This window comes from Petromyzon marinus, unplaced genomic scaffold (assembly GCF_048934315.1).
Source record: "Petromyzon marinus isolate PM22_M1 ecotype Great Lakes invasive population unplaced genomic scaffold, UKy_Petmar_22M1.pri1.0 PM_G_Scaffold_176, whole genome shotgun sequence".
NCBI classification, from domain to species: domain Eukaryota; kingdom Metazoa; phylum Chordata; class Hyperoartia; order Petromyzontiformes; family Petromyzontidae; genus Petromyzon; species Petromyzon marinus.
The window spans coordinates 55627-199805 of record NW_027422735.1 but is presented as its reverse complement, the minus strand read 5'-3'; the positions used below and the strand labels follow the sequence as shown (position 1 = coordinate 199805).

Here is a 144179-nt window from a genome sequence, read left to right as displayed (position 1 = left end):
CTTATTTCAGCAACTTATGCTTATTAAATAGCCTTATAAAACAGGTTTATTTCAGCAACTTAGGCTTATTAAATAACATTTTTAAATAGTTTTATTTCAGCAACTTAGACTTATTAAATATACCTTTTTAAATAGGCTTAGTTCAGAAACTTAGGCTTATTAAATAGGCTTATTTCAGCAACTTAGGCTCATTAAATAGCCTTATTAAATAGGCTTATTTCAGCAACTTAGGCTTATTAAATAGCCTTATTAAATAGGCTTATTTCAGCAACTTGGGCTAATTAAATAGGCTTATTTCAGCAACTTACGCTGATTAAATAGGATTATTTCAGCAACTTCAACTTATTAAATAGCCTTATTTCAGCAACTTAGACTTATTAAATAGGCTTATTTCAGCAACTTAGGCTTATTAAATAGGCTTATTTCAGCAACTTAGGCTTATTAAATAGGCTTATTTCAGCAACTTAGGCTTATTAAATAGCCTTATTTCAGCAACTTAGGCTTATTAAATAGCCTTATTTCAGCAACTTAGACTTATTAAATAGGCTTATTTCAGCAACTTAGGCTTATTAAATAGGCTTATTTCAGCAACTTAGGCTTATTAAATAGCCTTATTTCAGCAACTTAGACTTATTAAATAGGCTTATTTCAGTAACTTAGGCTTATTAAATAGGCTTATTAAATAGACTTATTAAATAGGCTCAATAAATAGGCTTATTAAATAGGCTTATTAAATAGGCTCATTAAATAGGCTTCATAAATAGGCTTATTAAATAGGCTTATTAAATAGGCTTATTAAATAGGCTTATTAAATAGACTTATTAAATAGGCTTATTAAATAGGCTTATTAAATAGGCTTATTAAATAGACTTATTAAATAGGCGTATTAAATAGGCTTATTAAATAGACTTATTAAATAGCCACATTAAATAGGCTTATTTTAGCAACTTAGGCTTATTAAATTGCCTTATTAAATAGGCTTATTTCAGCAACTTAGGCTTATTAAATAGGCTTATTCAGCAACTTAGGCTTATTAAATAGCCTTATTAAATAGGCTTATTTCAGCAACTTAGACTTATTAAATAGCCTTATTACAGCAACTTAAGGTTATTAAATAGGTTTATTTCAGCAACTTAGGCTTATTAAATAGGCTTATTTTAGCAACTTAGGCTTATTAAATAGGTTTATTTCAGCAACTTATGCTTATTAAATAGCCTTATTAAATAGGCTTATTTCAGCAACTTAGGATTATTAAATAGGCTTATTTCAGCAACTTAGACTTATTAAATAGGCCTATTAAATAGGCTTATTAAATAGACTTATTAAATAGGCTCATTAAATACTTATTAAATATGCTTATTAAATAGGCTTATTAAATAGACTTATTAAATAGGCTCAATAAATAGGCTTATTAAATAGGCCTATAAAATAGGCTTATTAAATAGACTTATTAAATAGACGTATTCAATATGCTTATTAAATAGGCTTATTAAATAGGCTTATTAAATAGGCTTATTAAATAGACTTATTAAATAGAGTTATTGAATAGGCTTATTAAATAGGCTTATTAATTAGGCTTATTAAATAGACATATTAAATAGGCTTATGAAATAGGCTTATTAAATAGACTTATTAAATAGCCTCATTAAATAGGCTTATTTTAGCAACTTAGGCTTATTAATTCGGCTTTTTTCAGCAACTTAGACTTATTAAATAGCCTTATTACAGCAACTTAGGCTTATTAAATAGGCTTATTTCAGCAACTTAGGCTTATTAAATAGGCTTATTTCAGCAACTTAGGCTTATTAAATAGGCTTATTCAGCAACTTAGGCTTATTAAATAGCCTTATTAAATAGGCTTATTTCAGCAACTTAGACTTATTAAATAGCCTTATTACAGCAACTTAAGGTTATTAAATAGGTTTATTTCAGCAACTTAGGCTTATTAAATAGGCTTATTTTAGCAACTTAGGCTTATTAAATAGGTTTATTTCAGCAACTTATGCTTATTAAATAGCCTTATTAAATAGGCTTATTTCAGCAACTTAGGATTATTAAATAGGCTTATTTCAGCAACTTAGACTTATTAAATAGGCCTATTAAATAGGCTTATTAAATAGACTTATTAAATAGGCTCATTAAATAGGCTCAATAAATAGGCTTATTAAATAGGCCTATAAAATAGGCTTATTAAATAGACTTATTAAATAGACATATTCAATATGCTTATTAAATAGGCTTATTAAATAGGCGTATTAAATAGGCTTATTAAATAGACTTATTAAATAGGCTTATTAAATTGGCTTATTAAATAGGCTCAATAAATAGGCTTATTAAATAGGCTTATTAAATAGGCATATTAAATAGGCGTATTAAATAGGCTTATTAATAGGCTTATTAAATAGGCTTATTAAATAGGCTTATTAAATAGACTTATTAAATAGTCTTATTAAATAGGCTTATTTCAGCAACTTAGGCTTATTAAATAGGCTTATTTCAGCAACTTATGATTATTAAATAGCCTTATTAAACAGGTTTATTTCAGCAACTTAAGCTTATTAAATAGCATTTTTAAATAGGCTTAGTTCAGAAACTTAGGCTTATTAAATAGGCTTATTTCAGCAACTTAGGCTCATTAAATAGCCTTATTAAATAGGCTTTTTTCAGGAACTTAGGCTCATTAAATAGCCTTATTAAATAGGCTTGTTTCAGCAACTTAGGCTTATTAAATAGCCTTATTAAATAGGCTTATTTTAGCAACTTAGACTTATTAAATCGACTTATTAAATAGACATTTCAGCAACTTAGGCTCATTAAATATGCTTATGAAATATGCTTATTTGTGCAACTTAGACTTATTAGATAGGCCTATTAAATAGGCTTATTTTAGCAACTTAGGCTTATTAAATATGCTTATTTAAGCAAATTAGGCGTATTAAATAGCATTATTAAATAGGTTTATTTCTGCAACTTAGACTTTTTAAATAGCCTTATTAAATAGGCTTATTTCAGCAACTTAGGCTTATTAAATAGGCTTATTTCAGCAACTTATGCTTATTAAATAGCCGTATTAAACAGGTTTATTTCTAGCAATTTAGGCTTATTAAATAGCATTTTTAAATAGGTTTTTTTCAGCAACTTAGACTTATTAAATATACCTTTTTATATAGGTTTAGTTCACCAACGTAGGCTTATTAAATAGGCTTATTCAGCAACTTAGGCATATTAAATAGCCTTATTAAATAGGCTTATTTCAGCAACTTAGGCTTATTAAATAGGCTTATTTCAGCAACTTAGACATATTAAAAAGGCTTATTTCAGCAACTTAGGCTTATGAAATAGGCTTATTCAGCAACTTAGGCTTATTAAATAGGCTTATTTCAGCAACTTATGCTTATTAAATAGCCTTATAAAACAGGTTTATTTCAGCAACTTAGGCTTATTAAATAACATTTTTAAATAGTTTTATTTCAGCAACTTAGACTTATTAAATATACCTTTTTAAATAGGCTTAGTTCAGAAACTTAGGCTTATTAAATAGGCTTATTTCAGCAACTTAGGCTCATTAAATAGCCTTATTAAATAGGCTTATTTCAGCAACTTAGGCTTATTAAATAGCCTTATTAAATAGGCTTATTTCAGCAACTTGGGCTAATTAAATAGGCTTATTTCAGCAACTTACGCTGATTAAATAGGATTATTTCAGCAACTTCAACTTATTAAATAGCCTTATTTCAGCAACTTAGACTTATTAAATAGGCTTATTTCAGCAACTTAGGCTTATTAAATAGGCTTATTTCAGCAACTTAGGCTTATTAAATAGGCTTATTTCAGCAACTTAGGCTTATTAAATAGCCTTATTTCAGCAACTTAGGCTTATTAAATAGCCTTATTTCAGCAACTTAGACTTATTAAATAGGCTTATTTCAGCAACTTAGGCTTATTAAATAGGCTTATTTCAGCAACTTAGGCTTATTAAATAGCCTTATTTCAGCAACTTAGACTTATTAAATAGGCTTATTTCAGTAACTTAGGCTTATTAAATAGGCTTATTAAATAGACTTATTAAATAGGCTCAATAAATAGGCTTATTAAATAGGCTTATTAAATAGGCTCATTAAATAGGCTTCATAAATAGGCTTATTAAATAGGCTTATTAAATAGGCTTATTAAATAGGCTTATTAAATAGACTTATTAAATAGGCTTATTAAATAGGCTTATTAAATAGGCTTATTAAATAGACTTATTAAATAGGCGTATTAAATAGGCTTATTAAATAGACTTATTAAATAGCCACATTAAATAGGCTTATTTTAGCAACTTAGGCTTATTAAATTGCCTTATTAAATAGGCTTATTTCAGCAACTTAGGCTTATTAAATAGGCTTATTTCAGCAACTTAGACTTATTAAAAAGGCTTATTTCAGCAACTTAGGCTTATGAAATAGGCTTATTCAGCAACTTAGGCTTATTAAATAGGCTTATTTCAGCAACTTAGACTTATTAAATAGGCCTATTAAATAGGCTTATTAAATAGACTTATTAAATAGTCTCATTAAATACTTATTAAATAGGCTTATTAAATAGGCTTATTAAATAGACTTATTAAATAGGCTCAATAAATAAGCTTATTAAATAGGCTTATTAAATAGGCTTATTAAATAGACTTATTAAATAGGCTCATTAAATAGGCTCAATAAATAGGTTTATTAAATAGGCTTATTAAATAGACTTATTAAATAGGCTCAATAAATAGGCTTATTAAATAGGCTCATTAAATAGGCGTATTAAATAGGCTTATTAAATTGGCTTATTAAATAGACTAATTAAATAGGCGTATGAAATAGGCTCAATAAATAGGCTTATTAAATAGGCTCAATAAATAGGCTTATTAAATAGGCTCAATAAATAGGCTTATTAAATAGGCTCAATAAATAGGCTTATTAAATAGACTTATTAAATAGGCTTATTAAATAGGCTCAATAAATAGGCTTATTAAATAGGCTTATTAAATAGACATTAAATAGGCTCAATAAATAGGCTTATTAAATAGGCTTATTAAATAGGCTCAATAAATAGGCTTATTAAATAGGCTCAATAAATAGGATTTTTAAATAGGCTCATTAAATACTTATTAAATAGGCTTATTAAATAGACTTATTAAATAGAGTTATTGAATAGGCTTATTAAATAGGCTTATTAATTAGGCTTATTAAATAGACTTATTAAATAGGCTCATGAAATAGGCTCAATAATTAGGCTTATTAAATAGGCTCAATAAATAGGCTTATTAAATAGGCTCAAAAAATAGGCTTATTAAATAGACTTATTAAATAGACATTAAATAGGCTCATTAAATAGACTTATTAAATAGGCTTATTAAAAAGGCTTATTAAATAGACTTATTAAATAGGCTCATTATATGCTTATTAAATAGGCGTATTAAATAGGCTTATTAAATAGGCTTATTAAATAGGCTTATTAAATAGACTTATTAAATAGCCTCATTAAATAGGCTTATTTTAGCAACTTAGGCTTATTAATTAGGCTTTTTTCAGCAACTTAGACCTATTAAATAGCCTTATTACAGCAACTTAGGCTTATTAAATAGGCTTATTTCAGCAACTTAGGCTTATTAAATAGGCTTATTTCAGCAACTTAGGCTTATTAAATAGGCTTATTCAGCAACTTAGGCTTATTAAATAGCCTTATTAAATAGGCTTATTTCAGCAACTTAGACTTATTAAATAGCCTTATTACAGCAACTTAAGGTTATTAAATAGGTTTATTTCAGCAACTTAGGCTTATTAAATAGGCTTATTTTAGCAACTTAGGCTTATTAAATAGGTTTATTTCAGCAACTTATGCTTATTAAATAGCCTTATTAAATAGGCTTATTTCAGCAACTTAGGATTATTAAATAGGCTTATTTCAGCAACTTAGACTTATTAAATAGGCCTATTAAATAGGCTTATTAAATAGACGTATTAAATAGGCTCATTAAATACTTATTAAATATGCTTATTAAATAGGCTTATTAAATAGACTTATTAAATAGGCTCAATAAATAGGCTTATTAAATAGGCCTATAAAATAGGCTTATTAAATAGACTTATTAAATAGACGTATTCAATATGCTTAATAAATAGGCTTATTAAATAGGCTTATTAAATAGGCTTATTAAATAGACTTATTAAATAGAGTTATTGAATAGGCTTATTAAATAGGCTTATTAATTAGGCTTATTAAATAGACTTATTAAATAGGCTTATGAAATAGGCTCAATAATTAGGCTCATTAAATAGGCTCAATAAATAGGCTTATTAAATAGGCTCAAAAAATAGGCTTATTAAATAGACTTATTAAATAGACTTATTAAATAGGCTCATTAAATAGACTTATTAAATAGGCTTATTAAAAAGGCTTATTAAATAGACTTATTAAATAGGCTCATTATATACTTATTAAATAGGTTTATTAAATAGGCGTATTAAACAGGCTTATTAAATAGGCTTATTAAATAGGCTTATTAAATAGACTTATTAAATAGCCTCATTAAATAGGCTTATTTTAGCAACTTAGGCTTATTAATTAGGCTTTTTTCAGCAACTTAGACTTATTAAATAGCCTTATTACAGCAACTTAGGCTTATTAAATAGGCTTATTTCAGCAACTTAGGCTTATTAAATAGGCTTATTTCAGCAACTTAGGCTTATTAAATAGGCTTATTCAGCAACTTAGGCTTATTAAATAGCCTTATTAAATAGGCTTATTTCAGCAACTTAGACTTATTAAATAGCCTTATTACAGCAACTTAAGGTTATTAAATAGGTTTATTTCAGCAACTTAGGCTTATTAAATAGGCTTATTTTAGCAACTTAGGCTTATTAAATAGGTTTATTTCCGCAACTTATGCTTATTAAATAGCCTTATTAAATAGGCTTATTTCAGCAACTTAGGATTATTAAATAGGCTTATTTCAGCAACTTAGACTTATTAAATAGGCCTATTAAATATGCTTATCAAATAGGCTTATTAAATAGACTCATTAAATAGGCTCAATAAATAGGCTTATTAAATAGGCCTATAAAATAGGCTTATTAAATAGACTTATTAAATAGACGTATTCAATATGCTTATTAAATAGGCTTATTAAATAGGCTTATTAAATAGGCTTATTAAATAGACTTATTCAATAGCCTGATTAAATAGGCTTATTTTAGCAACTTAGGCTTATTAATTAGGCTTTTTTCAGCAACTTAGACTTATTAAATAGCCTTACTACAGCAACTTAAGCTTATTAAATAGGCTTATTTCAGCAACTTAGGCTTATTAAATAGGCTTATTTCAGCAACTTAGGCTTATTAAATAGGCTTATTCAGCAACTTAGGCTTATTAAATAGCCTTATTAAATAGCCTTATTTCAGCAACTTAGGCTTATTAAATAGCCTTATTTCAGCAACTTAGACTTATTAAATAGGCTTATTTCAGTAACTTAGGCTTATTAAATAGGCTTATTAAATAGGCTTATTAAATAGACTTATTAAATAGGCTTATTAAATAGGCTTATTAAATAGGCTTATTAAATAGACTTATTAAATAGGCGTATTAAATAGGCTTATTAAATAGACTTATTAAATAGCCACATTAAATAGGCTTATTTTAGCAACTTAGGCTTATTAAATTGCCTTATTAAATAGGCTTATTTCAGCAACTTAGGCTTATTAAATAGGCTTATTTCAGCAACTTAGACTTATTAAAAAGGCTTATTTCAGCAACTTAGGCTTATGAAATAGGCTTATTCAGCAACTTAGGCTTATTAAATAGGCTTATTTCAGCAACTTAGACTTATTAAATAGGCCTATTAAATAGGCTTATTAAATAGACTTATTAAATAGTCTCATTAAATACTTATTAAATAGGCTTATTAAATAGGCTTATTAAATAGACTTATTAAATAGGCTCAATAAATAAGCTTATTAAATAGGCTTATTAAATAGGCTTATTAAATAGACTTATTAAATAGGCTCATTAAATAGGCTCAATAAATAGGTTTATTAAATAGGCTTATTAAATAGACTTATTAAATAGGCTCAATAAATAGGCTTATTAAATAGGCTCATTAAATAGGCGTATTAAATAGGCTTATTAAATAGGCTTATTAAATAGACAAATTAAATAGGCGTATGAAATAGGCTCAATAAATAGGCTTATTAAATAGGCTCAATAAATAGGCTTATTAAATAGGCTCAATAAATAGGCTTATTAAATAGGCTCAATAAATAGGCTTATTAAATAGACTTATTAAATAGGCTTATTAAATAGGCTCAATAAATAGGCTTATTAAATAGGCTTATTAAATAGACATTAAATAGGCTCAATAAATAGTCTTATTAAATAGGCTTATTAAATAGGCTCAATAAATAGGCTTATTAAATAGGCTCAATAAATAGGATTTTTAAATAGGCTCATTAAATACTTATTAAATAGGCTTATTAAATAGACTTATTAAATAGAGTTATTGAATAGGCTTATTAAATAGGCTTATTAATTAGGCTTATTAAATAGACTTATTAAATAGGCTCATGAAATAGGCTCAATAATTAGGCTTATTAAATAGGCTCAATAAATAGGCTTATTAAATAGGCTCAAAAAATAGGCTTATTAAATAGACTTATTAAATAGACATTAAATAGGCTCATTAAATAGACTTATTAAATAGGCTTATTAAAAAGGCTTATTAAATAGACTTATTAAATAGGCTCATTATATGCTTATTAAATAGGCATATTAAATAGGCTTATTAAATAGGCTTATTAAATAGGCTTATTAAATAGACTTATTAAATAGCCTCATTAAATAGGCTTATTTTAGCAACTTAGGCTTATTAATTAGGCTTTTTTCAGCAACTTAGACTTATTAAATAGCCTTATTACAGCAACTTAGGCTTATTAAATAGGCTTATTTCAGCAACTTAGGCTTATTAAATAGGCTTATTTCAGCAACTTAGGCTTATTAAATAGGCTTATTCAGCAACTTAGGCTTATTAAATAGCCTTATTAAATAGGCTTATTTCAGCAACTTAGACTTATTAAATAGCCTTATTACAGCAACTTAAGGTTATTAAATAGGTTTATTTCAGCAACTTAGGCTTATTAAATAGGCTTATTTTAGCAACTTAGGCTTATTAAATAGGTTTATTTCAGCAACTTATGCTTATTAAATAGCCTTATTAAATAGGCTTATTTCAGCAACTTAGGATTATTAAATAGGCTTATTTCAGCAACTTAGACTTATTAAATAGGCCTATTAAATAGGCTTATTAAATAGACTTATTAAATAGGCTCATTAAATACTTATTAAATATGCTTATTAAATAGGCTTATTAAATAGACTTATTAAATAGGCTCAATAAATAGGCTTATTAAATAGGCCTATAAAATAGGCTTATTAAATAGACTTATTAAATAGACGTATTCAATATGCTTAATAAATAGGCTTATTAAATAGGCTTATTAAATAGGCTTATTAAATAGACTTATTAAATAGAGTTATTGAATAGGCTTATTAAATAGGCTTATTAATTAGGCTTATTAAATAGACTTATTAAATAGGCTTATGAAATAGGCTCAATAATTAGGCTCATTAAATAGGCTCAATAAATAGGCTTATTAAATAGGCTCAAAAAATAGGCTTATTAAATAGACTTATTAAATAGACTTATTAAATAGGCTCATTAAATAGACTTATTAAATAGGCTTATTAAAAAGGCTTATTAAATAGACTTATTAAATAGGCTCATTATATACTTATTAAATAGGTTTATTAAATAGGCGTATTAAACAGGCTTATTAAATAGGCTTATTAAATAGGCTTATTAAATAGACTTATTAAATAGCCTCATTAAATAGGCTTATTTTAGCAACTTAGGCTTATTAATTAGGCTTTTTTCAGCAACTTAGACTTATTAAATAGCCTTATTACAGCAACTTAGGCTTATTAAATAGGCTTATTTCAGCAACTTAGGCTTATTAAATAGGCTTATTTCAGCAACTTAGGCTTATTAAATAGGCTTATTCAGCAACTTAGGCTTATTAAATAGCCTTATTAAATAGGCTTATTTCAGCAACTTAGACTTATTAAATAGCCTTATTACAGCAACTTAAGGTTATTAAATAGGTTTATTTCAGCAACTTAGGCTTATTAAATAGGCTTATTTTAGCAACTTAGGCTTATTAAATAGGTTTATTTCAGCAACTTATGCTTATTAAATAGCCTTATTAAATAGGCTTATTTCAGCAACTTAGGATTATTAAATAGGCTTATTTCAGCAACTTAGACTTATTAAATAGGCCTATTAAATATGCTTATCAAATAGGCTTATTAAATAGACTCATTAAATAGGCTCAATAAATAGGCTTATTAAATAGGCCTATAAAATAGGCTTATTAAATAGACTTATTAAATAGACGTATTCAATATGCTTATTAAATAGGCTTATTAAATAGGCTTATTAAATAGGCTTATTAAATAGACTTATTCAATAGCCTGATTAAATAGGCTTATTTTAGCAACTTAGGCTTATTAATTAGGCTTTTTTCAGCAACTTAGACTTATTAAATAGCCTTACTACAGCAACTTAAGCTTATTAAATAGGCTTATTTCAGCAACTTAGGCTTATTAAATAGGCTTATTTCAGCAACTTAGGCTTATTAAATAGGCTTATTCAGCAACTTAGGCTTATTAAATAGCCTTATTAAATAGGCTTATTTCAGCAACCAATGCTTATTAAATAGGCTTATTTCAGCAACTTAGACTTATTAAAAATACTTATTTCTGCAACTTAGGCTTATGAAATAGGCTTATTCAGCAATTTAGTCTTATTAAATAGGCTTATTTCAGCAACTTAGACTTATTAAATAGGCCTATTAAATAGGCTTATTAAATAGACTGATTAAATATGCTCATTAAATACTTATTAAATAGGTTTATTAAATAGGCTTATTAAATAGACTTATTAAATAGGCTCAATAAAGAGGCTTATTAAATAGGCTTATTAAATAGGCTTATTAAATAGGCTCAATAAATAGGCTTATTAAATAGGCTTATTAAATAGGCTCATTAAATAGGCTTATTACATCGACTTATTAAATAGGCTCAATAAATAGGCTTATTAAATAGGCTTATTAAATAGGCTTATTAAATAGGCTCAATAAATAGGCTTATTAAATAGGCTCAATAAATAGGCTTATTAAATAGGCTCATTAAATACTTATTAACTAGGCTTATTAAATAGACTTATTAAATAGACTTATTAAATAGGCTTATTAAATAGGCTTATTAAATAGGCTCAATAAATAGGCTTATTAAATAGGCCTATAAAATAGGCTTATTAAATAGACTTATTAAATAGACATATTCAATATGCTTATTAAATAGGCTTATTAAATAGGCGTATTAAATAGGCTTATTAAATAGACTTATTAAATAGGCTTATTAAATTGGCTTATTAAATAGGCTCAATAAATAGGCTTATTAAATAGGCTTATTAAATAGGCATATTAAATAGGCGTATTAAATAGGCTTATTAATAGGCTTATTAAATAGGCTTATTAAATAGGCTTATTAAATAGACTTATTAAATAGTCTTATTAAATAGGCTTATTTCAGCAACTTAGGCTTATTAAATAGGCTTATTTCAGCAACTTATGATTATTAAATAGCCTTATTAAACAGGTTTATTTCAGCAACTTAAGCTTATTAAATAGCATTTTTAAATAGGCTTAGTTCAGAAACTTAGGCTTATTAAATAGGCTTATTTCAGCAACTTAGGCTCATTAAATAGCCTTATTAAATAGGCTTTTTTCAGGAACTTAGGCTCATTAAATAGCCTTATTAAATAGGCTTGTTTCAGCAACTTAGGCTTATTAAATAGCCTTATTAAATAGGCTTATTTTAGCAACTTAGACTTATTAAATCGACTTATTAAATAGACATTTCAGCAACTTAGGCTCATTAAATATGCTTATGAAATATGCTTATTTGTGCAACTTAGACTTATTAGATAGGCCTATTAAATAGGCTTATTTTAGCAACTTAGGCTTATTAAATATGCTTATTTAAGCAAATTAGGCGTATTAAATAGCATTATTAAATAGGTTTATTTCTGCAACTTAGACTTTTTAAATAGCCTTATTAAATAGGCTTATTTCAGCAACTTAGGCTTATTAAATAGGCTTATTTCAGCAACTTATGCTTATTAAATAGCCGTATTAAACAGGTTTATTTCTAGCAATTTAGGCTTATTAAATAGCATTTTTAAATAGGTTTTTTTCAGCAACTTAGACTTATTAAATATACCTTTTTATATAGGTTTAGTTCACCAACGTAGGCTTATTAAATAGGCTTATTCAGCAACTTAGGCATATTAAATAGCCTTATTAAATAGGCTTATTTCAGCAACTTAGGCTTATTAAATAGGCTTATTTCAGCAACTTAGACATATTAAAAAGGCTTATTTCAGCAACTTAGGCTTATGAAATAGGCTTATTCAGCAACTTAGGCTTATTAAATAGGCTTATTTCAGCAACTTATGCTTATTAAATAGCCTTATAAAACAGGTTTATTTCAGCAACTTAGGCTTATTAAATAACATTTTTAAATAGTTTTATTTCAGCAACTTAGACTTATTAAATATACCTTTTTAAATAGGCTTAGTTCAGAAACTTAGGCTTATTAAATAGGCTTATTTCAGCAACTTAGGCTCATTAAATAGCCTTATTAAATAGGCTTATTTCAGCAACTTAGGCTTATTAAATAGCCTTATTAAATAGGCTTATTTCAGCAACTTGGGCTAATTAAATAGGCTTATTTCAGCAACTTACGCTGATTAAATAGGATTATTTCAGCAACTTCAACTTATTAAATAGCCTTATTTCAGCAACTTAGACTTATTAAATAGGCTTATTTCAGCAACTTAGGCTTATTAAATAGGCTTATTTCAGCAACTTAGGCTTATTAAATAGGCTTATTTCAGCAACTTAGGCTTATTAAATAGCCTTATTTCAGCAACTTAGGCTTATTAAATAGCCTTATTTCAGCAACTTAGACTTATTAAATAGGCTTATTTCAGCAACTTAGGCTTATTAAATAGGCTTATTTCAGCAACTTAGGCTTATTAAATAGCCTTATTTCAGCAACTTAGACTTATTAAATAGGCTTATTTCAGTAACTTAGGCTTATTAAATAGGCTTATTAAATAGACTTATTAAATAGGCTCAATAAATAGGCTTATTAAATAGGCTTATTAAATAGGCTCATTAAATAGGCTTCATAAATAGGCTTATTAAATAGGCTTATTAAATAGGCTTATTAAATAGGCTTATTAAATAGACTTATTAAATAGGCTTATTAAATAGGCTTATTAAATAGGCTTATTAAATAGACTTATTAAATAGGCGTATTAAATAGGCTTATTAAATAGACTTATTAAATAGCCACATTAAATAGGCTTATTTTAGCAACTTAGGCTTATTAAATTGCCTTATTAAATAGGCTTATTTCAGCAACTTAGGCTTATTAAATAGGCTTATTTCAGCAACTTAGACTTATTAAAAAGGCTTATTTCAGCAACTTAGGCTTATGAAATAGGCTTATTCAGCAACTTAGGCTTATTAAATAGGCTTATTTCAGCAACTTAGACTTATTAAATAGGCCTATTAAATAGGCTTATTAAATAGACTTATTAAATAGTCTCATTAAATACTTATTAAATAGGCTTATTAAATAGGCTTATTAAATAGACTTATTAAATAGGCTCAATAAATAAGCTTATTAAATAGGCTTATTAAATAGGCTTATTAAATAGACTTATTAAATAGGCTCATTAAATAGGCTCAATAAATAGGTTTATTAAATAGGCTTATTAAATAGACTTATTAAATAGGCTCAATAAATAGGCTTATTAAATAGGCTCATTAAATAGGCGTATTAAATAGGCTTATTAAATTGGCTTATTAAATAGACTAATTAAATAGGCGTATGAAATAGGCTCAATAAATAGGCTTATTAAATAGGCTCAATAAATAGGCTTATTAAATAGGCTCAATAAATAGGCTTATTAAATAGGCTCAATAAATAGGCTTATTAAATAGACTTATTAAATAGGCTTATTAAATAGGCTCAATAAATAGGCTTATTAAATAGGCTTATTAAATAGACATTAAATAGGCTCAATAAATAGGCTTATTAAATAGGCTTATTAAATAGGCTCAATAAATAGGCTTATTAAATAGGCTCAATAAATAGGATTTTTAAATAGGCTCATTAAATACTTATTAAATAGGCTTATTAAATAGACTTATTAAATAGAGTTATTGAATAGGCTTATTAAATAGGCTTATTAATTAGGCTTATTAAATAGACTTATTAAATAGGCTCATGAAATAGGCTCAATAATTAGGCTTATTAAATAGGCTCAATAAATAGGCTTATTAAATAGGCTCAAAAAATAGGCTTATTAAATAGACTTATTAAATAGACATTAAATAGGCTCATTAAATAGACTTATTAAATAGGCTTATTAAAAAGGCTTATTAAATAGACTTATTAAATAGGCTCATTATATGCTTATTAAATAGGCGTATTAAATAGGCTTATTAAATAGGCTTATTAAATAGGCTTATTAAATAGACTTATTAAATAGCCTCATTAAATAGGCTTATTTTAGCAACTTAGGCTTATTAATTAGGCTTTTTTCAGCAACTTAGACCTATTAAATAGCCTTATTACAGCAACTTAGGCTTATTAAATAGGCTTATTTCAGCAACTTAGGCTTATTAAATAGGCTTATTTCAGCAACTTAGGCTTATTAAATAGGCTTATTCAGCAACTTAGGCTTATTAAATAGCCTTATTAAATAGGCTTATTTCAGCAACTTAGACTTATTAAATAGCCTTATTACAGCAACTTAAGGTTATTAAATAGGTTTATTTCAGCAACTTAGGCTTATTAAATAGGCTTATTTTAGCAACTTAGGCTTATTAAATAGGTTTATTTCAGCAACTTATGCTTATTAAATAGCCTTATTAAATAGGCTTATTTCAGCAACTTAGGATTATTAAATAGGCTTATTTCAGCAACTTAGACTTATTAAATAGGCCTATTAAATAGGCTTATTAAATAGACTTATTAAATAGGCTCATTAAATACTTATTAAATATGCTTATTAAATAGGCTTATTAAATAGACTTATTAAATAGGCTCAATAAATAGGCTTATTAAATAGGCCTATAAAATAGGCTTATTAAATAGACTTATTAAATAGACGTATTCAATATGCTTAATAAATAGGCTTATTAAATAGGCTTATTAAATAGGCTTATTAAATAGACTTATTAAATAGAGTTATTGAATAGGCTTATTAAATAGGCTTATTAATTAGGCTTATTAAATAGACTTATTAAATAGGCTTATGAAATAGGCTCAATAATTAGGCTCATTAAATAGGCTCAATAAATAGGCTTATTAAATAGGCTCAAAAAATAGGCTTATTAAATAGACTTATTAAATAGACTTATTAAATAGGCTCATTAAATAGACTTATTAAATAGGCTTATTAAAAAGGCTTATTAAATAGACTTATTAAATAGGCTCATTATATACTTATTAAATAGGTTTATTAAATAGGCGTATTAAACAGGCTTATTAAATAGGCTTATTAAATAGGCTTATTAAATAGACTTATTAAATAGCCTCATTAAATAGGCTTATTTTAGCAACTTAGGCTTATTAATTAGGCTTTTTTCAGCAACTTAGACTTATTAAATAGCCTTATTACAGCAACTTAGGCTTATTAAATAGGCTTATTTCAGCAACTTAGGCTTATTAAATAGGCTTATTTCAGCAACTTAGGCTTATTAAATAGGCTTATTCAGCAACTTAGGCTTATTAAATAGCCTTATTAAATAGGCTTATTTCAGCAACTTAGACTTATTAAATAGCCTTATTACAGCAACTTAAGGTTATTAAATAGGTTTATTTCAGCAACTTAGGCTTATTAAATAGGCTTATTTTAGCAACTTAGGCTTATTAAATAGGTTTATTTCCGCAACTTATGCTTATTAAATAGCCTTATTAAATAGGCTTATTTCAGCAACTTAGGATTATTAAATAGGCTTATTTCAGCAACTTAGACTTATTAAATAGGCCTATTAAATATGCTTATCAAATAGGCTTATTAAATAGACTCATTAAATAGGCTCAATAAATAGGCTTATTAAATAGGCCTATAAAATAGGCTTATTAAATAGACTTATTAAATAGACGTATTCAATATGCTTATTAAATAGGCTTATTAAATAGGCTTATTAAATAGGCTTATTAAATAGACTTATTCAATAGCCTGATTAAATAGGCTTATTTTAGCAACTTAGGCTTATTAATTAGGCTTTTTTCAGCAACTTAGACTTATTAAATAGCCTTACTACAGCAACTTAAGCTTATTAAATAGGCTTATTTCAGCAACTTAGGCTTATTAAATAGGCTTATTTCAGCAACTTAGGCTTATTAAATAGGCTTATTCAGCAACTTAGGCTTATTAAATAGCCTTATTAAATAGCCTTATTTCAGCAACTTAGGCTTATTAAATAGCCTTATTTCAGCAACTTAGACTTATTAAATAGGCTTATTTCAGTAACTTAGGCTTATTAAATAGGCTTATTAAATAGACTTATTAAATAGGCTCAATAAATAGGCTTATTAAATAGGCTTATTAAATAGGCTCATTAAATAGGCTTCATAAATAGGCTTATTAAATAGGCTTATTAAATAGGCTTATTAAATAGGCTTATTAAATAGACTTATTAAATAGGCTTATTAAATAGGCTTATTAAATAGGCTTATTAAATAGACTTATTAAATAGGCGTATTAAATAGGCTTATTAAATAGACTTATTAAATAGCCACATTAAATAGGCTTATTTTAGCAACTTAGGCTTATTAAATTGCCTTATTAAATAGGCTTATTTCAGCAACTTAGGCTTATTAAATAGGCTTATTTCAGCAACTTAGACTTATTAAAAAGGCTTATTTCAGCAACTTAGGCTTATGAAATAGGCTTATTCAGCAACTTAGGCTTATTAAATAGGCTTATTTCAGCAACTTAGACTTATTAAATAGGCCTATTAAATAGGCTTATTAAATAGACTTATTAAATAGTCTCATTAAATACTTATTAAATAGGCTTATTAAATAGGCTTATTAAATAGACTTATTAAATAGGCTCAATAAATAAGCTTATTAAATAGGCTTATTAAATAGGCTTATTAAATAGACTTATTAAATAGGCTCATTAAATAGGCTCAATAAATAGGTTTATTAAATAGGCTTATTAAATAGACTTATTAAATAGGCTCAATAAATAGGCTTATTAAATAGGCTCATTAAATAGGCGTATTAAATAGGCTTATTAAATAGGCTTATTAAATAGACAAATTAAATAGGCGTATGAAATAGGCTCAATAAATAGGCTTATTAAATAGGCTCAATAAATAGGCTTATTAAATAGGCTCAATAAATAGGCTTATTAAATAGGCTCAATAAATAGGCTTATTAAATAGACTTATTAAATAGGCTTATTAAATAGGCTCAATAAATAGGCTTATTAAATAGGCTTATTAAATAGACATTAAATAGGCTCAATAAATAGTCTTATTAAATAGGCTTATTAAATAGGCTCAATAAATAGGCTTATTAAATAGGCTCAATAAATAGGATTTTTAAATAGGCTCATTAAATACTTATTAAATAGGCTTATTAAATAGACTTATTAAATAGAGTTATTGAATAGGCTTATTAAATAGGCTTATTAATTAGGCTTATTAAATAGACTTATTAAATAGGCTCATGAAATAGGCTCAATAATTAGGCTTATTAAATAGGCTCAATAAATAGGCTTATTAAATAGGCTCAAAAAATAGGCTTATTAAATAGACTTATTAAATAGACATTAAATAGGCTCATTAAATAGACTTATTAAATAGGCTTATTAAAAAGGCTTATTAAATAGACTTATTAAATAGGCTCATTATATGCTTATTAAATAGGCATATTAAATAGGCTTATTAAATAGGCTTATTAAATAGGCTTATTAAATAGACTTATTAAATAGCCTCATTAAATAGGCTTATTTTAGCAACTTAGGCTTATTAATTAGGCTTTTTTCAGCAACTTAGACTTATTAAATAGCCTTATTACAGCAACTTAGGCTTATTAAATAGGCTTATTTCAGCAACTTAGGCTTATTAAATAGGCTTATTTCAGCAACTTAGGCTTATTAAATAGGCTTATTCAGCAACTTAGGCTTATTAAATAGCCTTATTAAATAGGCTTATTTCAGCAACTTAGACTTATTAAATAGCCTTATTACAGCAACTTAAGGTTATTAAATAGGTTTATTTCAGCAACTTAGGCTTATTAAATAGGCTTATTTTAGCAACTTAGGCTTATTAAATAGGTTTATTTCAGCAACTTATGCTTATTAAATAGCCTTATTAAATAGGCTTATTTCAGCAACTTAGGATTATTAAATAGGCTTATTTCAGCAACTTAGACTTATTAAATAGGCCTATTAAATAGGCTTATTAAATAGACTTATTAAATAGGCTCATTAAATACTTATTAAATATGCTTATTAAATAGGCTTATTAAATAGACTTATTAAATAGGCTCAATAAATAGGCTTATTAAATAGGCCTATAAAATAGGCTTATTAAATAGACTTATTAAATAGACGTATTCAATATGCTTAATAAATAGGCTTATTAAATAGGCTTATTAAATAGGCTTATTAAATAGACTTATTAAATAGAGTTATTGAATAGGCTTATTAAATAGGCTTATTAATTAGGCTTATTAAATAGACTTATTAAATAGGCTTATGAAATAGGCTCAATAATTAGGCTCATTAAATAGGCTCAATAAATAGGCTTATTAAATAGGCTCAAAAAATAGGCTTATTAAATAGACTTATTAAATAGACTTATTAAATAGGCTCATTAAATAGACTTATTAAATAGGCTTATTAAAAAGGCTTATTAAATAGACTTATTAAATAGGCTCATTATATACTTATTAAATAGGTTTATTAAATAGGCGTATTAAACAGGCTTATTAAATAGGCTTATTAAATAGGCTTATTAAATAGACTTATTAAATAGCCTCATTAAATAGGCTTATTTTAGCAACTTAGGCTTATTAATTAGGCTTTTTTCAGCAACTTAGACTTATTAAATAGCCTTATTACAGCAACTTAGGCTTATTAAATAGGCTTATTTCAGCAACTTAGGCTTATTAAATAGGCTTATTTCAGCAACTTAGGCTTATTAAATAGGCTTATTCAGCAACTTAGGCTTATTAAATAGCCTTATTAAATAGGCTTATTTCAGCAACTTAGACTTATTAAATAGCCTTATTACAGCAACTTAAGGTTATTAAATAGGTTTATTTCAGCAACTTAGGCTTATTAAATAGGCTTATTTTAGCAACTTAGGCTTATTAAATAGGTTTATTTCAGCAACTTATGCTTATTAAATAGCCTTATTAAATAGGCTTATTTCAGCAACTTAGGATTATTAAATAGGCTTATTTCAGCAACTTAGACTTATTAAATAGGCCTATTAAATATGCTTATCAAATAGGCTTATTAAATAGACTCATTAAATAGGCTCAATAAATAGGCTTATTAAATAGGCCTATAAAATAGGCTTATTAAATAGACTTATTAAATAGACGTATTCAATATGCTTATTAAATAGGCTTATTAAATAGGCTTATTAAATAGGCTTATTAAATAGACTTATTCAATAGCCTGATTAAATAGGCTTATTTTAGCAACTTAGGCTTATTAATTAGGCTTTTTTCAGCAACTTAGACTTATTAAATAGCCTTACTACAGCAACTTAAGCTTATTAAATAGGCTTATTTCAGCAACTTAGGCTTATTAAATAGGCTTATTTCAGCAACTTAGGCTTATTAAATAGGCTTATTCAGCAACTTAGGCTTATTAAATAGCCTTATTAAATAGGCTTATTTCAGCAACCAATGCTTATTAAATAGGCTTATTTCAGCAACTTAGACTTATTAAAAATACTTATTTCTGCAACTTAGGCTTATGAAATAGGCTTATTCAGCAATTTAGTCTTATTAAATAGGCTTATTTCAGCAACTTAGACTTATTAAATAGGCCTATTAAATAGGCTTATTAAATAGACTGATTAAATATGCTCATTAAATACTTATTAAATAGGTTTATTAAATAGGCTTATTAAATAGACTTATTAAATAGGCTCAATAAAGAGGCTTATTAAATAGGCTTATTAAATAGGCTTATTAAATAGGCTCAATAAATAGGCTTATTAAATAGGCTTATTAAATAGGCTCATTAAATAGGCTTATTACATCGACTTATTAAATAGGCTCAATAAATAGGCTTATTAAATAGGCTTATTAAATAGGCTTATTAAATAGGCTCAATAAATAGGCTTATTAAATAGGCTCAATAAATAGGCTTATTAAATAGGCTCATTAAATACTTATTAACTAGGCTTATTAAATAGACTTATTAAATAGACTTATTAAATAGGCTTATTAAATAGGCTCAATAAATAGGCTTATTAAATAGGCTTATTAAATAGGCGTATTAAATAGGCTTATTAATAGGCTTATTAAATAGGCTTATTAAATAGGTTTATTAAATAGACTTATTAAATAGCCTTATTAAATAGGCTTATTTCAGCAACTTATACTTATTAAATAGGCTTATTTCAGCAACTTATGATTATTAAATAGCCTTATTAAACAGGTTTATTTCAGCAACTTAGGCTTATTAAATAGCATTTTTAAATAGGCTTAGTTCAGAAACTTAGGCTTATTAAATAGGCTTATTTCAGCAACTTAGGCTCATTAAATAGCCTTATTAAATAGGCTTTTTTCAGGAACTTAGGCTCATTAAATAGCCTTATTAAATAGGCTTATTTCAGCAACTTAGGCTTATTAAATAGCCTTATTAAATAGGCTTATTTTAGCAACTTAGACTTATTAAATCACTTATTAAATAGACATTTCAGCAACTTAGGCTCATTAAATATGCTTTTGAAATATGCTTATTTGTGCAACTTAGACTTATTAGATAGGCCTATTAAATAGGCTTATTTTAGCAACTTAGGCTTATTAAATATGCTTATTTAAGCAAATTAGGCGTATTAAATAGCATTATTAAATAGGTTTATTTCTGCAACTTAGACTTATTAAATAACCTTATTAAATAGGCTTATTTCAGCAACTTAGGCTTATTAAATAGGCTTATTTCAGCAACTTATGCTTATTAAATAGCCTTATTGAACAGGTTTATTTCTAGCAATTTAGGCTTATTAAATAGCATTTGTAAATAGGTTTTTTTCAGCAACTTAGACTTATTAAATAGACCTTTTTATATAGTTTTAGTTCACCAACGTAGGCTTATTAAATAGGCTTATTTCAGCAACTTAGGCTTATTAAATAGCCTTATTTCAGCAACTTAGACTTATTAAATAGGCTTATTCAGCAACTTAGGCTTATTAAATAGCCTTATTAAATAGGCTTATTTCAGCAACTTAGGCTTATTAAATAGCATTTTTAAATAGGTTTATTTCAGCAACTTAGTCTTATTAAATATATCTTTTTAAATAGGCTTAGTTCAGACACTTAGGCTTATTAAATAGGCTTATTTCAGCAACTTAGGCTCATTAAATAGCCTTATTAAATAGGCTTATTTCAGCAACTTAGGCTTATTAAATAGCCTTATTAAATAGGCTTATTTCAGCAACTTGGGCTAATTAAATAGGCTTATTTCAGCAACTTACGCTGATTAAATAGGATTATTTCAGCAACTTAGGCTTATTAAATAGGCTTATTTCAGCAACTTAGGCTTATTAAATAGCCTTATTTCAGCAACTTAGACTTATTAAATAGGCTTATTTCAGCAACTTAGGCTTATTAAATAGGCTTATTTCAGCAACTTAGGCTTATTAAATAGCCTTATTTCAGCAACTTAGACTTATTAAATAGGCTTATTTCTGTAACTTAGGCTTATTAAATAGGCTTATTAAATAGACTTATTAAATAGGCTCAATAAATAGGCTTATTAAATAGGCTTATTAAATAGGCTCATTAAATAGGCTTAATAAATAGGCTTATTAAATAGGCTTATTAAATAGGCTTATTAAATAGGCTTATTAAATAGACTTATTAAATAGACTTATTAAATAGGCGTATTAAATAGGCTTATTAAATAGACTTATTAAATAGCCTCATTAAATAGGCTTATTTTAGCAACTTAGGCTTATTAAATTGCCTTATTAAATAGGCTTATTTCAGCAACTTAGGCTTATTAAATAGGCTTATTTCAGCAACTTAGACTTATTAAAAAGGCTTATTTCAGCAACTTAGGCTTATGAAATAGGCTTATTCAGCAACTTAGGCTTATTAAATAGGCTTATTTCAGCAACTTAGACTTATTAAATAGGCCTATTAAATAGGCTTATTAAATAGACTTATTAAATAGGCTCATTAAATACTTATTAAATAGGCTTATTAAATAGGCTTATTAAATATACTTATTAAATAGGCTCAATAAATAAGCTTATTAAATAGGCTTATTAAATAAGCTTATTAAATAGACTTATTAAATAGGCTCATTAAATAGGCTCAATAAATAGGCTTATTAAATAGGCTTATTAAATAGACTTATTAAATAGGCTCAATAAATATGCTTATTAAATAGGCTTATTAAATAGGCGTATTAAATATGCTTATTAAATAGGCTTATTAAATAGACTAATTAAATAGGCATATGAAATAGGCTCAATACATAGGCTTATTAAATAGGCTCAATAAATAGGCTTATTAAATAGGCTCAATAAATAGGCTTATTAAATAGGCTCAATAAATAGGCTTATTAAATAGGCTCATTAAATACTTCTTAAATAGGTTTATTAAATAGGCGTATTAAATAGGCTTATTAAATAGGCTTATTAAATAGGTTTATTAAATAGACTTATTAAATAGACTAATTAAATAGCCTCATTAAATAGGCTTATTTTAGCAACTTAGGCTTATTAAATAGGTTTATTTCAGCAACTTAGACTTATTAAATAGCCTTACTAAATAGGCTTATTTCAACAACTTAGGCTTATTAAATAGGCTTATTTCAGCAACTTATGCTTATTAAATAGCCTTATTAAATAGGCTTATTTCAGCAACTTACGCTTTTTAAATAGGCTTATTTCAGCAACTTAGACTTATTAAATAGGCCTATTAAATAGGCTTATTTAATAGACTTATTAAATAGGCTCATTAAATACTTATTAAATAGGCTTATTAAATAGGCTTATTAAATAGACTTATTAAATAGGCTCATTAAATAGGCTTATTAAATTGGCTTATTAAATAGGCTTATTAAATAGGCTTATTAAATAGGTGTATTAAATAGACTTATTAAATAGGCTCAAGAAATAGGCGTATTAAATAGGCTCAATAAATAGGCTTATTAAATAGGCTCAATAAATAGGCTTATTAAATAGGCTCAATAAATAGGCTTATTAAATAGGCTCATTAAATACTTATTAAGTAGGCTTATTAAATAGACTTATTAAATAGGCTTATTAAATAGACTTATTAAATAGGCTTATTAAAAAGGCTTATTAAATAGACTTAATACATGGGCTCATTAAATACTTATTAAATAGGTTTATTAAATAGGCGTATTAAATAGGCTTATTAAATAGGCTTATTAAATAGGCTTATTAAATAGGCTAATGAAATAGGCTTATTAAATAGGCTTATTAAATAGGCTTATTAAATAGGATCAATAAATAGGCTTATTAAATAGGCTTATTAAATAGACTTATTAAATAGGCTCATTAAATAGGCTCAATAAATAGGCGTATTAAATAGGCGTATTAAATTGGCTTATTAAATAGGCTTATTAAATAGACTAATTAAATAGGCGTATGAAATAGGCTCAATACATAGGCTTATTAAATAGGGCAGGAGGCAAGGCCCCGCGTGGCTAGGCCCCGCGTTGTAAAGTTCCAACCTGGACATCAATTCCCATGCTCGCTGCTACTCAACTGACATCCCTACGAGAGAGAGGCTCTACCTTGGTAAACAACAACCACCACAACCACCACCACAACAACCACAATTGCGATGAGAATTTCTCACCTCGGATTTCAGTGCAGGAAGCGATAGCTTCGTTACCTCGTGACGTCACGCGGTAGCAGGTGGCGTGACGTCACATCCGGGAAACGACGCACTCTCCTCCCACAATGAGCTGCTCCGTAAATAAATAATTTAGAGTATAATTAAATTATGTTAATGTCCCATGCGATATATCGTAGATGCTGAACCCGTCGCAATATACTCGCGACGGCTTTAACGGACACATTATGTTAATGAGCCGACAGTCACTGGGCGTAGCTGTGCCCAAATTAGGATTGCCACTGGAACGATATTGGCAGTGACCCAAGCGGAGGTGACGTCACGTTCAAGAGCGCGGTGGACAGGTGAATACCTTCGTGACATGACGTCACTATCAAGGTACACCTCCCCCTGGCGTTTCACGCCGATGAGGTAATGCAGAGTGGTGACGTCACAGAGTTGGAGTTTAAGTTGATTTAGATTCATTTTCCATTGCTCCCTCCCTTGGGTGCGTGAGCTCAGCAACAACGTGGACATTATTGTGTATACACTGTGTCCACTGTGTGTGTGTACACTGTGTGTGTATGTACACTGTGTGTGTATGTACACTGTGTGTATACACTGTGTATAGACTGTATGTGTCTACACTGTGCGTGTACACTTGTGTGTGTACACTGTGTATACATTGTGTATTACTGTGTGTCACTGTGTGTCGCTATGTGTCACTGTATGTGTCACTGTGCCTGGCACAAGCGTCGTGGTGACGTCACCGCCACTTAGTGGCGAATGGCGGTTGTTGTTGTGTCACTGTGTCACTGTGTGTGTGTCAGTGTGTGTACACTGTGTGTGTACACGGTGTGTGTACACGGTGTGTATACACTTTGTGTGTACACTGTGTGTGTATACTATGTGTATACACTGTGTGTGTACACTGGGTGTGTACACTGTGTGTGTACACTATGTGTATACACTGTGTGTGTGTACACTGTGTGTGTACACTGTGTGTGTACACTGTGTGTGTGTACAATGTGTGTATACACTGTGTGTGTACAATGTGTGTATACACTATGTGTGTTTACACTGTGTGTGTACAGTGTGTACACTGTGTATGTGTACACTGTGTATACACTGTGTGTGTACACTGTGTGTGTGTACACTGTTTGTGTCCGCATTGAACCGAACCCCCGGCAAGGCCATCTACTTAATGACGAGAGAAAATTCACATGAAATGTTCTTTTCAATGAAGTCTTCCAGATGTAAATTGATACAAGCTTTTAATGAAGAAATAAAATCTAATTCAAAACACAACACAATTCAAAGATGTTTCATTTTAAAACTTCAAAACGGAGCATGGGGTACTTGCGTGAATGCGTCCTTCGTGTGCAAATGTTGTGACTTTCCTGGCCTGAAGGCCGTCAATGTGTTGGACCCTTATTGGTGCACAGCGTCTCAACAACAGCAGTGGGGTTTGCTTCAACTGATAGGTACGAACATGCAGACGTCAATCAGCAAGGTGCATTTCTAGTCCCAGTTAGACAAAATCTACGTCAACACGTAAGACAAAACTACAATTCGTGTTGTAGAGAATGTACCTCCTCCTATACGTGTAATTTCAAGTGGTATGCCTTGTAACTGATTAATGATCCGAGCGTGCTCCCTATTTCAAAGACAATGAGTTGCTCCAGAGGCAGACGCTTCGTGAAACACAAAAGTACCCTTTGACCTGTATCACAAGAACAACGGGTCTCACCCGAGTTCTCTGTACAGGTTACTTCCAAAACACACACGCACTTTGTCCTAACATCACTTATTCAATGTTTGACCCTCAGACAAAATGTTACATGTACGCGCACAATCAGAGAAGTATTAATTCTAAATTATTGACGGGCATATTGACGGGCATATTAACATTGAATTACTGCAGCGAAATTGACTGCATCACGTTACATCGTATTAACAAGAAGTTATTTTACAAATACGCACCGTCTGCTTAACAGTGTATGTACAACGTACTATTGTTGCGTCATTCAAAACGAGTAGGCCATTGCATGCTGGCGTCTGGGTCAAAATGTAGCAAATTCAAAACATTACGCTACAAATAATAGATGAGGGCGCTTCGATGGCAACACAAGCAATCGGCATCAGGTGGGACAAGCACAGCAGCAATAAGAACAAACTGCTGGAGTAGGCGCCTACTACTTCAGCAGTTTCTCTTGCTGTGGTTGTCCCACCTGATGACGATTGTGCGTGTTGTGATCTAAACGCCGTGATCTGTTATGTTTCTACCCACGTGGTGACTTTACCGAAATAACTCAAGAGTGTGGATTCCTGCAGTCACGAAAGCTTCGAATCAAGATTGCCTACAAACTACACAATTGAGATTACGCATCAATCATCGCCCCCTACTGACAGGCTCTTGTCCACATGCAGGCCGGTGCAGGGCCACCACCTTGTGCCACACAGGGGCAGCTGCTACTTGGGGATGCTCTTCGAGTGTTTCAGACGAGATACAAAACTCCGAGTTGCTGAGGCGGTTAAGCAATCACTATTGGCTCTTGCTCCTGGTCAGAGATCTCCCCAACCCACAGGCCCACAAAGTGTTCAACTTCACATTCTTGTCATTAAAGGCCTGTGACAAAAGTGCATCTATTGGAGCAACATCGTCTCTGGCTTACACATCTACCGGGTCTCCACTTGACTTTGTATTGTCTAGGAGCAAGTCCACCCACACCTCCACTTCCACAAACTGCTGGGAGTTGCCTCACTCTGACTCACAGTCAGAATTCGTCTCCTGCTTCACGATGTGAAGGTCCCATTTTGGAGTTGAATCTTCATCTTCACATTTTACCTTCACTTCTTCGCTCATCACTTCTTCACATTTCACCTTCACCTCTTCACATTTCACCTTTATACCTTTAAAAGTGGTCAAGCTGGTATTTTATTCTGGTTCTTGTTTCATGAGGGATGGGCTCATTGCGGCACTTTGACTTTCACAAGCTGATTTCAGACTCCGACTCCGCTCCTTGTGATGCTTTTGTGTTCTCTGGTGTACTTGAAGATTTGATGAATCTGAAAATGCCTTCCCACACACACTGCATTTGAAGGGTTTCTCTCCCGTGTGTGTTCTCTGGTGTTTTACAAGAGCAGATGAACGTGCAAATGCCTTAACGCACACACTGCACTTGAAGGGTTTCTCTCCCGTGTGTGTTCTCTGATGTACTTGAAGATGTGGTGACTGTGTAAACACCATCCCGCACACAGTGCACATGAAGGGTTTCTATCCCGTGTGTGTTCTCTGGTGTGTTACAAGATTACATGACTGTGTAAACGCCATCCCGCACATCGTGCACCTGAAGGGTTTCTCTCCTGTGTGTGTTCTCTGGTGTTTTTTAAGAGTAGATAAATCTGAAAATGCCTTCCCACACACACTGCACCTGAAGGGTTTCTCTCCCGTGTGTGTTCTCTGGTGGGTCTGAAGAACTGATGGCCATGCAAATGCCTTGTTACACACAGTACATTTGAAGGGTTTCTCTCCTGTGTGACTTCTCTGGTGCCGTGTCAAATTTCCAGTCCGATCCGTGCTGTATGCACGCTGGTCGCATTGTTGACTTGTCGTACCGAGCTGCGCTGAGTGCCTTTGCTCCATCAGACCAATTCTGCATAGGAAGCGTCAGCTGCAGACAGAAAAAAATAATATCCACACCATCTACACGTCAGGTACAGAGGAATGCACACGTGACTTACATGTCTATACTTATTAATATATTCATGATGTAATGAAAAGTTTCTCAAATTCATCAGATTTGATGAACGTGCAAATGCCTTCCCGCAGAGTGCACCTGAAGGGTTTCTCTCCACGGGCTGTTATGGCACACAATGAGAGGGAAAATGACATTAATATGCCTGGAAGCCTTCATATCTTCAAGATGAATGTTAACCCAAAACTCTAAGCACACAATTTCGGCTGTCTGGCTACAAAAGGAATATTTATGAAAGCTAAATTCAGCTGACATAGCAAAGGGTGTTGAAAACAATACTTTTTGATTTAAAGCTTTCGTGGCTGCAGTAATTCATATTCTTAGCTCTTTCGGTAAAGTCATGTTGAAGGGAAACAATAAAATAATAAAATATATATAAAACAATAAAAATTCTCACGACGTTTCGACCATAACACAAACGGTCGTCATCAGGTGTGAAAAAACCAACGGCAAGAAGCATTTGAAAGAAGTGGCGGTGTGCATAAATTTATTTTAAAACCCGGTGTGTTTATTTATTTATTAAAAACGCCAGCGCCACGCGCAGCGATTTGGCAGTTTATTTAGAAGGACGAGTCCATATATGTTCTGAAAATAGGGGGGAGACGAAAAATTAATGTATGCTGTCTGAAAGCCACCGTAAGCGTGAACAATCAATTAAGACCTGAAATGGTTTATCAAATCCTTCCAATGATTGCTAAGCCAGAATCCATCTTCTCGGTTGAAATTGTCTCTGTGCTTGTATATGTGGATAGTAAGTGGTTGAGTTCACTGCCTATGTGTTTCTGTTCGGATATTCATTGGGCTCTAAGCACGTACACCAAGCTCTTAAGGCTAATGGTTACTCCGCCTATACAATCCGCAAAGCTATCACTCAAACCATGAAGAAGGACCCTCTTGAGGAGCCTTTCAAAACCATCACTTTACCCTACATTGTGGGGATCACAAAAAAGATCTCCAAAATCTTGAATGAACACAAGATCCAGGTCCGTTTCAACACATTACATAAAATCCGTGATCTGGTTCCATCTGTAAAAGATGTGATTCCGGACATACAATACCCTGGTGTCTACAAACTAAGTTGCCTCTGTGGTAGTAGTTACATTGGAGAAACAAAACGCCATGTCTCGGACCGCATTCGTGAACACAAAGCAGACCTTAAACACGGTAGGACCAACACCTCGGCCGTGGCAGATCATTGTTATAATTCAGTAGGCTCACATGACATTGACTTTTCCAAGACAGAGGTTCTTTGTAAGCCATCTGGCTACCATGAGAGATTCGTTCATGAGGCTATCCACATATACAAGCACAGAGACAATTTCAACCGAGATGGATTCTGGCTTAGCAATCATTGGAAGGATTTGATAAACCATTTCAGGTCTTAATTGATTGTTCACGTTTACGGTGGCTTTCAGACAGCATACATTATTTTTTCGTCTCCCCCCTCCTCTTTTCAGAACATAGGTGGACTCGTCCTTCTAAACAACCTGCCAAATCGCTGCGCGTGGCGCTGACATTTTTTATAAATACACCGTTTTAAAAATAAATTAATTAATGCGAACCGACACACCTGATGATGACCGTTTGTGTTATGGTCGAAACGTCGTGAGAATTTTTATTGTTTTATATATATTTTATTGTTTCCCTTCAACGTGACTTTACCGAAAGAGTTAAGAATATGAAAACAATACTATTTGTGTTATGCAGAAATGCATAAATTTATGTTCAATCGCAACTTAGAGGTGTGAATCCAGGCTCAGATGTCCTTGAATGCTGGGATGAACAGATCAGACTTCAGCTGAATGTGTGTGCTGTGTTCACCTCCTGTTTCCATTCTTATAAAGAGTTCCAGAGGAAAACTAAAATAAACTATTGCTTTGATATAACCTCCGTGTTCAACAGAGTTAATAGACTTTACTGCAAACACAAACTTGACACTGTCACACACTGCCGTGAGTAAACAGGTGGTGGTGTGACCAGAACCATGCCTGGCCACCTTCATCTGCTCAGCATTAATTCTTCCTCACTCCACCAAGTAATGAATCGAGGATCATCAACATAGCCGAGGCTATCCGTGTCTCTGTCTCTCTCTCCCCGTGGTGAAGGTGTTCCCCTCCACACATTCAGAGTCAACAGCGGCACGCGTTTAGTGTCTTTGACCGATAGACATTGACGCAAGTATTGTTGCTTCTTTCAGTAAAGTCACGTAGATAGAAAATAAAAATAACAGATTAAATTTAATAAGATAAAGACCACTTGTGTTGCGATCGAAACGTCGTGGGTTTTTTGCTTTATTATCAATTTTTTATCTAATTTTATTGTTATTTGTATTAAATTTTCTATCTACATGACTTTACCGAAAGAACCAAGAATATTAATTCCTGCAGTCACCAAAGTTTTAAGTCAAATCATTCACACACGTTGACAAAGCCTCACCTTGTGTTGTTGTGGGCAGGTCGCTTCTGATAACAAGAGCGGTATAGCAGCTCAAGCGGGCTTGGCCTGGTGAAAAACATAAAAACTGCGTGAATATTTACAATAAAACAAAGTTACAAAGTAGCGAGCCGGGTGAAGACAAATTAAACTTAAGCGAGATAATTAAAGTGAATGCAAATCAGGCGAGGGCAGGAGGCAAGGCCCCGCGTGGCTAGGCCCCGCGTTGTAAAGTTTCAACCTGGACATCGATTCCCATGCTCGCTGCTACTCAACTGACATCCCTGAGAGAGAGAGAGGCTCTACCTTGGTAAACAACAACAACCACCACCACAACGACCACCACCACAACGATGAGAATTTCTCACCTCGGATTTCAGTGCAAGCGCGCACACGGCAGCTTCCTGTTACCTCGCGACAGCAGGACGTAGTATGACGTCACTTCCCTCCCACGAGCGGCTCTCCAACTGAATAAATTATACTCTTTGGTTCTATTGGGTAAAGTCACGTAGGTGAAAATAAAATAACAAAAAAATCACGTTTCGGCCACAACACAAGCGGCCTTCATCAGGTGAAGGGACGAGACTGTCTGGAGGACAGCGCTGGAGTGGAAGAAGCCACGCTTAGATCACGACCTTTAAGCTGTGTGAGAAGAAAAAGCCAAGTGCCTTGACAAAGGAATTATCATATAATTCAGCATTGAAATGGCTCATTGAAATAGCTAAGTTAAAGTATACACATCCGCAGAGGTACCCCTTGACAAAGGAATTAGCATAGAATTTAGCATTGAAATAGCTGAGTGATTAGCTTGTAACTGGTCACAGAAATAGCTATGTTAAAGTCAGAGCATATACATTCACCTAGGCTGTCTGAGCGGAACAACCACGCTCAGACAGCGGACCTTTAAACTGTGTGCGAGCAAACAAGGTGTTCTGTGACCAGTTACAAGCGAATCACTCAGCTATTTCAATGCTAAATTCGATGCTAATTCCTTTGTCAAGGGGTACCTCTGCTGATGTGTATACTTTAACTTAGCTGTTTCAATGAGCCATTTCAATGCTAAATTAGATGCTAATTCCTTTGTCAAGGCGCTTGGTCTTTTTCTTCTCACACAGCTTAAAGGTCGTGATCTAAGTGTGGCTTCTTCCACTCCAGCGCTAATTCCTTTGTCAAGGGGTACCTCTGCGGATGTGTATAACTTAGCTATTTCAATGAGCCATTTCAATGCTAAATTATATGCTAATTCCTTTGTCAAGGCGCTTGGTTTTTTTCTTCTCACACAGCTTAAAGGTCGTGATCTAAGCGTGGCTTCTTCCACTCCAGCGCTGTCCTCCAGACAGTCTCGTCCCTTCACCTGATGAAGGCCGCTTGTGTTGTGGCCGAAACGTCGTGATTTTTTTGTTATTTTATTTTCACCTATGTGACTTTACCCAATAGAACCATATGGATCCTAGCAGTCACGAAAGCTTTAAATCTAGAAATGAATAAATTTGTAGATCTGAATTGCTTCATGAACAAATCTCTGATAAAAGCCCGTGGGTTTGCAAAGAACCTTGGTATCGGAGAAAATTATATCGTGATCCCCCACAGCGTTTTAACAGTGATCAGCCACGGCAGAAGAATTCGTTTTGCCGTGTTTCAAATCTGATTTGTGCTCGCGAATTCGGTCAGAGACATGTCGCTTTGTCTCACCGATATAGCAATCACCGCAGGTACAACTCAATTTGTAAACTGTGTGTACACTGTGTGTACACTGTGTATATACTGTGTGTGTACATTGTGTGTGTGCACACTGTGTGTGTACTGTGTGTACACTGTGTGTGCACACTGTGTGTATGTGTAGACTGTAGAGGAATAAAATGGGGACGTGACGTCATGTGTGCCATCCAGTGCGATGACGTCACGGAACGTGGCGTCACGCGTGCTGGGCGGCTCGATGACGTCACGTCTCCTCTAGTATTTAAGGGGGACCCCCGTGACGAAGGCGGGGTCACCGTGGGAACGGGTGGAGTGAGAAGGGTGGAGAGGGAACCAGGGGTAGAGAGGGATCGACGAGAGTCAGAAGTGAAGCCGGTGGTAGCCGTAGGAGGCGCCGCTCTTCCCGGTCGGTGGGGTTGACAAGTTCCCCCATCCGACTCGAGGGAGAGAGACCGGAGCTAGCCGGGCTGGACCAGGACTTAGTGTGGGACCCCTAACCCCTGGGAGTTTGCCACACCCTTTGTGCTATTGTGATACACTTAATAAACATTTGGCGAAAGCCCTTACCTTCAAGCCGTCTCCGAGTCGTCGTCGGGAACTCCTCAACAATTGTAACGATACGCCCAGGAGGAGGTCGTACGTCAAGTAGGTTCATAAGCTATCCGCGATCGTTAATGGAAAGTTTGAGTCTCATCTGGTTAAGTACTCAGTGACCTCCCGTAAAAAAAAGCATTACTTTGAGTCATTCTCAATCCGCTGCTGGATAAAGGCCTCCCCATACCGTGCTAGTCGTAACATTTTCTTGACTGTACTTCCAAAACTATAGTATAAACTAAAATTATTTTATGTTGCCAAATGAGGTCCACTGACCTGTATAGCTCTTTTGTCAGAAGCGACCTGGCCACAAATGATAGCTCAAACGAATTGGCTTATATTTCGATTTGAATCTTTCGTGACTGCAAGGATTCATCTTCTTTGGTTCTTTTGGTAAAGTCACGTAGAATGAGAATAAAATAATACAATAACACAATAAGCTCTGTCGTCCCGACAGTTCTGTACCTTTCACCTGAAGAAGGCCGCTTGCGTTGTGGCCGAAACGTCGTGAGAATTTTATTTGTGTTATTTTATTATTTATTCTCATTCTACATGGTGACTTTACCGAAAGAACCAAAAAAGATGAATTGGCTTATCACGTGGAAATTTAAAGCAGCCGAGCACTCTAAAGGCGCGTTTATAAATGTGGAGGGAACAAAACCGTGGGGCCTAGAGAAAAATCCACGCGCCCACGGGGAGAAACACTCAGACACCTCCTGTATACCAGGGCGAGGTAGTTAACAACTCACCATCGCGAGATATTAACTACCTGGTGGAGGACCTGGACCCGTTCAGGCCTCACTAGCTCCTGATGTTAGATGCTGTTAAGAATCAGACCCAGGTCACCAGGTTTAGCCCGCAGTGTAACAAGCACTCCTGCCACCGCTCCTCCCCAGACACACATTGAATTAACGACCATATTCCAATATTGGGTAATACGACGATGCATCTTGGTCTGAAGAGTTATTTCGAGAGAACGTCCGTGCCTCTTGCCGTGGTGGGTAACGATGCTGGGTGGAATATCTCACGGTGCTCCTTGCGTGTTGTACGTAACTCGCGTCGGTGCGCGCCGCATGATGGATTTTTATCCGTCACTGATCTTGAAGAGGCACAGAGCGTCCGCCCTCAGTAAGTCATGGCGATGCATCACATACGTGCACCTTCGTCGTAATGGCATGGGGCGGGTCCAGTGGTGGCGCTCGGCACAGCGGAGCAAAAGCTCAGGGGCCCCGAGAAGCTAAAGAGGGCCCGAGATTCATGAACAATAAAACTCATAGTGCCAACCTACATAAGAAACATCAATCTGTCGTTAAACCCGCCACCACCAGACACAGCCGACTGGTAAGATTTGTCACATATTCTTGGTTCTTTCGGTAAAGTCATCACGTTGAAGGGAAACAATAAAATAATAAAACAATAAAATTCTCACGTTTCGACTGCAACACAAGCAGTCGAAACGTCGTGAGAATTTTATTGTTTTATATATATTTTATTATTTTATTGTTTCCCTTCAACGTGACTTTACCGAAAGAACAAAGAATATGAATCACTGCAGTCACGAAAGCTTTAAATCAAGATTTGTCACGTAAACAAAACGTGCCAATTAGTTACTATTTGAGCACACCGATGTGTTGGAGAATCATCCCACAACACTTGCAATTCGGGTACGACGTTTCGCTGGCGATTACAACAGCCAGCTTCATCAGGCGCCAGCCGAAATTGTGACGTGCTCCTCCTGTTCCGGTCTTAATCAGAGGGAGTAAAGGGGATGTCATCACGCTGGGCCTATCAGGTGCGAGGACGAGAGAGGGGGGGGGGGAGTTAATGTAGTCATGTACCGTTACAACGCATCGTTTTAATCGAATATGCAATTTCGACTTGTAGCACCTCGATGCATTCGCTCGCTCTCAAAGAGAGAGAACGACTCAGAGGCACGAGGGGGTAACCACAGGCAAGCGGGGAGGCAGAGAGGCCACAAGGTTCCATTTTAGTTCATTAGTTCCATTTATTTGGTATAGCCCTGTGAGCCATTCGGGTGCAGCCTCAACAAACAAAAAACATGAACAAGAAAACATCTTAAAGTGACTTTGTGTGACTGTGCAAACAGAAAATCTAGGAATAAAACATCAAAATATTCCTGAAATAGCACCGTACACCAACGCTGTGTGCAAACATCCCAGTGGGATGCAAGTCAAATAACAACAATAACAACCACAAGACAACTAAGATTTAGGCCATCAGTCTAACTCCATACTACAATAAACAAAAACATGGCCAAAACAAAAAAAAACGTTTTCGAAATCACCAAAATGAAAGCCATAAATGCAATGTAACAGTGATCACAGGTAAGTCGGCACCAACGATTTCTGGAGCTCTGCGGTCCCCTGCATATTAAGGTGTGTTAAACTAACGCGGAGTGGTGCAGAGAAGATCGGCTGAACATTCTAATCCTCATAAAAAAACACGACGACGTATTTTAAATACAAAGCTGCGTAATTGACGTCCAAGGCGGATTGCGAGCACGCACGCGGGTGAAGGGACTTCAGTGCTTATCAAAGGTCACTTTCTTGATGATCCCCAGGTAACGCTAAGAGGTCACACAGCAGGTTGCCCACGCTCCAGCAGACTCCCCTCTCTCTCTCTCTTATCCCCTTTCTGCACCCCCTACTTCTGCTCCACCCCCCCCCATCTCCACTCACCAAATCCCCTCCTCCTCTCTTCTTCCAACTGTCCTACCCTTACCCTGTACAGTTTCCTCTCCTTGCCCTTTAATCGTTGTCTCAGGGCTATTGACTGGCGCTCCCCCCCCCCCCCCCCCCCCGAAGTCTGATCAGAGTGGGCTCAGGAAGGTGCCCCTCTATCTCCCCTACACACAAACTGGGTCCCCCTCGTGGGGGTTGACCCCCCCCCCCCCCACCAACAACGCATGGATCGGACGAATCCACCAGGACACCGGAACTAGCGGCAGTCACAGCGTTTGGACGTATTGGCGGCACGCCGGTGCAGCGTGCCACACCGGACCTCACAAAACAGTCTGATGATGGCGCTCTTGCCCCTTGAGGGAGCCGCAGGACTCTCGGTCAGAAGCTGCACTCAGATGCAGCAGCCACTTTCCCCGATCGAACGTGACACCACGATTTAAAGCTTTCGTGACTGCGGTGATTCATATTGTTGGTTCTTTCGGTAAAGTCACGTTGAAGGGAAAACAATGAAATAATAAAAAATATTTAAAACAATAAAATTTTCACGACGTTTCGACTGCAGCACAAGCAGTCATCATCAGGTGTGAAAACCAATGGCAAGAACACCTGATGACTGCTTGTGTTGCAGTCGAAACGTCATGAGAATTTTATTGTTTCATATATATTTTATGATTTTATTGTTTTTCCCCTCAACGTGACTTTACCGAAAGAACCAACAATATGTGACACCACGAGTCGCAATCTTTTTGATTCCGTAAACGAGTCGAGGAACCGTCCGACCAAGTCTCGGGCACAAGGAGTCAAAATCTGCCATTTGGAACGTGAAGCAGTCAATCATCATCATCATCAGGCCGGGTGCTGTACGGCAACAGACTGTGAAGCGTCGTGTTCAGCTGCTCACGTAAACATTCGTCTTTCGACCGCTTTGAGGCACCCGCAATACTTTACGACCGGGTGTTGCGCATCGTAGGAAAATTAATAATTATTGCGAAATTTGAACTTTTTCTTATACCGCACACGACCGATGTACCGCCAATGCTTTCATTTGCTGCTATTCCGGCTGTTGTAGTGGACGCTCTCCTCACCAACCCGCTGAGACAGGTAAGGGTACCAGTCCGTTTACTCCGCCTCCATCACACACAGCTCCCTCCTTCATCCACAGCTCTCTCCTCTCGTCCCTCCTCTGACGTGCCCTCTTATCCCCGCGCTCCCTCTCCCATATCCCTCTCCTTCCCTGTCACATCATCTCCAGCAACCAATCACATCTCGTCACACTTCATCTCCAGCCACCAATCCGCTTGCTCCACACCGCGGGGTTCCTCCGCCGTCAACTCGGCTCAGGGATTGACGTGGGCGTGTCGGGGCTGGGGACTTCCGATGCTGTGGAGACCGCCTTTGTCTCCCCAGTGACGATGTTTACACACCGCACCAGGTACTCATTTGAGGCTGAGTCGACCTAGGGGAGGCCCAGGACCGGTTCAGATCACCCTCACTGGTGTTGGCCGTGGGCTTAATACCTTGCAATAAGTGTCTATTAGGTGTTTGAACGGTTTAACGCCTGCATTTGTGCCATTCGATACCTTATTCACCTTCGATTAGCATGTTTGGCTACGTACGGTTTGAAAGAAGTGTTAGTCAAACAGAATGTGAATTTGCGTGCGCGTGTTTAAACGTATCTTTGTATGAGCGGTAGGGCAGCGGTTAGCGCTACGCTGCGCTACGAACCCGGAGACCCGGGATCGTTTCCCGCTCACGGCCAACACCGCCAGTGACGATTATCTGAACCGGTCCTGGGCCTTCCCTAGGTCGACTCAGCCTAAAAATTAGTACTTCGTTTGATGTGAGCATCCCCACTCGGGATACAAAGGCGGCTGGGCGCAGTGCTGGCTACCCACCCCCCTCGTGTGCCGTGCCAGCCTTCATAGGTGCTCGCTAACAGCACTTGCCCCTAGAGTCTGTTAATGCTCTACCGGGGATCTTTGTTCTTGTTGTTGTGTACGAGTGGGGAGCGGTAATTTAGTGGCTATCGCACTGCACTCCGTAACCCGGTGACCCAAATTGGATTCCTGCTCATGACACACAACAGTGGCAGATATTTAAACCAGTCCTGGGTTTTCCCTACATCGATGTAGTCTTGAATGACTTCCTAGTGTGGTGTGCAAATATCAGGGGAGACAAAGGCGGCCCGGTGCGGTGTTGGCCACCCTCCCCCTCGAGTGCCGTGCGTGCCGGCGTTGATAGGAGCTCACCAACAGCACTTGCCCCAGCAGTCTGTTGAAGGCTGTACGGAGGCTCTTTGTGTGTGTGTGAGTGTGTGAGTACCTGGTACAGTGTGTAAACATTGCCACTAGGGAGACAAAGGCGGTCGGGCGTGGTGCTGGCCACCCACCACCTCGTGTACCGTTCTGGCCTTCATAGGTGCTCGCTAACAGCACTTGCTCCTACAGTCTGTTAAGGCTATATGGGGGATCTTTGTCTTTGTGTGAGTGCAAAAAGATCAGGCAACATGACTGGCAGAGAAAATTGCTTGAGATTATTTTAAAAGCATGGGTTTAGAAAAGTTAACAAAGCATGTCTCTATTATGTGCATTACCATTGAAGGGTGCATTGGGTTCAAAACCATCCGTATAGCCTCAAATCTGCATTAATGCCAATTTGTCTCCGTATCTGGTAAGATCATAGTATTACAGGTGGTCCTCTCACGCGCTAACCCAGACTGATGTGAGTGCACGATCTCTGTATTAGTTTTTTTATTGTCCTTAACTCAAATCAAACAATATGCAGTTCAGGTCAAATAAGACATTCCTTTTTAACGCTTTCCAACCAAGGTTGAGATGTTCATGCATTAGCTCTGTTCGTTCATATCTGCCCATCTGTCTGTTGCATGGCATTTCGATAACCCTCTTAAAGATGTATGGACTGATGCTGTACATAAAGATGTGGAGCTGAGTGGACTTGCCGATGACCGGTACCAGCGGTGTCAAGATCGGCCTCTGTGGAGGAGGCTCGTGAAGCACGCTGCTGGGCAGTTGGAGGCAGTCGCCCTCCAGTAACAACGGAGGGCGGATGAGCGACGCTCACGACAACGAGCGGAGCGTCTACCACACCAAGTCGGTGCAGTGGTGCCTGTCAGTCATCTTATTGAGCACATGGCAACTTGGGTCTGTCCTGTGAGCTGGCAGAGAGCCTTCGACATATCACGTGGCCTGAACACGTAAGACAAAACTATAATTCGTGTTGTAGAGAATGTACCTCCTCCTATACGTGTAACTTTCAAGTGGTATGCCTTGTAACTGATGAATGATCCGAGCGTGCTCCCTATTTCAAAGACAATGCGTTGCTCAAGATGCTTCGTGGAACACAAAAACACCGTTTGACCTGTATCACAAGAACAACGGGTCTCACCTGAGTTCTCTGTACAGGTTACTTTCAAACACACGCACACTTTGTCCTAACATCACTTATTCAATGTTTGACCCTTACAAATCAAATGTTACAAGTATGCACAAAATCAAATAAGTATTCATTCTAAATTATTGACAGGCATATTAACAAAATTTGATTACTGCAGTTAAATATACTGCATCACGTTACATCGTATTAACAAGAAGCTTTTAAAAAAAAGTTGCACAGTCTGCTTCAGTGTATGTAAACCATTATTGTGTCATTCAAAACGAGTAGGCCATTGCATGCTGGCGTCTGAGTGAAAATGTAGCAAATTCTAAACATTACCTACAAACTACACAACTGAGATGACGCATCAATCATCGCCCCCTACTGACAGGCTCTTGTCCACATGCAGGCCGGTGCAGGGCCACCACCTTGTGCCACACAGGGGCAGCTACTACTTGGGGTTGCTCTTCGAGTGTTTCAGGCGAGGTACGACACAAAACTCCGAGTTGCTGAGGCGATTAAGCAAGCACCGTGTAAATGCAATTATTATAACAGTGAATGCTTGGGAGCTTATTGGCTCTTGCTCCTGGTTAGAGATCTACCCAACCCATGGGCCCACAAAGTGTTCAACTTAACATTCTTGTCATTAAAGGCCTGTGACAAAGGTGCATTTATTGTAGCGACATCGTCTCTGGCTTACACAACTACCGGGTCTCCACTTGACTTTGGTTTGTCTCGGAGGAAGTCCACCCACACCTCCACTTCCACAAACTGCTGGGAGTTTCCTCGCTCTGCCTCACAGTCAGAATTCTCTTCCTGCTTCACGTTGCCTCCATTGATGTGAAGGTCCCATTTTGGAGTTGAATCTTCATCTTCACATTTCACCTTCACTTCTTCGCTCTTCACCATCACTTCTTCCCTCTTCACCATCACCTCTTCATATTTCACCTCGATACCTTTAAAAGTGTCCAAGCTGAGATTTTTGTCCGGTTCTTGTTTCATGAGGGATGGGCTTATTGTGGCACTTTGACTTTCACAAGCTGATTTCAGATTCCACTCCTTGCAGATCTTCTGATGCTTCGGTGTTCTCTGGTGTACTTGAAGATTTTATGACTGTGAAAACGCCTTCCCGCAGAGTGCACCTGAAGGGTCTCTCTCCCGTGTGTGTTCTCTGGTGTACTTTAAGATGTGATGACTGTGCAAACATCATCCCACACAGAGTGTACCTCAAGGGTTTCTCTCCTGTGTGTTCTCTGGTGTACCTGAAGATTTGATGAATGTGCAAATGCCTTCCCGCACACACTGCACTTGAAGGGTTTCTCTCCCGTGTGTACTCTGGTGTTTTTTAAGAGCAGATGAATGTGAAAATGCCTTCCTACAAACACTGCACTTGAAGGGTTTCTCTCCCATGTGTGTTCTCTGGTGTTTTTTAAGAGCAGATGACCGTGAAAATGTCTTCCCACAAATACTGCACTTGAAGGGTTTCTCTCCCATGTGTGTTCTCTGGTGTTTTATTAGATGAATCTGGAAATGCCTTCCCATACACTCTGCACTTGAAGGGTTTCTCTCCCGTGTGTGTTCTCTGGTGTTTTTTAAGAGTAGATGAATCTGAAAATGTCTTCCCACACACACTGCACCTGAAGGGTTTCTCTCCCGTGTGTGTTCTCTGGTGTTTTTTAAGAGCAGACGAATCAGAAAATGTCTTCCCACACACACTGCACAAGGGTTTCTCTCCCGTGTGTTCTCTGGTGTGTTTTAAGAGCAGATGACCGTGAAAATGCCTTCACACACACACTGCACTTGAAGGGTTTCTCTCCCGTGTGTGTTCTCTGGTGTGTTTTAAGAGCAGATGACCATGAAAATGTCTTCCCACACACACTGCACCTGAAGGGTTTCTCTCCCGTGTGTGTTCTCCGGTATGTTTTAAGAGTAGATGAATCTGAAAATGTCTTCCCACACACACTGCATTTGAAGGGTTTCTCTCCCGTGTGTGTTCTCTGGTGTGTTTTAAGAGCAAATGAACCTGAAAATGTCTTCCGACACACACTGCACCTGAAGGGTTTCTCTCCCGTGTGTGTTCTCTGGTGTTTTTTAAGAGCAGATGACCGTGAAAATGTCTTCCCACAAATACTGCATTTGAAGGGTTTCTCTCCCGTGTGTGTTCTCTGGTGTTTTATTAGATGAATCTGGAAATGCCTTCCCACACACACTGCACTTGAAGGGTTTCTCTCCCGTGTGTGTTCTCTGGTGTGTTTTAAGAGTAGATGAATCTGAAAAAGTCTTCCCACACACAGTGCATTTGAAGGGTTTCTCTCCCGTGTGTGTTCTCTGGTGTTTTTTAAGAGCAAATGACTGTGAAAATGCCTTTCCACACACACTGCACTTGAAGGGTTTCTCTCCCGTGTGTGTTCTCTGGTGTGTTTTAAGAGCAAATGAATCTGAAAATGTCTTCCCACACACACTGCACTTGAAGGGTTTCTCTCCCGTGTGTGTTCTCTGGTGTCTTTGAAGATGAGATGAATCTGAAAATGCCTTCCCACACACACTGCATTTGAAGGGTTTCTCTCCCGTGTGTGTTCTCTGGTGTGTTTTAAGAGCAGATGAATCTGAAAATGTCTTCCCACACACACTGCACTTGAAGGGTTTCTCTCCCGTGTGTGTTCTCTGGTGAATTTTAAGAGCAGATGACTGTGAAAATGCCTTCCCACACACAGTGCACTTGAAGGGTTTCTCTCCCGTGTGTGTTCTCTGGTGTTTTTTAAGAGTCGATGAATCTGAAAATGCCTTCCCACACACAGTGCACTTGAAGGGTTTCTCTCCCGTGTGTGTTCTCTGGTGTTTTTTAAGAGTCGATGAATCTGAAAATGCCTTGTCACACACAGTGCACTTGAAGGGTTTCTCTCCTGTGCGAGTTCTCTGGTGCTGTGTCCGATTTCCAGTCCAATCCGTGCAGTATGCATGCTGGTCGCATTGTTGACTTGTCGTCCCGGCTTGCTGTGCTGAGTGCATTTGCTCCATCAGACCAGCGTGAGCTGCAGACAGAAAATAAGAATATCCACACAATCTACACGTCAGTATCGAGCCATGGAGGAATGAATATATACAGTCACACGTGACTTACACGTCTATATTCATTCATGTATTCATGACTAGGTGTACTACCCGGCTTCGACCGGGACTTGGATCCACCACGTCCGGCCGCCTTTGTCTCCCCAGTGGCGATGTTCACACCACAGCAGTTACTCGTTTGAGGCTGAGTCTACCTAGGGGAGGCCCAGAAGCTGTTCAAATAATCGTCACCGGTGGTGGCCGTGAGCGGGAATCGAACTCGGGTCGCCGGGTTCATAGCGCGGCGTAGCGCTAACCGCTACACTACAATCCGTTAGGCTTCCACACACACACAGACACACAGACACACACACAGACACACACACACAGATACACACACAGACACACACACAGATACACACACAGACACACACAGACAACGCTAACCGCTACACTACAATGCGTTACTCTTCCACGTGCGAGGGTCACGTGACAGATTTGACGTCACAGCTCACTTGCCGTGCAAAAAATCTATACATTATTGAGCTCCCCTCCCCCCCCCCAATAAAAACTAAAAGTGTATTTGTATAATGTTTGCACGGTGTACAGTCTGGAAAGTACCCACATGGCAAATTTCCAGTTTGTTGTATGTTGGGAAGTACGCTAAACATTTTGAACAGACACACACAATCACAACTTTGCCTTTTATATATATTTGGAGATGCAGTGAAAAACTTTCCCAAAATTCATCACGCGGTTTCAGTTTTTTGATTTTCAGTTTTATTTATTTTGGTTATAGTCCCGTGAGCCATTCGGCTCTTGAATCGGGTGCAACCACAACAAGCAACAAAACAAAAACACGACCAAGAAAAACATCTTACAGTGACTCTGTGTGACTGTGCAAACAGCACTGTCATGGCACGCAATGAGAGGGCAAATGTCATAAATATTCCTGTAAGCCCTCGCATCTTCAACATTAATGTTGCCATCGCAACGTTGTGGGGTTTTTGCTTCATTGTAAAAAAAGAAAAATTATTATCTGTTATTTTATTTTCTATCTACGTGACTTTACCGAAAGAACCCAGAATATGAATTCCTGCAGTCACCAAAGTTTTAAGTCAAAACATTCACACACGTTGACAAAGCCTCACCTTGTGTTGTTGTGGGCAGGTTGCTTCTGATAACAAGAGCGGTATAGCAGCTCAAGCGGGCTTGGCCTGTTAACAAAAGAACGACAATAAAACCTGCGTGAATATTTACAATAAAACAAAGTTACAAAGTGGCGAGCCGGGTGAAGACAAATTAAACTTAAGCGAGATAATTAAAGTGAATGCAATCAGGCGAGGGCAGGAGGCAAGGCCCAGCGTGGCTAGGCCCCGTGTTGTAAAGTTCCAACCTGGACATCGATCCCCATGCTCGCTGCTACTCAACTGACATCCCTACGAGAGAGAGGCTCTACCTTGGTAAACAACAACAACCACAACCACCACCACCACCACAACGATGAGAATTTCTCACCTCGGATTTCAGTGCAAGCGCACACACAGCAGCTTCCTGTTACCTAGCGACAGCAGGAAGTAGTATGACGTCACTTCCCTTCCACGAGCGGCTCTCTAACTGAATAAATTATGTTAATGAGGCCGGCCCAAACTGCGAGGGATGGGAGCGTGAGCGCCGAACCCGTCGCAATAAACTCGCGACGTCTTTAACGGACACATTGTTAATGAGCCACCAGTCACTGGGCGTAACTGTGCCCAAATAAGGATTGCCACTGGAACGATATCGGCAGTGACCCATGCGGAGGGGACGTCTCGCTCAAGAGCGCGGTGGACGTGGGAGGGGTGAATACCTTGGTGACATGACGTCACTAGCGAGGTACACCTCCGCCTGGCGTTTCACGCCGATGAGGTAATGCAGAGTGGTGACGTCACAGAGTTGGAGTTTAAGTTGATTTAGATTCATTTTCCATTGCTCCCTCTCTTGGGTGTGTGAGCTCAGCAACAACGTGGACATTATTGTGTATACACTGTGTGTGTGTACACTGTGTGTGTGTGTACACTGTGTGTGTGTACACTATGTGTATACACTGTGTCACTGTGTGTCACTGTGTGTGTGTCACTGTGTGTCACTGTGTGCGTGTCACTGTGTGTATACACTGTGTGTACCCTGTGTGTGTACACTGTGTATACACTGTATGTACACCGTGTGTACACTGTGTATACACTGTATGTACACCGTGTGTACACTGTGTGTGTGTACACTGTGTATACCCTGTGTGTGTGTACACTGTGTATACCCTGTGTGTGTACACTGTGTATACACTGTGTATACACTATGTGTGTGTGTACACTGTGTGTGTGTACACTGTGTGTGTACAGTGTATGTGTACACTGTGTGTACACTGTGTATAAACTCTGTGTCACTGCGTGTGTGTACACTGTGTGTGTATATATACACTGTGTGTGTACCCTGTGTGTATACACTGTATGTACACTGTGTACACTGTGTGTGTACACTGTGTATACCCTGTGTGTGTACACTGTGTATACACTGTGTGTGTGTACACTATGTGTATACACTGTGTGTGTACACTATGTGTATACACTGTGTGTGTACACTGTGTGTGTACACTGTGTGTGCACTGTGTGTCGCTGTGTGTGTTACTGTGTGTGTGTCACTGTGCCTGGCACAAGCGTCGTGGTGACGTCACCACCACTTAGTGGCGAATGGCGGTTGTTGTTGTGTCACTGTGTCACTGTGCGTCTGTCACTATGTGTGTGTCAGTGTGTGTACACTGTGTGTATGTGTACACTATGTGTGTACACTGTGTGTGTACACTGTGTGTGTGTACACTATGTGTATACACTGTGTGTGTACACTGTGTGTACAGTGTGTGTGTAAACTATGTATATACACTGTGTGTGTGTACACTGTGTGTGTGTACACTGTGTGTGTGTACACTATGTGTGTACAGTGTGTGTGTACACTGTTTGTGTATACTGTGTATACTGTGTGTGCACAGTGTGTTCACTGTGTATACACTGTGTGTGTACACTGTTTGTGTGTACACTGTGTGTACACTGTTTGTGTATGTACACTGTGTGTACACTGTCTACACTTTGTGTGTACACTGTGTATATACTGTGTGTACACTGTGTGTGTGTACACTGTGTGTATACACTGTGTGTACACTGTGTATAAACTGTGTGTGTACATTGTGTATGTACCCTGTTTGTGTCTGCATTGAACTGAACCCCCGGCAAGGCCATCTACTTAATGACGAGAGAAAATTCACACGAAATGTCCTTTTCAATGAAGTCTTCCAGATGTAAATTGATACAAGCTTTTAATGAAGAAATAAAATCATCTAATTCAAAACACAACACAATTCAAAGATGTTTCATTTTAAAACTTCAAAACGGAGCATGGGGTACTTGCGTGAATGCGTCCTTCGTGTGCAAATGTTGTGACTTTCCTGGCCTGAAGGCCGTCAATGTGTTGGACCATTATTGGTGCACAGCGTCTCAACAACAGCAGTGGGGTTTGCTTCAACCGATGGTTACGAACATCCAGACGTGAATCAGCAAGGAGCATTTCTAGTCCCAGTTAGACAAAATCTACGTCAACACGTAAGACAAAACTACAATTCGTGTTGTAGAGAATGTACCTCCTCCTATACGTGTAACTTTCAAGTGGTATGCCTTGTAACTGATGAATGATCCGAGCATGCTTCCTATTTCAAAGAGAATGAGTTGCTGCAGAGGCAGACGCTTCGTGAAACACAAAAGTACCCTTTGACCTGTATCACAAGAACAACGGGTATCGAGTTCTCTGTACAGGTTACTTCCAAAACACACACACACACATTGTCCTAACATCACTTATTCAATGTTTGTTCCTCATACAAAATGTTACACGTACGCACACAATCAGACAAGTATTCATTCTAAATCATTGACGGGCATATTAACATTGGATTACTGCAGCGAAATTGACTGCATCACGTTACATCGTATTAACAAGAAGTTATTTAACAAATACGCACCGTCTGCTTAACAGTGTATGCACAACGTACTATTGTTGCGTCATTCAAAACGAGTAGACCGTTGCATGCTGGCGTCTGGGTCAAAATGTAGCAAATTTAAAACATTACACTACAAAAAATAGATGACGGCGTTTCGATGGCAACACAAGCAATCGTCATCAGGTGGGACAAGCACAGCAGCAAGAAGAAGAAACTGCTGGAGTAGGCGCCTATTACTTCAGCAGTATCTCTTGCTGTGGTTGTCCCACCTGATGACGATTGTTCGTGTTGTGATCTAAACGCCGTGATCTGTTATGTTTCTACCCACGTGGTGACTTTACCGAAAGAACTCAAGAGTGTGGATTCCTGCAGTCACGAAAGCTTCGAATCAAGATTGCCTACAAACTACACAACTGAGATGACGCATCAATCATCGCCCCCTACTGACAGGCTCTTGGTCACATGCAGGCCGGTGCAGGGCCACCACCTTGTGCCACACAGGGGCAGCTGCTACTTGGGGATGCTCCTTCGAGTGTTTCAGACGAGGTACGACACAAAAGTCCGAGTTGCTGAGGCGGTTAAGCAAGCACCGAGTAAATGCAATTATAACATAGTGAATGCTTGGGGGCTTATTGTCTCTCACTCCTGGTTAAAGATCTACCCAATCCACAGGTCCACAAAGACTGGCCGCCCTTACTCTGCAGGTTGAACCTAGGAGCTGAGTGTCCAACTACACATTCCTGTCATTAAAGGCCTGTGACAAAGGTGCATCTATTAGAGCGACATCATCTCAGGCTTACACATCTACCGGGTCTCCACTTGACTTTGTATTGCCTCGGAGGAAGTCCACCCACACCTCCACTTCCACAAACTGCTGGGAGTTGCCTCGCTCTGCCTCACAGTCAGAATTCTCCTCCTGTTTCACGTTGTCTCCATCGATGTGAAGGTCCCATTTTGGAGTTGAATCTTCATCTTCACATTTCACCTTCACTTCTTCACTCTTCACCATCACTTCTTCACATTTCACCTTCACTTCTTCACATTTCAACATCACCTCTTCATATTTCACCTCGATACCTTTAAAAGTGTGCAAGCTGGGATTTTCCTCCGGTTCGTGTTTCATGAGGGATGGGCTTATTGTGGCACTTTCACTTTCACAAGCTGATTTCAGACTCCACTCCTTGTGGATCTTCTGATGCTTGTGCGTTCTCTGGTGTACTTGAAGATTTAATGAATTTGCAAATGCCTTCCCACACACACTGCACTTGAGGGGTTTCTCTCCCATGTGTGTTCTCTGGTGTTTTTTAAGAGCAGATGACCGTGAAAATGCCTTCCCACACACAGTGCACTTGAAGGGTTTCTCTCCCGTGTGTGTTCTCTGGTGTGTTTTAAGAGCAAATGAATCCGAAAATGTCTTCCCACACACACTGCACTTGAAGGGTTTCTCTCCCGTGTGTGTTCTCTGGTGTCTTTGAAGATGAGATGAATCTGAAAATGCCTTCCCACACACACTGCACTTAAAGGCATTCTCTCCCGTGTGTGTTCTCTGGTGTTTTTTAAGAGCAGATGACCATGAAAATGTCTTCCCACACACACTGCACTTGAAGGGTTTCTCTCCCGTGTGTTCTTTGGTGTGTTTTAAGAGCAAATGAATCTGAAAATGCCTTCCCACACACACTGCACTTGAAGGGTTTCTCTCCCGTGTGTGTTCTCTGGTGTGTTTTAAGAGTAGATTAATCTGAAAAAGTCTTCCCACACACAGTGCACTTGAAGGGTTTCTCTCCCGTGTGTGTTCTCTGGTGTCTTTGAAGATCATGATGAATCTGAAAATGCCTTCCCACACACACTGCACTTGAAGGGTTTCTCTCCGGTGTGTGTTCTCTGGTGTGTTTTAAGAGCAAATGAATCTGAAAATGCCTTCCCACACACACTGCACTTGAAGGGTTTCTCTCCCGTGTGTGTTCTCTGGTGTTTTTTAAGAGTAGATGAATCTGAAAATGTCTTCCCACACACACTGCACTTGAAGGGTTTCTCTCCCGTGTGTTCTCTGGTGTGTTTTAAGAGTGGATGACCATGAAAATGTCTTCCCACACACACTGCACCTGAGGGGTTTCTCTCCCGTGTGTGTTCTCTGGTGTGTTACAAGATTACATGACTGTGTAAACGCCATCCTGCACATTGTGCACCTGAAGGGTTTCTCTCCCGTGTGTGTTCTCTGGTGTACTTTAAGATGACATGAATGTGCAAACGCCTTCCCGCACAGAGTGCACCTGAAGGGTTTCTCTCCCGTGTGTGTTCTCTGGTGTATTACAAGATTACATGAATCTGAAAATGTTTTGCCGCACAGAGTACACTTGAAGGGTTTCTCTCCTGTGTGTGTTCTCTGGTGTTTTTTAAGAGCAGATGACCATGAAAATGCCTTCCCACACACAGTACATTTGAAGGGTTTCTCTCCTGTGTGAGTTCTCTGGTGCTGCGTCAAATTTCCAGTCCGGTCCGTGCTGTATGCACGCTGGTCGCATTGTTGACTTGTCGTACCGAGCTGCGCTGACTGCCTTTGCTCCATCAGACCAATTCTGCAGAGGAAGCGTCAGCTGCAGACAGAAACAAAGAATATCCACACCATCTACACGTCAGGCACAGAGGAATGCACACGTGACTTACACGTCTATACTTATTAATATATTCATGATGTAGTGAAAAAGTTTCCCAAATTCATCAGATTTGATGAACGTGCAAACGCCTTCCCGCACAGAGTGCACCTGAAGGGTTTCTCTCCACGGGCTGTTATGGCACACAATGAGAGGGCAAATGTCATTAATATGCCTGAGAGCCTTCATATCTTCAAGATGAATGTTAACTCAAAACTCTAAGCACACAATTTCGGCTGTCTGACTACAAAAGGAATATTTATGAAAGTTCAATTCGGCTGACATAGCAAAGGGTGTTGAAAACAATACTATTTGTATTATGCAGAAATGCATAAATTAATGTTCAATCGCAACTTAGAGGTGTGAATCCAGGCTCAGATGTCCTTGAATGCTGGGGATGAACAGTTCCGACTTCAGCTGAATGTGTGTGCTGTGTTCACCTCCTGTTTACATTCTTACAAAGAGTTCCAGAGGAAAACAAAAATAAACTATTGTTTTGATATAACCTCCGTGTTCAACAGAGTTAATAGACTTTACTGCAAACACAAACTTGACACTGTTACACACTGCCATGGGTAAACAGGTGGCGGTGTGACCAGAACAATGCCTGGCCACCTTCATCTGCTCAGCATTAATTCTTCCTTACTCCACCAAGTAATGAATCGAGGATCAATCAACATAGCCGAGGCTATCCGTGTCTCTGTCTCTCTCTCCCCGTGGTGAAGGTGTTCCCCTCCACACAGAGTCAACAGCGGCACGTGCTTAGCGTCTTTGACCGATAGATACATTGACGCACGTATTGTTGGTTCTTTCAGTAAAGTCACGTAGATTGAAAATAAAAATAACAGATTAAATTTAATAAGATAAAGACCACTTGTGTTGCGATCGAAACGTCGTGGGTTTTTTGCTTTATTTTCAATTTTTTATTTTTCATTTAATTTATAATCTGTTATTTTTATTTGATTTTCAATCTACGTGACTTTACCGAAAGAACCAAGAATATTAATTCCTGCAGTCACCAAAGTTTTAAGTCAAAACATTCACACACGTTGACAAAGCCTCACCTTGTGTTGTTGTGGGCAGGTCGCTTCTGATAACAAGAGCGGTATAGCAGCTCAAGCGGGCTTGGCCTGGTGAAAAACATAAAAACTGCGTGAATATTTACAATAAAACAAAGTTACAAAGTGGCGAGCCGGGTGAAGACAAATTAAACTTAAGCGAGATAATTAAAGTGAACGCAATCAGGCGAGGGCAGGAGGCAAGGCCCCGCGTGGCTAGGCCCCGCGTTGTAAAGTTCCAACCTGGACATCGATTCCCATGCTCGCTGCTACTCAACTGACATCCCTACGAGAGAGAGGCTCTACCTTGGTAAACAACAACAACCACGACCACCACAACCACCACCACAACGATGAGAATTTCTCACCTCGGATTTCAGTGCAAGCGCGCACACGGCAGCTTCCTGTTACCTCGCGACAGCAGGAAGTAGTATGACGTCACTTGCCTCCCACGAGCGGCTCTGTAACTGAATAAATTATGTTAATGAAGCCGTCCCATATGTCGAGGGATGGGGGCGTGGGCGCTGAACCCGTCGAAATAAACTCGCGACGGCTTTAACGGAACATTATGTTAATGAGCCACCAGTTACTGGGCGTAGCTTTGCCCAAATAAGGATTGCCACTGTACCGATATCGGCAGTGACCAATGCGGAGGTGACGTCACGCTCAAGAGCGCGGGGGACGGGTGAATACCTTGGTGACATGACGTCACTAGCGAGGTACACCTCCCCCTGGCGTTTCACGCCGATGAGGTAATGTAGAGTGGTGACGTCACAGAGTTGGAGTTTAAGTTGATTTAGATTCATTTTCCATTGCTCCTTCCCTTGGGTGTGTGAGCTCAGCTACAACAACGTGGACATTATTGTGTATACACTGTGTGTGTGTACACTGTGTGTATGTACACTATGTGTATACACTGTGTCACTGTGTGTCGCTGTGTCACTGTGTGTGTCACTGTGTGTGTGTACACTGAAAATGCCTTCACACACACACTGCACTTGAAGGGTTTCTCTCCCGTGTGTGTTCTCTGGTGTGTTTTAAGAGCAAATGAATCTGAAAATGTCTTCACACACATACTGCACTTGAAGGGTTTCTCTCCCGTGTGTGTTCTCTGGTGTATTTTAAGAGTCGATTAATCTGAAAATGCCTTCCCACACACAGTTCACTTGAAGGGTTTCTCTCCCGTGTGTGTTCTCTGGTGTGTTTTAAGAGCAAATGAATCTGAAAATGTCTTCACACACATACTGCACTTGAAAGGTTTCTCTCCCGTGTGTGTTCTCTGGTGTATTTTAAGAGCAGATAACCGTGAAAATGCCTTCCCACACACACTGCACTTGAAGGGTTTCTCTCCTGTGTGAGTTCTCTGGTGGGTCTCAAGAACTGATGGTCATGCAAATGCCTTGTCACACACAGTGCACTTAAAGGGTTTCTCTCCCGTGTGTGTTCTGTGGTGTTTTTTAAGAGTTGATGAATCTGAAAATGTCTTCCTACACACACTGCACCTGAAGGGTTTCTCTCCCGTGTGTGTTCTCTGGTGTGTTTTAAGAGCAGATGAATCAGAAAATGTCTTCCCACACACACTGCACAAGGATTTCTCTCCCGTGTGCGTTTTCTGGTGTGTTTTAAGAGCAGATGACCGTGAAAATGCCTTCACACACACACTGCACTTGAAGGGTTTCTCTCCCGTGTGTGTTCTCTGGTGTTTTTTAAGAGTAGATAAATCTGAAAATTTCTTCCCACACACAGTGCACTTGAAGGGTTTCTCTCCCGTGTGTGTTCTCTGGTGTGCTTTAAGAGCAGATGACCATGAAAATGCCGTCCCACACACAGTGCACCTGAAGGGTTTCTCTCCTGTGTGTGTTCTCTGGTGTGTTTTAAGAGCAGATGACCGTGAAAATGCCTTCACACACACTGCACTTGAAGGGTTTCTCTCCCGTGTGTGTTCTCTGGTGTTTTTTAAGAATAGATGAATCTGAAAATGCCTTCCCACACACACTGCACTTGAAGGGTTTCTCTCCTGTGTGAGTTCTCTGGTGGGTCTCAAGAACTGATGGCCATGCAAATGCCGTGTCACACACAGTGCACTTAAAGGGTTTCTCTCCCGTGTGTGTTCTGTGGTGTTTTTTAAGAGTAGATGAATCTGAAAATGTCTTCCCACACACAGTGCACCTAAAGGGTTTCTCTCCCGTGTGTGTTCTCTGGTGTGTTTTAAGAGAAGATGACCGTGAAAATGCCTTCACACACACACTGCACTTGAAGGGTTTCTCTCCCGTGTGTGTTCTCTGGTGTTTTTTAAGAGTAGATAAATCTGAAAATTTCTTCCCACACACAGTGCACTTGAAGGGTTTATCTCCCGTGTGTGTTCTCTGGTGGGTCTCAAGAACTGATGGCCATGCAAATGCCTTGTTACACACAGTGCACCTGAAGGGTTTCTCTCCTGTGCGAGTTCTCTGGTGCTGTGTAAAATTTACAGTCCGATCTGTGCTGTATGCACGTTGGTCGCATTGTTGACTTGTCGTACCAAGCTGCTGTGCTGACTGCCTTTGCTCCATCAGACCAGCATCAGCTGCAGACAGAAAAAAAGAATATCCACACCATCTACACGTCAGTATCGAGGCACAGAGGAATGGAAATATACACAGTCATATATCACTTGCACGTCTTTACTTATTCATGATATAGTGAAAAAGTTTCAAAAATTCATCACACGGGCTGTTGTGGCACACAATGAGAGGGCAAATGGTTATAAACATGCCTGGAAGCCCTCGTATCTTCAAAATGAATGTTCACCCAAAACTCCGTGCACACAATTTCGGCTGTCTGGCTACAAAAGGAATATTTATGAAAGCTAAATTCAGCTGACATAGCAAAGGGTGTTGATGAAGCCTACACAACACGGGGGGGTGGGACCTCAAGGCCAGCACCCAGCGGCAAGGTAAACAGTGGGGTGGGAGGGAAAAGCCCCTAGGCAGATAAGAGTTGACTTAAGTTGGAGGGAGCGAGGGGATTATCGATGAGTCAACGGCGAGGAACGCAGGCACAGAGACAATGGGAAGGGGGGGGATGACGCGACCCCCCCCCCCCCAACGGCCAGAGCGCTCAAAACGTCCGAAAAGAGGATTCGATTGGATGCGCAAGGATGACGTCATATGACCCGGGGGTTAAGGGGGGCTTTGGAGACATAAGGGGGCCGGAGGGGCGGATTGAATCAGAGCTCTTCTGGAGCGGCGGAGGAGACCAGCCGTCCCCAGCGTCCGGGCGACGCGTGCAGGGTGGAGCTGGAAACGATCGGCCAGAAAAAGTCCCCGAGGCGAGCATCTTCCCCAGCCCCCATGGGGCAGCTGAAGAGGTGAGTGGGTACGGGGAGGGGGGCCAATTGAGTCAGCTCGAGCTTGGGGGATAGATGCACTCTGCGACGGCCAGGTGACAGGAGGTTAGGCGCTGTCCGAAGGGTGCTGGCTGGAGGGGGCCATAAACGGGGGTCCCTATTCGGAAATAAATCTGAGCACAGACTGACGTTGTGACGCGTGGTGCATGTGTGCGTGTGAAGAGCGGTGGGACAGCGATCGGCGTACGACGGTGTGTGGGTGACTATAAATCAGTGTGGGTGTGACGCACGCGCATATGAAAATACCAACGGTTGCCCGCGCCGGCGCGTGTCTGTGCGAGCCCCACGGTGTTAAGGGTGAGACACGCGCGAGTGTCACTAGTTTCTGTGCGTGCACCGAGTGTTAACGGTGAGACACACGCGAGTGGGTGGGGGGAGGCATCAGCCCCCACCCATTAGACGTGGCGCCCCCCCCCCCACCGCTCGTGGTGAGTGAGAGGGAGATCAGCCCCCACGTAATGGGGAGTGGGGGGGGGCATGAGCTCCCACAAACGCTGGGGATGAACAGATCCGACTTCAGCTGAATGTGTGTGCTGTGTTCACCTCCTGTTTCCATTCTTACAAAGAGTTCCAGAGGAAAACAAAAATAAACTATTGTTGTGATATAACCTCCGTGTGCAATAGAGTTAATAGATGTTACTGCAAACACAAACTTGACACTGTCACACACTGCCATGAGTAAACAGGTGGTGGTGTGACCAGAACCATGCCTGGCCACCTTCATCTGCTCAGCATTAATTCTTCCTCACTCCACCAAGTAATGAATCGAGGATCAATCAACATAGCCGAGGCTATCCGTGTCTCTGTCTCTCTCTCCCCGTGGTGAAGGTGTTCCCCTCCACACATTCAGAGTCAACAGCGGCACGCGCTTAGCGTCTTTGACCGATAGATACATTGACGCACGTATTGTTGGTTCTTTCAGTAAAGTCACGTAGATAGAAAATAAAAATAACAGATTAAATTCAATAAGATAAAGACCACTTGTGTTGCGATCGAAACGTCGTGGGTTTTTTGCTTTATTTTCAATTTATTTATTTTATTTTCTATCTACGTGACTTTACCGAAATAACCAAGAATATTAATTCCTGCAGTCACCAAAGTTTTAAGTTAAAACATTCACACACGTTGACAAAGCCTCACCTTGTGTTGTTGTGGGCAGGTCGCTTCTGATAACAAGAGCGGTATAGCAGCTCAAGCGGGCTTGGCCTGGTGAAAAAGAAAATAAAAACTGCGTGAATATTTACAATAAAACAAAGTTACAAAGTGGCGAGCCGGGTGAAGACAACTTAAACTTAAGCGAGATAATTAAAGTGAACGCAATCAGGCGAGGGCAGGAGGCAAGGCCCCGCGTGGCTAGGCCCCGCGTTGTAAAGTTCCAACCTGGACATCGATTCCCATGCTCGCTGCTACTCAACTGACATCCCTACGAGAGAGAGCGAGGCTCTACCTTGGTAAACAACAACAACCACCACCACCACGATGAGAATTTCTCACCTCGGATTTCAGTGCAAGCGCGCACGCGGCAGCTTCCTGTTACCTCGCGACAGCAGGAAGTAGTATGACGTCACTTCCCTCCCAAGAGCGGCTCTGTTACTGAATAAATTATGTTAATGATGCCAGCCCATATGTCGAGGGATGGGGGCGTGGGCGCTGAACCTGTCGCAATATACTCGCGACGGCTTTAATGGATATATTATGTTAATGAGCCACCAGTCACTGGGCGTAGCTTTGCCCAAATAAGGATTGCCACTGGAACGATATCGGCAGTGACCCACGCGGAGGGGACGTCACGCTCAAGAGCACTGTGGACGGGGTAAGGGTGAATACCTTGGTGACATGACGTAACTAGCGAGGTACACCTCACCCTGGCGTTTCACGCCGATGAGGTAATGCAGAGTGGTGACGTCACAGAGTTGGAGTTTAGTTGATTTAGATTCATTTTCCATTGCTCCCTCCCTTTGGTGCAGTGGTTCTTAACCTGGGTTCGATCGAACCCCAGGGGTTCGGTGAGTCGATCTCAGGGGTTCGGCAGAGCCCCCGCCACGGAGGTCCGGACACACTTGAATTATTGTGTAAATTTGTGATGACACACACGGCCCGCTTGGCCATCACTGGCTGCAGATGATCATGCTACACTGCTTGGCCAATCAGCGCTGCGGGGAATTTAGTGCATACTCAGTAGTCAACGTGTGACTGTTGTTGTCGTACGTCGTGTGATTTCTTTAGTATTTTATCCATACTAACTATGTCGGGCAAAAGAAGAAAGTGGTCGGACGAATATGTACAACATGGATTCTCATGTATCACGGAACGTGATGGGAGTGAGCGTCCTATCTGCATGATTTGCAACGCCAAGTTGAGCAACTCTAGTCTTGCACCGGCAAAACTAAAGGAACACTTCTTGAAGCTGCATGGAGACGGGGGATACAAGAACACAACACTTGCTGAATTCAGGGTGAAGAGAGCCAGATTCGATGAAAGGGCCACTCTGCCTGCTCTTGGATTTGTACCTGTTAACAAACCGATCCTGACAGCATCGTACGAAGTTGCTTACCTGATCGCAAAGCAGGGCAAGCCACACACCATTGGTGAAACACTTGTGAAACCAGCTGCATTAAAGATGGCGAATCTGATACTCGGAACAGCGGCCGAAGGTAAATTATCCCAAATTCCCCTTTCAAATGACACCGTCAGTGACAGAATAGAAGACATGAGTAAAGACATCTTGGCTCAAGTAGTCGCGGATCTGATTTCAAGCCCGGCAAAATTCAGCCTTCAACTCGACGAAACCACAGACGTTTCTGATCTAAGCCAGCTTGCTGTTTTTGTACGCTATGTGAAAGACGACATGATAAAAGAAGAGTTTTTATTTTGTAAGCCTCTTACAACAACAACGAAGGCAGCCGATGTGAAGAAGCTTGTGGATGACTTCTTCAGAGACAACAATCTTTCATGGGATATGGTTTCTGCAGTTTGTACGGACGGAGCTCCAGTCATGCTGGGAAGAAAGTCTGGTTTTGGTGCGCTAGTAAAGGCCGATGCACCACACATCATTGTGACGCATTGTATTCTGCACAGGCATGCGTTGGCAACAAAAACCTTACCTCCAAAAATGACAGAAGTATTAAAAACTGTGGTGGAATGTGTGAACTATGTGCGAAAAAGTGCTCTGAGGCACCGCATCTTCAGTGAGCTGTGTAAAGAAATGGGCTCTGAATTTGAGGTACTTCTGCTCCATTCTAATATTCGGTGTTATCCCGGGGACAGGTGCTGAATCGTGTTTTTGCCATGCGTGTGGAATTAGCCCTGTTTTTGCAAGAGCACCAACACTGCCATGCAGATTGCTTCAAAAATCCTGAGTTCATTCTCATTTTAGCGTACATGGCTGATATATTCGCAGCTCTCAATCATCTCAATCAGCAGATGCAGGGTGGTGGAGTCAATATCATGGAAGCGGAAGAACACCTGAAGGCTTAAATTTTGATTTAAAGCTTTCGTGACTGCAGTAATTCATATTCTTAGTTTTTTCGGTAAAGTCACGTTGAAGAGAAACAACAAAATAACAAAATATATATAAAACAATAAAAAATTCTCACGACGTTTCGACCATAACTCAAACGGTCATCATCAGGTGTGTCGGTTTGCATAAATTTATTTTGAAAACGGCATATTTATTTATTTATATATATATAAATAACGTTTGCGTCACGCGCAACGATTGGCTGTTTGCCAGGACTAGTCCATCTATTTTTTGAAAAGAGGAGGGGGGAGACGAAATTTGTTTTTATGTATGCTGTCTGAAAGCCACTGTAAGCGTGAACAATCAATCAAGAACTGAAATGATTTATCAAATCTTTCCAATGATTGCTAAGATAGAATCCATCTTCTCGGTTGAAATTGTCTCTGTGTTTGTATATGTGGATAGCCTCATGAACGAATCTCTCATGGAAGCCAGATGGCTTACAAAGAACCTCCGTCTTGGAAAAGTCAATGGCATGTGAGCCTACTGAATTAGAACAATGATCTGCTACGGCCGAGGTGTTGGTTCTACCGTGTTTAAGGTCTGCTTTATGTTCACGAATGCGGTCCGAGATATGGCGTTTGGTTTCTCCAATGTAACTACTACCACAGAGGCAACTTAGTTTGTAGACACCAGGGTATTGTATGTCCGGAATCACATCTTTTTACAGACGGAACCAGATCACGGATTTTATGTAATGTGTTGAAACGGACCTGGATCTTGTGTTTATTCAAGATTTTGGAGATCTTTTTTGTGATCCCAGCAATGTAGGGTAAAGTGATGGTTTTGAAAGGCTCCTCAAGAGGGTTCTTCTTCATGGTTTGAGTGATAGCTTTGCGGATTGTATAGTCGGAGTAACCATTAGCCCTAAGAGCTTGGTGTACGTGCTTGAGTTCACTGCTTATGTGTTCCTGGTCGGATATGGATTGGGCTCTATGATACAGAGTCTTGATGAGAGAATTCTTCTGTGATGGATGGTGGTGGGAATCCGGTTTCAGATAAGCATCCGTATGGGTAGCTTTCCTGTAGACAGAGTGGCTCATTGAACCATCAGGTCTCTTTTTAATTAGGACATCCAAAAAAGGTATCTTGCCATCTATTTCGACTTCCATGGTAAATCTGATGGCTGGGTGTATGGAATTGATGTGGTCGAAGAATTGGTCTAGAGCAGGCCGGCCATGTGGCCAGATGACAAAAGTGTCATCCACGTACCTCTTCCATAAGGTTGGGCGCAGAGTGGCAGTCTGGATGGCGTCAGTCTCAAATTTCTCCATGAAAATGTTAGCTATAACTGGAGAAAGGGGGGAGCCCATTGGGGTGCCCTCAGTTTGTTTGTAGAAAGTTCCATTCCAAGTGAAGTATGTATTGGTTAAACAGTGTCTCACCAGGGGGGGTACCTCAGTGTTTAGTCCTTGATGAACCAAGTCTTCAATGATTGCAATGGTGTCAGGTACAGGAACCTTGGTGAATAAGGAAACTACATCAAAACTGACAAGCAGGTCGTCTGGGGACAGGGAAATACCCTTGATTGTTGATACCAGGTGAGTAGAATTTTGTACCGCAGAGGTGGTCTTTCCAGTGAAAGGACGCAGGATTTCAGACAAAAAACGAGCTAGTTTGTAGGTGGGGGAGCTGATAGTAGAGACTATGGGACGAAGAGGTGTATCAACTTTATGTATTTTTGGTAAGCCGTATAATCTTGGTGGCCTGGCAGCAGAAGGTTTCAATGAAAACTGTTTAGATTGATCAATTAATGCGGTTGAATCAGAAATTATTTTGTTGGTTTGTGTGACGAGGCTGTTGGTGGGATCTCTTTTTATTTTTGTATAACTACCATCGTCGAGTAATTCTTTAATTTTGTTGTTGTATTCTATTTTATCCATGATAACAGTAGCATTGCCTTTGTCAGCTGAGAGAACTACAATATCATTCCTCTTTTTTAATTTATATAATTCAAAACGCTCATTTTTGCTGAGGTTGCTAGCTGGCATCTTAGCGTTTTTGAGGGTAGCAGCGATTTCAGATCTTGCTACGTCTGCAGCGATGTGACCCAGGCCCCTGAGAGCAACGTCTACTTGGGCAATTATATCATTAACTGGTATGTGTTTAGGTGTGACTGCAAAGTTTAGACCTTTAGCTAAAACGGATTTCAGACCATCGGAAATAGAACTGTTACTGCGATTAATTACGACTTTATTAACGTCTAACTTTTTGGTGTGTGGGTCCGGTCTTTTGTTGAATAGGAGGTTAAATTTGGAAATCAGGTTTTCCTTACATTTGGTCGACATAGTAGCAGCTGAAGAGGCAGTCATATTGTCTACATGTTCCCAATCCGATGTGGACATTATTGCCGTCAATGATAAGTGTGATTTGTAGAGTGTCTTGTCTAACTGATCTAGTTCTGTGCGTATAAGTCTGATTTTTTCTGAGATAAGAGCTAAGCTAGTTTTGAAAAGAATTCGTTTCGCATTAGAAGAAGTTACAGTAGCAGAGGTGAGTGTAAATGCGATTGGTATTACCCCAGAGTCGCGGCATCTCTTCAGGAAGGTGAGAGACTCGATCAGCTGAGCTTTCTTATCCCGGAGTTTGTTGAAGGATCTTAAAGTTATGTGAAAACCCTCCCCGTAGAGGCGATTAAATTTTGATTTAAAGCTTTCGTGACTGCAGTAATTCATATTCTTAGTTTTTTCGGTAAAGTCACGTTGAAGAGAAACAACAAAATAACAAAATATATATAAAACAATAAAAAATTCTCACGACGTTTCGACCATAACTCAAACGGTCATCATCAGGTGTGTCGGTTTGCATAAATTTATTTTGAAAACGGCATATTTATTTATTTATTTATATAAAAATAACGTTTGCGTCACGCGCAACGATTGGCTGTTTGCCAGGACTAGTCCATCTATTTTTTGAAAAGAGGAGGGGGGAGACGAAATTTGTTTTTATGTATGCTGTCTGAAAGCCACTGTAAGCGTGAACAATCAATCAAGAACTGAAATGATTTATCAAATCTTTCCAATGATTGCTAAGATAGAATCCATCTTCTCGGTTGAAATTGTCTCTGTGTTTGTATATGTGGATAGCCTCATGAACGAATCTCTCATGGAAGCCAGATGGCTTACAAAGAACCTCCGTCTTGGAAAAGTCAATGGCATGTGAGCCTACTGAATTAGAACAATGATCTGCTACGGCCGAGGTGTTGGTCCTACCGTGTTTAAGGTCTGCTTTATGTTCACGAATGCGGTCCGAGATATGGCGTTTGGTTTCTCCAATGTAACTACTACCACAGAGGCAACTTAGTTTGTAGACACCAGGGTATTGTATGTCCGGAATCACATCTTTTACAGACGGAACCAGATCACGGATTTTATGTAATGTGTTGAAACGGACCTGGATCTTGTGTTTATTCAAGATTTTGGAGATCTTTTTTGTGATCCCAGCAATGTAGGGTAAAGTGATGGTTTTGAAAGGCTCCTCAAGAGGGTTCTTCTTCATGGTTTGAGTGATAGCTTTGCGGATTGTATAGTCGGAGTAACCATTAGCCCTAAGAGCTTGGTGTACGTGCTTGAGTTCACTGCTTATGTGTTCCTGGTCGGATATGGATTGGGCTCTATGATACAGAGTCTTGATGAGAGAATTCTTCTGTGATGGATGGTGGTGGGAATCCGGTTTCAGATAAGCATCCGTATGGGTAGCTTTCCTGTAGACAGAGTGGCTCATTGAACCATCAGGTCTCTTTTTAATTAGGACATCCAAAAAAGGTATCTTGCCATCTATTTCGACTTCCATGGTAAATCTGATGGCTGGGTGTATGGAATTGATGTGGTCGAAGAATTGGTCTAGAGCAGGCCGGCCATGTGGCCAGATGACAAAAGTGTCATCCACGTACCTCTTCCATAAGGTTGGGCGCAGAGTGGCAGTCTGGATGGCGTCAGTCTCAAATTTCTCCATGAAAATGTTAGCTATAACTGGAGAAAGGGGGGAGCCCATTGGGGTGCCCTCAGTTTGTTTGTAGAAAGTTCCATTCCAAGTGAAGTATGTATTGGTTAAACAGTGTCTCACCAGGGGGGGTACCTCAGTGTTTAGTCCTTGATGAACCAAGTCTTCAATGATTGCAATGGTGTCAGGTACAGGAACCTTGGTGAATAAGGAAACTACATCAAAACTGACAAGCAGGTCGTCTGGGGACAGGGAAATACCCTTGATTGTTGATACCAGGTGAGTAGAATTTTGTACCGCAGAGGTGGTCTTTCCAGTGAAAGGACGCAGGATTTCAGACAAAAAACGAGCTAGTTTGTAGGTGGGGGAGCTGATAGTAGAGACTATGGGACGAAGAGGTGTATCAACTTTATGTATTTTTGGTAAGCCGTATAATCTTGGTGGCCTGGCAGCAGAAGGTTTCAATGAAAACTGTTTAGATTGATCAATTAATGCGGTTGAATCAGAAATTATTTTGTTGGTTTGTGTGACGAGGCTGTTGGTGGGATCTCTTTTTATTTTTGTATAACTACCATCGTCGAGTAATTCTTTAATTTTGTTGTTGTATTCTATTTTATCCATGATAACAGTAGCATTGCCTTTGTCAGCTGAGAGAACTACAATATCATTCCTCTTTTTTAATTTATATAATTCAAAACGCTCATTTTTGCTGAGGTTGCTAGCTGGCATCTTAGCGTTTTTGAGGGTTGCAGCGATTTCAGATCTTGCTACGTCTGCAGCGATGTGACCCAGGCCCCTGAGAGCAACGTCTACTTGGGCAATTATATCATTAACTGGTATGTGTTTAGGTGTGACTGCAAAGTTTAGACCTTTAGCTAAAACGGATTTCAGACCATCGGAAATAGAACTGTTACTGCGATTAATTACGACTTTATTAACGTCTAACTTTTTGGTGTGTGGGTCCGGTCTTTTATGTGTTCCTGGTCGGATATGGATTGGGCTCTATGATACAGAGTCTTGATGAGAGAATTCTTCTGTGATGGATGGTGGTGGGAATCCGGTTTCAGATAAGCTTCCATGAGAGATTCGTTCATGAGGCTATCCACATATACAAACACAGAGACAATTTCAACCGAGAAGATGGATTCTATCTTAGCAATCATTGGAAAGATTTGATAAATCATTTCAGTTCTTGATTGATTGTTCACGCTTACAGTGGCTTTCAGACAGCATACATAAAAACAAATTTCGTCTCCCCCCTCCTCTTTTCAAAAAATAGATGGACTAGTCCTGGCAAACAGCCAATCGTTGCGCGTGACGCAAACGTTATTTTTATATATATAAATAAATAAATATGCCGTTTTCAAAACAAATTTATGCAAACCGACACACCTGATGATGACCGTTTGAGTTATGGTCGAAACGTCGTGAGAATTTTTTTATTGTTTTATATATATTTTGTTATTTTGTTGTTTCTCTTCAACGTGACTTTACCGAAAAAACTAAGAATATGAATTACTGCAGTCACGAAAGCTTTAAATCAAAATTTAATCGCCTCTACGGGGAGGGTTTTCACATAACTTTAAGATCCTTCAACAAACTCCGGGATAAGAAAGCTCAGCTGATCGAGTCTCTCACCTTCCTGAAGAGATGCCGCGACTCTGGGGTAATACCAATCGCATTTACACTCACCTCTGCTACTGTAACTTCTTCTAATGCGAAACGAATTCTTTTCAAAACTAGCTTAGCTCTTATCTCAGAAAAAATCAGACTTATACGCACAGAACTAGATCAGTTAGACAAGACACTCTACAAATCACACTTATCATTGACGGCAATAATGTCCACATCGGATTGGGAACATGTAGACAATATGACTGCCTCTTCAGCTGCTACTATGTCGACCAAATGTAAGGAAAACCTGATTTCCAAATTTAACCTCCTATTCAACAAAAGACCGGACCCACACACCAAAAAGTTAGACGTTAATAAAGTCGTAATTAATCGCAGTAACAGTTCTATTTCCGATGGTCTGAAATCCGTTTTAGCTAAAGGTCTAAACTTTGCAGTCACACCTAAACACATACCAGTTAATGATATAATTGCCCAAGTAGACGTTGCTCTCAGGGGCCTGGGTCACATCGCTGCAGACGTAGCAAGATCTGAAATCGCTGCAACCCTCAAAAACGCTAAGATGCCAGCTAGCAACCTCAGCAAAAATGAGCGTTTTGAATTATATAAATTAAAAAAGAGGAATGATATTGTAGTTCTCTCAGCTGACAAAGGCAATGCTACTGTTATCATGGATAAAATAGAATACAACAACAAAATTAAAGAATTACTCGACGATGGTAGTTATACAAAAATAAAAAGAGATCCCACCAACAGCCTCGTCACACAAACCAACAAAATAATTTCTGATTCAACCGCATTAATTGATCAATCTAAACAGTTTTCATTGAAACCTTCTGCTGCCAGGCCACCAAGATTATACGGCTTACCAAAAATACATAAAGTTGATACACCTCTTCGTCCCATAGTCTCTACTATCAGCTCCCCCACCTACAAACTAGCTCGTTTTTTGTCTGAAATCCTGCGTCCTTTCACTGGAAAGACCACCTCTGCGGTACAAAATTCTACTCACCTGGTATCAACAATCAAGGGTATTTCCCTGTCCCCAGACGACCTGCTTGTCAGTTTTGATGTAGTTTCCTTATTCACCAAGGTTCCTGTACCTGACACCATTGCAATCATTGAAGACTTGGTTCATCAAGGACTAAACACTGAGGTACCCCCCCTGGTGAGACACTGTTTAACCAATACATACTTCACTTGGAATGGAACTTTCTACAAACAAACTGAGGGCACCCCAATGGGCTCCCCCCTTTCTCCAGTTATAGCTAACATTTTCATGGAGAAATTTGAGACTGACGCCATCCAGACTGCCACTCTGCGCCCAACCTTATGGAAGAGGTACGTGGATGACACTTTTGTCATCTGGCCACATGGCCGGCCTGCTCTAGACCAATTCTTCGACCACATCAATTCCATACACCCAGCCATCAGATTTACCATGGAAGTCGAAATAGATGGCAAGATACCTTTTTTGGATGTCCTAATTAAAAAGAGACCTGATGGTTCAATGAGCCACTCTGTCTACAGGAAAGCTACCCATACGGATGCTTATCTGAAACCGGATTCCCACCACCATCCATCACAGAAGAATTCTCTCATCAAGACTCTGTATCATAGAGCCCAATCCATATCCGACCAGGAACACATAAGCAGTGAACTCAAGCACGTACACCAAGCTCTTAGGGCTAATGGTTACTCCGACTATACAATCCGCAAAGCTATCACTCAAACCATGAAGAAGAACCCTCTTGAGGAGCCTTTCAAAACCATCACTTTACCCTACATTGCTGGGATCACAAAAAAGATCTCCAAAATCTTGAATAAACACAAGATCCAGGTCCGTTTCAACACATTACATAAAATCCGTGATCTGGTTCCGTCTGTAAAAGATGTGATTCCGGACATACAATACCCTGGTGTCTACAAACTAAGTTGCCTCTGTGGTAGTAGTTACATTGGAGAAACCAAACGCCATATCTCGGACCGCATTCGTGAACATAAAGCAGACCTTAAACACGGTAGGACCAACACCTCGGCCGTAGCAGATCATTGTTCTAATTCAGTAGGCTCACATGCCATTGACTTTTCCAAGACGGAGGTTCTTTGTAAGCCATCTGGCTTCCATGAGAGATTCGTTCATGAGGCTATCCACATATACAAACACAGAGACAATTTCAACCGAGAAGATGGATTCTATCTTAGCAATCATTGGAAAGATTTGATAAATCATTTCAGTTCTTGATTGATTGTTCACGCTTACAGTGGCTTTCAGACAGCATACATAAAAACAAATTTCGTCTCCCCCCTCCTCTTTTCAAAAAATAGATGGACTAGTCCTGGCAAACAGCCAATCGTTGCGCGTGACGCAAACGTTATTTATATATATATAAATAAATATGCCGTTTTCAAAATAAATTTATGCAAACCGACACACCTGATGATGACCGTTTGAGTTATGGTCGAAACGTCGTGAGAATTTTTTTATTGTTTTATATATATTTTGTTATTTTGTTGTTTCTCTTCAACGTGACTTTACCGAAAAAACTAAGAATATGAATTACTGCAGTCACGAAAGCTTTAAATCAAAATTTAATCGCCTCTACGGGGAGGGTTTTCACATAACTTTAAGATCCTTCAACAAACTCCGGGATAAGAAAGCTCAGCTGATCGAGTCTCTCACCTTCCTGAAGAGATGCCGCGACTCTGGGGTAATACCAATCGCATTTACACTCACCTCTGCTACTGTAACTTCTTCTAATGCGAAACGAATTCTTTTCAAAACTAGCTTAGCTCTTATCTCAGAAAAAATCAGACTTATACGCACAGAACTAGATCAGTTAGACAAGACACTCTACAAATCACACTTATCATTGACGGCAATAATGTCCACATCGGATTGGGAACATGTAGACAATATGACTGCCTCTTCAGCTGCTACTATGTCGACCAAATGTAAGGAAAACCTGATTTCCAAATTTAACCTCCTATTCAACAAAAGACCGGACCCACACACCAAAAAGTTAGACGTTAATAAAGTCGTAATTAATCGCAGTAACAGTTCTATTTCCGATGGTCTGAAATCCGTTTTAGCTAAAGGTCTAAACTTTGCAGTCACACCTAAACACATACCAGTTAATGATATAATTGCCCAAGTAGACGTTGCTCTCAGGGGCCTGGGTCACATCGCTGCAGACGTAGCAAGATCTGAAATCGCTGCTACCCTCAAAAACGCTAAGATGCCAGCTAGCAACCTCAGCAAAAATGAGCGTTTTGAATTATATAAATTAAAAAAGAGGAATGATATTGTAGTTCTCTCAGCTGACAAAGGCAATGCTACTGTTATCATGGATAAAATAGAATACAACAACAAAATTAAAGAATTACTCGACGATGGTAGTTATACAAAAATAAAAAGAGATCCCACCAACAGCCTCGTCACACAAACCAACAAAATAATTTCTGATTCAACCGCATTAATTGATCAATCTAAACAGTTTTCATTGAAACCTTCTCCTGCCAGGCCACCAAGATTATACGGCTTACCAAAAATACATAAAGTTGATACACCTCTTCGTCCCATAGTCTCTACTATCAGCTCCCCCACCTACAAACTAGCTCGTTTTTTGTCTGAAATCCTGCGTCCTTTCACTGGAAAGACCACCTCTGCGGTACAAAATTCTACTCACCTGGTATCAACAATCAAGGGTATTTCCCTGTCCCCAGACGACCTGCTTGTCAGTTTTGATGTAGTTTCCTTATTCACCAAGGTTCCTGTACCTGACACCATTGCAATCATTGAAGACTTGGTTCATCAAGGACTAAACACTGAGGTACCCCCCCTGGTGAGACACTGTTTAACCAATACATACTTCACTTGGAATGGAACTTTCTACAAACAAACTGAGGGCACCCCAATGGGCTCCCCCCTTTCTCCAGTTATAGCTAACATTTTCATGGAGAAATTTGAGACTGACGCCATCCAGACTGCCACTCTGCGCCCAACCTTATGGAAGAGGTACGTGGATGACACTTTTGTCATCTGGCCACATGGCCGGCCTGCTCTAGACCAATTCTTCGACCACATCAATTCCATACACCCAGCCATCAGATTTACCATGGAAGTCGAAATAGATGGCAAGATACCTTTTTTGGATGTCCTAATTAAAAAGAGACCTGATGGTTCAATGAGCCACTCTGTCTACAGGAAAGCTACCCATACGGATGCTTATCTGAAACCGGATTCCCACCACCATCCATCACAGAAGAATTCTCTCATCAAGACTCTGTATCATAGAGCCCAATCCATATCCGACCAGGAACACATAAGCAGTGAACTCAAGCACGTACACCAAGCTCTTAGGGCTAATGGTTACTCCGACTATACAATCCGCAAAGCTATCACTCAAACCATGAAGAAGAACCCTCTTGAGGAGCCTTTCAAAACCATCACTTTACCCTACATTGCTGGGATCACAAAAAAGATCTCCAAAATCTTGAATAAACACAAGATCCAGGTCCGTTTCAACACATTACATAAAATCCGTGATCTGGTTCCGTCTGTAAAAGATGTGATTCCGGACATACAATACCCTGGTGTCTACAAACTAAGTTGCCTCTGTGGTAGTAGTTACATTGGAGAAACCAAACGCCATATCTCGGACCGCATTCGTGAACATAAAGCAGACCTTAAACACGGTAGGACCAACACCTCGGCCGTAGCAGATCATTGTTCTAATTCAGTAGGCTCACATGCCATTGACTTTTCCAAGACGGAGGTTCTTTGTAAGCCATCTGGCTTCCATGAGAGATTCGTTCATGAGGCTATCCACATATACAAACACAGAGACAATTTCAACCGAGAAGATGGATTCTATCTTAGCAATCATTGGAAAGATTTGATAAATCATTTCAGTTCTTGATTGATTGTTCACGCTTACAGTGGCTTTCAGACAGCATACATAAAAACAAATTTCGTCTCCCCCCTCCTCTTTTCAAAAAATAGATGGACTAGTCCTGGCAAACAGCCAATCGTTGCGCGTGACGCAAACGTTATTTATATATATATAAATAAATATGCCGTTTTCAAAATAAATTTATGCAAACCGACACACCTGATGATGACCGTTTGAGTTATGGTCGAAACGTCGTGAGAATTTTTTATTGTTTTATATATATTTTGTTATTTTGTTGTTTCTCTTCAACGTGACTTTACCGAAAAAACTAAGAAACCTGAAGGCTTTTCAAAAAAAGCTACCGTTATGGAAACGACGAACAGAGAACAATAACTTCGCAAACTTCCCGCTTCTGGACGACTGTGCAAGTAATATCGAAGATGTGTCTGGAATCGGAGATATTTCTGTATCCACGGAACTGAAGCAAACAATTGCCACGCACTTAGATGAGCTTGCAAAGTCTCTCGACGGATATTTCCCTACAAGAGAGTCATATCCAGCATGGGTGAGACAGCCGTTCACGTTTGCTGTTGAAACAGCAGATGTCAATGATGAATTCCTCGACGAAATCATTGAAATTCAGCAGAGCCAGGTTCAACAGCAACTCTTCAGAACAACAACGCTCTCAACGTTTTGGTGTCGACAAATGAACAAGTATCCAGTTATTGCTAAGAAAGCCCTGGATTTTGTTATACCATTTGTTACAACATATCTTTGTGAGCAATCCTTTTCGAGGATGCTGGACATAAAAACGAAGAAAAGGAACAGACTTTGCTGTGAAAATGACATGAGAGTGGCACTTGCCAAGGTGAAGCCACGCATATCTGAACTGATCTCTCAAAGGCAACAGCAGAAGTCACATTGATTTCCAGGTATGTAATTTGTTGTGAGTTTATGCATTGTGTTGGTTTTATTCTTTGAACAAGGTAATGTTCATGCACGGCTCATTTTGTGTACCAGTAAAAAACATCTATGTCTTGAATTTGAAAAAAATCACATTTTATTTTTCACTAAAGAGGGGTTCGGTGAATGCGCATATGAAACTGGTGGGGTTCGGTACCTCCAACAAGGTTAAGAACCACTGCTTTGGTGTGTGAGCTCACAACGTGGACATTATTGTGTATACACTGTGTGTGTGTACACTGTGTGTACGTATATACACTGTGTATACACTGTGTGTGTACACTGTATGTGTGTACACTATGTGTATACACTGTGTGTGTACACTATGTGTATACACTATGTGTATACACTATGTGTATACACTGTGTGTCGCTGTGTGTCACTGTGTGTGTGTGTCACTGTGCCTGGCACAAGCGTCGTGGTGACGTCACCGCCACTTAGTGGCGAATGGCGATTGTTGTTGTGTCACTGTGTGTCACTGTGTATATACTGTGTGTACACTGTGTCACTGTGTGTACACTGTGTGTGTGTACACTGCGTGTGCACACTGTGTGTGTATCACTGTGTGTGTCACTGTGTGTATATACACTGTGTGTGTACAGTGTATACCCTGTGCATGTGTACAGTGCATACACTGTGTGTACACAGTGTGTGTACACACTGTGTATACACTGTGTGTGTGTACGCTATGTGTGTATACACTGTGTGTGTCACTGTGTGTGTGTACACTGTGTGTCACTGTGTGTGTGTACACTGTGTGTATACACTGTGTGTGTGTACACTGTGTGCATGTGTACACTGTGTGTACACTGTGTGTGTACACTGTGTGTGTACATTGTGTGTGTGTATACTGTGTGTGTGACACTGTTTGTGTCCGAACCCCCGGCAAGGCCATCTACTTAATGACGAGAGAAAATTTACACGAAATGTCCTTTTCAATGAAGTCTTCCAGATGTAAATTGATACAAGCTTTTAATGAAGAGATAAAATCATCTAATTCAAAACACAACACAATTCAAAGATGCTTCATTTAAAAACTTCAAAACGGAGCATGGGGTACTTGCGTGAATGCGTCCTTCGTGTGCAAATGTTGCGACTTTCCTGGCCTGAAGGCCGTCAATGTGTTGGACCCTTATTGGTGCACAGCGTCTCAACAACAGCAGCGGGGTTTGCTTCAACCGATAGGTAACGAACATCCAGACGTGAATCAGCAAGGTGCATTTATAGTCCTAGTTAGACAAAATCTACGTCAACACGTAAGACAAAACTATAATTCGTGTTGTAGAGAATGTACCTCCTCCTATACGTGTAACTTTCAAGTGGTATGCCTTGTAACTGATGAATGATCCGAGCGTGCTCCCTATTTCAAAGACGATGAGTTGCTCCAGAGGCAGACGCTTCGTGAAACACAAAAGTACCCTTTGACCTGTATCACAAGAACAACGGGTCTCACCTGAGTTCTCTGTACGGGTTACTTCCAAACACACACACTTTGTCCTAACATCACTTATTCAATGTGTGACCCTCAGACAAAATGTTACATGTACGCGCACAGTCAGACAAGTATTCATTCTAAATCATTGACGGGCATATTAACATTGAATTACTGCAGCGAAATTGACTGCATCAGGTTACATCGTATTAACAAGAAGTTATTTTAAAAATACGCACCGCCTGCTTAACAGTGTATGTACACCGTACTATTGCAGTGTCATTCAAAACGAGTAGGCCATTGCATGCTGGCGTCTGGGTAAAAATGTAGCAAATTCTAAACATTAGCTACAAATAATAGATCACGGAGTTTAGATCGCAACACAAGCAATCGTCATCAGGTGGGACAACCACAGCAGCAAGAAGACAAAACTGCTGAAGTAGGCGCCTACTACTTCAGCATCTTCTTCTTGCTGTGGTTGTCCCACCTGATGACGATTGCTTGTGTTGTGATCTAAACGCCGTGGTCTGTTATGTTTCTACCCACGTGATGACTTTACCGAAATAACGAGAGTGTGGATTCCTGCAGTCACAAAAGCTTCGAATCAAGATTGCCGACATACTACACAACCGAGATGACACATCAATCATCGCCCCCTACTGACAGGCTCTTGCCCACATGCAGGCCGGTGCAGGGCCACCACTCCGTGCCACACAGGGGCAGCTGCTACTTGGGGATGCTCTTCGAGCGTCTCAGACGAGATACAAAACTCCGAGTTGCCGAGGCGATTAAGCGAGCAAAGCGTAAAAGCAATTATCATGAGAACATCGTGAATGCTTGGGAGCTTATTGGCTCTCGCTCCTGGTGAGAGATTGACCCAACCCACAGGTCCACAAAGACTGGCCACTCTTACTCTGCAGGTTGAATCTAGGAATTGAGTGTTCAACTTCAAATTCTTGTCATTAAAGGCCTGTGACAAAGGTGCATCTATTGTAGCGACATCGTCTCTGGCTTACACATCTACCGGGTCTCCACTTGACGTTGTATTGTCTAGGAGAAACTCCACCCACACTTCCACAAACTGCTGGGAGTTGCCTCGCTCTGCCTCACAGTCAGAATTCACCCCCTGCTTGACGTTGCCTCCATCAATATGAAGGTCCGATTTTGGAGTTGAATCTTCATCTCCACATTTCACCTATACTTCTTCGCTATTCACCATCACTTCTTCCTTCTTCACCATCACTTCTTCCCTCTTCACCATCACCTCTTCATATTTCACCTTGATACCTTGAAAAGTGTCCAAGCTGGGATTTTCTTCCGGTTCGTGTTTCATGAGGGATGGGCTTATAGTGGCACTTTGACTTTCACAAGCTGATTTCAGACTCCACTCCTTGCAGATCTTCTGATGCGTCCGTGTTCTCTGGTGTACTTGAAGATTTTATGAATGTGCAAACGCCTTCCTGCAGAATGCACCTGAAGGGTTTCTCTCCCGTGTGTGTTCTCTGGTGTACTTCAAGATGTGATGACTGTGCAAACATCATCCCACACAGAGTGTACCTCAAGGGTTTCTCTTCTGTGTGTGTTCTCTGGTGTGTTACAAGAGGAGATGACTGTGCAAACGCCTTCCCACACACACTGCACTTGAAGGGTTTCTCTCCTGTGTGTGTTCTCTGGTGTACTTTAAGATGTGGTGACTGTGAAAACGCCTTCCCGCATAGAGTGCACTTGAAGGGTTTCTCTCCCGTGTGTGTTCTCTGGTGTACTTGAAGATGTGGTGACTGTGCAAACATCATCCCGCAGAAAATGCACCTGAAGGGTTTCTCTCCTGTGTGTATTCTCTGGTGTTTTTTAAGAACAGATGACAGTGAAAATGCCTTCCCACACACAGTGCACTTGAATGGTTTCTCTCCTGTGTGTGTTCTCTGGTGTTTTTTAAGAACAGTTGACTGTGAAAATGCCTTCCCACACACAGTACACTTGAAGGGTTTCTCTCCCGTGTGTGTTCTCTGGTGTTCTTTAAGAACAGATGACCGTGAAAACGCCTTCCCACACACACTGCACTTGAAAGGTTTCTCTCCTGTGTGAGTTCTTTGGTGCCGTGTGAAATCTCCAGTACGATCCGTGCTGTATGCACACCGGTCGCATTGGAGCCTTGTCCTACCGAGCTGCGCTGAGTGCATTTGCTCCATCAGACCAATTCTGCGGAGGAAGCGTCAGAGGAAGCGTCAGCTGCAGAGAGAAAAAAATAATATCCACACCATCTACACGACAGTATCGAGGCACAGAGGAATGCATATATAGTCACATGTGACTTACACGTCTATACTTATTCATATATTCATGATGTAGTGAAAAAGTGTCCCAAATTCATCACAGGGCTGTTATGGCACACAATGAGAGGGCAAATGGTTATAAACATGCCGGGAAGCCCTCGTATCTTCAAAATGAATGTTCACCCAAAACTCCGAGCACACAATTTAAGCTGTCTGGCTGCAAAAGGAATATTTATGAAAGCTCAATTCAGCTGACATAGCAGAGGGTGTTGAAAACAATACTATTTGTGTTATGCAGAAATTCATAAATTAATGTTCAATCGCAACTTAGAGGTGTGAATCCAGGCTCAGATGTCCTTGAATGCTGGGATGAACAGTTCCGACTTCAGCTGAATGTGTGTGCTGTGTTAACTTCATGTTTTCATTCATATAAAGAGTTCCAGAGGAAAACAAAAGTAAACTATTGTTATGATATAACCTCAGTGTTCAACAGAGTTAATAGACATTACTGCAAACACAAACTGTATACTGTCACTGGGTAAACAGACGGTGCCGTGTCTAGAATCACGCCTGGCCACCTTCATCTGCTTGGCATGAATGCTTCCTCACTCCACCAAGTAATTAATCGAGGATCAACGAACATAGCCGAGGCTAACTGGAGTTTGCGTGTCTCTCTCCGTGGTGAGATGTTAACTACCTCACCTGGTATACAGGTAGTCGTGGGTTCGATCCCGACCCTGACGCCTGCTGTATATTTGGAGTTTGCGCGTCTCTCCGCTGAGCGTCTTTGACCGATAGACATTGACACACGTATTCTTGTTTCTTTCGGTAAAGTTACGTAGATAGAAAATAACAATAATTGATAATACAATTACATTAAATAAAGACTGCTTGTGTTAAAAACGTGAGTTTTTTTGCTTTATTTTAAATTTATTTTTTATTTATTTTCATTATGTTATTTTTATTAAATTTTCTATCTACGTGATTTTACCGAAAGAACCAAGAATGTTAATTCCTGCAGTCACCAAAGTTTTAAGTCAAAACATTCACACACGTTGACAAAGCCTCACCTTGTGTTGTTGTGGGCAGGTCGCTTCTGATAACAAGAGCGGTATAGCAGCTCAAGCGGGCTTGGCCTGCTAACAAAAGAAAATAAAAACTGCGTGAATATTGACAATAAAACAAAGTTACAAAGTGGGGAGCCGGGTGAAGACAAATTAAACTTAAGCGAGATAATTAAAGTAAACGCAATCAGGCGAGGGCAGGAGGCAAGGCCCCGCGTGGCTACGCCCCGCGTTGTAAAGTTCCAACCTGGACATCGATTCCCATGCTCGCTGCTACTCAACTGACATCCTACGAGAGAGAGCGAAGCTCTACCTTGGTAAACAACAACCACCACTACCACAATAACCACAATCGCAATGAGAAGTTCTCACCTCGGATTTCAGTGCAGTGTTACCTCGCGATGTCACGCGGCAGCAGGTGACATGACGTCACATCCGGGGAACGATACACGCTTCTCCCACAATGAGCGGCTCCGTAACTAAATAGAGAATAAATTATGTTAATGTTACTCGTCCCATGTGGCGTGGCCAATGAACTCGTCGGCTTTAACGAATAAATTATGTTAATGCATGCCGTCACTGGGCGTAGCTTTGCCCAAATAAGGATTGGCACTGGAACGCAATCGGCAGTGACACAAGCGGAGGTGACGTCACGCTCAAGAGCGCGGTGTAATACCTTGGAGACATGACGTTCCTAGCGAAGTACACCTCCCCCTGGCGTTTCACGCCGATGAAGTAATGCTGAGTGGTGAGGTCACAGACCGGGGTTGGAGTTTAAGTTGATTTAGATTCATTTTACATTGCTCCCTCCCTTGGGTGCGTGGACTCAGCTACAACAACAACGTGGACATTATTGTGTGTACACTGTGTGTGTGTGTACACTGTGTGTGTATATACTGTGTGTGTGTACACTGTGTGTGTACACAATGTGTGTGTACACTGTGTGTGTGTGTACACAATGCGTGTGTGTGTACACTGTGTGTGTACACTCTGTGTGTGTACACTGTGTGTGTACACTCTGTGTGTGTACACTGTGTGTTTACACTGTGTGTGTTTACTCTGTGTGTTTACACTGTGTGTGTACACTCTGTGTGTTTACACTGTGTGTGTGTACACTCTGTGTGTTTATACTGTGTGTGTTTACACTGTGTGTGTACACTGTGTGTGTGTACACTGTGTGTGTTTACACTGTGTGTGTACACTGTGTGTGTGTATACTGTGTGTGTACACTCTATGTGTTTACACTGTGTGTGTGTACACTGTCTGTGTACAGTGTGTGTGTGTACACTGTGTGTACACTGTGTCTGTGTACACTGTGTGTGTACACTGTGTCTGTGTACACTGTGTGTGTTTACACTGTGTGTGTGTTTACACTATGTGTGTGTGTACACTGTGTGTGTGTACACTGTGCATGTGTGTACACTGTGTGTGTACACTGTGTGTGTACACTGTGTGTGTACAATCTGTGTGTGTGTACACTGTGTGTGTTTACACTGTGTGTGTACAATGTGTGTGTGTGTGTACACTTTGTGTGTTTACACTGTGGCTGTGTGTACACACACAGACACAACCTCTACCATCAGCAGTGGATGGGTGTAGCGAGGTGCAATGCCCCCCCCCCCCATCTCTGTGATTAAAACACACAAACACCACTAGGCTATAATAATAAAGTGACCAAAAAGGACAAAGAGTACGTTTGACCTGTCAACTGATATAAATTCCACATTTATATGGCGTAGCCTAGTCTCTCCATTGGATGACTCCTGTTAACCTCACACAGAGTAGTACTCAATTTATTGAGCTCTGATGCCCAAACCTTATTTTGAAATTGCAACCTTTAAAACTGCGAGACAAACGTTTTAATCACATCACTTTCCAGCCAGAAATCTCTGCCCAAGTTGGAGCACTCTACCAATGAATCCAGTCATCTGAAACTAACGTGATTGTAACATGCATTCGGAATTCCTTTGGTCGCCCAAATGAGCCTCCGCACCTTGGCATGGATAGCGAGTCCTGCACTCACGTCAGAAGCAATAACGTCCAGCTATTTTATTTCAGCATGGCAGATTTTGAACCACGTTGACTTGGGATAAACCTCCCCAGGTACTTGGTCCGATTGAAACTGTAAAAATAAAATTGTACCCTTAGGGGTTAGCCTGAATTGAATCCATGAGATCGGATCCAAGCGTAATGCATCAAAGCAGCACTCCCATCTCACTGGGTTTGTGCAAAATATCTGTGCTATACACCATACTACTTTACAGTAATATACTACTATACTTTAGCTGGAATGTAGCATGTTTATGTTAGAGTGGATTATTTGTAAATTTTGATTGAAAATCCAAAGTGCCTTCAGTTATAAGACTCCGTCATTCTTCAAGCTGCATACCAATGTTGAACAAACATTTACATTGCTAAAGGACATTTGCAGATGATACATTATTAATGTTTGAGACAGAGGGACATGCCAATGCACGTGAATGTTTTTCAATAAAACATATCAAAACGATACAGTTGCAATGATATTAAAATTAAATCCAAGCAACATTACCATTTTCCCTGCTCCTTGAGTTTGTGCTCAATACTTTAACGTGTACAGGGCCATGGCGGTGTGGGGGCCGACGTCCACCCCACCGCCCTCGCTAGGCAGGTGGGGCGCGACGTCCGCCCCTTCCGCCGCCTCTTCCACCGCGTCGGTCGGCTCCCGCCGGGCCCCCGCCGACCGAGCGATCGGGGCCCCCCGCGCCAGCGCCCTCTCCGAGGGACAGACTCGTGCTGCTGGCTCACGGCCGCACGGAGTAAACCCACGCACCCCCGCGCGCACCGCGGCTATCGCTAATGCAGCGGACAGCGGCACGCTAGCGCCTACACCGGCGAGCGATTACCTCCACGAGCATCCGCGCGCACCGCAGCCGTCATTAACACGGGGCCCGAACGGTCTCGCACCTGCGGGCGATGATCTCAACGCGCGAGCTCCGACTGCGGCTCCGCCCTCGCTCTCGCCGCGCATCCGCCCACGGAGCCGCTCCGCGCGGGAATCACACGCGCACCACACCGATGCTCTCTGCTGACTTTTATTCGTGGCGCAAACCCCGCACCGCCCGGAGGGAATATTCTACGAGCGGAGCCTAGGCCTACCGCTACCCAAGTCCGCAAATGCTCGCAGGCCCCATCACGTACCTCGCGGCCGTGCTCACGGCGTCACGCGGACGCCGTGAAAGTCGGAGGGACGAAGACGAAAGGGAACTTTGCCTATCGCCGCCTCGTAGCGGCGCTCGCCGGCGTCACACAGATGCCGCGAGCGGCTCGAGAAGGCGGGGAGCGTCGCGTGCGACTCGTCGCCGCCGACCCGGCAAACCTTCGCGCGCCCAAACAATTTGAAGCCAACTCAGGGGCGCCGCAATGTGACTCGCTCTGCGAGGGTCGGCCATTCTCCTGGCACCGGGAAACCGCGGGACTTTCATCCCAGAGACCCTTCGGATGAAAACCCGTCGTGACGGGCAATCCCCCGCCAGGACGCTATGTGCGGGCGCTGCAGGTGCGTGCTCGGTGTGGGGGGCCACGGGGGAGTCGAGGCGCCGGCAGAGTTGCTCCGAGACCGTGGCACCACAACGGATCGGGAATTGCGTTGAAATCCGGCTCGCGCAAAAGCACAAAAGGGGCGACCCAACGGAGCCCGAAATCATGTCGATTTGCCGAGTCGACAAATGTGCATATAGCCCCCTGGGATGGCAACTGACAGTCGAATACGGAAAATCGTGATGTGAACAGATTCTGTTTATGTGCGACACAACTTCACGCCACATGGTCCCATGGGGAAAGAGGGTGACATAAATTAATCTTTGGTTTTTTCGATAAAGTCACATATAAATAAGAAATAACAAAACATAATTATGTTGTTTTGTTATTTCTTATTTATACGTGACTTTACCTAAAAAACAAAGATTAATTCCTGCAGTCACGAAAGCTTCGAACCAAGTTTAGGGTGGCATAAGTAAATACAAAAACGAACCAGTAAACCATTGGTGATTGATCAAAGCTATGAAGGCGATGATCCAGGAAAATGATATTATGATGCTGTGGTAAAAGGTAATAAGTTACTCGAAAGTGCCTGGCCGTGGGAACGTTGGTAATGATCAGGATAATACCCTAACAAAACAGGGAAGTCTGAAATATGTTGGCGTGTAAATCAGCATATCAAATTAAATCCACAGAGGAGGGAAAGAAGGATCCCAAGCATGTGACACTCAGAACCAGAAGTGGCAGAGACTCGGCCGAGAGAGTGGAGAGAGAGAGAGGAAGAGACTTTTCAGGACTTTATTTCCACTAAAAAAATAACAAAAAAACATTACAGGAAAAAAACACCTAAATTGAAAATCAATAAAACATCAAACTCTTAACAGCGGTATGTGCATGAAATACAAATGGCACTGGGATAGAAGCTGTGGAAACGAGGCGGTGCACGGACATTTCCGTGTGCAGCAAAGTTGTTCAAGGGTTTTTCAATTTTATAAAGAATCAAATGTTTTGACATCAGAATGCGATGTGCACAATATATATATTTTTCTCCTGTATAAAACGAAATGTCAAACACCTGAATTCGTTTTTTCTTCAAGGATTCTGTTGTCGTAGCTACGTATGCAGTCTGCAAGTTTTTTTTTATGTGGGCACTTGCAAATATTGTCTGGGTACATGAAAATATTTCTTTGAAAATGTGTCCTAGACACTATATTTGTAAGTTAATAAAAGTAGAATTGAAACATTAGCACAATGTAGATTTGTATATTGTAGGGTATAAATATATTTATCATAGCGATGATCAAATATTGGTTAATACAATTTATATTTTTACTTAGAATACTTTAGCCATGCAATAGACTAAATATAATGCTCGTGTTTTTAAAGAAAATAATATATTTACCAGGATTAAAGTTGTGCGAAATATGTTATAAAATCTGAGGCTTGGAGAATTGCATGCTGGGAATGAAATTGAGACAGAAAGGGGTTAATGCATGCCTTGCAGAGCAGGCGCACGTTATAGAGATTATTGACAAAACAGAATGCGATGTGAACAAAATATATTTTTCTCCGCTACATTTTCAAAACGAAATGGCGTTGACATGTCAAACGCATGAATTAGTTTTTTGTTCAAGGATCCTGGAAGAGGCGGCTGGGAGGCGGTGTCGCGGCAGGGGCTGGGCACATTCTCAGAGGATTCGCCTTGGTGAGGATGTTGTAGGCGTGCTGACACGCCACCTCCCGTGCTCCCTCCTCGCTGGAGCTCAGAAATGCGGGGAAGATGCTGGTGCCTTTTCCCATCCCGGGAATCAACACCTTATAGAGGAGGCCCACGGGTATCCCGGGCTCCGAGTGAGCGTGCAGCTCGAAGATTGGGTAGCTGACGCCGGCGGTCCGGCACAGCATCCGCAGCCGCACCTCCCACGACAGCATGGCCGCCTCCGGCAGCGCCTCGAGAGCAATGGGCATAGGCCGCAGGTGGAGAGGTACCCACCACAGCCACGTACGTGCCCCCCAGCCCTCAAACAGGCTGTGTGCGGCTTTGCCGGTGGCCGTGCACTCCGGCTCCGGCAGGTCTGGCACCGCCGCCTCCTCCTCCGCGTCTTCCGTTGCCGCGGCCGCAGCCACCGTTTCCCACTCCGGGATGGCCCAGTCCACCTTGATGGTCCGGCCCCATGGCCGGAAGTTGATTCGAAGGAGCTTCTTCCTGGCCATGGCGGCCGCGCGATGGCTCCCGTACTCGATGAACGCGTAGCCTCGGTTGAGGGTTTTGTCCCAGCGACAGACGCTCATCTTGACATCCGCCACGCCCTCTGTGGCACCGCTCATCGCCATCATCACCTCCGCTCGCTTCTTGTCCTCTGGCAGCCCCCCAATGAAGAGGCGGCGATTGTCCACGCTGAAGCAGACTGCAATGCGGCGTCCGGGACGGATCTCGAATTTGTCGAGTTTCTTGACGGCATCCGTGGCTTGGGCGAGCGTCGCGTAGGTAGCGAACGCATAGCCGCGGGTCTCTCCGCTATGCTCCATCATGAGGCGGAGCTGGTAGAGCTTCCCCACCGTCTCCAGCACGGGCACCAGCTCATCCTCGTAGAGGTCACGCGGGATCCTCACCAGAAACACCTCGCAGCCACGGGCGGGAGGGGGCCCCTGCCAGTCGGGTGGCGGTCCGAACTTCCTCTGTCCGTTCACCTGGACAATGTTGTACCCCGTGCTCAACATGAGGTCCAGCAAGACCTTCATAGAGGCCATGCCGAGCACCGGTGGTTTGGCTGCTACGGTGGTGCTGGGGCAGCGGCTTGGGGCCCGGTGGAGCCCTTGACACTCCGCGCGGTCGCCTCGTGCCGACAAAGCCACGGGGGGAATCAACTCCTGAAGAGCCAAAACCCCGGCAGGAACTCGCTCGGCCCAAACCTACAGGCCAGCAGTGAAGAGAGGAAGAGAGAGAGTGGAGACGGATGGAGAGAGAGACACGTTTAAGCAGAGCTACCTATATAAACTCGCAAAATCACAATAAACTTAAAGATAAACCCAAGAAACTGTGTCCTGACTTTAGTACCACCTTGTATAATAATCATTACCCCTCACCCTCTGTACACTCCCCCACCCCGCAGTGCCCCTCCTCACTCATCCACTCACTGATCCACCCACGCACTCACTCACCGAGTCGCTCACACACTCACCCACCCACTCACTTACCCACTCACCCATTCACTCACCCACATGCCCACTCACTCAGCCACTCACTCTCTCTCACCCACCCACTCACTCACCCAATCACTCACCCAGTCGCTCACACACTCACCCACCCACACACTCACCCAGAAACTCACACACTCACCCACCCACTCACCCAACCACTCACCCACACACTCACCCACCCACACACTCACCCAGTCGCTCACTCACTTACACACTCACCCAGTCGCTCACACACTCACCTCAACAACAACAACCGCCATTCACCACTAAGTGGCGGTGACGTCACCACGACGCTTGTGCCAGGCTATGTGCACCCTGAGGCCACGTGAAGTGTCGAACGCCCGCTGACAGGTCACGGGGCAGACCCAGGTGCCATGGGTCGACTGACTGAGATGACTGGCTGATGCACCACCTGTGCCCCCTACTGTGCCAGCCTGCTGTGCTTTAGCCACCCGGCGCTCCGCTCGTTGTGGTGAGCGTCATTCCTCCACCCTCCGTTGTTGTTGGAGGGCGACTACCTCCAACTGCCCACTAGCGTCCTTCACGAGCCTCCTCCACAGAGGCCGATCTTGACACCGCTGGTACCAGTCATCGGCAAGTCCACTCAGCTCCACGTCCTCCCGTACCACATCACTCCATCTCTTCTCTAGCCCGGGCTGCGCCCGTTTAGCCCCCTCGATCCGGCCGAACAAAAGCTGTTTCGGCATGCAGTGGCTGGGCATGCGGGCTACATGACCCAGCCATTGCAGCCTTGCCCGCCGGTGGTCCCCCTTCTTAAAAAGGGGGACCACCAGGGCATCCTTCCAATCCTGCGGAACCCGTCCAGTGGTCCAGACTGTTGTTATGATGTCATATAGGGCAGTCAGTGCACAAACGCCACCCTCCCTCAGCATTTCGCTTTGGAGATCATCTCTGCCCGCTGCCTTTCCTGGTCTCAGACTCCGGATCGCCCTCAGTACTTCCTCAACAGATGACACCTCAGCCAGCCACTCACAGGGGGTGACTTCTTCCAATATTTGAGGCACCGCAGCCTCAGCAGGGTCATCCTCACTTTGTGCCACGATGTTTTCCTGGCTGAGGGATTTTCCCTCCCCCAGGACCTCACAGAAATGCTCAGCAAATCTGCAAACCTGTTCATGGGGGTCGGAGATTGGATCACCGTTTTTTCTCCTGATGGTAATAGGTGTGGTGCTGCAGGTTACTTTTTTGATGGAGTTAAATAGAAATTTGTGATCACGGGCCACTGAGGCAGACTCCATCTCCTCAGCAACCCGCGACCACTACCCATCCTTGCAGCGCCTCACGGCTCTCCGAACCTCCGAGCGAAGGCTGCGGTAAGCCTCCTCATTCTCTGACGTGGGATTCTGTAGCCGATGACAGTGGGCCTGTCGCTTTTTCTCAACCATCCTGAACACCTCCTCTGTCAGCCAGGGTCTCTGGGGAGGTCTGGACCGCGTGCCCAAAGCAGCCATTGCAGCTGCATGAGTCACAGTCCTAAACCTCGCCCATTTACCCTCGACATCAGGAGGAGTCGGGGACGATGCCAATCCCAGCCACAAGCAATGATTAAATTCTCGCTTGCAACTTTCATCAGATAACTGAGATCAGGCCACTTTAGGTTGGAATGGGGTCCTGGGTGTACACCCACCACCGGAGTAGAAGAATGGCAGGCGCATCTTACAGATGACTAGTCGATGGTCAGAGGGCAGATCAGCTCCACGGTAGGTCCTGGTGTCAAGGACATGGGCTCGCATCCGCTGGTCCGTCACTATGTAGTCCAGCAGATGTTCTTGCTTGGACCCGGCATGCATCCATGATGTTGTGTGAATGCGCCGATGCCGGAACAGCGTGTTGGTAATTACAAGCCCATGGGCTGCACAAAAATCTAGCAGCCTCCTACCGTTGTTATTGAGCTGATCTGGTCCATGCCCTCCAATCACTCCAGACCAAGTGCCAGCATCATGACCAACTCGGACATTGAAGTCACCCAACATGATGACTCTATCCCGAGGGGCCACTTTAGCCAGCACCTGTGACAGGAGGTCATAGAAGGCATCTGACTCATCGGCTTTGCCTGCATCCCTCCACGGATGTTCATCTTCGGTGGGGGCATAAGTAACCACGACCACCATTCCTCGCCTCCGGTTGATGGGAAGGCGAGCCCAAAGTAGCCTGGGGCTTACAACTTCCCACACCTCACCGCCATGCTCCCACGCCCCCTTCATTCTTTTGTTCAAAAGAGCCACACCCTGTTGTTTGGCAGTCTGCTGCCCCGAGTAGAGGACTGTCCACCCCTCATGGTGGCAGGAGCCAGAACCGGTCCACCGGACCTCCTGAATGTCACATAGATCCAGGCGGTACCGGTCCAGCTCCCGACAGAGGAGTGGCAGCCTCTCCTCCGCAGTGAGCGTTCGAACATTCCACGTGGCCACCCGTAGTGGTTTTTCGTTGTTTATGGAGGAGCCCCGAGGGTAGATATTCAATCTCCTGGCTCCGCCAATTGGGGTTTGGCCAGGAGACGTCATAGACGCCTGGCCCCCGGGGCCTCCGGCACAAGCTTATTAGTTACATATTTCAGTTTAACTCGTGGTTTAGTGGTAATTAATTGAAGGTGGAGGGGTTACCAGCCCCTCGCACCCGTCCAGAGCCCCCGTTTAGCCCCTGTGGTGGACACAGATGCCATGAGGGGAGGAGCCAATCGAAATTGGACCTCCCCCCACAGCACTGTCCACGACAGAGTTACCCGTCCGGCACTCACACTCACTACCCACTCACCCAGTCGCTCACTCACTCACACGCTCACCTACCCACTCACAGACACACACTCACTTACCCAGTCGCTCACACACTCACCTCACACACTTACTCACACACCCACCCACTCACCCAGTCGCTCACTCACACACACTCACTCACCCAATCGCTCACATACTCACCCAGTTGCTCACACACTCGCTCACACACTCACCCACACACTCACTACCCACTCACCCAGTCGCTCACTCACTCACACGCTCACCCACCCACTCACACACACACATTCACTTACCCAGTTGCTCACACACTCACCCACCCACACTCTCACCCACTCACCCACCCACTCGCTCACTTACTCGCCCACTCACTCAGCCACTCACCCACCCACACACTCACCCAGAAACTCACACACTAACCCACCCACCCACTCACCCAACCACTCATACACTCACTCACCCAATCCCTCGCCCAGTCTCTCACATACTCACCTACACACTCACCCACCCACACACTCACCCACCCATATACTCACCCAGTCGCTCACTCACTCACACACTCACCCAGTCGCTCACACACTCACCTCACACACTCACACACCCACCCACTCACCCAGTAGCTCACTCACACACACACTCACTCACCCAGTCGCCCACATACTCACCCAGTTGCTCACACACTCACCCACACACTCACTACCCACTCACCCAGTCGCTCACTCACTCACATGCTCACCCACCCACTCACCCACCCACACACTCACCCAGAAACACACTCACCCACTCACCCAACCACTCATACACTCACTCACCCAATCACTCGCCCAGTCGCTCACATACTCACCTACACACTCACCCACCCACACACTCACCCACTCACCCAGTCGTGTTCCGTGTGTGTGTTCCGTGTGTGTGTTCCGTGTGTGTGTTCCGTGTGTGTGTGTGTTCCGTGTGTGTGTTCCGTGTGTGTGTTCCGTGTGTGTGTTACGTGTGTGTGTGTTCCGTGTGTGTGTGTTATGTGTGTGTGTATTCGGTGTGTGTGTTCCGTGTGTGTGTTCCGTGTGTGTGTGTTCGGTGTGTGTGTTCCGTGTGTGTGTGTTACGTGTGTGTGTGTTCCGTGTGTGTGTGTTCCGTGTGTGTGTTCCGTGTGTGTGTTCCGTGTGTGTGTGTTCCGTGTGTGTGTGTTCCGTGTGTGTGTTCCGTGTGTGTGTTACGTGTGTGTGTTCGGTGTGTGTGTTCCGTGTGTGTGTGTTACGTGTGTGTGTTCGGTGTGTGTGTGTTACGTGTGTGTGTCTCCTGTGTGTGTTCCGTGTGTGTGTTCCGTGTGTGTGTTACGTGTGTGTGTGTTCGGTGTGTGTGTTCCGTGTGTGTGTTCCGTGTGTGTGTTCCGTGTGTGTGTGTTCCGTGTGTGTGTTCCGTGTGTGTGTGTTACGTGTGTGTGTCCCGTGTGTGTGTTCCGTGTGTGTGTTCTGTGTGTGTGTGTCGTGTGTGTGTCCCGTGTGTGTGTTCCGTGTGTGTGTTCCGTGTGTGTGTGTTACGTGTGTGTCCCGTGTGTGTGTCCCGTGTGTGTGTTCCGTGTGTGTGTTCCGTGTGTGTCCCGTGTGTGTGTTCCGTGTGTGTGTGTTTTATGTGTGTGTGTTTGTTCCCCAGTGTGTGTGTGTGTGTATTCCGTGTGTGTGTCCTCACTCGCGTGTGTGTTGAGACACGTGTCACACACGAGATGTTAACTACGTCGCCTGGTCTACAGGAGGTAGTGGGTTCGATCCCGACCCTGACGCCTGCTGCTGCTGCTGTATATTTAGAGTTTGCGTCTCTCCCCATGGTCGCGTGGATTTCTCTCCGGGCCCTCCGGTTTTTTCGCCCCACATTTAAAGTCAACATCACCACGGCGCATTCACGGCGTTTGGCTGCCGACGTTGTCCACGCGACAACACGCCGCTTGCTTGGAGGGGCGATCATTTGTGGACAGGTCGCTCCTAAAAGAAGAGAAGCTAACAGCTCAGTGGACCCCTTGCTTGTAGGTAAGTTTCAAGGGCTTGCGCCGAAGGTTTTTTAAGGTTAAATTGTCGATTTAAAGCTTTCGTGACTGCAAGGATTCATCTTCTTTGGTTCTTTCGGTAAAGTCACCACGTAGAATGAGAATAAAATAATAAATTGATCAAATAAAATAACGCAATAAAATTATCACAACGTTTCGGCCAGACAGTCTCGTCCCTTCACCTGAAGGCCGCTTGTGTTGTGGCCGAAACGTCGTGAGAATTGTATTGTGTTATTTTATTTTATCAATTTATTATTTTATTCTCATTCTACGTGGTGACTTTACCGAAAGAACCAAAGAAGATATTCGGCTTCTGTCAATTTCCGCGTAAGAAGACATTTAGCTGAGCTATCATTTCTGGCCAGGTCGCTTGTGAAAAGGGCCTGTACACTACTACAGCTTTTCCTGGTAAAATAAAAAGTATATATAGTTTCGTTTAATTGTTTACTTTAACCGCAAATACATCTCTAATAAAGAAGGGATATTGCTCTCTGCCATGAATAAAGCCTCAATGCCCAAATATTGTCTTAAATAATTCCGGAGAGATATCTCTGCTGTACGAAGAATTGCCATTTCCCCAAAACGTGAATTAATATTCACAATCTTTGCCTCGTTGGGGAAGTGATAGAGGCCCCTCCCCCTCCTCCTCCCTCTGTCCAATCGCGGCGTTGCCTCGCTGGTTGGCCCCTCCCCCCGCCCCAATGCGACCCGAGCTAACCGCTCGGGTCGCAGTCGCCTCGCTGACGATCTGAGTGCGAAGTTCAACACAGAGAGAGACACAGAGAGAGACAGAGAGACACAGAGAGACACAGAGAGACACACAGACAGACACAGAGAGACACAGAGAGAGACACACAGAGAGAGACACACAGAGAGAGACAGAGACACACAGAGAGAGACACACAGAGAGAGACACAGAGAGAGACACAGAGAGACACACACAGAGAGACACACAGAGAGAGACACACGGAGAGAGAGACACAGAGACACACAGAGAGACACAGAGAGAGACACACAGAGAGACACAGAGAGAGACACACAGAGAGAGAGACACAGAGAGAGACACACAGAGAGACAGAGAGAGACACAGAGAGACACACAGAGAGAGAGACAGAGACACACAGACACAGAGAGAGACACACAGAGAGAGACAGAGAGAGACACACAGAGAGAGAGACACAGAGAGACAGAGACACAGAGATAGACACAAAGAGAGAGAGACACAGAGAGACAGAGAGAAACAGCGAGAGACAGAGACGGAGATAGATAGAGAGACACAGAGAGACAGATAGAGAGAAACAGAGAGAGACAGAGACACAGGGAGACAGACAGAGAGAGAAACACAGAGATAGACAGAGAGACACACAGAGAGACAGAGAGAGAGACAGAGACGGAGAGAGAGATAGACAGAGAGAGAGACACAGAGAGAGAGACACAGAGAAAAACACAAAAGACACAGTCAGAGACACAGAGAGAGAGACAGAGACACCGAGGCACACAGGGATAGACAGAGAGACAGACAGGGATAGACACAGAGACAGAGAGAGACACAGAGAGAGGGATAGACAGAGAGAGAGACACACAGAGAGACACACAGGGATAGACAGAGAGAGAAACAGAGAGAGAGAGAGACGGGGATAGACAGAGACAGGGATAGACACAGAGAGAGACACAGACAGAGAGAGGGATAGACAGAGAGAGACACACAGAGAGACACACAGGGATAGACAGAGAGAGAGACACACACAGAGAGAGAGACGGGGATAGACAGAGAGAGAGACAGGGATAGAAACAGAGACAGAGAGAGGGATAGACAGAGAGAGACACAGAGAGACACACAGGGATAGACAGAGAGAGAGAGACACACAGAGAGAGAGAGACTGACTGACTGCTGCTGCCCGCTTGATCGTTGCCCCTGCCGCGTGTTGTAGACGGGGTGGCTGTTTGCGTGAAGAAGTTGCCGCGTGCAAAGCGTCGCTAAGACTGCCGCCACGTTTGGTGAGTCCCTGTGCCGAGTCGGGCGACTGCCGCCGTTCGTCGGCGTTCGTCATCATCGTCGTCATCAGTAGACACGTGGCATCGTCATCATCGTCGTCATCAGGTAGACACGTGGCATCGTCATCGTCGTCATCAGTAGACACGTGGCATCGTCGTCATCGTCGTCATCAGTAGACATGTGGCATCGTCATCATTGTCATCAGTTGACACATGGCATCGTCATCATCGTCATCGTCAGTAGACACGTGGCATTGTCATCATCGTCATCAGTTGACACATGGCATCGTCATCATCGTCATCATCAGTAGACACGTGGCATCGTCATCATCGTCATCAGTAGACACGTGGCATCGTCATCATCGTCATCGTCAGTAGACACGTGGCATTGTCATCATCGTCATCAGTTGACACATGGCATCGTCATCATCGTCATCATCAGTAGACACGTGGCATCGTCATCATCGTCATCAGTAGACACGTGGCATCGTCGTCATCGTCATCATCAGTAGACACGTGGCATCGTCATCATCGTCGTCATCAGTAGACACGTGGCATCGTCATCATCGTCGTCATCAGTAGACACGTGGCATCGTCATCATCATCATCAGTAGACACGTGGCATCGTCATCATCGTCAGTAGACACGTGGCATCGTCATCATCAGTAGACACGTGGCATCGTCATCATCGTCGTCATCAGTAGACACGTGGCATCGTCGTCATCGTCATCATCAGTAGACACGTGGCATCGTCATCATCGTCGTCATCAGTAGACACGTGGCATCATCATCGTCGTCATCAGTAGACACGTGGCATCGTCATCATCGTCATCATTGTCGTCATCAGTAGACACGTGGCATCGTCATTATCAGTAGACACGTGGCATCGTCATCATCGTCGTCACCAGTAGACACGTGGCATCGTCGTCATCGTCATCAGTAGACACGTGGCATCGTCGTCATCGTCATCAATAGACACGTGGCATCGTCATCATCGTCATCGTCAATATACAGTTTATATACACACGTGATATACAGTTTATATACACACATAATATACAGTTCATACACACACATAATATACAGTTTATATACACACATAATATACAGTTTATATATACACATAATATACAGTTTATATACACACATAATATACAGTTTATATATACACATAATATACAGTTTATATATACACATAATATACAGTTTATATATACACGTAATATACAGTTTATATACACACATAATATACAGTTTATATACACACGTAATATACAGTTTATATATACACATAATATACAGTTTATATACACACATAATATACAGTTTATATACACACATAATATACAGTTTATATATACACATAATATACAGTTTATATACACACGTAATATGCAGTTTATATACACACATAATATACAGTTTATATATACACATAATATACAGTTTATACATACACATAATATAGAGTTTATATACACACGTAATATGCAGTTTATATACACACATAATATACAGTTTATATACACACATAATATACAGTTTATATACACACATAATATACAGTTTATATACACACGTAATATACAGTTTATATACACACATAATATACAGTTTATATACACATAATATACAGTTTATATACACACGTAATATACAGTTTATACACACATAATATACAGTTTATATATACATAATATACAGTTTATATACACACGTAATATACAGTTTATATACACACATAATATACAGTTTATATACACATAATATAGTTTATATATACACGTAATATACAGTTTATATAACACGTAATATACAGTTTATATATACACATAATATACAGTTTATATACACACGTAATATACAGTTTATATACACACATAATATACAGTTTATATACACACGTAATATACAGTTTATATACACACATAATATACAGTTTATATATACACATAATATACAGTTTATACACACGTAATATACAGTTTATATACACACGTAATATACAGTTTATATACACATAATATACAGTTTATACATACACATAATATACAGTTTATATACACACATAATATACAGTTTATATACACACATAATATACAGTTTATATACACACGTAATATACAGTTTATATACACACATAATATACAGTTTATATACACACATAATATACAGTTTATATACACACATAATATACAGTTTATATATACACATAATATACAGTTTATATACACACGTAATATACAGTTTATATACACACATAATATACAGTTTATATACACACATAATATACAGTTTATATACACACATAATATAGTTTATATATACACATAATATACAGTTTATATATACACATAACATACAGTTTATACATACACATAATATACAGTTTATATATACACATAATATACAGTTTATATACACATAATATACAGTTTATATACACACATAATATACAGTTTATATACACACACGTAATATACAGTTTATATACACACATAATATACAGTTTATATACACACATAATATACAGTTTATATACACACATAATATACAGTTTATATACACACATAATATACAGTTTATATATACACATAATGTACAGTTTATATACACATAATATACAGTTTATATACACACATAATATACAGTTTATATACACACGTAATATACAGTTTATATACACACATAATATACAGTTTATATACACACATAATATACAGTTTATACATACACATAATATACAGTTTATATACACACGTAATATACAGTTTATATACACACGTAATATACAGTTTATATATACACATAATATACAGTTTATACACACGTAATATACAGTTTATATACACACATAATATATAGTTTATATATACACATAACATACAGTTTATACATACACATAATATACAGTTTATATACACATAATATACAGTTTATATACACATAATATACAGTTTATATATACACATAACATACAGTTTATACATACACATAATATACCGTTTATATACACGTAATATACAGTTTATATACACATAATATACAGTTTATATACACATAATATACAGTTTATATACACATAATATACAGTTTATATATACACATAATATACAGTTCATATATACACATAATATACAGTTTATACATACACATAATATACCGTTTATATACACACATAATATACAGTTTATATACACACGTAATATACAGTTCATATACACATAATATAGAGTTCATACACACACATAATATACAGTTTATATACACACATAATATACAGTTTATATATACACATAATATACAGTTTAAACATACACATAATATACAGTTTATATACACACATAATATACAGTTTATATACACACGTAATATACAGTTTATATACACACGTAATATACAGTTTATATACACATAATATACAGTTTATATACACACATAATATACAGTTTATATACACTTAATATACAGGTTATACACACACATAATATACAGTTTACATACACACATAATATACAGTTTATTTACACTTAATATACAGTTTATATACACACTTAATATACAGTTTATACATACACATAATATACAGTTTATACACATAATATACAGTTTATATACACACACATAATATACAGTTTATACACACGTAATGTACAGTTTATATATACACACATAATATACAGTTTATGATGTATAAAAGGGAAATTTGTGAATGTGTGTCTGTTCGAAATGTTTAGCTTACTTTCCAACATGCAACAAACTTGAAATTTGGCACCTGGGTAGCTTCCAGACTGTACACAATGCAACAAGTATAAAAATAGACTTTTGTATATATTAATATTAGTCACGGCAAGTGAGCGGTGACGTCACATCTGTGATGTCACCTGATGACGTCACGCATCCCCCCACCCTCCGCGTAGGCCGTGTGATCCAAGCCAACCATCATCATCACACATCACATCACAAGCATTTGAATTTGACCAGGTAAGGTCCCACACTGAGTGAGACCCATAGAGACCCATACTCACAGAGAACCACACCCACAGAGACCCATACTCACAGAGACCCACAGAGACCCATACTCACAGAGACCCATACTCACAGAGACCCATACTCACAGAGAACCACACTCACAGAGACCCATACTCATAGATACCCACAGAGACCCATACTCACAGGGACCCATACTCACAGAGACCCATACTCATAGAGACCCATACTCATAGAGACTCACTGAGAACCACACTCACAGAGACCCATACTCACAGAGAACCACACTCACAGAGACCCATACTCATAGAGACCCACAGAGACCCATACTCACAGAGACCCATACTCACAGAGACCCATACTCATAGAGACCCATACTCATAGAGACTCACAGAGAACCACACTCACAGAGACCCATACTCACAGAGACCCACACTTATAGAGACCCATACTCATAGAGACCCATTCTCACAGAGACCCCTACTCACAGAGAACCACACTCATAGAGACCCATACTCATAGAGACCCACAGAGACCCATACTCACAGAGAACCACACTCACAGAGACCCATACTCACAGAGACCCATACTCATAGAGACCCACAGAGACCCATACTCACAGAGACCCATACTCACAGAGAACCACACCCACAGAGACCCATACTCACAGAGACCCACAGAGACCCATACTCACAGAGACCCATACTCACAGAGACTCATACTCATAGAGACCCACAGAGACCCATACTCACAGAGACCCATACTCACAGAGACCCATACTCATAGAGACCCATGCTCATAGAGACTCAGAGAAAACCACACTCACAGAGACCCATACTCACAGAGACTCATACTCATAGAGACCCACAGAGACCCATACTCACAGAGACCCATACTCACAGAGACCCATACTCATAGAGACCCATGCTCATAGAGACTCAGAGAAAACCACACTCACAGAGACCCATACTCACAGAGACCCACACTTATAGAGACCCATACTCATAGAGACCCATACTCACAGAGACCCATACTCATAGAGACCCATACTCACAGAGACCCATACTCACAGAGAACCACACTCATAGAGACCCATACTCATAGAGACCCACAGAGACCCATACTCACAGAGAACCACACTCACAGAGACCCATACTCACAGAGACCCATACTCATAGAGACCCACAGAGACCCATACTCACAGAGACCCATACTCACAGAGACCCATACTCACAGAGACCCACACTCACAGAGACCCACAGAGACCCATACTCACAGAGACCCACACTCACAGAGACCCATACTCACAGAGACCCACAGAGACCCACACGCACAGAGACCCATACTCACAGAGACCCACAGAGACCCACACTCACAGAGACCCACAGAGACCCATACTCACAGAGAACCACACTCACAAAGACCCCTACTCACAGAGACTCACAGAGACCCACATTCACAGAGACCCACAGAGACCCACAGAGACCCACACTCACAGAGACCCACAGAGACCCACAGAGACCCACACTCACAGAGACCCACAGAGACCCACACTCACAGATACCCACAGAGACCCACAGAGACCCACACTCACAGAGACCCACAGAGACCCACACTCACAGAGACCCACAGAGACCCATACTCACAGAGACCCACAGAGACCCATACTCACAGAGACCCACAGAGACCCACCCTCACAGAGACCAACCCTCATAGAGAACCATACTCACAGAGACCCACCGAGACCCACACTCACAGAGACCCACAGAGACCCACACTCACAGAGACCCACTGCTTGTGAAACAGGAGGGCCGAGCGAGAATCCGAGCGGTGACAACCGCCGGCCATGGACAGGGGCCGAGGCGGCGGCGGAGGCGGAGGAGGCGGAGGAGGCGGAGGAGGCGGAGGAGGAGGAGGAGACCCGAGAAGGATCACCGACATCTCGGCCAGGCTGAGGCAGCTGATTGTCCCCGACAGGGGGCGGCCACTGGCCAGGGAGGGCCGGCACCCGGAGGGCGCCGGCGGAGCCACGGGCCGCGGGGAATCGAGGCGGGAGAGGAGCGAACGAGCGAGGCAGAGGGACGCGGCGGAGCGGGCGAGGGAGGCGAGGGAGCACGACGCCTTCCTGAGGGAGCAGCATGCGATGAACCAGAGGTTCGCCGAGAGGCGACGGGAGCTCGTGAGCCGGGGGGTCAACGTTTACTTCAATCCAGCGGAGGAGGCGTGGACGGCCGCCGGGGGGGGCATGGCGGGGCGGGGGGGGAGAGGGGGGGGGGAGGAGCAGAGCGGGGGGAGGGGGGGTGAGAGAGGAGGCGGCGAGAGGAGGGGCGGGGGGAGCGGAGGGAGGGGTGGGGGGACGGGCGAGGGAGGAGGCGCAGAGAAGATCGGGGAGGGAGGCGGGGGGTGGAGCGGGGGGAGGAGGGAGAGCCGAGGGAGGAGGGGGCAGGGAGAGGGGTGGGAGGGTGGGTGAGTGGATGGACCGACTGAGACAGGTCGTGACGCCGAGATGGAATCGTCATTCCGGGAGGGGGGGGTCAGGAGGGGCGGGCACTGGGTGAGGGAGGGGGTTCACTCTGACATGGGAGAGGCCAGTTCACCATGGGGGGGAGGGAGGGGGTTCACTCTGACATGGGTGAGGCCAGTTCACCATGGGGGGGAGGGAGGGGGTGTAGGTGTGCGGCTCGCTCCAAGCGTCTCGGCTTCGCACCGTGCTGTTTGGTGTCGTGATGTCTCCAAGTTCTTTCGGTAAAGTCATCACGTAGGTAGGTATAAAATAAAATAAATTAAATCACGTGACGTTTTGGGCGCAACACAACAAGCGTCCGTCATCAGGTGGGACAACCATAGCAAGAGACAATTGCTGAAGTGGGCAAAAGGGTTGCCGTGACAAGAGGCTATGTAGGTAAGAGAGGGGGGGAGGAGCCAGGGAGGAGAGATAGAGAGAGGGGGGCATGGGGTAGGGGGAGTGGAGTGCTGCTAGAGGGATTAAGAAACTAGCAATGAAATGCCGGGGGGGGGGGGGGGGGAGTGGGCGGGGCTGGGAGTGGGAGGCTGAAGAAACTGGAGATGCGGATATGAAGGCAACATCCTTCCAATGATTGCTCAATTTGTATCCATCTTCTCGGTTGAAGTTACGTCTAAGTTTATATATCTGGACGGCTTCATGAACAAACCTTTGATAGTAGCCTGAAGGTTTGCAGAGTACCGTGGTCTCGGAAAAAACGAAATCATGAGAGCCCACAGCGTTATAGCAATATTCAGCCACGGCCGTGTTTCAGATCTGACTTGTGCTCGCAAACACGGTCCGAGATATGTCGTTTCGTTTCCCCAATGTAACAGCCACCACAGGTGCAACTTCGTTTGTAGACTCCAGGATATTGCATGTCAGGAATGACATCCTTTACCGATGGGATTAGATCACGGATTTTGTGTGCTGTACTGAATTGGACCTGGATCTTGTGTTTGTTTAAGATTTTGGAAAACTTTTTGGTAACGCCTGCTATGTATGATAACGTGATGGTTTTGATCGGCGTCTCAGGGGGTTGTTGCTCCATGGTTGGAGAAACATGATTGGAGAAACACGGTTGGAGAAACAGCTTTGCGAGTACCCATTCATCTTGAGGGCCTGGTGTACGTGTTCCAGTTCACTGGCTAGGTGGTGTTGGTCAGAAATACAGTGGGCCCTATGGTGTAGTGTTTTGATGAGGGAATGGGTACTCGGACCGTATTATTCGCAAAGCTGTTTCTCCAACCATGGAGAAACAACCCCCTGAGACGCCGATCAACACCATGACGTTACCATACATAGCAGGCGTTACCAAAAATATTTCCAAAATCTTAAACACAAGATCCAGGTCCGATTCAGTACAGTACACAAAATCCGTGATCTAATCCCATCGGTGAAGGATGTCATTCCTGACATGCAATATCCTCGAGTCTTCAAACTAAGTTGCACCTGTGGTGGCTGTTACATTGGGGAAACGAAACGACATATCTCGGACCGTGTTCGCGAGCACAAGTCAGATCTGAAACACGGCAGAACCAATACCTCAGCCGTGGCTGACCATTGCTATAACGCTGTGGGCTCTCATGATTTAGTTTTTTTCCAAGACCAAGGTACTCTGCAAACCACTATCAAAGGTTTGTTCATGAAGCCATCCAGATATCTAAACATAGACATAACTTCAACTGAGAAGATGGATACAAATTGAGCAATCATTGGAAGGATGTTATTAACCAGGTAAAACCTTAACTGCTTTATGGTGTTGCCTTCATATCCGCATCTCCAGTTTCTTCAGCCTCCCACTCCCTGACCCGCTCACTCCCCCCCCACCCCCCCCCCCCGGCATTTCCTTGCTAGTTTCCTAATCCCTCTAGCAGCACTCCACTCCCCTACCCCCCACACCCCCCTCTCTATCTCTCCTCCCTGGCTCCTCCTCCCTCTCTTACCTACGTAGCCTCTTGTCACGGCAACCCTTTTGCCCACTTCAGCAACTGTCTCTTGCTGTGGTTGTCCCACCTGATGACGGACGCTTGTCGTGTTGCACCCGAAACGTCACGTGATTTAATTTACTTTATTTTATACCTACCTGACTTTATACCTACGTGATGACTTTTACCGAAAGAACCAAAGGGTGTGGCTCCCCTGCAGTCACGAAAACCTAGAATCTTGATTGAATGCCTCCAAGTGTCCCCAGGTCTCCGCTTGGAACCCTGAGGAGGTTTCCGCCTCTTTGCGTTCGGTCGCCTCGGACGTCGCATGGCCGCCGCCGTCGGCGGTCGCCGCCGTTGCGAGCCGGCGAGGGGGCCGGAGCGGGAGAGGGGTGAACGCGCCGATTGTCGCTGGGCGCGCGTTGATTAAAAGCGGTGCAAAATGTGTGGAGGGTAGAACTAGATTGTGTTCTTTGTGGACACGAAGGCCGCCTCGTTCCTACGGTGGGGCTGGTTGACTTCACTCGCAGAAAGTGGTGCTCGCTTCGCGACGGCCGGGAGGTGTCGACGACGGTGACGATGGCGGGCCGAGTCGACCCCCGACCGGGGATTGAACTGACACCCTTCATCGTCGTTCGACGGTTATCATTTGTTGACGGTGATTGTTTTAACGTCACGTTTGAAGTTGCCTTTGCTGAACGCGCCGATTGTCGCTGGGCGCGCGTTGATTAAAAGCGGTGCAAAATGTGTGGAGGGTAGAACTAGATTGCCGATATGGAGTTTTACGTAAAACCTAGGGAGCATAACCCCAACGCTCGACTTGATGTTCAGGTTAAGGTTCAGAGGAAATTATTTGGTGGTTGCTAAAAACTATTTTGAGTTTCAAATATTCTGTCTTCAAAAGGTCGACCGAACATGCAAAACTGGTGGCCAACTACAAGAAACGTCTGACCTCTGTGATTTCCAACAAGGGTTTTGCAACCAAGTACTAAGTCATGTTTTGCAGAGGGGTCAAATACTTATTTCCCTTATTAAAATGCAAATAAATTTTTGACATGCGTTTTCTGGATTTTGTTGTTGTTATTCTGTCTCTCACTGTTCAAATAAACCTACCATTAAAATTATAGACTGATCATTTCTTTGTCAGTGGGCAAACGTACAAAATCAGCAGGGGGATCAAATACTTTTTTTCCCTCACCGTAAGGAGGGCTAACACTAACAGGAATGTGCGCTAACGCAATTTACCTAACAGGGAGGGCTACCGAACGTTCGAAACAAAAACCCTTTTAACGATTAACCCCTGAACCGCGAGGGAAGCGTAACAATTTCCGACGGATCAACCAGAAGCCACGGCCCGGCTCGCGGCTGCGACCACCCGCCAGACGGCGTGGGAACACAATTGAATGACAGGAGGGAGCGGTCCAGCGGACCGAAGCAACTCTTTGCACGAGCCATCGCCGCCAGTCCCCCCATCACGAGCAGGAACTTGCGCGCTGGGGACCACTGGGACATTACGCAGATGGCCTAATGGGCGCAGCCCCTGCCTTGGAGGAGAAGATGGCAACCCGGCCTCCACACGTGGTCCATCACAGGGAGTGATGGGATCCTGCGGGCGACGCAGCAGAATCCTCCTGAAGCACAACTTCCGGGCTCACCCGCCCCGGCACGTCGGACGCATCAGACACCCGCCGCTCTGGAGCCGGAGACGAACCGTCTACATGTGGCGGGATGTAGGGGGGGGCTTTAACCACGACGGAGGCACAAACCAGCGGCGGCAAGCGACCTGCGTACGGACGCGCTGCGGCCCCTTGGCCTCGATCACCTCGACAGGGCCCTGCCACGCTCGGTGTAATTTAGGCGATGTACCCAAGGGCACCTGGGGAAAATGCGGCCCCGCCTTAGCCCCAGTGGTCCACGGGGTCCTGGACCTCCCGCGGTCCCACCAGCTTCTCGTTTGCGGCCTGCCGTTTGGCCGAATTCCCCCGAGACGCCTCCCACGCCTCCGTCAAACGCCCGAGTGTGGCCTGCATGGGCATGACGGCTCTCTTCCCTCCCAAATCCATGCCCGGCTGAGCTTGCATGGGTGGCTCATTCTCCCTCCCATACACGAGGTAAAACGGGGAGAATCCTGTTGAGGCATTAATTGGCCATGCTATATAGTGGGCAGGACACCGGGAATGTGCAAACCCCAGTTCGCCTCATTGATCCGTTGGCACAACGTGGACGTATGGGTTCTGTGGAAGCGCTCCGCCACCCCGTCCGTCTGAGGATGGTGGGGCAGGGTCCTGATTTGTTTTTGCACCCAGGGAGTTGCACACCTCCCGTAACAATCGAGAAGAACAATTCCGCCCCTGGTCTGCAGGAAGTTGTTCAGGAGCCCCCTTGTCCATGACGTAGCCGTGCAAGAACGTGTCCGCAATGGATGCGGCTGGCTGGTCTGGCAGAGGCGATGCCACCGGCCCCCGGAACAGGTATTCTACCCCGACCAGGATACATTTGTTTCCCCTCTGAGTGGCAGGGAACGGCCCGAGAATGTCCAGTGCGATGAGCTCATTGATATGAGACACCGTGATAGATCGTAACGGAGGCTGGGCCTGCCTCGTTGGTGGCTTGCGGGGTGTGCAATCAGTACAACCTTTTACCATGTGGTATACTTTGTCCGTCACCAAGGGCCAATAGAAGTCAACGCTTTAGTGTCAGCAAGGTTTCACGGATTCTGAGGTGCATTAATTTCTCATGGGACCACCCGGCGCGTGAGTTTACCCTGCAGAGCATTCGGCACCACCGTGCAATAACACTGCAGCTCTTCAACCCGTCTTATCAAAAGTCATTCGTGGAGGACTATTAGGGACATGCATCCCCGATGGCTTGCTTTTACTGCCTCTCGTACCAACGCGGTGGAGCAATTTCAACAGCGAGGCGTCCTCCATCTGGAGGCGTCCCCATTCAGCGCGCGTGAGACCCAACGTGCCGTCACCTACGTGCATCCGCCTCGGGTGGCGGCGCGTCGACAGATGCCACTACAGCACGTGGCAACCTCGCGCACGATGGCTTACGTCAACCAGCACCCATTAAGCACGCACGCTGGTCACTCGGTGGTAAACGGCCACCGAGGGGTCGGCGCGCTGACGAGGCCTTCGCGCGAGGCGACAAACGCGGCCTCCTCCCCCCACCCCCCCCCCACCGAAATCTCTGGCCCTTAGCAGCGAGCGTGTGGAGCGGTTTTGGGATTGTCGCGAACTTGGGGAACAAAGTGGTGATAATGACGTGAAACCCCGACAAAATTGGGAACTTCACCCACCGACTTGGGGGTTGGCCATGTGTGCACGCGCGCCGTTTTGTCGGGAGCCATGGCTAACCCGGACTCGCTAACGATGTGGCCCAAATACTGCATCGATGTTTGCAAGAGGTGGCACTTTTGCAAGTTTAAATTTGAGATTGGCTGCCTGCACTTTGGCAAACACGGACCGCAGTTGCTGCAAATGCTGCTGATACGTGTGCCCGAACATAATGACGGGCGTTCAATACTTCATGCTGCCTTAACGTGCACTTAGCCTGGCACAAGCGCCGTGGTGACGTCACTGACACTTGTGGCGAATGGCGGTTGTTGTTGTGTATAACCAGCAGGTGGGGTGTAACTGAGTCGCAGACATCTTAGGAGCAACACGATTATTAACTATTAACACAACACACTCCAAGCTATTAACACAACACACTCCAGGCTATTAACACAACACACTCCAGGCTATTAACACAACACACTCCAGGCTATTAACACAACACACTCCAGGGCTATTAACACAACACACTCCAGGCTATTAACACAACAAGCTCCAGGCTATTAACACAACACACTCCAGGCTATTAACACAACATACTCCAAGTATTAACACAACATACTCCAGGCTATTAACACAACATACTCCAGGCTATTAACACAACACACTCCAGGCTATTAACACAACACACTCCAGGCTATTTACACAAGATACTCCAGGCTATTAACACAACAAGCTCCAGGCTATTAACACAACACACTCCAGGCTATTAACACAACACACTCCAGGCTATTTACACAACACACTCCAGGCTAATAACACAACACACTCCAGGCTATTAACACAACACACTCCAGGCTATTAACACAACATACTCCAGGCTATTAACACAACACACTCCAGGCTATTAACACAACACACTCCAGGCTATTAACACAACACACTCCAGGGCTATTAACACAACACACTCCAGGGCTATTAACACAACACACTCCAGGCTATTTACATAACACACTCCAGGCTATTAACACAACACACTCCAGGCTATTAACACAACACACTCCAGGCTATTAAGACAACACACTCCAGGCTAGTAACACAACACACTCCAGGCAATTAACACAACACACTACAGGCTATTAACACAACATATTCCAGGCTATTAACACAAACACTCCAGGGCTATTAACACAACACCAGGCTATTAACACAACACACTACAGGGCTATTAACACAACACACTACAGGGCTATTAACACAATACACTACAGGCTATTAACACAACACACTCCAGGCTATTAACACAACACACTCTAGGGCTATTGACACAACAAACTCTGGGGTGGTGACCACCCAACTAACCACGCTACGGCAGAACTAGACACGGCTCCACTATCCCGGTCCGGACCAAAAGCTGGGTCCCGGACCACGTGGCTGGAGGCTTCTTCAAGCTTGACGTGGATCTGCTGCCTCTCCAACAGTAAGGGCCCCGAGCCCCTCCCAGGGCCCCCCCCCCTTATATGGGGCTGGCTCCGCCTCTTGCCCCGCCCACCTTCTAGAACTCTCTCGCCCTTGCCTGAAAGCTCTCGAGAGTTCTTCCCGGACCACGTGACCACCCATTGGCCCCCCTCCGCCGGTGGCCCCCCTCCAGTATAATCCGGTCACGCGTCCCCAGGTCAGCCAGAGGTACCACGCCCCCAACGTAACCCTGGCTGGGCTGACGCTCTCTCGCTCTCTCAACGGGAGCCACGGCGCTTAACCAGCGCTCACCCGAGCCCCCCACTAGGGCTGTGCTACACCACGTGTGTCCGGGGTGTACCCACGACAGTGTCCATCCCGCCGTGGCCTCGCAGGCCCGGCACCACACACAGTGACATCTCCAGTCGCCGCACCATTATACTTTTTATTTTGTTGATCATAACGCTTTAACTAACGTAGGGCGGGCTTGGGAGCGGCGTTGACGATGTGTTTTGGCGTTGCACCAACCCAGCACCTTTGCATTCAGAAGTTGGAGGTGCTTTGATTGTTACAGCGAGAGGTGGAATCATCACCGCCATGGGTTTAAGTGGGCACGGAGCCCGTCAAGGGAATGGGTAGGTAGAGGAATGGGGTTGGAGAGTATACACAACTTGCATTTCTAGTCATTTCAACAATTTATGGGCATGCGCATCATTAACAGTATCCTGATTGATGAGCAAAACAAAATCGCAATTTAATCGTGAATCTATTGTCATAAATGAGTCTGAAATATCAATAGTCATGCTCAAAACCGCATTCCTATTATAAAAAATAATTGAACTCCCATTCATGATGACAATTCCAATATGGTCATTATGATGCTCAGAATTACAGTTATATTCTCAGAATCATGAACATTTATTAAAACAGCGGTATGCTCAAAATGCAAATTGACCAATTTCAACATGTACACAATCAATTCCAAGATTCTAATCAAAGTAAGTCCTATGTATCGTGGTGTTTTCATGCTTATCCATTATTTGGGCCCCCCCCAAAAAAAAATATATACAAAAGTGTATTTTTATGTTTGCATGGTGTACAGTCTGGAAATTACCCACATGGCAAATTTCAAGCTTGGTGCGTATCGACAAGTACGCTAAACATTTTGAACAGACACACATTCACAACTTGCCTTTGATATATATGGAGATTGGTAATAAATTGTTAATTTAACTACTTTCATGTTGACGGATTAGAAATACGAATAGCACTGGCTCACCACGGGGCTTATCGCGTGGTATCTGGGCACTTTATTTGAAACGTAAACCCCACAGTTTGTGAGTACAATTCCTCGCAAGTTTCGTCCACAGAGACAGACAATGACGTTTCTAGGTAAGAGTAAGAAATGAATCTACGTGTCGAGGAGAGACGAGAGAGCCAAGAGGTCACCTCGGGAGACGGTGGCGGGGCGTCAACCTTAGTCACGTGACTGAAGGAGTGTGGGCGTGCCGCGCGTGTGTACCGTGCGTGTGTGTCGTGCGTGTGTATTGTGTGTGTGTACTGTGCGTGTGTGTGTACTGTGAGTTTGTGTGTGCGTGTGTACTGTGCGTGTGTGCACCGTGTGTGTGTACTTTGTGTCTGTGTGTACCGTGCATGTGTGTGTACTGTGCGTGTGTGTGTACTGTGCGTGTGTGTACTGTGTGTGTGTACTGTGTGTACTGTGTGTGCACCGTGTGTGTGTGCTGTGTGTGTGTGTAACGTGTGTGGCGGTAGTCTAGCGGTTAGCGCTACGCTGCTCTACGAACATAACGACCCGAGTTTGATTCCCGCTCACAGCCAACACCCAGTGACGATTATTTGAACCGGTTCTGGGCCTCCCCTAGGTCGAGTCAGCCTCAAATGAGTACCCGGTGCGGTGTGTAAATATCATTACTGGGGAGACAAAGGCGGTCGGGCACGGTGCTGGCCACCCACCCCCTCGTGTACCGTTCCGGCCTTCATAGGTGGTGCTGCTACTTGCTAACAACACTTGCCCCAACAGTCTGTTAAGGCTACACGGGGGATCTTTGTCTTTGTATCACCACCCAGGAGTCACGGAGCTTTTGAGGCTCCGAGCCACGTGGGGATCCACAACAGCGTGAGGCGGTGCCACTCAGGTGAGACTCGGGGATATGTGATTTCTAATCGATAGCCATCCGTCAGTTAACCCATCGCAACTGCTGAGACTGTCACGCGACTTCCTCCTTCCAGCGAGCCTTTGACGCTTCACGTGGCCTCAAAGTGTACACAGTGTGTACGTATACACAATAATGTCCACGTTGTTGTTGCTGAGTTCACGCACTCAAGGGAGGGGGCAATGGAAAATTAATCTAAATCAACTTAAACTCCATCCCCATGACCTCATCGGCATGAAGTGCCAGCTGGAGGTGTACCTCGCTAGTGACGTCATGTCACCAAGGTATTCACACTTCCCCAACCCCGTCCACGGCGCTCTTGAGCGTGACGTCACCTCCGCTTGGGTCACTGCCGATATCAATCCAGTGGCAATCCTTATTTGGGCAAAGCTACGCCGAGTGACTGGCGGTTCATTAACATAATGTATTTGAAGCCGTCGAGTGTTTATTGCGACGGGTTCAGCAGCCACGCCCCATCACTCGACATATGGGCCGGGTTCATTAACATAATTTATTCAGTTACAGTGCGGCTCATTGTGGGAGGGGCGTGTCCCTTACCGCGGAAGTGACGTCATGTTACCTGCTTACACGCGTGATGTCGCGAGGTAACAGGAGGCTGCCGATCTGCGCTTACACTGAAATCCGAGGTGAGAAATTCTCATGCTGGTGGTAGTGGTGGTTGTTGTTGTGGTTGTTGTTTACCAAGGTAGAGCCTCTCTCGTAGGGATGTCAGTTGAGTAGCAGCGAGCATGGGAATCGACGTCCAGGTTGGAACTTTACAACGCGGGGCCTAGCCACGCGGGGCCTTGCCTCCTGCCCTCGCCTGATTGCGTTCACTTTAATTATCTCGCTTAAGTTTAATTTGTCTTCACCCGGCTCGCCACTTTGTAACTTTGTTTTATTGTAAATATTCACACAGTTTTTATTTTCTTTTGTTACCAGGCCAAGCCCGCTTGAGCTGCTATACCGCTCTTGTTATCAGAAGCGACCTGCTCACAACAACACAAGGTGAGGCTTTGTCAACGTGTGTGAATGTTTTGACTTAAAACTTTGGTGACTGCAGGAATTAATATTCTTGGTTCTTTCGGTAAAGTCACGTAGATAGAAAATTAAATAAAAATAATAAAATAAATGAATAATTCCAAATAAAGCAAAAAACTCACGTCGTTTTGATCGCAACACAAGTGGTCTTTATTTAATGTAATTGTATTATCAGTTATTGTTAGTTTCTATCTACGTAACTTTACCGAAAGAAACAAGAATACGTGTGTCAATGTCTATCGGTCAAAGACACTCAGCGGAGAGACTCGCAAACTCCAAATATACAGCAGGCGTCAGGGTCGGGATCGAACCCACGACTTCCTGTATACCAGGTGAGGTAGTTAACATCTCACCACGGAGAGAGACACGCAAACTCCAGTTAGCCTCAGCTATGTTCGTTGATCCTCAATTCATTACTTGGTGGAGTGAGGAAGCATTCATGCCAAGCAGATGAAGGTGGCCAGGCGTGATTCTAGACACGCCACCACCTGTTTACCCAGTGACATTGTACAGTTTGTGTTTGCAGTAACGTCTATTAACTCTGTTGAATACGGAGGTTATAGCGTAACAATAGATTACTTTTGTTTTCCTCTGGAACTCTTTATAAGAATGGAAACAGGAGGTGAACACAGCACACACATGCAGCTGAAGTCGGAACTGTTCATCCCAGCATTTAAGGACATCTGAGCCTGGATTCACACCTCTAAGTTGCGATTGAACATTAATTTATGCATAACACAATTAGGATTGTTTTCAACACCCTTTGCTATGTCAGCTGAATTTAGCTGCAGTCAAGAAAGCTTTAAATCAAAATGTATATTCATATTCTTGGTTCTTTCGGTAAAGTCACGTTGAAGGGAAACAATAAAATAATAAAATATATATAAAACAATAAAATGCATAATTTATTATATATTCCCTTCAACGTGGTGACTTCACCGAAAGAACCAAGAATATGAATCGCCGCAGTCACGAAAGCTTTAAATCATAACTTTCTCGATCTCCGTTAAGCAACGCGAGAAACATCGTCACCAAACCGCCGGCAACAGGGTCGCCAATCCTTTACTTTGTGCACACGTCACGATGCCACGTGCACACGTCACGATGCCACGTGCACACGTTGTGTACACGTCACGATGCCACGTGCACACGTCACGATGCCACGTGCACACACGTTATGTACATGTCACGATGCCACGTGCACACGTCACGATGCCACGTGTACACGTCACGATGCCACGTGTACACGTTACGATGCCACGTGCACACGTCACGATGCCACGTGCACACGTTGTGTACACGTCACGATGCCACGTGCACACGGCACGATGCCACGTGCACACGTCACGATGCCACGTGCACACGTCACGATGCCACGTGCACACGTCACGATGCCACGTGCACACGTTGTGTACACGTCACGATGCCACGTGTACACGTCACGATGCCACGTGCACACACGTCACGATGCCACGTGCACACGCGTTGTGTACACGTCACGATGCCACGTGCACACGCGTTGTGTACACGGAACCGCCCCCGTTACCCGCCGGGTACGTGGCTACGAGTTTGCCGGAATGCTCGACGACCCTCGCCGCTCGTTCCCCGAGCTCCTTGGCCCGCCACCCAGTGGCGTGGGCTCTGTGGCGAGACCTTTGACGCCCACTTGTGCTGTGGCCGAAACGTCGTGATTTTTTATTGTTTCATTTTTTTTACCCGCGTGACTTTACCGAATAGAACCAAAGAGCGTGGATCCTCGCGGTCAACGAAAGCTTCCAATCTAGAATTGATAGCCTCTACGGGGAGGGTTTTCACCTATCTGTTAGAGCTTTTAACAGACAACGGGACAAGAAGTCACCTGATGAAGGCCGCTTGTGTTGTGGCCGAAACGTGGTGATTTTTTATTATTATTTTTTTTACCTGCGTGACTTTACCGAATAGAACCAAAGAGTGTGTGGATCCTCGCGGTCACTAAATCTTCAAATCTAGAATTTTTTTGCTCGTCTGCTTCGGCACCGTCGCCGCGGTACGTCGGGACTCGCGAGCGCGCCACGCCGCCTCACGGTTTGTTATTTAGGGTCGCGTTCCTTAATATTTGTTATTTGAGTGAGCCTCGAGATCTATTGTTTTCCCCCAATCGTTGACGCGGTTTCAACACCATTCTCGAATTTGCGCGGCGCTCTGGTTTTGTGCGTGCGGGCGCGTCGAAGGATTATCGACTTATTTCCACGTCAGCTAAAGTTTCCACAGCCGCGTAATTTGCAACGTTCCGCGCGTACGAGCTTGTCGCCCCGATCGCACGTTTGCCGCCGCGCGATTCGTCCGAAACGCTAAAATAAACAACCGCCGGATGAACCGATAGCGCTTACATCACTCACTCGTCCTCACTCACACTCCCCTCTCTCACTCTCTCTCACTCACTCGTCCTCACTCGCTCACTCATCCACCAACATCGGGGCCGGATTCGGGCGTGGGGGGGGGGGCTTCAGGGGCTGCAGCCCAGGGGCCTCGTCCAGCTGAAGCGCCTCCAGAGACGAAGTGAAAAGTGATTTCAGTTGCGCATGCCGAATTTTATTCGTCGTTAGCCTTGTAAAAAAAAATACTTTTTATTTTTCTTTAACTTTGTGTTCCTTTTGAACATTTTTACCGGGGGGCCTCACGGTACCTGTAGCCCAGGGGGCTTACACAATCTTAATCCGGCTCTGTCTTCAGTGAACTCCTATTAGTATTTGCCCTAACACGCTGTTAAGGCTGGGGGGGGGGGCTACTGGGGGGTGTGGGTTCTGTTCTTGTAAGCGCACGGGAAGGGTGCGGGGTGCTCGCGTAGCCTTAGAGATTAGGTCGTGCAGGTCAAGAGGTCACGCGCGGGGGAATCACGTGGTGAGGCGCGGCCACGTGTCTACCCCAACTGGCGATCTTCCCATCAGCATCGGGGCCCCTGACTTGTCGCGGTGAACTTTCGAGGGCCCACCACAACTCTACGCACACTGCCTCCTCTCTCTCGCTATGGTAGAGTTGGCTTCAGGACGACCGTAACTCCTCTCAAGACAATATCATATTACCGTGGAGGCGTCCTGGTGAGTTTGGCCAGGGCGGCACGGCGATAAGGGGGCGATAACCGATGAACGCAGACGGGGCGGTAAGATCACAGCTCACGGGCAGAAAAAGCTCGGTGGCTTTTTTGCCACCGCAGCCACGATTGAAGGGAGGTATTCAGCCGGAAAACGACAGATCGTAGCTGACGACGTATTTGCGGATTTCGGATCCGCTCCGAATTGGCGAGGAATTTTGAACGCGCATCCATTTCGTGCAACTTTTATTCATAGGTTTCAACAGTCGACACGTAACCATCCGTGACAATTACAGAAACACATTGAACATTCCAAAAAAAGTCGTGCGCGTGCACACGTCATGTGACGTGTGTGCACACGTCATGTGACGCGCACGCACACGTCATGTGATGCGTGTGCACACGTCATGTGATGCACGTCACACGTCATGTGACGCGTGTGCACACGCAACTATAAAAATACTGTGCTGTCAACAAACATGTGGAGGGACTGCGTTAACCAGTCCCCCAGTACTTAGAGGTACATTACGCTCCGCTTCAGAAATGTTTCTCGAGAAATCTCACCAACGAAATATTTTTTTGTTATTTTGTGTTTACATCAACACTCTTCTGGGATCTTTGACGAGCCATATCCTCGTGTATCCTTATTGTTCTTGTATAAAGCCCTCATTGGATTGATTGTAAGGATATTTGGTGCAATAAACACAGCGGTGGAATAATACAAAAAGAAGGATTTACCCTTACTGGCAATAAGGCGGCAGGTGTTAAGATGTTCAAACACCAAATGGACCCCTGTTACAAGGCATCCAGTCTGCATTAACCACACATACTTGCGGTAAACCGCTCAAACAAATATACTTCGGTAATGTATGCATTGCCCTTTAAGCTGATTGGCCTACACAACAACATGGACTCTTACGATGGGTGTATCTCACACTCTCTGGGTGCAGTGCCTCCTGCTAATAATTCCTCACTCCCAAGCCAGCACGCGTTCTAGGGAAACGTTGAGAGCCCTGCTTGTAGGAGAGATTGTGAATACTGCTGAAATATATTTCCATTCTCTCTTCACGTGAAACACAAATGCTTGTACTGGTAGGAACCTCCTGGTTATTACACTACCAGCCCACAGGGGATTATTGTGTCCGTCCGTCGTGCATCCAAAAATGGGAGGGGAGGGGCTGGATGGGGAGGGAGGGTCTGGGTGGGGAGGGGAGGGTGGGGAGGGGCTGGGTGGGGAGCGGCTGGGTGGGGAGGATGGGGCTGGGTGGGGGGTGGGAGGGGTGGGACTGGGTGGGGAGGGGCTGGTCACCACGTGGTGCCCTTATAAAACTCAACGTTTTACCTACTCACACCGGCTTGTGCCCGCCCTCACAGTCGGACCTATTTGTGGAATACACCATGTGGTGGTGCCGCCGTTGACCCTGGCCATTGACCGAGCAACCCAACGTTCCTACCAGCTCCCTCCGCAGGAATGTGTTTATCGATGAACCTTCTTCAAATCAGGGATTTTTGTAACATTTTAGCTGTCACAGTGGTCGCTGTTCGTAACTACGCCGTACTCTTCTGCACCTTATAGCAGGGCAAACTGTCTGAAATGTTCAGCGATTAAAGGTTTCAGTCGTGAGGAAGCGTTTGTTAATAATGTGGGCTTATTAAAGTTAGTCACTGTTATGTTGTCCCCAAAGCAGTTTGTGGCATGCGATAACCTTAATGTGTGTCCTCTGTTACAAGCTACGTCTCAATTTACGGATTGAAATTTAATTAATCATACCTCATCATCACCACTCATCGTGTAATTATTTAACCCTCTACAGTCAATTTAATTAATGCGATGAGTGTTCTATATTGGATAATTTAGAGGGCTTCAATCGACGGGCTTGAAAGACTCCGGCTACAGCTTATATAAAACTGTCATCTCTTTCGCAAAAATGTTTCTGCAGTTTGCCCAACGGCCCACAGAAGCATGTCACGCGGAACTACCACCAGGAGCCACGGCTTCCCTACGCGCATGGCGATCCAACCAACATTTTAAATTCTGAAACCCAGAATTATTCGACAAATCAACTTTAAGATTTTGATTTAAAGCTTTCGTGACTGCAGTAATTCATATTCTTAGCTCTTTCGGTAAAGTCACGTTGAAGGGAAACAATAAAATAATAAGTTATATGTTTAATTATTTTATTGTTTCCCTTCAACGTGACTTTACCGAAAGAGCTAAGAATACAACTTTAAGATGGCAATTTTTGCGCAGTCAACTCGCCGAACTTAAGAACCCAATATAATCACGGCTGGGCAGCTGAAACATTGATTTAAATGGTTGCTATATCAATGTTTCTGAGCCCTCACGCTCGGTTCGTGACTACTACAACACGACCATTTAAAAGACCCTTCCCCCGCCCCCCCACCCCCGTCTTGTTCGACCAGGTCTTTCTCCGCAACGGCGAACCGTGCATCCTCACCGACCCTCCTCCCGGCGGGGCGGTCTCCTTGCGCAAACCCGGAGCAGCAGCTTCAAGTGCTTCTCTAGCCTCCTCCCCCCCTGCTTCCCGCGCCCACGCCGCCGCCGCCCCGCGTCGCCCACGGCGACGAGCAGCAGCTCCCGGACGTGGGCGGCCTTCCCTGCGCCGCGGCGGGCCAGGCACGACAGGAGCAGGCGGCGGACGCCGCCCGCGAACCGCAGGGTCGCGGCGTCGCACGGGCCCTCCGGCCGGGGCGGCGGACGAGGTGGCGGCGACGGCGACGGCGGCGGAGGCTCTGCAGCGGAAGGAAGGGAGAGAGATGTAAAGCACGTTGTTCCGAGATCACCTTTCGCAAGGTGGACGAGCCAGCTCGTTCGCCAATTGGGAGGCGCGGGCGTCGTGCCAGCTTGCAGTCAGGCGACCGAGATCCGTTCCTGGTTGGCGACTCAGAAAATTCTAGATTTAAAGTATTCGTGACTGCAAGGATCCATACTCAGCTTAAAGGTCGCAGTCTGAGCGTGGCTGTGTTTCACTCCAGCGCTGTCCTCGAGACAGCCCGGTCCCTTCACCTGATGAAGGCCGCTTGTGTTGTGGCCGAAACGTCGTGATTTTTGTTTTATTTTTTACCTACGTGACTTTACCGAATAGAACCAAAGAGTATGGACTCAGAAAATGCTTCCATAGCCAGCAAGACCGCGTCGGCGTACCTCTCGCTGTGCTACCAGTCGGTCACGCGCCATCGCGTGGAATTTAGCGCCTCGTTCAAGTGGCGAACGTTCCTATCGTTTTCTATTCCTGCAACGTGGAGAATGAACCGGCGACCTCTTCACGATTACGTTAGAATTTCCCAAAGACGTACACGCACACACACATCCAAAATGCGCTGCGGTTGTAGTAGTCTTTTTAAACGGATAAATACGTGACCGTGGACCAGATTGCGAACGCGTGTCCAACCCGGTTCTTTCGGTAAAGTCACGTTGAAGAGAAACTATAAAATAATAAAATATATATAAAACAATACAATTCTCACGACCGTTGTTTTTTTCACACCTGATGATGACTGCTTGTGTTACGGTCGAAACGTCGTGAGAATTTTATTGTTTTATATTTTTATTATTTTATCGTTTCCCTTCTACGTGGTGACTTTACCGAAAGAACCAAGAATATGAATCCACTGCCGTCACGAAAGCTTCAAATTAAAATTTGATGCCGTCGATCTACGGTTGTCGCTAAAACGACGCGTCCGTGTGGAAAAAAAAGCGAGCGAGAGAGCGGTCACCTGCCAGCCCCGCGTCCCTGCGCTCGCGACTCCGCGCGGGCGCCCGCCGCCGGTGGGAGGACCAGCAGAGCGCGTCGTGCGTGGAGGCCCCGGGCAGCAGCTCCACGGAGCCCGGGCCGGAGCAGTTTGTGTGCGGGCGGCACGGGGCGTCCGCCGACGCCTCGGAGGAGAAGAATCCCCGAGGGCACGGGGCGCAGCGCGTGTCTTCGCGCGGGGATCCTGCGGAACAACGGAGACGCGAGACGGGGGGGGGGGGGGGGGGGGGCGCACGGGCAGGCAGAGACGCGGGACAAAATGTAGAGATGCGTAGAGAGAGAAAGAAAGATGAGAAGAGAATAGGCATAGATTTCGGTTTAAAGCTTTCGTGACTGCAAGGATTCATCTTCTTTGGTTCTTTCGGTAAAGTCACCACGTAGAATGAGAATAAAATAATAAAATAACACAATAAAATTCTCGCGACGTTTCGGCCACAACATAAGTGGCCTTCTTCATTGTAGCTCTGTCGTCCCGACAGGTTTGTTCTTTTCACCTGAAGGCCACTTGCGTTGTGGCCGAAACGTTGTGAGAATTTTATTGTGTTATTTTATCATTTTATTCTCATTCTACGTGACTTTACCGAAAGAACGAAAGAAGAATAGGCATAAATTGGCGCTGGGAGATAGCTGGGAGATAGGAGAGTGGAGATAAGATTCCCCCCTACTTGACGAGCACTGGCCGGCGGGGCACAGTAAATACGTTTACAAATGAATGATCATCAAAGGAGTGAAAGTAGGAACCAATTGTTTTCTGAGTGGGGTAGAAATCTCGCGCTGCGCGCGAAGGAGCTCTGTCCCGATGGGCGCAGGAGATTGTTCCAATCTCCAGCGCCCAACAGGAATAATGCGCGAACGATTTAACCTCTAGCCAATGAATAAAGAATGCATGAACGGGGAGTTTGGGCGTTCGTGCGTTTTTCGCCGCAGGGATCTGTTGACGGGGGAGGCCACGCGGAACGAACCCTCATCGATTCAACTAATTAAATCGGACGCGACGATTGAGCGGCGTCTTTGGTCACGAGCGAATCGATCGCCGGACGAATGGCAACGACACACGTGGTGTAGCCCAGCCCCTCCCCGCCCCCCCTGCCCCGCCCCCCACCCCGCGCGTGCCTTTGGTGACGACGCCGTGCCCGGCGGCGCAGCCGCTGTGCCGCTCGCAGAACTCCTGCGGCAGCGTCAGGAAGGTGCCCGGCTCGCACTCGCACACGCGGTCGTGCGTGGGGCTGCACTCCTTCGCGAGCCGCTGGCCCTCCTTGCACGGCGGGCCGCAGTAGAGACACCGGTCCAGGGAGTTCCAGAACTGTGTGTAGTGGCGCGGTGGGCACGGCGTGCAACGCGCCTCCACGTCGGACGCGTCCTCCAGGAGGAGCTGTTGCTGCTGCTGCTCGCTGGCCTTGGTGGAACACGGCAGCGAGACGTGGTGGCCCGGGGGACACAGCCCGCACGGCGGCTGGGACGGTGAAGGCATCGGCGAGACGTCTGCCGACGCCGCCGCCCCCGTCATCACCACCAGCAGCAACGTCGTCGTCGTCGTCATCGTCGTCATTGTCATCGCTAGCGTAGCCCCGATGCGATCTGCGAGGGGGGGGGGGTGCGGGAGGAGCGCGCACGTTTTGTGTTTAAGCACAGGCGGGCGGGAGATGCCGTGCATCGCGTTACATCGCTGGTGCGTCGTCACCAGCGACCGGTGAGAGACGGCCGTGGGTTGGCGGGAGGGTCTTCATCTCCGCCAAGGATCGAGCGTGGCTGACGACAACGATGACCGCGTGGCTGACGACAACGATGACCGCCGCGTCGAGATCAGCAAGGCGGGGGGGGCGGTATCATCGCCGACCATTCGATGGGCACCGATGCGATCACCACAATTGTTGTTCGGCAAAGAGACGGACCGCGCGGGGGCGCAACGAGACGAACGGAAAACCGCAGAGTTCAAACGCGAGTTCACAGACAACGGGGATAAAACAATGAGACAAATGATACATTACTCATTGTGTTTTTTCGGTAAAGTCACGTGTGTAGGAATACCATAACATTATATTAAAACAAATCAATCACGATGTTTCGACCGCAACACAAGCGATCCTCATCAGGCATAAGAAACGAATCACGGAGGCAAATATAACAAGGAGAGACGAGAATTCAACAAACCTAAGGAAAATTACGTGATACACAACCAGTCAGGTAAACAACACAGACACTTACCTGGCGGACCACGAATTTCAGAAGAGTGTTAAATTTCGTGTTCAACCTCTGGATTGAACATACCAGCATAGACAGAGTGAACAAATACGAGGTACAAGTCAGAAATACAGAGACACCAAGAGGCAAGGACGGACAGAGAAGTGAGGTCGGATGAAACGGAAGCCTTACATAAGAAGTGAAGGTGGGGGGAGGGGCCAGAGAGAAAGGACGGGGCAGGAGGAAACGTCGTGATTTATTTGTTTTAATATAACGTTATGGTATTCCTACATACGTGACTTTACCGAAAAAACCAATGAGTAATTTATGCAGTCACAGAAGCTTTAATTCTTTATTAACACACTTCTACGGGGAAGTTACCTTTACGTCGTGATTGATTTATTTTAATATAACGGTATGGTATTCCTACATACGTGACTTTACCGAAAAAAACAGTAACTAATTTATGCAGTCACGAAAGCTTTAATTCTTTATTAAATAATCCATTCTTCTGGAATCTTCTCGACACAATCGGATCGTGGTGGTGGTGGGGGGGGGGATGAGAGGACGGGGATCTTGGGACATCGAGGTGGGGGGAGGGATACGGGGAATGTTTGGTGGCGAATGCGAGGTTGCCTGCAGAGTGGATCGCCACATCCTGCCGCACAGAGAGACATCAGCAGGGGACTCAAGCCCCAAGCCTGGGGCAGTGTCGCGAGCGACTTCGGCATTTCGCCTTGGCGAAACGCTACAATCACGTATTCCAATCACGGCTCCAACTCTTTATCAATCGCACGATTTGTAATAATAATAGGGTTTTTCCCCTTTTTTTCTGGCAACAAAACTGAAACCTTTTAACAAGGAATCATGTCTACTGCATTAACCACAATACCTGCAGTCAAAATGCAAACAAAAAACATACTATGATAATATATGTGGCATTGTCCCTTAGAAAGAAAGCCGTCCCTTGGTGTGGACCAACCAGTTTCAAGGTCAATGCATTATATATTATCATAGTATGTTTTTTGTTTACATTTTGACTGGAGGTATTGTGTAAAGTCACCACGTAGAATGAGAATAAAATAATAAATTGATAAAATAAAATAACAATAAAATTCTCACGACGTTTCGGCCACAACACAAGTGGCCTTCATCAGGTGAAGGGACGAGACTGTCTGGAGGACAGCGCTGGAGCAAACAAAGCCAAGCTCAGACCGCGACCTTTAAGCTGTGTGAGAAGCAACAGAGTGCCTTGACAAAGGAATTAGCATAGAATTTAGCATTGAAACGGCTTGTGTTGTGGCCGAAACGTCGTGAGAATTTTATTGTTATTTTATTTAATCAATTTATTATTTTTATTCTCATTCTACGTGTTGGTGACTTTACCGAAAGAACCAAAGAAGATGAATCCTTGCAGTCACGAAAGCTTTAAATCGAAATTCCGACTGGTGCTTTTTAATCGATTTGTGTACACGCCACGAGGCTCTCTCCGCTCGCCGCGTTCACCGCGGCAGGGAGTCAAACTTCGGCCCCCACTGTCTCAGGTCACGCTCGATGTACCCAAAGACAAAGATCCCCCGGGTAGCCTCCGGCAAGACCGCCGGGGGCAAAGCGCTGCCGGCGAGCAGGGCCGCGAAGGCCGGGGAAAGGTTGCACGAGGCGGGAGGGCGGACCAAGCGCCAGGGCCGCACCCGACGAGGAGCTCACTCGAGGCCGAGTCGACCACCGGGGGGCACGGCCAGGAACGGCGCGGGCGTCCCCACCGCTCCATCCTCGCCGCGTCCCGTCTCTTACCTCGGGGGGGGGGGCGTGGAGGCGGTGCGGAGCCCCGGGCGACTGTGGAGTGGAGTCATCCTTCGGATGTGCCGCTCGCCACTCGCTCGCTTCTCGTCGACTTGTGGGAAACTCCCCACCCCCACCACCACCCCCACCCCACCCACGTGCTCAGCCACCGAACAGCAGAGCCAAGGGGCGTGGGCGGAAGTGACGGGCGTGGGCAGGAAGTGAGGCGTGGGCAGGAAGTGAGGCGTGGGCAGGAAGTGAGGCGTGGGCAGGAAGTGAGGCATGGGCGGAAGTGAGGCGTGGGCAGGAAGTGAAAGTTGACGGGCGTGGACGGAAGTGACGTAAATGGGCGGAAGTGAGGCGTGGGCAGGAAGTGAGGCGTGGGCAGAAAGTGACGGGCGTGGGCAGGAAGTGAAAGTGAGGGGCGTGGGCGGAAGTGATGTGTGTGAGCGGAAGTGTGTGTGGGGTGGGGGGGACAGGGGGGGTGATGCTCATTGCTGTGGCTTGTCACGTGTTCCGTAATGTAAGGACCAAGTCAGTCCTTACGCTTTGGTTCTTTCGGAAAAGCCACGTGACTTTACCGAAAGAAGATTTTATTTTATACGTAGGTATAAAATAAAATATATTTTTTATTTTATACCTACTACGTGACTTTACCGAATGAACATTTTATTTTATACGTAGGTATAAAATAAAATATATTTTTTTTATATTCTACCTACTACGTATGGATTCCTGCAGTCACGAAATCTTTAAATAAAGATTGAAGTCAGTCCTTGATTGACCCACTGCTGGATGGTGGTCACGGTCACTTCACCCCTTCCGCACGCCGTTGTTGTCGGTCGTGATGGTGGTGGTGGGGGGGTGATTCACCATATTTGACCACTCTGGCCAGTGGGGGCTGGTGAAGTGTGGGGAGTGAAGGGTAGGTGGGTCGGTCCAGGACCGGTTCGAATATTGCCACTGATGCGCGCCGCCGTGGGCGGTGAATCGAACCTGGGCGGTGTGCTAACCACTGCGCCTCCGCTCCACTCGGCTCATGCGGCAATAAACATTTTAAATGTCAAACTCGCAACCTGATGACGGTTATAATTACCCACGACAGCAAAACGTTTAACAACACCGTGGCCTTAGAATGTTTAAACGTATATATTCTTAGCTCTTTCGGAAAAGTCACGTTGAAGGGAAACAAAATAATAAAATATATGATAATTTTATTGCGTTATTTTATTAATTTATTATTTTATTCTCGTTCTACGTGACTTTACCGAAAGAACCAAAGAAGATATATTATTTTATATATTTTATTATTTTATTGTTTCCCTTCTATGTGACTTTACCGAAAGAGCTAAGAATATGAATCACTGCAGTCACGAAAGCTTTAAATCAAAATGTTTAAACGTGTATGCAGTCGGCGGCGTTTCAGGCAATGACTCTTTAATTGTGCGTAAAAATAAAAGAGGCGAGCGATGGGAGTTGGGGTACGAAGGGAAACGCCAGCGGTGTTGACAATCTCTCTGCTGCTCGTGTTGAGGGAAGTTCGTCTGGCTGCTTTGACATTTACTGATGACGTCCGGCTGCATCAGAGGCTCAAATGGCATACATTGTCCTTGACAACAACAAAAATCCATTTCAACTTACACGTAATTATATTAATATTTCCTCCCTTGCAGGTTTGCACTCATTTTATAAAGAGACGTATATACGCACACACGTACGTGTGGGGTGAAACGTTCCCCGGGGGAATACAGGAATGCCTTCAGATGCGTCAGCTGTGATTTCACTCCATTCCGGTGTTCCACATTAAAGAGAGAGACGTCCCTGTAGGATCTTGGTGTGTGGCTGTGGACCAATCTTAGCACGCAAACTCGACAACAAAATAACACAATAAAAGTCTCACAACGTTTCGGCCACAACGCAAGCGGCCGTCTTCAGGTGAAAGGTACAGACCTAACGGGATGACAGACATTGAAGCTCTGTTGTCCCGACAGGTCTGCACCTTTCACCTGAAGACGGGCGCTTGCGTTGTGGCCGAAACGTCGTGATAATTTTATTGTGTTATTTTATTATTTTATTCTCATTCTACGTGACCTTACCGAAAGAACCAAAGAAGATGAATCCTTGCAGTCACGAAAGCTTTAAAGCGAAATTTAAACTCGACGTTTTAATTTAGGCAGGAATTCTGGAAAGGCTGCAACAACCGGGGGGTGGGGGGAGAGTAAACCACCCCAGGTGGCTGTGGTTGCAGGCCGGTTTGATCCCCTACGCTCAACATTACGAGAGAGATTTAACACAGTATACACTGTGTGTATACACACACTGTGTGTATACTGTGCGTACACTGTTTGTGTCCGCATTGAACCGAACCCCCGGCAAGGCCATCTATTTAATGACGAGAGAAAATTCACACGAAATGTCCTTTTCAATGAAGTCTTCCACATGTAAATTGATACAAGCTTTTAATGAAGAAATAAAATCATCTAATTCAAAACACAACACAATTCAAAGATGTTTCATTTTAAAACTTCAAAACGGAGCATGGGGTATTTGCGTGAATGCGTCCTTCGTGTGCAAATGTTGTGACTTTCCTGGCCTGAAGGCCATCAATGTGTTGGACCCTTATTGGTGCACAATGTCTCAACAACAGCAGTGGGGTTTGCTTCAATAGGTACGAACATCCAGACGTCAATCAGCAAGGAGCACTTCTAGTCCCAGTTAGACAAAATCTACGTCAACACGTAAGACAAAACTACAATTCGTGTTGTAAAGAATGTACCTCCTCCTATACGTGTAACTTTTAAGTGGTTTGCCTTGTGACTGATGAATGATCCGAGTGTGCTACCTATTTCAAAGACGATGAGTTGCTCCAGAGGCAGCCGCTTCGTGAAACACAAAAGTACCCTTTGACCTGTATCACAAGAACAACGGGTTTCACCCGAGTTCTCTGTACAGGCTGCTTCCAAAACACACACACTTTGTCCTAACATCACATATTCAATGTGTGACCCTCAGATAAAATGTTACATGCACAATCAGAAAAGTATTCATTCAGTTTAACACGTAGGCTTTCGCGACCAAACGCAGTTAAAATAACACATCACATAAAGTCTTCTAAAGCTAACCAAATACTACACAAAGCTAGCGAATTATTATTAATAGAGAAAATACAGCACAATAGGAGTAAATTATCTTACATTTCGGAATCGCTAAAGCAGTTACACTTAGATATAAGCAATAGTGTATCTATGCATTATTGGAATATAATCGATAACATAACACAACAACCGGCTGATAATGTGTTTCAACTAACAAAAACTAACCCAATTAATAAATTTTCTAGACTACATAATAAACAAATCCCTACTAAAAACCAAAAATTTAAAAAACAAAACCGTACTGAACTTGACTAACACTGTATTAACCGGTGACATGGTCTCTGTCCTTTCTAAAGGCCTTAACTTTGCCATTACCCCACGCACAATTCTAGTGGATGAGATAATTACTGAGGTAGAATCAGCAGTTAGACTCCTTCCACATAATGAGGCAGATATGACTAGACATGAGGTTGCTAAAATAATTGAGAATAGCAAAGTTCCAAAAGTAAATATTAGCTCTAACGAGGCAAAAGCCTTAATAGAGCTGCGTGTAAACAAGGAAATCCAAATCCTAGCAGCTAATAAAGGCCGCAATACTGTAGTGATGTCACGAGCCGATAATAAAATTAGAAATTTACTAGAGGAAAGTACCTCATTAAAATTAAACGAGATCCAACTAATACTTTAGAATGTAAGACCACTGCAATAATTGCAAATTCATTAATCCCTAAAAATGAGCAATACCAAATTAAGCCAAGGGCCTCAAAACCACCTAGACTCTATGGGCTACCAAAGATTCATAAAATCGGCATCCCATTACGACCCATAGTCAGTACAATTGGCTCTTCCACATATCAATTAGCAAAATATATAACCAAACAAATACAGCCCTACATCGGTAGGACATCTTCATTCATAAAAAAATCAGAACATCTTGTGAATGTGATTAAAGATATTAAACTTACTCCTGATGATATTCTGGTAAGTTTTGATGTGATTTCTCTATTCACTAAGGTTCCAGTGGACGAATCGCTTAAATTACTTGATACACTAGTAAAGAATACCAGTTTACCAAAAGATATTCCGAAACTTGCTGCCCATTGTTTAAATAACACTTACTTCTTATGGAGAGGGGATTTCTTTAAACAAAAGGAAGGAGCAGCAATGGGTTCTCCTTTATCCCCTGCTATAGCAAATTTGTACATGGAAAACTTTGAAATAAGAGCACTTGCCTCGAGCACATTAAAACCATCCTTTTGGTTTAGATATGTGGATGACACTTTGGTTGTCTGGCCACATGGTAAAGATACACTTAATGATTTTCTAAATCATCTCAATGCACAAAACCCGGCCATCCAGTTCACCATGGAAATGGAGGTGAATAACACACTCCCATTCCTAGATATTTTGCTTGGACATGGCCTAAACGGTAAAATAACACACAGCGTTTACAGAAAGCAAACGCACACTGATGCCTATCTGAATGCAGAATCACATCATCATCCAGCTCAGAAATCCTCTCTTATCAAGACGCTCATACATCGGGCTAAAACAGTGTCAGATGGTGAGAGTCTAGTGAGAGAGATTAAACACGTTAAAGACGCACTACGACAGAATGGCTACAATAATGCTCAAATTAACAGAGCACTGAATGCCAAATCACGATCGCAAAGCAATACTGCTGAAAGCGACCAGATTGTTAAAACAATAAAAATTCCATATATCTCAGGAGTAACTGACAAATTAGCCCGTGTTTTGCAAAAGCAAAACATTACAGTAAGATTTGGTACAGTACACAAAATTCAAAAACTAGTATCTTGCACTAAAGAAGCATTACCTAAATTATCAACAGAAGGTGTATATCGGATTTTTATGTGGCAGATGCTACATTGGACAGACGGGATGTAACATCAGCGTAAGACTAAAAGAACATCAGAGAAATATTAAATTATCTCAAACACAACTGTCGGCAGTGGCAGAACATGCTTGTCAACAAGGACACTCAATTGATTTTGACAATGTTGCAGTGTTGTGTAAAACTAATTATTACTGGCAAAGACTAATTAGAGAATCCATTGAAATTGAGAGGAATAAGAATAACTTTAATCGCTCTGACAGCTACAGGCTTAGTGCGGCCTGGAAGCGTATTATTAAATAAAACACATTACACTTTGATTTAAAGCTTTCGTGACTGCAGTGATTCATGTTCTTGGCTCTTTCGGTGGAGTCACGTTGGGGGGGAAGCAATAAAATAATAGAATATCTATGTGTGTTGTTTTGTTGTTTCCCTTCGGCGTGGCTTTGCCGAGGAAGCTAAGAATATTAATGCACATTACAATTCCTTATAGGGGAAACACATACTAATTAATGGATTACTAACATAGCATATAATCACTAACACACATTACAACTAATTACATTCTTGTCATTAAAGGCCTATGACAAAGGTGCATCTATTGGAGCGACATCGTCTCAAGCTTACACATCTAACGGGTCTCCACTTGACTTTGTATTGTCTCGGAAGAAGTCCACCCACACCTCCACTTCCACAAACTGCTGGGAGTTGCCTCGCTCTGCCTCACAGTCAGAATTCTCCTCCTGCTTCACGTTGCCTCCATCGATGTGAAGGTCCCATTTTGGAGTTGAATCTTCATCTTCACATTTTACCTTCACTTCTTCGCTCTTCACCATCACTTCTTCACATTTCACCTTCACTTCTTCACTCTTCACCATCACTTCTTCACATTTCACCATCACTTCTTCGCTCTTCACCATCACTTCTTCGCTCTTCACCATCACTACTTCACTGTTCACCATCACTTCTTCACATTTCACCATCACCTCTTCACATTTCACCTCGATACCTTTACAAGTGTCCAAGCTGGGATTTTCTTCCGGTTCGTGTTTCATGAGGGATGGGCTCATTGCGGCACTTTGACTTTCACAAGCTGATTTCAGACTCTGACTCCGCTCCTTGTGGATCTTCTGATGCTTCTGTGTTCTCTGGTGTACTTGAAGATTTGATGAATGTGCAAATGCCTTCCCGCACACACTGCACTTGAAGGGTTTCTCTCCCGTGTGTGTACTCTGGTGTGTTTTAAGAGCAGATGAATCTGAAAATGTCTTCCCACACACACTGCACTTGAAAGGTTTCTCTCCCGTGTGTGTTCTCTGGTGTGTTTTAAGAGCAGATGACTGTGAAAATGCCTTCCCACACACACTGCAACTAAAGGGTTTCTCTCCCGTGTGTGTTCTCTGGTGTGTTTTAAGAGTAGATGAATCTGAAAATGTCTTCCCACACACACTGCACCTGAAGGGTTTCTCTCCCGTGTGTGTACTCTGGTGTGTTTTAAGAGCAGATGAATCTGAAAATGTCTTCCCACACACACTGCACTTGAAAGGTTTCTCTCCCGTGTGTGTTCTCTGGTGTGTTTTAAGAGCAGATGACTGTGAAAATGCCTTCCCACACACACTGCACCTAAAGGGTTTCTCTCCCGTGTGTGTTCTCTGGTGTTTTTTAAGAGTAGATGAATCTGAAAATGTCTTCCCACACACACTGCACCTGAAGGGTTTCTCTCCCGTGTGTGTTCTCTGGTGTGTTTTAAGAGCAGATGAATCTGAAAATGTCTTCCCACACACAGTGCACTTGAAGGGTTTCTCTCCCGTGTGTGTTCTCTGGTGTTTTTTAAGAGTAGATGACTGTGAAAATGCCTTCCCACACACAGTGCACTTGAAGGGTTTCTCTCCTGTGTGTGTTCTCTGGTGGGCCTCAAGAACTGATGGCCATGCAAATGCCTTGTTACACACAGTGCACTTGAAGGGTTTCTCTCCTGTGTGAGTTCTCTGGTGTTGTGTCAAATTTCCAGTCCGATCCGTGCTGTATGCACGCTGGTCGCATTGTTGAATTGTAGTACCGCGCTGGTGTGCTGAGGGCCTTTGCTCCATCAGACCAGCGTCAGCTGCAGACAGAAATATAAGATTATCCACACCATCTACACGTCAGAATCCAGCCATGGAGGAATTACTATATACAGTCACACGTGACTTACACGTCTATATTCATTCATATATTCACGACTAGCTGTACTACCCGGCTTCGCCCGGGACTTTGATCCACCACGTCCGGCCGCCTATGTCTCCCCAGTGGCGATGTTCACACCACAACAGTTACTCGTTTGAGGCTGAGTCGACGTAGGGGAGGCCCAGAAGCGGTTTAAATAATCGTCGCCGGTGGTGGCCGTGAGCGGGAATCGAACTCGGGTCGCCGGGTTTGTAGCGTAGCGTAGCGCTAACCGCTACACTACAATGCGTTACTCTTCCACACACACACAGACACACACAGACACACACACACACAGACACACACACACAGACACACACACACAGACACACACAGACACAAACACACAGACAACGCTAACCGCTACACTACAATGCGTTACTCTTCCACATGCGAGGGTCACGTGACAGATTTGACGTCACAGCTCACTTGCCGTGCAAAAAATCTATACATTATTGAGCTCCCCCCCCCAATAAAAACCAAAAGTGCATTTATATAATGTTTGCACGGTGTACAGTCTGGAAAGTACCCACATGACAAATTTCCAGTTTGTTGCATGTCAGGAAGTACGCTACACATTTTGAACAGACAACACACACAATCACAACTTTGCCTTTTATATATATTTGGAGATGCAGTGAAAAACTTTCCCAAAATTCATCACACGGTTTCAGTTTTTTTTATTTTCAGTTTGATTTATTTTGGTTATAGTCCCGTGAGCCATTCGGCTCTTGAATCGGGTGCAACCACAACAAGCAAAAAAACAAAAACACGACCAAGAAAAACATCTTACAGTGACTATGTGTGACTGTGCAAACAGCACTGTCATGGCACGCAATGAGAGGGCAAATGTCATAAATATTCCTGTAAGCCCTCGCATCTTCAACATTAATGTTGCCATAGAAACGTTGTGGGGTTTTTTGCTTCATTTAAAAAAAGAAAAATTATTATCTGTTATTTTTATTTTATTTTCTATCTACGTGACTTCACCGAACGAACCAAGAATATTAATTCCTGCAGTCACCAAAGTTTTAAGTCAAAACATTCACACACGTTGACAAAGCCCCACCTTGTGTTGTTGTGGGCAGGTCGCTTCTGATAACAAGAGCGGTATAGCAGCTCAAGCGGGCTTGGCCTAACAAAAGAAAATAAAAACTGCGTGAATATTTACAATAAAACAAAGTTACAAAATAGCGAGCCGGGTGAAGACAAATTAAACTTAAGCGAGATAATTAAAGTGAATGCAATCAGGCGAGGGCAGGAGGCAAGGCCCTGCGTGGCTAGGCCCCGCGTTGTAAAGTTCCAACCTGGACATCGATTCCCATGCTCGCTGCTACTCAACTGACATCCCTACGAGAGGGAGAGAGAGGCTCTACCTTGGTAAACAACAACCACCACCACTACCACCATGAGAATTTCTCACCTAGGATTTCAGTGCAAGCGCGGATCGGCAGCCTCCTGTTACCTCGCGACGTCACGTGGTAGCAGGTAACATGACATCACTTCCAGGGTAAGAGACACGCCCCTCCCATGAGCAGCTCCGTAACTGAATAAATTATGTAAATGAGCCTGGCCCATATGTCGAGGGATGGGGCGTGGCTGCTGAACCCGTCGCAATAAACTCTCGACGGCTTCAACGGACACATTATGTTAATGAACCGCCAGTCACTGGGAGTAGCTTTGCCCAAATAAGGATTGCCACTGGGTTGATATCGGCAGTGACCCAAGCGGAGGTGACGTCACGCTCAAGAGCGCTGTGGACGGGGTTGGGGGAGTGTGAATACCTTGGTGACATGACGTCACTAGCGAGGTACACCTCCCGCTGGCACTTCATGCCGATGAGGTCATGCTAAGTGGTGACGTCACAGAGCGGGGATGGAGTTTAAGTTGATTTAGCTTCATTTTCCATTGCCCCCTCCCTTGGGTGCGTGAGCTCAGCAACAACAACGTGGACATTATTGTGTATACACTGTGTGTGTACGTACACACTGTGTGTGTCTGTACATACACACACACTGTGTGTGTGTAGTGGAGGGCAAAGGCGGTGCATTGGCCAGTCATCTGAGTCAGTAGACCCATGGCATCTTATCATCAATTATTTTTTTTAAATGTATTATTTTTATTTGTTATTTGTATTACATTTTTTCATTTTTTTTATCTTTTATTTTGTTTCTTTTTTGTTTTCTATCTACGTGACTTTACCGGAAGAAACAGGAATATGGTAGCGCATTCTCTATTTGTTGCAGAGGTTCAAAGTTCAAATCCAACAGGCACATCTGACTACCCCAGATAGTGTAGTGTATAGTAGTGTAGTGTATAGTGTAGTGTATAGTAGTGTATAGGGTAGTGTATAGTGTAGTGTATAGTAGTGTATAGTGTAGTGCATAGTAGTGTAGTGTATAATAGTGTATTGTATAGTAGTGTATAGTGTAGTGTATAGTAGTGTATTGTATAGTGTAGTGTATAATAGTGTTTATTGTAGTGTATAGTAGTGTAGTGTATAGTGTAGTGTATAGTGTAGTGTTTAGTAGTGTATAGTGTAGTGTATTGTAGTGCATATTGTAGTGTATATTGTAGTGTAGTGTATAGTGTAGTGTAGAGTACTGTATAGTAGTGTAGTGTATAGTGTAGTGTATAGTAGTGTAGTGTATAGTGTAGTGTATAGTGTAGTGAATAGTAGTATATATTGTAGTGTATAGTGTAGTGTAGAGTGTAGTGTATAGTAGTGTATAGTGCAGTGTATAGTGTAGTATAGTGTATAGTGTAGTATATATTAGTGTATATTGTAGTGTATAGTGTAGTGTATAGTAGTGTTTAGTGTAGTGTATAGTAGTGTAGTGTATAGTGTAGTGTATAGTACTGTAGTGTATAGTGTAGTGTACAGTAGTGTATAGTAGTGTAGTGTATAGTGTAGTGTATACTAGTGTATAGTGTAGTGTATAGTTTAGTATACTAGTTATCACGTGACTAGTGTAGCTAGCCAGGTGGTGACCACACTCGTGCGTGCATCTCCACTTGTCCGTGCATGCAAGTAAGCGCTCGTGTGTGTATGTGCACCCGCGTGTTTGTTCGTGTTTGTATGTACGCACACTGTTGCACATGGTTCGTTCGTGTGGGTGTGTAGTGGAACGCACTGCTCATGAAAACATTGCCTCGTTACGCGGTAAATGCTGCGGCACAACAGGAGGGAACTGCAAGGATGAGGCTCTCCGCTCTTGGTGCTGTGAATTAAAACAGCGCCAAGGTGGAGAATCCTGTCCCTACAGCTCGTAGCTGTGACGGAGTGAGAGTGATCAGCGGACAGTCACCATGGTTGCCAGGTAAGGGGAGACTTCACCCGGAACTCGCCTCCACACGTGTTCCCCGTGAACATTGTCGCAATAAACGTACGATTAGGAATCTTTAAAATATCCGACCTTTGTTGTTCCGCAAGAATATTAACGCTCAAACTCGTATCGAACTCTTCATGAATTCACTCGGTCAAATAGTTCAGGTACTCGGCAAAGCATTTCACCACCTGGTATGCAACAGTTAAACAATCTACTCCAAATCAACACCGAAATGTCAAATTATCATCCACCATTGACTTCCACATCGATGGAAGCCATTTGCCATGACGTCCAAGCCATTAAACACCGGAACAACGAACGTGCCATTCAAGTACATCTTGAAACCCATTTTCTGAAGTAGTTTGTATTAAACAATAACTAAATAATAGAAACACGTTTACAATATTGAGCGAAGTTATAGTCACGGACTTTTTCCAACTTTAGCTCAGCAGGACACACAAAAGCTCAGATATGCGGTTCATAATAAATGAATCAATCTGATTGAAATCATGAATTGGCCAAACACTTTTCGATTTCAACGTCACCTTATAAAAGAATAACATTTTAAATATAAGCGCACAACTTTATCTATCTGTGATGAGCGCTGCACTTTCCGTTGTTTTCATGCAGGGGGCGCTGCAAACCGACGCACCCCCTGCATGGACGACGGAGGCGCAGGGACAGACGTTCGATTACGTTGGAATCGATCTGCAGACAGCGGTCTTCTCGCACGGCCAGCTCCGTGTCGCCTTATCTCGATCCCGCAATCCCAAATAGGTGAAAGTCCGCATAGAACCGAACCCCCGACAAGGCCATCTACTTAACGAGAGAAAATTCACACGAAATGTCCTTTTCAATGAAGTCTTCCAGATGTAAATTGATACAAACTTTTAATGAAGAAATAAAATCATCTAATTCAAAAGATAACACAATTCAAAGATGTTTCATTTTAAAACTTCAAAACGGAGCATGAGGTACTTGCGTGAATGCGTCCTTCCGTGTACAAATGTTGTGACTTTCCTGGCCTGAAGGCCGTCAATGTGTTGGACCCTTATTGGTGTACAGCATCTCAACAACAGCAGTGGGGTTTGCTTCAACCGATAGGTAACGAACATCCAAACGTGAATCAGCAAGGTGCATTTCTAGTCCTAGTTAGACAAAATCTACGTCAACACGTAAGACAAAACTACAATTCGTGTTGTAGAGAATGTACCTCCTCCTATAGTGTAACTTTCAAGTGGTATGCCTTGTAACTGATGAATTATCCGAGCGTGCTCCCTATTTCAAAGACAATGAGCTGCTCCAGAGGCAGATGCTTCGTGAAACACAAAAGTACCCTTTGACCTGTATCACAAGAACAACGGGTCTCACCTGAGTTCTCTGTACAGGTTACTTCCAAACACACACACACACTTTGTCCTAACATCACTTATTCAATGTTTGTTCCTCATACAAAATGTTACATGCACGCGCACAATCAGACAAGTATTAATTCTAAATCATTGACGGGCATATTAACAACATTGAATTACTGCAGGGAAATTGACTGCATCACGTTACATCGTATTAACAAGAAGTTATTTTACAAATACGCACCGTCTGCTTAACAGTGTATGTACACCGTACTATTGTTGTGTCATTCAAAACGAGTAGGCCATTGCATGCTGGCGTCTGGGTCAAAATGTAGCAAATTCTAAACATTACGCTACAAATAATAGATGAGGGCGTTTTGATGGCAACACAAGCAATCGCGATCAGGTGGGACAAGCACAGCAGCAAGAAGAAGAAACTGCTGGAGTAGGCGCCTACTACTTCAGCAGTTCCTCTTGCTGTGGTTGTCCCACCTGATGACGATTGCTTGTGTTGTGATCTAAACGCCGTGATCTGTTATGTTTCTACCCACGTGATGACTTTACCAAAAGAACTCAATAGTGTGGATTCCTGAAGCCACGAAAGCTTCGAATCAAGATTGCCTACAAACTACACAACTGAGATGACGCATCATCGCCCCCTACTGACAGGCTCTTGTCCACATGCAGGCTGGTGCAGGGCCACCACCTTGTGCCACACAGGGCAGCTGCTACTTGGGGATGCTCTTCGAGTGTTTCAGACGAGGTACAACATAAAACTCCGAGTTGCCGAGGCGATAAGGTAAGCACCGTGTAAATGCAATTATTATAACATAGTGAATGCTTGGGGGCTTATTGTCTCTCGCTCCTGGTTAAAGATCTACCCAACCCACAGGTCTACAAAGACTGGCCGCTCTTACTCTGCAGGTTGAACCTAGCAACTGAGTGTCCAACTTCACGTTCTTGTCATTAAAGGCCTGTGACAGAGGTGCATCTATTGGAGCGACATCATCTCAAGCTTACACATCTATCGGGTCTCCACTTGACTTTGTATTGTCTCGGAGGAAGTCCACCCACACCTCCACTTCCACAAACTGCTGGGAGTTGCCTCGCTCTGCCTCACAGTCAGAATTCTCCTCCTGCTTTACGTTGCCTCCATCGATGTGAAGGTCCCATTTTGGAGGTGAATCTTCATCTTCACATTTTACCTTCACTTCTTCCCTCTTCACCATCACTTCTTCACATTTCACCTCGATACCTTTAAAAGTGTCCAAGCTGGGATTTTCTTCCGGTTCGTGTTTCATGAGGGATGGGCTCATTGCGGCACTTTGACTTTCACAAGCTGATTTCAGACTGCACTCCTTGTGGATCTTCTGATGCTTCTGTGTTCTCTGGTGTGTTTTAAGAGCAGATGACTGTGGAAATGCCTTCCCACACACACTGCACTTGAATGGTTTCTCTCCCGTGTGTGTACTCTGGTGTGTTTTAAGAGCAGATGACTGTGAAAATGTCTTCCCACACACACTGCACCTGAATGGTTTCTCTCCCATGTGTGTTCTCTGGTGTGTTTTAAGAGCAAATGACTGTACAAATGCCTTCCCACATACAGTGCACTTGAAGGGTTTCTCTCCCGTGTGTGTTTTCTGGTGTGTTTTAAGAGCAGATGAATCTGAAAATGTCTTCCCACACACAGTGCACTTGAAGGGTTTCTCTCCCGTGTGTGTTCTCTGGTGTGTTACAAGATTACATGACTGTGCAAACGCCATCCCGCACATCGTGCACCTGAAGGGTTTCTCTCCCGTGTGTGTTCTCTGGTGTTTTTTAAGAGTAGATAAATCTGAAAATGTCTTCCCACACACACTGCACTTGAAGGGTTTCTCTCCTGTGTGTGTTCTCTGGTGTTTTTTAAGAGTAGATAAATGTGAAAATGCCTTCCCACACACACTGCACTTGAAGGGTTTCTCTCCCGTGTGTGTTCTCTGGTGTGTTTTAAGAGCAAATGAATCTGCAAATGTCTTCCCACACACACTGCACTTGAAGGGTTTCTCTCCCGTGTGTGTTCTCTGGTGTCTTTGAAGATGAGATGAATAAGAAAATGTCTTCCCACACACAGTGCAATTGAAGGGTTTCTCTCCTGTGTGTGTTCTCTGGTGTGTTACAAGATTACATGACTGTGCAAATGCCATCCCGCACATAGTGCACCTGAAGGGTTTCTCTCCCGTGTGTGTTCTCTGGTGTTTTACAAGATCACATGACTGTGCAAATGCCTTCACGCACACATTGCACTTGAAGGGTTTCTCTCCTGTGTGTGTTCTCTGGTGCTTTTTAAGAGCAGATGACCATGAAAATGCCTTCACACACACACTGCACTTGAAGGGTTTCTCTTCCGTGTGTGTTCTCTGGTGTGTTTTAAAAACAAATGAACCAGAAAATATCTTCCCACAAAAACACTGCACTGGAAGGGTTTCTCTCCCGTGTGTGTTCTCTGGTGTGTTACAAGATTACATGACTGTGTAAATGCCATCCCACACATCGTGCACATGAAGGGTTTCTCTCCCGTGTGTGTTCTCTGGTGGTTCTGAAAAACTGATGGCCATGCAAATGCCTTGTTACACACAGTACATTTGAAGGGTTTCTCTCCCGCGTGAGTTCTCTGGTGCCGTGTCAAATTTCCAGTCCGGTCCGTGCTGTATGCACGCTGGTCGCATTGTTGACTTGTCGTACCGAGCTGCTGTGCTGACTGCTTTTGCTCCATGAGACCAATTCTGCAGAGGAAGCGTCAGCTGCAGACAGAAAAAAAGAATATCCACACCATCTACACGTCAGGTACAGAGGAATGCACACGTGACTTACACGTCTATACTTATTAATATATTCATGATGTAGTGAAAAAGTTTCCCAAATTCATCAGATTTGATGAACGTGCAAATGCCTTCACGTACAGAGTGCACCTGAAGGATTTCTCTCCACGGGCTGTTATGGCACACAATGAGAGGGAAAATGTCATTAATATGCCTGGAAGCCTTCATATCTTCCAAGATGAATGTTAACTCAAAACTCTAAGCACACAATTTCGGCTGTCTGACTACAAAAGGAATATATATGAAAGCTAAATTCAGCTGACATAGCAAAGGGTTTTGAAAACAATACTATTTGTGTTATGCAGAAATGCATAAATTAATGTTCAATCACAACTTAGAGGTGTGAATCCAGGCTCAGATGTCCTTGAATGCTGGGATGAACAGTTCCGACTTCAGCTGAATGTGTGTGCTGTGTTCACCTCCTGTTTCCAATCTTATGAGTAAACAGGTGGTGGTGTGACCAGAACCATGCCTGGCCACCTTCATCTGCTCAGCATTAATTCTTCCTCACTCCACCAAGTAATGAATCGAGGATCAATCAACATAGCCGAGGCTATCCGTGTCTCTGTCTCTCTCTCCCCGTGAAGGTGTTCCCCTCCACACATTCAGAGTCAACAGCGGCACGCGCTTAGCGTCTTTGACCAATAGACATTGACGCACGTATTGTTGGTTCTTTCAGTAAAGTCACGTAGATAGAAAATAAAAATAACAGATTAAATTTAATAAGATAAAGACCACTTGTGTTGCGATTGAAACCTCGTGGGTTTTTTGCTTTATTAAAAAATATATATATTTCATTTATTTTTATTATTTTATATCTACGTGACTTTACCGAAAGAACCAAGAATATTAATTCCTGCAGTCACCAAAGTTTTAAGTCAAAACATTCACACACGTTGACAAAGCCTCACCTTGTGTTGTTGTGGGCAGGTCGCTTCTGATAACAAGAGCGGTATAGCAGCTCAAGCGGGCTTGGCCTGCTAACAAAAGAACGAAAATAAAAACTGCGTGAATATTTACAATAAAACAAAGTTACAAAGTGGCGAGCCGGGTGAAGACAAATTAAACTTAAGCGAGATAATTAAAGTGAATGCAATCAGGCGAGGGCAGGAGGCAAGGCCCCGCGTGGCTAGGCCCCGCGTTGTAAAGTTCCAACCTGGACATCGATTCCCATGCTCGCTGCTACTCAACTGACATCCCTACGAGAGAGAGCGAGGCTCTACCTTGGTAAACAACAACAACAACCACCACCACCACAACGACCACCACCACAACGATGAGAATTTCTAACCTCGGAGTTCAGTGCAAGCGCGCACACGGCAGCTTCCTGTTGCCTCGCGACAGCAGGAAGTAGTATGACGTCACTTCCCTCCCACGAGCTGCTCTGTAACTGAATAAATTATGTTAATGAGACCGGACCATACGTCGAGGGATAGGGGCGTGGGCGCTGAACCCGTCGCAACAAACTCGCGACGGCTTAAGGATACATTATGTTAATGAGCCGCCAGTCACTGGGCGTATCTTTGCCCAAATAAGGATTGGCACTGGAAAGATATCGGCAGTGACCCAAACGGAGGTGACGTCACGTTCAAGAGCGCGATGGACGGATGAATAACTTGGTGACATGACGTCCCTAGCGAGGTACACCTCCCCCTGGCGTTTCACGCCGATGAGGTAATGCAGAGAGGTGACGTCACAGAGCGGGATTGGAGTTTAAGTTGATTTAGATTCATTTTACATTGCTCCCTCCCTTGGGTGTGTGGGCTCAGCTACAACAACAACGTGGACATTATTGTGTATACACTGTGTGTACGTACACTGTGTGTGTGTGTACACTGTGTGTGTACACTGTGTGTGTGTGTACACTGTGTATGTGTGTGTATACACTGTGTGTATACACTGTGTGTGTGTACACTGTGTGTGTGTACACACTGTGTCTGTGTGTACACTGTGTGTGTGTACTCTGTGTGTATACACTGTGTGTATACACTGTGTGTGTGTACATTTTGTGTGTGTGTACACTGTGTACACTGTGTATGTGTGTGTATACACTGTGTGTATACACTGTGTGTGTGTACACTGTGTGTGTGTACACACTGTGTCTGTGTGTACACTGTGTGTGTGTACTCTGTGTGTATACACTGTGTGTATACACTGTGTGTGTGTACATTTTGTGTGTGTGTACACTGTGTGTGTGTGTACACTGTGTGTGTGTACACCGTGTGTGTGTACACTGTGTGTGTGTACACTGTGTGTGTGTACTCTGTGTGTGTACACTGTGTGTGTGTGTACACTGTGTGTGTGTGTACTCTGTGTGTGCACACTGTGTGTATGTACACTGTGTGTGTGTGTGTACACTCTGTGTGTGTACACAATGTGTGTGTGTACACTGTGTGTGTACACAATGTGTGTACACTGTGTATGTACACTGTGTGTGTACTCTGTGTGTGTGTACACTGTGTTTGTACACTGTGTATACAGTGTGTGTGTGTACACTGTGTGTACACTGTGTGTGTGTACAGTGTGTGTACACTGTGTGTACGTATATACACTATGTATGTACATACACACTGTGTGTGTACACTGTGTGTGTGTACACTGTGTGTGTGTACACTGTGTGTGTGTACACTGTGTGTGTGTACACTGTGTGTGTGTAGTGGGGGGCACAGGTGGTGCATTGGCCAGTCATCTCAGTCAGTCGACCCATGGCATCTTTTCATCAATTTATTTTCAATTTATTATTTTTATTTATTATGAAAATGTTAATTTATTATTTTTTATCATTTATTTTTCTATCTACGTGACTTTACCGAAAGAACCAGGAATATGGTAGCGCTTTCTCTTTATTGCCGAGGTTCAAGATTCAAATCCGACAGGCATATCTGGCTACCCCAGAAACATTCACCACAATATGCGCTGTTCTGCTTAACAGCAGATGTCAAACAAACCACTGTGTCACTCACAACGCACATTGCATGTTGGTGTCACGGTCAAAATTGTGGCAATTCCAGACACTATCCAGAAACTCCACAGGGAGATGACGCATCAATGATCGCCCCCTACCGACAGACTCATGTCCACGTGCAGGCCGGTGCAGGGCCACCTTGTGCCACACAGGGGCAGCTGCCACTAGGGGGCGCCCTTCCATTGTTTGAGATGAGGTTCGATACGAAACACCGAGTTGCTGAGGCAATTAGGCAAGCGACTTATGAGTGCAAATATGTTGTTTTACGTAGTGAATGCTTGGGAGCTTAATTGTCTCTCGCTCCTGCTCACAGATTTACCCGGCCCACAGCTCCACAGATACCAGCCGCTCCTCCTGGGCAGGTTCGGTTACGTACGGTGCGAAATAAGTTCCAGACACACACACACAGAGACTCACACAGATACACACACAGAGACTCACACACAGACACACACACAGAGACCCATGGATTAACACGGTTGGCTAGGTATGGTGCGAAATAAATTACAGATAAACACTCCTTTGAGCAAGTTTGAGTCACGGGCCATGCAAGTTGACCGGGCGCATGTTGCTACTGACAGTCGTTGAATACGGTTGGATAGACGCTGATAGAGAGACACACACACAGACAAGACAGGCAGATAGACACAGACAAGAGGAACACAGAGACGACAGAGAGACAGGCAGAGAGAAACACAGAGGCAAACAGATGACACAGACGGACAGAGACAGAGAGATGTTGAATCGAACACACTGAACTCGCTCCATTGAAAGAGATTCCTCGATCTTCGCAATCCCCGGAAGTTGTTCTTATTTTTATTGATTTAATTGCGTGTGGTGTGTACGTGCAAGCAATGTGGGATATCGATGTACACAGATATGAACAAGATCAGCAGACAAGACGTCTTTAATTTAATCGGTCTCTCCACGAAACAAAGGAATGTTGAACACAAAATATAAATCCCACGGCCTTCATGCGAGTCCATAATTACTGCAGCATTGATTCAGTGCAAGCCAACTGTGGACCAGTTTTGGTGGACAATGTCTCAACAGTAGTGGGGCTTGCTTCAAGCCATGGTTGTGAACATCCAGACGTGAATCAGCAAAGAGCATTTCTAGTCCAAGTTCGACAAATGTACGTCAACACGTAAGACAAAATTATAATTCGTGTTGTAGAGAATGTATCTCCTCTGCGTGTAACTTTAAGGTGGTATGCCTTGTAACTGATGAATTATCCGAGTGTGCTTCCTATGTCAAAGACAATGAGTTGCTCCAGATGCTTCCTGAAACACAAAAATACCCTTTGACCTGTATCACAAGAACATCGGGTCTCACCTGAGTTATCTGTACAGGTTGCTTCCAAAACACACACGCACTTTGTCCTAACATCACTAATTCAATGTTTGACCCTTATAAAAAAAAGTGATGCACGTACACACAAAATCAGACAAGTGTTCATTCTAAATTTCGATTTAAAGCTTTCGTGACTGCAAGGATTCATCTTAAGTCACGTAGAATGAGAATAAAATAATAAATTAATAAAATAAAACAATAAAGCAATTTCTATAACCAGTCTATTTCTATGACCAGTCACAAGCTAATCACTCAGCTATTTCAATGCTAAATTCTCCTGTTTTATATGTAAACCCATTTGTCAAGGTGCCTCACCTCTCTAAACCAGCTTAAAAGACGCTACGAATCTTAACAGCGTTCATTGAAGCTCTGTCGTCCCGACAGGTCTGTTCCTTTCACCTGAAAGCCACTTGTGTTGTGGCCAAAACGTCGTGAGAATTTTATTGTGTTATTTGATTTTATTATTATAATCTCATTCTACGTGACTTTAACGAAAGAACCAAAATAAATGTTCATTCTAAATTATTGACTGGAATTTTAAGAAAATGTAATTACTGCAGTGAAATCTACTGCATCAGATAACATCTGATTAAAAAGCTATTTGAAAAAATATGCACCGTCTGCTTAACAGTGGATGTAAAACATACTATTGTGTCATTCAAAACGAGTAGGCCATTGCATGCTGGCGAATTCTAAACATTAGCGATAAATTACACAACTGAGATGAAACATCAATCATCGCCCCCTACTGACAGCCTCTTGTTCACATACTCTTTGGTTCTTTCAGTAATGTCACGTAGGCAGAAAAAATAATAATAGATCACGACGTTTCGATCGTAACACAAGCGGTCGTCCTCAGGCGGAAAAAAATAATAAATGCAGGCCGGTGCAGGGCCACCACCCTGTGCCACACAGGGGCAGCTGCTACTTGGGGATGCTCTTCGAGTGTTTCAGACGAGATACGATACAAAACTCGGAGTTGCAAAGGTTATTAAGCAAGCACCGTGTAAATGCAATTATTTAGTGAATGCTTGGGAGCTTTTTGGCTCTCGCTCCTGGTTAAAGATCTCCCCAACCCACAGGTCCACAAAGACTGGCCGCTCGCTCTTACTCTGCAGGTTGAACCTAGGAATTGAGTGTTCAACTTCACATTCTTGTCATTAAAGGCCTGTGACAAAGATGCATCTATTGTAGCGACATCGTCTCTGGCTTACACATCTACCGGGTCTCCACTTGACTTTGTATTGTCTAGGAAGTCCACCCACACCTCCACTTCCACAAACTGTTGGGAGTTGCCTCGCTCTGCCTCACAGTCAGAAATCTCCTCCTGCTTCACGTTGCCTCCATCGATGTGAAGATCCCATTTTGGAGTTGAATCTTCATCTTCACATTTCACCTTCACTTCTTCACTCTTCACCATCACATCTTCACATTTCACCTTCACCTCTTCATATTTCACCATCACCTCTTCATATTTCACCTCGATAACTTTAAAAGTGTCCAAACTGGGATTTTCTTCTGGTTCGTGTTTCATGAGGGATGGGCTCATGGCGGCACTTTGACTTTCACAAGCTGATTTCAGACTCCACTCCTTGTGGATCTTCTGATGCTTCTGTGTTCTCTGGTGTACTTGAAGATTTGATGAATTTGCAAACATCTGCCTACACACAGTGCACTTGAAGGGTTTCTCTCCCGTGTGTGTTCTCTGGTGTACTACAAGAGCAGATGAATGTGCAAACGCCTTCCCACACACACTGCACTTGAAGGGTTTCTCTCCCGTGTGTGTTCTCTGGTGTACTTTAAGATGTGGTGACTGTGCAAACGCCATCCCGCACAGAATGCACCTGAAGGGTTTCTCTCCCGTGTGTGTTCTCTGGTGTCTTTGAAGATGTGACACATGTACAAACGCCTTCCCGCACAAGGTGCACCTGAAGGGTTTCACTCCCGTGTGTGTTCTCTGGTGGGTCTGAAGAACTGATGGCCAGGCAAATGCCTTCCCACACACAGTGCACTTAAAGGGTTTCTCTCCAGTGTGTGTTCTCTGATGTTTTTTAACAAAAGATGACTGTGCAAATGCCTCCCCATACACACTGCACTTGAAGGGTTTCTCTCCCGTGTGTGTTCTCTGGTGTTTTTTAAGAGCAGATGACCGTGAAAATGCCTTCCCACAAACACTGCACTTGAAGGGTTTCTCTCCCGTGTGTGTTCTCTGGTGTCTTTGAAGATTAGATGAATCTGGAAATGCCTTCCCACACACACTGCACTTGAAGGGTTTCTCTCCCGTGTGTGTTCTCTGGTGTTTTTTAAGAGCAGATGACTGTGAAAATGCCTTGTTACACACACTGCACTTGAAGGGTTTCTCTCCCGTGTGAGTTCTCTGGTGTATCTCAAGAACTGATGGCCATCCAAATGCCTTCCCACACACTGTGCACTTGAAGGGTTTCTCTCCCGTGCGAGTTCTCTGGTGCTGTGTCAAATTTCCAGTCCGATCCGTGCTGTATGCACGCTGGTCGCATTGTTGACTTGTCGTACCGAGCTGTGCCGACGGCCTTTGCTCCATCAGACCAGCGTCAGCTGCAGACAGAAAAAAATAATATCCACACCATCGACACATCAGTATCGATGCACAGAGGAATGCACATATAGTCACATGTGACTTACACGTCTATACTTATTCATATATTCATGATGTAGTGAAAAAGTGTCCCAAATTCATCACACGGGCTGTGATGGCACACAATGAGAGGGCAAATGGTTATAAACATGCCTGGAAGCCCTCGTATCTTCAAAATGAATGATAACCCAAAACTCTAAGCACACAATTTCGGCTGTCTGGCTACAAAAGGAATATTTCTAAGAGCTAAATTCAGCTGACATAGCATGAATTAATGTTCAATCACAACTCAGATGTCCTTGAATGCTGGGATGAACAGTTCCGACTTCAGCTGAATGTGTGTGCTGTGTTCACATCCTGTTTCCATTCTTATTAAGAGTTCCTGAGGAAAACAAAAATAAACTATTGTTTTGATATAACCTCCGTGTGCAATAGAGTTAATAGACTTAACTGCAAACACAAACTTGACACTGTCACACACTGCCATGAGTAAAAAGGTTGCGGTGTGACCAGAACCATGCCTGGCCACCTTCATCTGCTCAGCATTAATTCTTCCTCACTCCACCAAGTAATGAATCGAGGATCAATCAACATAGCCGAGGCTATCCGTGTCTCTGTCTCTCTCTCTCCCTGTGGTGAAGGTGTTCCCCTCCACACATTCAGAGTCAACAGCGGCACGCGCTTAGCGTCTTTGACCGATAGATACATTGACACACGTATTGTTGGTTCTTTCAGTAAAGTCACGTAGATAGAAAATAAAAAGAACAGATTAAATTTAATAAGATAAAGACCACTTGTGTTGCGATCGAAACGTCGTGGGTTTTTTGCTTTATTTTAAAAATTTTATTTTTCATTTATTTTTATTATTTTATTTTCTATCTACGTGACTTCACCGAAAGAACCAAGAATATTAATTCCTGCAGTCACCAAAGTTTTAAGTCAAAACATTCACACACGTTGACAAAGCCTCACCTTGTGTTGTTGTGGGCAGGTCGCTTCTGATAACAAGAGCGGTATAGCAGCTCAAGCGGGCTTGGCCTGCTAACAAAAGAAAATAAAAACTGCGTGAATATTTACAATAAAACAAAGTTACAAAGTGGCGAGCCGGGTGAAGACAAATTAAACTTAAGCGAGATAATTAAAGTGAATGCAATCAGGCGAGGGCAGGAGGCAAGGCCCCGCGTGGCTAGGCCCCGCGTTGTAAAGTTCCAACCTGGACATCGATTCCCATGCTCGCTGCTACTCAACTGACATCCCTACGAGAGAGAGGCTCTACCTTGGTAAACAACAACCACCACCACAACAACCACCACAACGATGATAATTTCTCACCTCGGATTTCAATGCAAGCGCGCACACGGCAGCTTCCTGTTACCTCGCGACAGCAGGAAGTAGTATGACGTCAGTGCCCTTCCACAAGCAGCTCTCCAACTGAATAAATTATGTTAATGACGCCGGCCCATATGTCGAGGGATGGGGGCGTGGGCACTGAACCCGTCGAAATAAACTCTCGACGGCTTTAACGGTACATTATGTTAATGAGCCACCAGTCACTGGGCGTAGCTTTGCCCAAATAAGGATTGCCACTGGACCGATATCGGCAGTGACCCAAGCGGAGGTGACGTCTCGCTCAAGAGCGCGGTGGACGGGGGAGGGGTGAATACCTTGGTGACATGACGTCACTAGCGAGGTACACCTCCCCCTGGCGTTTCACGCCGGACGTACTGCAGAGTGGTGACGTCACAGAGTTGCAGTTTAAGTTAATTTAGATTAATTTTCCATTGCTTCCTCCCTTTGGTGTGTGAGCTCAGCAACAACGTGGACATTATTGTGTATACACCGTGTGTGTGTGTACACTGTGTGTGTACACTGTGTGTGTGTACACTATGTGTATACACTGTGTGTGTCGCTGTGTCACTGAGTACCTGGTGCGGTGTGTAAATATCGCCACTAGGGAGACAAAGGCGGTCGGGCGTGGTGCTGGCCACCCACCCCCTCGTGTACCGTTCCGGCCTTCATAGGTGCTCGCTAACAGCACTTGCCCCTACAGTCTGTTAAGGCTACACGGGGGATCTTTGTCTTTGTGTGTCACTGTGCCTGGCACAAGCGTCGTGGTGACGTCACCGCCACTTAGTGGCGAATGGCGGTTGTTGTTGTGTCACTGTGTGTGTCACTGTGTGTATATACACTGTGTACCCTGTGTGTGTACACTGTGTGTGTACACTATGTGTATACACTGTGTGTGTGTACACTGTGTGTGTGTACAGTGTGTGTGTGTGTACACTGTGTACATTGTGTGTGTACACTGTGTGTGTGTACACTGTGTGTCCGAACCCCCGGCAAGGCCATCTACTTAATGACGAGAGAAAATTCACATGAAATGTCCTTTTCAATGAAGTCTTCCAGATGTAAATTGATACAAGCTTTTAATGAGGAAATAAAATCATCTAATTCAAAACACAACACAATTCAAAGATGTTTCATTTTAAAACTTCAAAACGGAGCATGGGGTACTTGCGTGAATGCGTCCTTCGTGTGCAAATGTTGTGACTTTCCTGGCCTGAAGGCCGTCAATGTGTTGGACCCTTATTGGTGCACAGCGTCTCAACAACAGCAGTGGGGTTTGCTTCAACCGATAGGTACGAACATCCAGACGTGAATCAGCAAGGAGCATTTATAGTCCCAGTAAGACAAAATCTACGTCAACACGTAAGACAAAACTACAATTCGTGTTGTAGAGAATGTACCTCCTCCTATACGTGTAACTTTCAAGTGGTATGCCTTGTAACTGATGAATGATCCGAGCGTGCTCCCTATTTCAAAGACAATGAGTTGCTCCAGAGGCAGACGCTTCGTGAAACACAAAAGTACCCTTTGACCTGTATCACAAGAACAACGGGTCTCACCCGAGTTCTCTGTACAGGTTACTTCCAAAACACACACACACACATTGTCCTAACATCACTTATTCAATGTTTGACCCTCAGACAAAATGTTACATGCACGCGCACAATCAGACAAGTATTCATTCTAAATCATTGACGGGCATATTAACAACATTGAATTACTGCAGCGAAATTGACTGCATCACGTTACATCGCATTAACAAGAAGTTATTTTACAAATGCGCACCGTCTGCTTAACAGTGTATGTACAATGTACTATTGTTGCGTCATTCAAAATGAGTAGGCCGTTGCATGCTGGCGTCTGGGTCAAAATGTAGCAAATTCAAACCATTACGCTACAAATAATAAATCACGGCGTTTCGATGGCAACACAAGCAATCGTCATCAGGTGGGACAAGCACAGCAGCAAGAAGAAACTGCTGGAGTAGGCGCCTACTTCTTCAGCAGTTTTTCTTGCTGTGGTTGTCCCACCTGATGACGATTGCTTGTGTTGTGATCTAAATGCCGTGATGTGTTATGTTTCTACCCACGTGGTGACTTTACCGAAAGAACTCAAGAGTGTGGATTCCTGCAGTCACGAAAGCTTGGAATCAAGATTGCCTACAAACTACACAACTGGGATGACACATCAATCATCGCCCCCTACTGACAGGCTCTTGTCCACATGCAGGCCGGTGCAGGGCCACCACCTTGTGCCACACAGGGGCAGCTGCAACTTGGGGATGCTCTTCGAGTGTTTCAGACGAGGTACGACACGAAACTTTGAGTTGCTGAGGCGATAAAGCAAGCACCGTGTAAATGCAATTGTTATAACATAGTGAATGCTTGGGAGCTTATTGTCTCTCGCTCCTGGTTAGAGATCTACCCAACCCACAGGTCCACAAAGACTGGCCGCCCTTACTCTGCAGGATGAACCTAAGAAATGAGTGTTCAACTTCACATTCCTGTCATTAAAGGCCTGTGACAAAGGTGCATCTATTGTAGCGACATCGTCTCTGGCTTACACATCTACCGGGTCTCCACTTGACTTTGTATTGTCTCGGAGGAAGTCCACCCACACCTCCACTTCCACAAACTGCTGGGAGTTGCCTCGCTCTCCCTCACAGTCAGAATGCTCCTCCTGCTTTACGTTGCCTCCATCGATGTGAAGGTCCCATTTTGGTGTTTAATCTTCATCTTCACATTTCACCTTCACTTCTTCGTTCTTCACCATCACTTCTTCCCTCTTCACCTCTTCACATTTTACCTTCACCTCTTCATATTTCAGCTCGATACCTTTAAAAGTGTCCAGGCTGGGATTTTCTTCCGGTTCGTGTTTCATGAGGGATGGGCTCATTGCGGCACTTTGACTTTCACAAGCTGATTTCAGACTCCACTCCTTGCAGATCTTTTGATGCTTCTGTGTTCTCTGGTGTACTTGAAGATTTGATGAATGTGCAAATGCCTTCCCGCACACACTGCACTTGAAGGGTTTCTCTCCCGTGTGTGTACTCTGGTGTACTTGAAGATTTGATGAATGTGCAAACGCCTTCCCGCACACACTGCACTTGAAAGGTTTCTCTCCCGTGTGTGTTCTCTGGTGTGATTTAAGAGCAGAGGAACCTGAAAATGTCTTCCCACACACACTGCACTTGAAGGGTTTCTCTCCCGTGTGTGTTCTCTGGTGTGTTTTAAGAGCAAATGAACCTGAAAATGTCTTCCCACACACACTGCACCTGAAGGGTTTCTCTCCCGTGTGTGTTCCCTGGTGTGTTTTAAGAGTAGATGAATCTGAAAATGTCTTCCCACACACACTGCACCTGAAGGGTTTCTCTCCTGTGTGTGTTCTCTGGTGTGTTTTAAGAGCGGATGACCATGAAAATGTCTTCGCACACACACTGCACCTGAAGGGTTTCTCTCCCGTGTGTGTTCTCTGGTGTTTTTTAAGAGTAGATGAATCTGAAAATGCCTTCACACACACACTGCACTTGAAGGGTTTCTCTCCCGTGTGTGTTCTCTGGTGTATTTTAAGAGCAGATGACCGTGAAAATGCCTTCCCACACACATTGCACCTGAAGGGTTTCTCTCCTGTGTGAGTTCTCTGGTGGGTCTTAAGAACTGATGGCCATGCAAATGCCTTGTCACACACACTGCACTTGAAGGGTTTCTCTCCCGTGTGTGTTCTCTGGTGTCTTTGAAGATGAGATGAATCTGAAAATGCCTTCCCACACACACTGCACTTGAAGGGTTTCTCTCCCGTGTGTGTTCTCTGGTGTGTTTTAAGAGCAAATGAACCTGAAAATGTCTCCCGACACACACTGCACCTGAAGGGTTTCTCTCCTGTGTGTGTTCTGTGGTGTTTTTTAAGAGTAGATGAATCTGAAAATGTCTTCCCACACACACTGCACCTGAATGGTTTCTCTCCCATGTGTGTTCTCTGGTGTGTTTTAAGAGCAAATGACTGTACAAATGCCTTCCCACACACACTGCACTTGAAGGGTTTCTCTCCCGTGTGTGTTCTCTGGTGTGTTTTAAGAGTAGATGAATCTGAAAATGTCTTCCCACACACAGTGCATTTGAAGGGTTTCTCTCCCGTGTGTTCTCTGGTGTTTTTTAAGAGCAAATGACTGTGAAAATGCCTTTCCACACACACTGCACTTGAAGGGTTTCTCTCCCGTGTGTGTTCTCTGGTGTGTTTTAAGAGCAAATGAATCTGAAAATGTCTTCCCACACACACTGCACTTGAAGGGTTTCTCTCCCGTGTGTGTTCTCTGGTGTCTTTGAAGATGAGATGAATCTGAAAATGCCTTCCCACACACACTGCACTTGAAGGGTTTCTCTCCCGTGTGTGTTCTCTGGTGTGTTTTAAGAGTAGATGAACCTGAAAATGTCTTCCCACAAACACTGCACTTGAAAGGTTTCTCTCCCGTGTGTGTTCTCTGGTGTATTTTAAGAGCAGATGACTGTGAAAATGCCTTCCCACACACAGTGCACTTGAAGGGTTTCTCTCCTGTGTGTGTTCTCTGGTGGGTCTCAAGAACTGATGGCCATGCAAATGCCTTGTCACACACACTGCACTGGAAGGGTTTCTCTTCTTTGCGAGTTCTCTGGTGCTGTGTCAAATTTCCAGTCCGATCCGTGCTGTATGCACGCTGGTCGCATTGTTGACTTGTCGTCCCGGCTTGCTGTGCTGACTGCCTTTGCTCCATCAGACCAGCGTCAGCTGCAGACAGAAAATAAGAATATCCACACCATCTACACGTCAGTATCGAGCCATGGAGGAATTAATATATACAGTCACACGTGGCTTACACGTCTATATTCATTCATGTATTCATGACTAGCTGTACTATCCGGCTTCGCCCGGGACTTGGATCCACCACGTCCGGCCGCCTTTGTCTCCCCAGTGGCGATGTTCACACCACAGCAGTTACTCGTTTGAGGCTGAGTCGACCTAGGGGAGGCCCAGAAGCGGTTCAAATAATCGTCGCCGGTGGTGGCCGTGAGCGGCAATCGAACTCGGGTCACCGGGTTCGTAGTGCGGCGTAGCGCTAACCGCTACACTGCAATGCGTTACGCTTTCACATACACACAGACACATACACACACAGACACACACACACACAGACACATAGACACAGATACACACACACAGACACACACACAGACACACACACAGACACACACACAGACACACACACACAGATACACACACACAGACACACATACACACACACACAGACAACGCTAACCACTACACTACAACGCGTTACTCTTCCACATGCGAGGGTCACGTGACAGATTTGACGTCACAGCTCACTTGCCGTCCAAAAAATCTATACATTATTGAGCTCCCCTCCACCCCTAAAAACACAAAAGTGTATTTGTATAATGTTTGCACGGTGTACAGTCTGGAAAGTACCCACATGGCAAATTTACAGTTTGTTGCATGTCGGGAAGTACGCTAAACATTTTGAACGGACACACACAATCACAACTTTGCCTTTTATATATATTTGGAGATGCAGTGAAAAACTTTCCCAAATTCATCACGCGGTTTCAGTTTTTTGATTTTCAGTTTGATTTATTTTGGTTATAGTCCCGTGAGCCATTCGGCTCTTGAATCGGGTGCAACCACAACAAGCAACAAAACAACAACACGACCAAGAAAATCATCTTACAGTGACTATGTGTGACTGTGCAAACAGCACTGTCATGGCACGCAATGAGAGGGCAAATGTCATAAATATTCCTGTAAGCCCTCGCATCTTCAACATTAATGTTGCCATAGAAACGTTGTGGGGTTTTTTGCTTCATTGTAAAAAAAGAAAAATGATTATCTGTTATTTTAATTTTATTTTCTATCTACGTGACTTTACCGAAAGAACCAAGAATATTAATTCCTGCAGTCACCAAAGTTTTAAGTCAAAGCATTCACACACGTTGACAAAGCCTCACCTTGTGTTGTTGTGGGCAGGTTGCTTCTGATAACAAGAGCGGTATAGCAGCTCAAGCGGGCTTGGCCTGCTAACAAAAGAAAATAAAAACTGCGTGAATATTGACAATAAAACAAAGTTACAAAGTGGCGAGCCGGGTGAAGACAAATTAAACTTAAGCGAGATAATTAAAGTGAACGCAATCAGGCGAGGACAGGAGGCAAGGCCCCGCGTGGCTAGGCCCCGCGTTGTAAAGTTCCAACCTGGACATCGATTCCCATGCTCGCTGCTACTCAACTGACATCCCTACGAGAGAGGCTCTACCTTGGTAAACAACAACAACAACCACCACGACAACAACCACAATCGCAATGAGAATTTCTCACCTCGGATTTCAGTGCAGGAAGCGATATCTTCCTGTTGCCTCGTGACGTCACGCGGCAGCAGGTGACATGACGTCAATTATGGGCAACGAGACAGGCTCCTCCCACAATGAGCTGCTCCGTAAATAAATTAGAGTATGATTAAATTATGTTAATGTGCCATTCGATATATTGTAGGTGCTGAACCCGTCGCAATAAATTCGCGACGGCTTCAAATATTACATTATGTTAATGAGCCGCCAGTCACTGGGCGTAGCTTTGCCCAAATAAGGATTGCGACTGGACCGATGACGGCAGTGACCCAAGCGGAGGTGACGTCACGCTCAAGAGCGTGGTGGACGGGGGAATGCCTTGGTGACATGACGTCACTAGCTAGGTACACCTCCCCCTGGCGTTTCACGCCGATGAAGTAATGCAGGTTGGTGACGTCACAGAGCGGGATTGGAGTTTAAGTTGATTTAGATTAATTTTACATTGCTCCCTCCCTTTGGTGCGTGAGCTCAGCAACAACAACGTGGACATTATTGTGTATACTCTGTGTGTGTGTACACTGTGTGTGTGTGTACACTGTGTGTGCATACACTGTGTGTCTGTGTATAGTGTGTGTGTGTACTGTGTGTGTGTGTGTACACCGTGTGTGTGTACACTGTGTGTACATTGTGTATACACTGTGTGTACACTGTGTGTGTGTACACTATGTGTGTACACTGTGTGTGTGTGTACAGTGTGTGTGTGTACACTGTGTGCGTGTACAGTGTGTGTGTGTACACTTCTAGATTTAAAGCTTTCGTGACTGCAAGGATCCATACTCTTTGGTTCTATTGGGTAAAGTCACGTAGGTCAAAGACGTTGTACTGTCCCCTGACGATATCCTTGTCAGCTTCGATGTGGTCTCTTTGTTCACCAAGGTCCCAGTACCTGATACCATTGAAATAATTGAAAATTTGGTCCAACATGGACTAGACCCCGACACACCTGCACTGGTTAGGCACTGCCTCAACAATACCTACTTTACTTGGAATGGCTCCTACAAAAAAAATGAGGGTACCCCCATGGGATCCCCCTTATCACCAGTGATAGCCAATATTTTCATGGACAAATTTGAATCAGACGCCATCCAGACTTCCACCCTCAGACCTTCCCTGTGGAAGAGATATGTGGATGACACTTTCGTCATTTGGCCACATGGCCTCCCAGCTCTGAACCTTTTCCTACACCACATTAATTCCAGACATCCCGCCATCAAATTCACCATGGAAGTGGAGAAAGATGGCAAGCTACCATTCTTAGATGTTCTGTTTGAGAGGAGACCTGATGGCTCATTGGGGCATTTTGTCTACAGGAAACCCACCCACACAGATTCCTACTTGAAACCTGATTCCCACCACCACCCAGCCCAAAATAAATCTCTCATCAAAACTTTATACCATAGGGCTCATTACATTTCGGACCAACACCAC

At 42.9% G+C, this 144179-nt stretch overlaps 1 protein-coding gene, 1 long non-coding RNA gene and 1 pseudogene across 2 annotated transcripts; all 3 read right to left on the bottom strand.

Moving 5' to 3' along the window:
- Positions 1–43065: 43065 nt before the first annotated feature.
- Positions 43066–90050, bottom strand: LOC142911267 (putative RNA-binding protein 46 pseudogene; annotated as a pseudogene).
- A 15832-nt stretch (positions 90051–105882) lies between these two features.
- Positions 105883–109606, bottom strand: LOC142911265 (uncharacterized). The gene is made up of 2 exons (XR_012933378.1): positions 109392–109606; positions 105883–108407 (listed from the first exon to the last, which is right to left on the bottom strand). It is a non-coding gene; the product is annotated as an uncharacterized LOC142911265 (long non-coding RNA).
- A 481-nt stretch (positions 109607–110087) lies between these two features.
- LOC142911266 (tumor necrosis factor receptor superfamily member 11B-like) lies at positions 110088–113534 on the bottom strand. The gene is made up of 3 exons (XM_076060310.1): positions 113402–113534; positions 110540–111004; positions 110088–110101 (listed from the first exon to the last, which is right to left on the bottom strand). Exons 2-3 carry the CDS (start codon positions 110979–110981, stop codon positions 110088–110090), a joined length of 456 nt encoding a protein of 151 aa, XP_075916425.1. The 5' UTR covers positions 110982–111004; positions 113402–113534.
- Between the last annotated feature and the right edge of the window lie 30645 nt (positions 113535–144179).

Bases quoted from the DNA above. Each gene is read 5' to 3' on its own strand.
- LOC142911266 (XM_076060310.1), bottom strand. From the start codon at position 110,981: ATGACAATGACGACGATGACGACGACGACGACGTTGCTGCTGGTGGTG.